The sequence below is a fragment of the Ovis aries genome, chromosome 3, assembly GCF_016772045.2.
Source record: "Ovis aries strain OAR_USU_Benz2616 breed Rambouillet chromosome 3, ARS-UI_Ramb_v3.0, whole genome shotgun sequence".
NCBI lineage: Eukaryota > Metazoa > Chordata > Mammalia > Artiodactyla > Bovidae > Ovis > Ovis aries.
The window spans coordinates 3,539,909-3,677,170 of NC_056056.1; the positions used below are offsets into that span (position 1 = coordinate 3,539,909).

Sequence of the window (137,262 nt, forward strand, 5' to 3'; positions counted from 1 at the left end):
GCGTCGGACGTGTTCCAACAGCGGGAATTTTTGTCTCTCTTGGCTGTGGTGGTGAAGTCATCGCCTCTGCCCTGGGACTGGGCTGTGCGCGCCCTGCAGACGCTCCGCCCTCCAGGCAGCTGCACGTTTGTCTCGCTCTCACCACAGAGGGCCGGACAGCCCTTCCTTGCCCTGCAGAATTCCAGCCTGCCACCTGTCCACCTGGGTGAGGAGGTTCGTGTGAGAGTCCTTGGCTGTGACCTGGGATCCCCACAGCCCAGGTGAAACGGGTGAGTGAGTCGCTTACTTTCCAAGTAACACGTGCAGAGGCGTTAATGTATCTGTGCACATGCTTGCACACGCCAGATGAAGGCTGTCTTCCCGTGTGTCCTTTGACTTTGCACGTCACCACAGATCCATGTCTGATCGGGCTGTTTGGGTCCAAACTCTGTTTTCTGCTCTGGCACACGGAAAAGTAGCATAATTCCAAATTTACATCTGCGTTACATGTTTTCTTTTTTTGGTATTGTCTTTTATTTATTATTTTGGCTGCACAGCTTGAGGGACCCTAGTTCCCCCCGATCGGGGATTGACTCCACACCCCTGGCAGTGGAAGCAGCGTCCCGACCCCTGGAGCGCCAGGGAAGTCCCTGGGTTGTACATCTGCTCCTTAAAACTGTAGGTGTTACTTGGTGGGGAAAAAGTTACTTGAAATAAAGTCTCTTCTTAAGGTGAACTCGGATAACCTTTCGTAATTGACGCCGACCTACTTGGTGGAAGGCAGTTTGGCTTCTGAGAAGCAGGCATGGGCAGCCTCGAAGCAGCTCTTCTCCCCGTTCGTGGCCGTAGTTTCTGGTGGAGGGGCAGATGGGCTGGGCTGCCGGGTCAGGGTCACGGCCAAGTCCATCAGCGTGGGTGGGGTGCAGAGCGCCTCATGGTGGCATCTCGCCAGGCCAGGTCTCAGGTCGGGGCTGTCCCAGGCTGCATCGCACGGGCCTGGCATTGCCAGCAGAGTCATGTTGCACTCTCTCTTTCGGGGTCTCCGTGCCGAGGCCCGAGCTGTGGATCCCATTGAGGTCGTGGGGTGTGAAGTCTCAGGGGCGGAACTTGCCCTGGGAAGAAGCTTGGCTCCTGGCTCCCTCCCCCTTCCTGTGCTCAGCGAGCAGAGGGGTCTGTGTGTTTTCTCTTCTTTAGAAAGGGCAAGTTACCGTTTTCCAAGTTACTTCCTAAATAGCGAGGAAAAGCCACTTTGGCAGGATGAATGATAAGGTGCAGTAAACCATACAGTCTGGTCTCCACGCCCTCACGCCCAGACGTGACTTGTAAGAGGTGGTTTCAGGGGAGCCCTGCTTGGCCGTGAGAGTTTAGGGTTGCTCCTGGTACAGAGGAATAGCAACAGCATAGAACTCAACTCTCCCATGGAAGTGAAGCCTAGACGTGGTGTTATGAGGCTTGGAAGCTAACACACTTGGAAGCTCATGTCCGGCCCTGTGTTTTCATCTGGTGAATGGGAACTCCAAGTACCTTTCCGCGGGTCTCAGCTGCGTGTGAATGGGTTCCAGCCCGAGTGTGCTGCCTGGGGTTGGGGCTGCTGAGACGTACTGTCGGGCGCCTATCTGTACACATGTTCCGCATCTACAGCTTGAAATGCTCTGTGATGTGACTGGTTACATTGACAAGCATGCCGCTCCAGGGACCGAGCTTTGAGATGGGGACTCACGTGCCCCAGACGATGCCTGTTCTTTGCTCATTCCTGTCGGGGGCCTGTGGTGGAAGCTTGTGAGCATCCGGGAGGCGTCAGCAGCAGTGCCAGGCAGGCTGAAGAATCAGGGATTTTTTCCCACAATTCTCAACTTTTTTTCTTATATTGTGCATTTTTCCTTTCAGCTGACAATTCATTTCTTTTTTAATCTATTAAAAAATTTTATTTTAATTACAGGATAATTATTTTACAATGTTGTGATGATTCCTGCCAGACGCCAACATGACCCGGCCAGGCCTTCCTGTTTGGTTTTTTCATGCATTCGTTTTTTTTTATTTTGCTTTGTCTGTGTGGCATGTGGGAGCCCAGCTCCCCGACCAGGGATCAAACTGCCCTGCAAGGGAACTGTGGAGTCCCAACCACTAGACCACCAGGGAAGTCCCAGGACTTGAATTTAAAGTATTTTTTTTTCAACCATTTGTCTCCAGTTGAACTGATAGCTCTCTCTAGTCTCATACTTTGTAAGAAATGTTTGGTTTTTTTGCCTGTTTTTATTCCAGGTGTTAAATTTTCCTTGTGTGCAGTACAGTCCTTGTTCTTTTTTTTTTAAATTGAAGTAGAGCATACCTACAGAAAAGTAACCAATTGCATGCACAGAGCTTGATATAAAGTTTGAGTGTTAATTCTCATTTTAAAATGAGTGGTTCTCAGCACTTGCCACCAGAGTCATCCCTAAAGGCTTTGCTTCTACATTACATCGGTGTCTGGTCCAGTTGCATTAGTAGGAGTCGGTCAGCTGAAGCATGAGATGACGGAAGGGCAGAGCGGCTATCTGTGGGGTGGAAAGTGTGTCCTTATTTCCGTGTCTTTCTTCACACTGGACTGCTGTTCAGCTTGAGGGTGCTGAGATGCTTCATCCAGGGGGTGGTCGGTGCGCTGGCGGGACAGTCCCCCTGGGGCGGGTTCCACAAGTTTCCAGCGTTGGGCGTCACTGGCCTGGAGCTTACGGCAACTCAGCTGCTGAGGGAGAGTGTGTGCCAGGCGTCCGGGCGCCGTCCTGGAGCCTCTAGACCGCTGACTAGAAGGACCCATGTTCGCTGGTCCAAGGCGTCCTGAAGTTTAAGACACACCACTGATTTATGCCGCCAAGAGAAGCCGTGCCATGTAGACTGTCATGTCATTGTCTGGGAGACACCCTAATCTCAGGGTCAGGTGTGTCCGGGGGACGAGGCTCGGGGTGGGGTCCATGCAAGGACACCCGGTAGACTGATGAATAACACTAGGTTTCTCTGATAACACTCAGCAGAGACTTCCAGCAGACCCCACCTTAACAGTGAAGCTCTGGAAGTGTCCCCCGTTAGGTCAGGGTGGAGCCCAGGTCGCTGGAGGCCAGACTTAGTAGCCAAGGTTCTCCTGGATATGGAGTTGTCATAATAAGGCATCAGGATTAAAGACAGGAAAAGAAATGCCCTAAAGGTCTTTATTAGCAGAGAGATGAAGGTCCTCCTAGAAAAGCGGAGAACAGGTGGTGAGTGTTGGTGGTGAGCGTGCAAGCCAGAGCGCTGGCAGACCAGCAGGTGCCCCGGGCAAAGGCGCCGCAGGAAGTGGGTCACTTAGAGTGTCCCCAGCGGTGTGACAGCTGGAGGTTCAGTCTCCAGCCGTGGCATGTGGACCGCCACCACATGCCAAGTCCCCAGGGGCCTTTCTAGGGGGTCTTAGCTGCTGATTCAGTGCTGGGCGCTGGGGACCAGGACAGGGAGCCCTGAACACGGCGCCTGCTCTCACACTCTCTTCTGGGCTTGTTCGGACTCCAAGGCCCCCGCGAGTGAGCAGGGCCATGGGCCCCCACGTGGACTGCAGCCCCTTCGGCAGGGGTTGGAGGCCGCTGGGGGTGTGGCAGGGAGCCCTTCCCATGGGTCTGAGCCCATGAGTCCTGGGGTCTCAGAGCAGATCGAGGTGGCGGGGGGGGGTTGGTCTGCTCCTGCCTCCAGCTCAGGTCGGCACCTCCAGTCCTCGGAAGGCCCTCGGTGGGCACACGGTGGGCTCACCCAGAACCCCGTGGCTGTGTCACTGGGCGTCCCCTGACGTAGAGGAGGGTAAGCATTTTAGAGGTCGACCGTGCTTACGCTTTCTTTCTGGGAAATTCCTGGGGTTTCCTTTGCCCACTTTCAGTTGGGCTGCTCTAACTGGGTGGCTCTCTTTCTTACTAATGCGTAGAAACTTAAAATAATCTAGACAGGGCTTTTCTGGTGGCTCAGGTGGTAAAGAGTCTGCCTGCAATGCGGGAGACCTGGGTTTGAACCCTGGGTTGGGAAGATCCCCTGGAGAAGTGAATGGCTACCCACTCCAGTATCCTTGCCTGGAGAATCCCATGGACACAGGAGCCTGGCAGGCTACAGTCCATGGGGTCGCAAAGAGACAGACACGACTAAGTGACTAAGCACGGACAAGATTATTTTTTTATATGCCGAGCGTATATGCCAAGTCGTGGCTTTTTTTTTTTTTTTTTTCCTTTTTTGCCATGCCACATGGCTTGTGGGATCTCAGTTCCCCAACCAGGAACTGAACTTGGGCCATGGCAATGACGGAAAGTGAAGAGGAGCTAAAGAGCCTCTTGATGAGGTTGAAAGAGGAGAGGGAAAAAGCTGGCTTCAAACTCAACATTTGAGAAATGTTCGTCTCGATCATGGCATCCAGTCCCATCATTTCATGGCAAACTGAAGGGGAAAACGTGGAAGCAGTGATAGATTTTATTTTGTTGGGCTCCAAAATCACCGGACAGTGACTGCAGGCGTGAAGTTAAAGCGCGATTGTTCCTTGGAAGAAAAGCTGTGACCTCGTGAAAATGGAAGTGAAAGTTGCCGAGTTGTGTCTGACTCTTTGTGACCCCAGGGACTGTCCATGGGATTCTCTTGGTGTTTCTAAACTGCAGTGGGTAGCCGTTCTCTTCTCCAGGGGATCTTCCCAACCCAGGAATCAAACCAGGGTCTCCTGCATTGCAGGTGGATTCTTTACCAACTGAGCTATCAGGGACAAACCTAGACAACGTATCAAAAAGCAGAGACATCACTTTTCCTGACAAAGGTCCATCTAGTCAAAGCTATGTGTTTTTCCAGTAGTCAGGTATGGATGTGAGAGTTGGACCACAAAGAAGGCTGAGCGCTGAAGAATTAATGCTTTTGAATTGTTGTGCTGGAGAAGACTCTTGAGAGTCACTTGGACTGCAAGGAGATCCAACCAGTCCATTCTAAAGGAAATCAACCCTGACTATTCATTGGAAGGACTGATGTTAAAGCTCCAATACTTTGGCCACCTGATGTGTAGAGCCGACTCACTGGAAAAGACCCTGATGCCGGGAAAGATTGAAGGCAAGAGAAAGGTGGGACAGAGGATGAGATGGTTGGTTGGCATCACTGACGCAATGGACATTGAGTTTGAGCAAACTCCTGGAGATGGTGCAGAACAGCGAGGCCTGGCATGCTGTGGTCCGTGGGGTCGCAAAGAGTCGGGCTCGACTGAGCGCCTGAGCAGCAGCATGGCAGTGAAAGTCCGGAGCCCTGACTACTGGGCCCCCAGGGAACGCGCTGGCTTTTTGGGTTTTTTTGACTGTTACTCTTGGTATTTGGAATATAACCCCTTCTCTTGGTGTTTCTAATTGCTGTTCTCCTGGTTAGAGATGGAGGCAGCATATTTCTATGTCCTTGTTGGTCATCTTGCTTTGCTTTTCTGAAATGTCTCTTCAAGTGTTCTGCTTCTTTCCCCTTAAAAGATATATTCTGTATATTAGTTATCTTATGCCTCCAGAGCTTCTGCATTCTCTTGATGGAGCTGTGATGAGCAGAGGTTCTAGACTTCTTTGGCTCCCCGTCCACCTCAGCCCCTCTTGCCGAGGACCCAGGCTTAGTACCCGCTCTTGGGGGAGGGTCTCCTTGGGGACCCCCAGCCCACCCTGTGCGGCAGGATAGCTGGGAACCAGCCACAGGTGTTGCCTCAGCACCGAGGGGGGCCGATGGGCTCCCCGTGACCCCTCCGTCCAGATTCCTGGAGTTGCTGGGCTGAAGCCCCAGGCCCCGAGCTGGGCTAGAGAGGGGCTATGGATACTGAGAGCGAGTCTGAAGTCCCTGCCTGGCATCCTGGGAGCTGTGGCCTGGGTCCCTGGGACAGTCGAGGCTTCAGGAAGGCTCTCTGGGTGAGCTGTTCTCCACTGCAGAGCCCTGGAGAGACCCTGGAGATAATGGGGGTCCAAGCTAGAGAAGGGATCTGCAGATAAACATTTTTCTCTGCTTTCTCTGGGCATCCCTGAGTCCTCCGAGACCACCCTGCTTGGCACTCAAGCTTCCAGTGACTTCACCGGGCCTGAACGTGGCCCTGGTCCACCGGCTGCCCTCGAGAACTCCTCCCCTGGAGGCCCCAGCCAAGCCTCTCAAGCCCCAGAGGGGCGAGGCTGGCAGTAGGGTGATGGGCTGAGGTCCCGGATGGCATGCCTGTGTGCACCAGCCCAGCCAGCACGCCTGTCTGGCACCAGGGACACAGCCCTGCGCGACCCACGGGAAGCTGTAGCTCACCAATCTCACAAGAAAATGCTGCGATTCCTGAGACGCCCACCCGTCGAGGGGCTCAGCTGCCTAGGTGCTGACCTGAACTTGAGCCCCTAGAGGGAAAAGGCACCTTTGCGACCATTGGTCTGGCCTGGGGTGAAGATGAGGTGCAAATGTTGTGGGGGTGCCCGCTTTGTGGTCGTGTGGACTCCTGCCTGGCAGCCGAGCCCATGTCCATGGCGGGTGGGCCAGCATCCTCCCAAGGCTGGGCCTCTGAGGGGCTGGGGTGGGGTGGCCTCTGCCCTGTTCCTGACTGCTGGGCACACCTCGTCCCTTTTTCTGCCCGCTCTGCTTTTAATAAGCACTTGGTACGATTCCATCTCCTTTCGTCTCCCAGCTACTGAACGCACTTCTCTCTGAGATTCTGGGTGGTTGCCCTGAGTCTGTTCACACCTGCTCCACGTCCATCCGTAAATGCTCAGCTCTGGGGGGAGGCGGATGGGCACCTCAGGGCTGGCGTTCCCGGGCCACATCACGTCACGAGCCACAACAGCCCGCTTGTCGCTGGTGCCGTTGTCGTGACCAGCTTTCTACAGGAATTGAAAAAATCAGAGGTGTCTCTCTCATTTTATGTCTGAAAACCTGTCAAAACATTGAGAACTGTCTTCTGCTTGCCCGGTCAGGTTGCCTGGATCCAGTCTCAGGCCTTTGCTGAAGCCTCTGCAGATGGCAATGGGTGTGAGAGAGTCTGGGTGTGAGCGTGTCTGGCCCAGAGGAGACCCCATTCCTCACTGCCCATCCTGTGCACCCACAGTCAAGCAGACACCTCCAGGGATCCCAGTCGGATGCTGTCTTCCCAGTGGAGCACTGAGGGGCTGCAACCCCGCCTGGATGGAGACCCCGCTCCAGCAGCCAAGGTTCCATTGGTCTCCACTCTTGCAGGGGCCTCCTCCCCTTGGGGAGCTGGCACATGGCTGCCAGAAGTGGCGGGTGTGGAAGGGAACAGTCACTGGCAGGACCCTGGGAGCCGCTGACACCCTGCTGGGACAGACCCTGGCCCCAGAGGCCACCCGAGCCCACGTCAACAGCATGTCACCCCGTCGAGGGCCCCTGAGTTTCCACTCCTTGATCAGACACCCTTCCTGACCCCCCACAGCCCACACTGTCCCAGCAGCTACCCCCACCCCAGGCATGGAGACCCTCTCTAGGTGGGAGGGTCCTGGGCAGCCAATAGGGGGTGAGCTGGATGTGCTCCCTTGACCGGGGAAGGGGAGGGCAGCCCTGAGTCATGTCGCTCCCTGGGGACAGGCCACTCCAGCCGCTGTGTGGCCTGCCCACTCCACCACTGTGTGGCCTGGAGCCACACCCCACCCTGGGGGCTGGGTTGGTCCTTCCCCTGCCAGACTCTTGGGGGTACTCAGTAAGAGCAAGAGCCCCCAGCTGAGAACCAACAGGGGTGTCTTTGTGCTGGGGAGGCACACAGACCTGTCCCCAGGCTCGGCCCGGAACCCCTGCATGGGGGAGTGCACAGGGGACCCCTGCTCTGGCTGACTTGCTTCCTGCTTTTGGGGAGGACCTGGGCCAGCCACATTTCCTTGGGTTGGGGGCTTTCCTGTGGGGTCCCAGGGGTTGTTCCTAACCCTTAGGCGGCTGGGGCAGACCCAGGCCCAGAGCATGCAACCATGGAGAGAATGCCTCACGAGGGGACCTCCTGTCTGCAGAGCGCATCCATTTAATGGAAGTTTCCAGCACTGAGCGTGCAAACCTGTCAGCAACAGTCACAAAAGAACTGAGGTGATGCCCAGAGTCCCTCCCTTGATAAGGAGAAGTCCCTGTCCTGGAGACGTGGGCTGGCAGCCCAGTGGCCACGTTGTGCTTCAGATTTCTTGTTTAAAAGGGCGTCAGATGGTGCAGCTGCAAAAGTTCAGCGTAAAAATAGAGGAAAAGGCAGTTGTCCAAGTCTCTTCCACAAAGTCATGGGCTGCAGGATCCCCAGGGCGCGACAGGGCCCCCCTGACGCTTCTCCAGAGCCCGTCCTGCTGCGGCCAGGGGCTTGGCCAAGCTGAAGACCCTCTTGCCTTCCATTTCCTTCTCAAATGAGCGCACAGGGGAGGGACTTGGGCGAGAAGGGCGACCTCCCACCCCATGGCTTGGCCAAGAGCCACAAGCTAGACTGGTCCACGACTGAGGAAACATGGCGAGTTCGGGCTGCAGCGTCCCTCTCCTGTCGTGGTGTGAGCCCCTGGCCCGGGCACCTGTCTGATCCACCCCAGCCCGTGGTCCAGCCCGGCTCCTCTCCCTCCGCCGTGGCCAGATCCGGTCACGAGTTGCGGTGCATTTGTGCAAAGGATCAGGGTTGTACAGATTCATAAAAACAGGTTAAAAAGGCTTCCCGCCAGCATCCGGCGGTGCCCAGGGCAGCCCCAGCCCTCACCCAGCTAAGGTCCGCTCCCTCTGGCCCAATCCCGGGAGCATCTCGGGGTTGGGCGCCAGGCAGGACCCCGTGCTCACACATCACGGGCTTGCGGACTCCGCAAGGCGATCAGAGCTGTGTCTCGTCCCGCGTCTCGGGGTTGCAGGAGGCCAGCTTGTTGCTGCAGCTGCTCTTCCGGCTCTGAGAGCTGCTGGCCACGTGGGCCAAGGGGTCGGAGCGGATGAGATACCTGTGGGAAGGGTGGAGGGCGCTGGCATCACGCTTTGCCCAGGAGGCCAGGCTGGACGCCCATGTGGGTGCCCAGCGCCAGTCCACGTGGTGAAGGGCAGCGGTCTACACTTGCTTGAGGATGCGGTACTTACACGATGTCGTTGGGCTCCAGCCGTGTGTCAGGCGGGGGGTTGATGAGCACATAGGAGAGGGTGTTCTGGTGGTCATTCATCTCGTCTGCGGAGGAGACAGGGCCCAGCGGGCGGTCACCCCTCAGCCCCTGCCCATCTCTGCTCCGCCGGGGCCCGAGGAGCTGGCAGCTCCAGTCAGCTGCAGAATCCTCCTGGCTGTAGGGCCGTCCTGCCCGAGCCCCGTCCTGGGGAACCCAGCCTGGCCAGTCCTCCGACCCACGTGGGCCTCAGCCCAGCACTGCACGGGCCAGGGGCAGCCACCACCCCTGCCCATCCCCGTAGCTTGTTGAGTCACCAGCGTCTTAGGAGGTGGTCACCCTGAGTGTGGAGCACACCTGTGCACACACCCAGCCCAGGCTCATTCGCCCCCCTCCAAGCACCCCTGCCCCGTGCAGGCCACCCCCAGTTCCCTCCTCAGCTGTCAACCTAGGGCCTGCCCTCTGTTTCCCAAGACCTGTCCAGCAGCATCAGCCCAGAGTCCAGCTGGCTCACCCTGCTGGAGGTCCCCTCAGGCACGCACGGGGCCAGGCCACTGCCCACCACTGATACAGCCAGTCCAGCGTCCAGCTCTTGGGGTGGCCCCAGGATGTGACCCGCTGGGGTGTGAACTGGTTCTAGAGAAACCCTGGTCACCGCATAGATGTCTCTTTGGCCAACTATGGGGTTGGGCTGGCCACTGTCCAGCAGTGACCCTGCGCTCAGTGAGTGGCAGGAGGTGGATGGCTCGTGGCCTCAGTTTACACATCTGGGGATGCCTAAAGGCACCTCCTGACCCAGGACTGGGCACTGGGGCGGACGGCCCTGGTTGAGGGGGGCGGTGGGTAGGGCCCTGGGTGACCTCTGCCCCGGCTCCTCCCACCTCCTTCTGTCTGCACCGGCCCCTCCCATCCTGGGAGGGCTCCCTGGCCATGGGGGTCAGGGACTCAGGGAAGGTGGGACAGCTGCTGGCGGGCCAGCAAGGGGTGCTGCGGCTCACTTCTCTGAACTGGCGAGTTCAGGGCCGAATCTGACTCTGGATTCGGGACCCCCACGGCAGCAGGTGGAGCCCAGCATGCTTCAGGGGACAGCTGGGGTGGGGGTGCAGGCCGAACGGGGGGCGGGGCTCACAGACATCACCTGGTCCAGGCTCGTGTCCCCGCCCAGAAAGGGGACGGCCTGACCCCCACCCCTCCCACCGTGTGGGGTCACCGGTGGGCTTGGCTCACAGAGGCGGCGCATGTCCATGGAGGGCAGCAAAGAGCAGGGCTGGGGCAGCGGAGGTGCGGGCAGGAGTGGAAGGCTTTGGTGGACCCTGTACCCCTGAGCACAGCCACCAAGAACAAGGAAAACAGAGAGGCTGACAAGGGACAGGGTCACCTGTCCATCTAACCCAGGGGCGGGGCTGCAGAGGGTGGGCATGGCCCCTGCCTCACTGGACCCGCCCCACCCAGCATGGCCCCTGCTTCTACCCTGCAGGCTGGCGGGCGGGCTATGGGGCGTCCCAGCCCAAGCTGGGCCCAGCTTTGTGCTTCTGGGGGTGCTGGGCTGAGAGGTGGTGGGGGGAGGCACATGGGGTCCAGCTGTAGCGCCCGGGGACTGGGTGACCCACGAGGCCCTGACCCTGACTTCCCAGAAGGGGCGGCCTCATTGCACCTGCTGTGCTCCAAGGGAGGGCCTGGTGTGGGGCTGGGGGCTGGCCCATGACCAAAGGCAGAGCTCCCCTGCCTCCGCACCTGGCATTCCGGCCTCCGTGGGGGCTCCTCCCTGGATCCGCAGACCAGTCTCTCGACAACCCCTCTGGAGCCCCTGCCCCAGAACTGTGAACTGGGGGCAACTGAAGCCCTCCCCCAAGGGGTGACTGTGTGCAAGGGGCTGTCTCGACATGTCACGGCTGGGGGCGTCTCCTCTCTCATTTGCACCCAGCTGGGGGGTGCTTTGTGGTGGCATTCCCCTGGAGGACCACCCTGAAGCCCCCTGGGACCAGCCTCTCCTCTGGTTTTAGGTCCTGGCCCAGGCCCCTCTCGATGTCCACACACCAGGGGCAGGGGCTCAGTAAACAACACGCAGTGACCCTGTTGCGGGGTCACTGTTGCAGCCACCCTGCCTGCGAGCCTTGGCAAGAAGTAGGGGTGCAGCCGGCCACAGGGAGGTGGCAACCCAGCCCTGCTGCTTGGGGGCAGCCCCAGGCTCGGACTCGCGCTGGCCTAGTGGGGAGTCTGCTGTGAACACGGTCGTGGGTGCAAGTGAGGAAAAACGCAGGGACCCGGGGCGGGTGGTAGGGTGCAGTCAGGGCTCTGCCTCCCGGGCCGCCCCACAGCTCCCCCGCAGTGCACCCCAGAGCTTCTCAATCCTAGGTCTTGTCAGCCCCGGCCATCCTCAGAAACCGGCCCGCCTGAGCTAACCCCCACCTGGGCTCAGGAGGCCTGCACAGCTCTGAGCCTGGGGAGCCCCCAGGTAAAGAAAGGGTCCCAGCAGTGAGGTCTGGGGCCTGGACTCTGACTCCTGTTGGGGTCGTGGGGCAGTTCTGGGGACTGCGGGGTGTCTTCTTGCAAGATACAGGGGCCCAAGCAGCACCTGAGTGCCTGGATGAAAATGTGGTACAATCAGACTTTGTCTCAACTGAAGAGGCCCCCATCTCATGAAGCCCCAGCTGGGGAGTGGAGGTCAACCGTCCACCTGGCTTGGGTGGCCCTCAAAGGCACAGGGTGCTGCAGACCCCAAGGCCCCAGGCACCAGCTCAGGTCTCACTGTGCTCCGCCACACTGGGGGCACGGGCACCCTGGCCTGGGGTGCTCCATGCCAGTGCTTCTCAAGAGCTGGGTGGGCTCCCAGGGGCCGGCCGGTGGCTGCCTGCGTGTCCAGAGCAGGGCTTATCTCAGACAGCTAAGTGGGCAGAAGGGCTGGGGCGCAGGGGGCCGTGCTGAAGGCAGCAGTCAATGGGGAGAAAGTTAGGGTCCCTGCAGTGGGGCAGCCTGGGAGCCATGGGGCCCTGCCTGCAGGGCCCCTCTCTCGTGTCTCGCCCTGTCTGCCTGCCTGGCCAGGGCGGGCGGCCACCGGGTGGACCGTCAGGAAGGGTTGGCACGCCCCCTATGCCAGACTCTGGCCTCCGGAGCAGAATTACCTTGCAAATATCCCAGGTTTACCCGATTCATGACATCACTGGCTGTTAAATTTGCTACATCCTCTACGGAACACACAGGAAGAGGGACAGACAGAAACAGAGAGAGAGACTGAGGTCAGCAAGCAGCGTGGAGGAAGCGTCTGGCAGAGCGGGGATGGGAGGTGCACGCAGGCCACAGGCGGCCTGTCTGTCCCAGACGAGAAGTCAGCTCTTTGTCTGCCAAGCTCTGGTGGGGGCGCGTGGGGGGCGGGGAGGCCCAGGGGAGCCCCGAGGGGCAGGGGCCTGCTCTGGGGCTCAGCTGGGCTGGAGTGTCTACCTGCCAGGGTGTGACATGGGGCCTTGAAACGGGACCCCCCACTGGGAGCCTGAGCAACCAGCACACCACCCAGGACGGGGTGACAGCACGTGCCCGGGGAAAGGGCACAGAGTGGACAAGTATGCCGTGCAGCAGGGGCGTGGCCGGGAGGGGCTAGGCGGCACTCTTGGCTGGTGATCTCCTTGCGCCTGGCATATAGCCAGACCCAAGAGACACTTGGGTGGCTCTGGGTGAAGCCCGAAGCCGCTTGGTCCCACTTGGAGGGGCTTGAGGGCCCCTGACCCAGGAGGTGAGCAGCAGGTGGCGGGGTAGGGGAGTGGGTGCCCAGAAAAATATAGCCAGGCCCGGGGTGGGGTGTGGGGCAGAGTCCCCCAGAGACGGAGCCTAGCGGAGGTCAGAGCCTCCACCCAGCCTGGGGTGTGGATGAGGCCAGGTTGTGGTGGAGGGGTGGCGGGCTTGGGCCCCTTTCAGCCCCATCAACAGAGGCAGCATCTCTGGAGTGAGGGAGGGGCCGGCCAGTCCCCTCAGGCCCGGCCGGGGACCCCAGCCCCGTTCACGGTCAGAGTCACAAACTTTTCCCTGAATCAAGCTACGGAGAAAATCTGCCGACGACGACAAACGCCCTGGTGGCGCCGCCCTGAAGTCGCGGGAATGGGGTGGTCTTGCCCCAGGAGCAGTGGAGGTCCTGATGCTGGGCCCCTGACCTGCCCCGCCCCTATCCCGCACGAGCTCCGGCTGCAGGGAGGGTCCAGGAGGGGTGGCCAGGGCTCTGGGGTGTCCCCGCCATGCCCCTGTTCCTATTCTCAGGGGAACAAGGTGGGGTCCTGCGTTCCTGATCCCGGCAGGACCGGCTGGAGGTGGTCAATCTGCCCCCTGGCTGAGGCCAGTGCCTTTGGCTTTCAGGGAGCCTAGCAAGGCTACCCCCACCCACAGCCGCCTCCTCCAGGACGGCTGCCTACTGGCTCAGGCAATAGGCATCTTTTTTCCTACAGATGTGGAAACGGAGGCCCCAGAGCAGAGGGTGAATGAACCCTTCCTTGCGGGGCTTGGCGCTGGATCTAGGGGAGCCCCCCTCCCCACATGGGCCAGGAGAGCAGACAGACGCCCTGCCCCTTACCGTAGCCAGTGGTGGGCAGCCCCAGGTGCTTCATGCGGTTCTTGACCAACTCTGAGAGCTCCTGCCGCTCCGAGCGCCGGTACAGGCTGAGCCGCTGTTGACTGATCCACTCGGCTGCCGCCTTCCCCGTGTGCCGGGAGCCCTTGCGGCTCAGCCTCCGCGCCCACGGGAGGCTCTTGCGCCGCAGGAGCGGGTGCTCGGCTGGGTCGCTGCCCACCATGTGCCGGCCATGGGTGCTGCCGCCGCCCGTGCCCGCCCGCACGCCCCAGGGCCCCTTTGTCTCCCGAGTGTCCTCGCAGTCCTCCACGCTCACCGAGACCTGGGACTGGCCGGGGAGGAGGGGTGAGGCCTGGGAGGGGAAGGGTGTCCGGGGACAGGGGTCGGGGGGGGGGTACAGGGAAGAGGAACGGGTGCTGGGCAGAGGACCATGGGGACCCACGGAGCAGCTGGGGCAATGGGGAGGACAGTCACAGTTCCAGGGGTACCCCAGGCCCTTCTTCTCTCAGGTAGAAGTCCCTTCCTCTCCCCAAACTCTGGCTCAGGCCCGTCCCTGACCTGCTGGTGAGAGGTGGGCCTCCCTTCACCTCTCTGGGGTTGCGTGTTCTGACTTTACCACAGTAGGGTGGTGGGGGAACACCCCCCTCTAGGAGACTCAGTTTCCTCACCTCTGGGGCAGGAGAACAGGGGCAGCCCGATGGTGGGCTGGGATGCGCACAGCCTTGCAAGGCTTGGTGGGTGACCTGGGGGCCTGGGGGGTGTGCAAGTGGGGACAGATGGGGGGAGGAAGGGGTACCTGCCAGGATGGGGGCCGTGCCCTGAGGGGCAGACAGCCTGGGGGCAGGGGGTGCCTGGGCTTCCCACCCTGGCCTCAGTTTCCCCATCTGCAGGGGGGAGGAGAGTGATGCTGAGTCCTCTCTGAGCTGCATTTTCGCCGTTGCCACCTGGGAACTTGCTTCCTGACCACCCCCACCCCCGGGCGGGGGGGCTGGGCTCAGGCACTCTTTGTGGGCTTGAAAGGACCACTCACCTGGGCCCTGAGGTCATGGGGCTGCAAAGGAAACCAGAGCCTCCTGGGTGCCTGTGGCGCTACTGCCCTGACCCCCGAGGCTGTCTGAGCCCCCCCGTGGGCTCACAACTCGCGGGGGCCCCTCGGTGCTCTCCCCTCCCCTAAAGCCGCCCAAGGAACCACGGGGGTGCCTGTGAACCTGACCCCCAAAGGGCCCAGATCCCCAGGCCTCTGCCCCGCACCTCGGTGGAGAAGACGTGGCTCTGGGTCCTGTAGATGCCAATGGGGATCTCGGCGCTGGAGGAGCACAGCTTCTGGAAGAGGCGCCCGTAGGTGCGGATCCACAGGTCGTCCTCTGAGATCTTCATCTGCAACGCAGAGCCTGGGCTGGGCCGGCCTCGGGCCGCAGAGGCGGCGCTTGCCTCCCCGGCAGGGCGAGGCTGCCCGGCCCGGCCCGCCACAAGCCCCGCCCCTCCACCCGCCCAGGCCCCACCCACCCCGCCCACGCCCCTCTGGCCCCGCCCCGCCCCCTCCGGCCCCGCCCCGCCCCCTCCGGCCCCGCCCCACCCCCTCCGGGCCCCGCCCCGCCCCCCTCCAGCCCAGGCACTTACAGCACAGAGGTAGCCAGAGCCTGGCGTGGTGTCCAAGCCCAGCAGCAGCCTGGTGATGGGGATCATGTAGTCCTTCACGAAGGACTGGAGGAGAAGGGCCGCAGTGAGGCCGGCGTCGTGGACAGGTCCACACCCGCTGGCGGGACATGCCCGCCGGGCACCCACAGTGTCCCCTGCACAGTGTGCCAGCAGACGGAGCCAGGAGGCCTTTCCTGGCCTTGGTAGCTCGCTTGGTCACGCGCCTTAGGTCAGAAGGGATCAGAAACCCAAAGGCTGCTGGGGTGACCCTAGGCCAGCACCCTCCTGGGAGGAAAGGATGGTGACGCTCAGGGGTGAACCCCTGTGGCTCCCGGTCAGGGACGGGGCCCAGAGCCACTCAGTCCCACTGGGTCTCCTGGGGACCCAGGATGGACGTGGCCCAGGACCGGATGTCAGCCAAGCCCCGGGCTGACCTGATACAGCAGTGTGTCCAGCATGCTGATGCTGAAGACGCGGCCGGCGGCGAAGGGCAGGCGGAACATGAAGGCCAGGTTGGAGCCGTTCTCACGTTCCCTCTGCAAGACAGGGGGGCTCAGACGGGCTGGTGCCCGCGGCCACAGCCGCACAGGGCAGGCAGCCCAGGGTGTGTGCGCACGTGCACGTGTGTGGGGTGAGTGTATGAACACAGGCCAGCAGATGCCCCCACACAGAGGCCAAGCACCTGGCTCATGTCTGCCAGATACTGGGGGCTGGAGCCGGGAGTAAGGACTCAGGGCTCTGCTCGCGAGAGCCAGGGGCCCGTGCTGGGGTTAATGCCCGGCCGCTGCCACCCTGGGCCCTTGACTCTCATAGAAACTTGTCCTGGAGCTCGTGTCCTGTGAGTGAGGTGGTGAGGACAGCAAGGCGTGCGTGTGAGCAGCGACACGTGTGTCACAGCTCCTGCCTCCCCTGTGAGCACAGCGAGGCCCCACGTGGATTCCTCAGACCCGCAGCTCAGAACCACATGGTTCCTCTCTCACGGTATCAGACTTCGAGAGTCCAATCGGATATGTGGGGCTGGAGTCAGGTGTTGCAGGGCTCCCGCTGGTGACCTATGCCCCCTCGAACCCCGCCCGGACAGAAGACTCCTTTCCTGCATCTTTCCCATTTTCTAGAAGCCAACCATGGCCCTGGGCCCTACCTCCACGTCCAGGGCTGGCAGGCTGACCTCTGGCCTCCCTCTTGCGAGTACCCTGGTGATGGCATGGGGCCCCGGGGTGAACCAGGGCCTCCTCCATCTCAGTATCCTTCACAGAATCGTGTTCCCCACTCCGTGCTGGTTCTGGGACGTGAACTTTTTTGGTGCACGTCTCCACCGCATGAAGTCGGCCTACAGCTGAGGGGTGGCTCTGAGCTCAGGAAGCCATCCTTCCCTCTGGACCAGGACACACTCCACACAGACAGAAGGTGGGACGCAGGAGCCCTCCCGGGGCCTTTTCCTGGAGCTGCTTCCTGCTGTGGCAGCTTCCTCCTGCAAACTCTGGCGGCCGGCAGGGCAGACAAACACTGGGGCAGCGGGCCTCACCTCTGTCCCTCCCTAGCAGCAGGGAGCCCAAGGGCGTGCTGGCACGTGGGTGTCCAAGCGGGTAACAGTGTGTCAGTTCTGAGCGGCATTTTGCCGTCCCGGAAGAACGAATCACGGACAAGCCCTGGAATCCAACCCACGTGGCCTGCTGACTCCAGGCTGCACACTCCCGTTGCACGCTATGAGGACAAACGGGGAGACTCCCAAGATCATTAACGCTGTCGGTTTCCCTTCACTAAGAACAGTGAACGGATTGAGAAGAAAAGACCGAGGGCTGGTCCAGGGAGACCGTAGACGAAGGAAGGCTCGAGACCGGGGACGAAGGAAGGCTTGATGTCTCAGTGGCTTCATGCTGCCTGTTCTGCAGTGGCCATGGAGGGGCTGGAGGCTGTAGCCCAAGCTCCAAGGTCACAGGTCACAGCGAGACATGGGACGAGCCCTTCTGAGAGCCACGTGGCTGGAGGGAGCAGGACTGAATGGGCAGGCTGGGCCCTAGTCGGCGTCACTGTCACAGGTGCCGAGGCTATTGAAACGATGATGCCACCAGGAACCTGAGTCTGGGGACGGGGTGGGCAGTGGCCCAGCCTCTGGGAGACCTTCCTGAGAACCTCCAGGGAGATGCAGCCGCTGCCCTCCATGCCTTTCTGAATCCTCCCCCCACCCCCACCCTAGTGCCACTTCGATCTCGGGGAAGCACGTTGATCTGAATGACAGAAGCATTTCCACTGTTTCTGCAGTTTCCGCTCACGAAATAGGACTTGCCTCATCCAGGCTGTACGTACAGCGTGATGCCATGTTCCCACCCCATCCTCTGTGGAATCTTCTGTGTGCAGAGGTCGGGGGAGGCACCAGCTCTGACCATCTCTCCAGAGGGGGTGGATCACGTGGCTCTGTGCCCCTCTGTTCTCAGCCCCCAGGCACTGCACATGCCTGGCCCTGCCCAGCATATCCATCAGCATGGCCTTCAACCCTGGGCTGCAGCATCCCCAGGTCACACGTGCTCACACTTGCTGACTTCTCTCCCCATCACAAAACCAGAGGACGAGGTGGGGAGTGGCCGACCCTGCCCCTGCCTCTCCCTGGAGGTGATGCTGCAGGGGAAGGTGGAAGGTGTGGTCAACTGGTGATGTCTGCCACAGAGGGCAGAGTAGGGGTGCACTTGTGGTGTCTGCTGTGGAAGGGCAGAGTCTGCTGACGGATCTATTTCAAGAACACTGGCTGAACAGGTAGGGGTGCAAGGCCCATGGGCAACTGGTGGCAAGTGAGGACCAGCGTCGGGATGTCAGCCTTGACCCCAGTTCTGTGCTGGTCATCCTGCCTGAACAGGGTCAGACTGGCCCAAGCACCTGGACACAGTCCCAGCCAGGGCTGCTTCCGATGCCCACAGTCCCAGTTTGAGCAGACGGAGGACCAGCTCACGGGCTGGTAGGAAGTGGCTCTGAGTGGGCTCCGACGGGCTGTTGTGTGGGGTGCATGCCAAGAGAGCCCTGAGGCCTCTGGCTACCAATCAAGGGGCTCTGGGGCCACCATGGGCCTCCTGGCAAAACGCACTTCCGTTGTCCACCTGGGTTCTGGGCAGGTGGAGCTTCCACGCTGCCCCTCTGTCTGCTTTTGGGGCCAGGCCTGGCCTGGTGTGGGGTCAGCCATGCAGATGCAAGCTGCCCCCCGACAAGGACCCCAGTCTGGGCTTGCAGGGAATGGTCACTGCCCCTGACTTCATTGGCCGGGTCTCCTCAATAGCAGCCCACCTGTTTCCTGGTCTCACCTGGGGCCACCTGAGCATGGCCTTGCCTCTCAGTGAAGGGCAGTGCTACACTGACCCAGACAGGGGGCTGGGAAGGGCCTGGGGTCCACGAACATGCCAGGACAGCACCGCCGGTCCCTGGAGGGTCCCCGTGCCCCCCAGGCACCTGCTGACCTGGCCTCTGAGCAACTGCGTGACCTGAGGCAACCACTCCCCGCTCTGGCCCCAGGGCCCTCATCTGTGCCAGGATGAACACATCCCTGCCGGTGTCTGACAGAACAGACACGGCTCTGACGCGGGTGTGGTGTCAGCGCTGGTGTCACTGGGCTAGTAATTTCTGGTATAACGAGCCACCTTGGCCACGCACAAGGCCGGGATGGACCTTGCCTTAGGCGGATGATGTGCCCTCCTGGCCGAGGACCCTAAAGTCTCTGGGCTGCACGCTCAAGAGCCTCACAATGGGGCTAGAACCCCGCCGGAGGAGGGCAGGCACCCATGCCCTCCAGGCCGGGTGCAGGTCCTCAGCTGGGCAGAGTCAGAAGGGGCAGTTCACGTGGGGGCAGAAGGGGAAGGGGTGGTTCGCGAGGGGCCACTCACCTTCTCCAGTTTGGAGAGAGCTAGAGAGTAGCTGTCCTTGGCGCGAAACTGCATGAACCGCATGTTGGACGGGTGGGTGAGCTCGGTCGTGATGCTGAGACTGGGGAAGAGCCTGGGGGGTGGGTGGGCCCGGTCATGGACGTGGGGAGGGGCTCTGGGTGGGGCCCCTGGCCACCGACGAGGGGGAGCTCAGGGAGGCCCAAGCGCCTCACCGGAACATTGTCTGCACGTTGACGATGGTCTTGGCGTCGGCCATGTAGTCCTCCTCGGCACTCATGGTGCTCTCCTTGTCCGCCACCACCAGATTGTCTGCATAGATGACGCCACACCGCAGCAGGCTGTCCAGGCTGTGGGGACACGCCCGTGGGTGCGGCTGCCCCCTGCTCGGCCCTGGGCACCCACCCGGGCGGAGGGCAGCGGGGCGGGGGTCCTCCTGCCAAGAGGCGCCTTACTTGTCCACGGAGCCCTCCATGTAGTACACCATGGGAAAGCAGCAGATGGCCTCCAGGAAGTGGTGGTCGGGCCTGCGGGCACAGCACGGCCTGAAGGCATCCAACCGGCTCCCCCACCCAACACCAGTTTTGACCTGGGCAGAGCAGGGGCCCCAGGACTGTGATCGCTTGGACTGGGGGGGCCTTTAGAGGCCAACGGGGCTGCTCTTTATTGTCCCCGAGAGGAAACCAAGGCTCTGGGAGGCAGGACAGCTGAGACTGGACCCTGAGCTCTGGGCTGGCAGCCCTCTTGGGGTAGAGGTGCTGGGGGTGCACTCTGGGGGAGGTTCATGGTCATGGGGAGGATGATGGAGCAGCACCAGGGTGTGGGAGGGGGCAGGCGGGGTGGGGCCCCTCCCCTCACTCCCCACCGCAGGTGAGGGCATCCGCGCCCTGCCCTCTCTGCCCCTCACTTGTTGTCCAGCAGCAGCACAATGGGGTTGAGCTCCCGGCGAGGCCGGTAGTAGGCGCGCAGCGGCACGATGAAGTTGTACAGCCCGTTGCCAGCTGTCTCCGCCGAGACAATGATCAGCTTGTTCTTGAAGCCGTAGGCCTTGGCGTCTTCGTAGCTGTTGTGCTTGCAGCCCTGGAAGGGGAGAACGCTGGAATCAACCATGGAGGGGGAGGGAGGGTACTCCAGGGAAGCCCGAGGCCAAATGGCACCTGGTGTCACCAGGGCTACAGGCCAGCCATCCACCACACCCCGCAGAGCGAGCTGCGGCCCTGCGGGGATGGGAAGGGAGGTGTCTGTGTGAGCTTGCGGCCTTAGCAGATGCAGACACAGATGTGTGTGCGTGGACACATTTGTGTTTGTGCATTTTGTCTTGTGTGTACACATTCTGTAGTGTGTGCGTGTGTACACATCTTGTACGTGTGTGCACATTTCTTATGTGTATAACATTCTTCCGTGTGTGCACACGTCTTATGTGTATACACATTCTCTCATGTGCATGTACGCATTTTTGAGTGTGCATGTTGTCCTGTGTGTACACATTCTGTAGGGTGTGCATTTGTATACATGTTTTGTGTGTGTTGTTGCTAAGTCGCTTCAGTCGTGTCCGACTCTGTGCGACCCCATAGACGGCAGCCCACCAGGCTCCCCCGTCCCTGGGATCCTCCAGGCAAGAACCCTGGAGTGGGTTGCCGTTTCCTTCTCCAATGCGTGAAAGTGAAAATCGAAAGTGAAGTTGCTCAGTCGTGTCCGACTCAGCGACCCCACGGATCGCAGCCTACCAGGCTCCCCCATCCATGGGGTTTTCCAGGCAAGAGCACCAGAGTGGGGTGCCACTGCCTTCTCTGTACACATACATTTTGTCATGTATGTATACATTCCATAGTGTGTGCATGTGTGTACATGGTTTGTATGTGTGTGCACATTTCTTATGTGTATAACATTCTCTAGTGTGTACACGTCATGTGTATACACATTCTTATGTACGTATACACATCTTGTGTGTGCATGTTTTGTCCTGTGTACTCAATCTGTACCGTGTGCATGTGTACACGTGTGTACACACATTTTGTCATGTATATACACATTCCATAGTGTGTGCATGTGTGTACATGCTTTGTATGTGCACATTTCTTATGTGTATAACATTCTTTTCTGTGTGCACATATCTTATGTGTATACACATTCTCTCGTGTGTATACAGTTTTGAATGTGCATGTTGTCATGTGTGTACACATTCTGTAGTGTGTGCATGTGTACATGGTTTGTATGTGTGTGCACATTTATGTGTCTAACATTCTCGTGTGTACACGTCTTATGTGTATACACATCTTGTGTGTGCGTGTTTTGTCCTGTGTACACATTCTGTACTGTGTGCATGTGTACACGTGTGTGTACATACCTTTGGTCATGCGTACACACATTCCATAGTGTGTGCATGTGTGTGCACATTTTGTGTGCACATGTTCTGCCCTGTGTGTGACTGTTCTGTAGCGTGTGCAAATGTACACATGCTTGTGTGTACATGTTTTGTCGTGTGTGTACATTGTGTTGTGTGTGCATGTGTATGTTTTGTGTGCACACACGTTTTGTCATATGTGTATACATTGTCAAGTGGTGTGTACACATTTTCTGTGTGTGCACATTGTGTCATGTGTGTACACATTCTGCTGTGTGTATGCCCACTTTCTAGCTCTCTGAGGAGAGGCTCAGATGTAGGGCAGCAGTGAGCACCCCAAATCCCCATCTTGCTTCTAAACATGGTTTCCACTAACAGGAATCAGGTTTCTCGGAGCAGCAGCCAGTCCCAGGACTGGAGGAGGAACAAGATTGGGGGGGCAGGCACCATTAGTTCAGAAGCACAGACATCTTCACAGACCAGGAGAAGCGTCAGAAAGACCTGGAGGCCCCATCAGCAAAACCAGGAAAGTCTGAGTGTCAAAACCAGCAGGATCCACATGGAAAGCCGATGTTGCGGTAATGCACAGTGGGTTTACTGAGTGAAACAGTGAGTCCACACTGATGTACACAAACGGCTAAGAAAGGGGAAGAACCTCCTCACAGGGAAAAGTGGACACAATCATGGAAGGAACTGGAACCTGCGATCCATCAACTACAGAGGAAACGCATCAGGGGGCCAGTGGTGAGCAGCTTATGTCCCCGCCCCCACGTGTCTCCCCCCAGTGACATCCTGACTGCAGAGGTGAAGCTGTGTTTCCTCCAGGGAGACCAGGTGTGGACCCGAACCACGTGCTCTAAGGCAGCATCGCAGGGAGGCCTCCAGAGGATGTGGCACCTCTGGGGGGACCAGTCCCCGCCCCATGCAAAGGCTGAGTTGCCCCCCTTCAGGGACGCTCCACCAAATCGATGACTACGCTCACCAAACACGGGAGAAACCCAGGGAAGGTGGGGGCGAGGAGCCTTGAGATGGAGGGAGGCAGGCATGGCGGGCATGCAGAAGTGGGTCAGGACTGGCTCTGGCCAGAAGGGCAGCTGGACTGTGGGCTGAGGGTCCGACACACACATCCTGGTGCTGGTAAGTGGACTGTGGTCAGGAGAGGCACACTCTCGCCTCAGACACTCATGCAGATGCAGGAGGGAGGGAATGTGTCCCTCTCAACAAAAATAGACACCGGGGAGGTGGACTTGACTCAGGATGTCCTCAGGGTCCCTGCTGCCTCCCCATCTTTGCTGTGACCCACCTTGTCCAGCCGCAGGCAGCAGAAGGGGGCTTTCACGGGCAGGAGGTGGCACAGGGTTGGGGAGCTGCCGATGTAGGGTGAGTTAGGGGGGTAGCCCTTCACATACCTGGAGGAGTGGGAGAGAGAGGAACCTCAGACACGTGCCCCACACCCTGGGTGGCCACACGGGGGCACCAGGCCTCGCAGACCAGACTGGGGTGGGGCACTCAGAGCCTCCCCACAGTCCCTCCTGCACAGGAAGTCCTAGGACCTCTATGTTCAGCCCCTAGGCAGGAAGGAGGCTGTGACCAGGACCTCCATCTGTTCCCTGGAGATCAGAGAAGATTCCATGCAATGCACACACACACACAAACACACACATGAGCTCACACAGGCCTAGGAGCCATGGAAGAGCCTTAAGGGATTCCCCTACCCTGGTGTTCCCAGTACCCTAACGCTGGGGCAGATGCTGGCCCTCGGCCCCTGTTCTACTGGTGGCCAGGCTGGACTGGTTGTCCCACAGGCTGCCCCGCACCTTCCAGCTGTCCCCTGAGTGCCCAGTGCAGACATGTAGGGTGGTAGGCCGCCAGCCACCTGAAGAGGGGCTGGCCTTCTGCTCGGCCTCCAGTTGGCTTAAGGGAGGCAGCGTCAGAGGCCAGTCTGCCACCTGCTCCGAGTGTGCAGGAGCCCTGCAGAGCCCCCTTGATCTTGGAGCCAGTCCCCAGCAGCCTGTCTTTAAAGTACGTTGACTCCACCCCAGGGACAGAGGCAGGAGCAGAGAGTGGCCACAGCACACTGACAGCCCAGCCAGGAGGGACAGGCCATGCAGGCCTGTGACTGGCCATGGCCCTGGGGTCAGGTGCTGCCTATCTGTTTGGGGCAAGGCCAAGTGGCTGAGACTCCAGGACACACTGGGGTCTTTTCTGTCTCATGATCTCAGAGGAAGATCTGGACTCAAACCCAGGGCAGCATGACAGCTCAGCGTGGGCCAGCAGTCTCCAGGCCTGGACGGCACCTCACCCAGGGCTCCTCAGACTGTGCCCAGAGTGCAGCCGCCTTGGTCAAGTAGGCCGTGGTACTCAGGTCTGGCTGCCCGCCCAGAGTGCGAGGCTGAGGAGGATGAGGGGCGAAGGGGGTACAGCACAGCCTTCCTGCCCAGGAGCTGGGGCCCCAGATTCCACTTGCCAAGCAAGGTCTCCGCAGAAGCTGTTTGGAAGCCTGGTTCAGAGCGTGGGTCCAGCCCAGTGCTGGCGGCCCCTCTTCCTGGGCACCAGGCACCCACACGCTGTGCCTCCCCTCTCCCGTGGAGCGCATCTGTCCTCCGCCCGCCCCGAGACACTCACTCCACCACGGACAGCCCCTCGTCCTCCGACGGCGTCATCTCGTCCTCTGACTGGTCACTCAGCAGGTCGCAGGGCAGCAGGGTCGAGCTGTCGGCCACCTCCAGCACCGGCGCGATGCTAGGCCGCCGGCTGCCTGAGCCGTTTTCTGTGGGGAGCGCCAGCTTGCTGCCCCCGCCGCCCCCGCCGCTCGGTGTGGGCCGGCACTCCGTGTTCTGGAGGTCCATGGCCACTGTCCCTAGAACAGAGTGGCTGGACTTGGCTGGCAGCCCCTCTTGGGACTGTCCTGGGGGTTTTCCTCCCAGTGCTGACCGTGATGTCCCCACAGGAAGGCAGGGATGACCCTGCCGGACCGATGTGTAAACTGAGGCCCAGAGAGAGGGGGCTTGCCCAGGGTTATGTGCAGGCCTGAGGACCGGGGTCTCCGGGTGGGGCCCCTGCGCGCTTGCCCAGCCGGGAGCGGGCACCCGGCCTCACCCATGGAGGCGATGATGCTGTGCACGGGCAGGCGGGACGAGCCCTCGTACAGCCCCTGCCCCCCGAAGCCCTTCCTCTTCTGCTTTTCCTCCTGCTTGAAGATGAAGGCCGAGTTCTCCTCCTTGGTGATGTTGATGTAGAAGCAGGTGTCGGAGGCCGCCAGGATGTGCCGCGGGCCCGGGTTTAACAGGATGCTCTTGTTGTCCTCGCGCTTCAGGCCGATGAGGCACACGCCGTACCTGGGCGGACGGACGGACGGGGGTGGAGCCCAGAGCAGCCCCTCTCGGGCTCCTCGTGGGGGTCGGGACCTCTTCCCGCTCGACCCGAAGACCCACCGAGGGTTGGCTCAGAGAGAGGCGCTGGGCGCTGGTCTCACGCTGAGTGGGCGTGGCGTCCGGCCCAGAGGCCCCGCCCACCCACCGGACGACGGGCGAGGCCCCGCCCACTTCCGCCTCCGAGTCCCGCTCAGCGCTCCCTCCCTCCCGGCCTGAACAGGGGGCAAGGGGCCGTACTTCTTGTGCGCGTGGAAGGCCGCGTAGGTGAAGCTCTTGCCCTCGTACTCGCGGAAGAACTTGCTGTCCCCCATGCGCACGTGGTAGACCTCGTTGCCCGAGCAGCGTCCGTACATGCGCTGCCACTGCTCTGGCGAGTCCTGGCCTTCCCTGGGGCGCGGGCAGGACGTCACCCCCACCGTCGCCCCGCCTGGCCTGGCCGCTTCCAGGCTTCCAGGGTGGGTGGAAGCCAACGTGACCCCTGACCCCGCCCCTCCCATCTGTGGGAGACCAGACCCGGGTGTGGCCTGACGGGTCCCTCGGCCAGTTTTAAAGAGCTGTGAACATAATGGTCCAGCTTTTAGGGGGCATCAAAAGGTTTCAGAGTCAAGACAGGCTTCTGTGGCCTGTGGGTCCTCTTACATCTGCTTGGTCCCTCCCCGAGGGCCGCCCAGGCCCCACAAGGAGCCAAGGCCACCCGTTGGGGTGTCTTGCTAGAGAGAAGATGGCACCCCTCTGTCCCAGGGCAGCCCCTCACCTCCCACTCAACCTGGGACCCCAGCTCAGGTGCTGAACACCAACGTGCCTTCTCTCACAGGCCAAGCATGTCCCCCCCAACCACCCCCCTGCCCCTGCCCCTATCGCTGTTTCTAGACTCGGTGGCTCTCCTGAGCCCTCCCCCCCCACCACACCGCACTAGGCCCTCTGCTCCATGGAGGGCCCTGCCTGTGATTCCCTGCAGCCCCAAGGCCACCCCTAGCTCCCACTCCTCAAGTGGCAAGGCACCTACTGCTTCCCAGCTGGGTCCTCCCAGGTCGCCACCCCCTCCCATCTCGGGCTCCTCACCCCCTCCCATCACAGGCTCCTCAACACATCCCTTGCCTCCAGGGTCTGCTCCTCTCCCGGGCAGCACACTGCATGCCACGTGGTGCTCCCGGGACAGAACTCACTGGCCGCGCGACGTGTGCACCAGCAGGGTGATGAGGGTGGACGTGGCCGGGCAGATGCAGTTGAGGGCCAGCATGGCGTACTTGCACTCCTCCTCGCACACCACGTGCTCTGCGGGCAGGAAGGTCAGGGTCACTGAGTGGCTCTCACTATCCCCCACGGTAGGCGCCCCCTTGTCTCCCTAGAAGGCTCCCTCCAGCGCCCCACCTTCCCGAGCCTGTTAATTCTCCAGGCTCTTCTGTGCTTGTTTCCCTGGCTTGGCCGAGAGCTCCAGGGCTGGGGGTGGGGGGAGGGAGCTGGCAACACCTTTTGCCCCCCAGGTGTCCAGGATAGATCTACTCACCTTAGAGGTGCTCATCAGACGGTATTCCTGCCCCTCCCCCGCCCTTGGCCCCTGCCCTCACTGACCCCCATGCTCCCAGGTGCAGCACCTGCATGGGCTCTGCCTCAACCCCACCCCTACCCCAGCATGCTCCCCTTGGAGCACACGGGTGCCCCCCTCCTGGCCAAACGCACCTGCAAACTTGACATGAAACTTGTTCTCAGGCTTGAGAATCTGGACGTAGAGGGGGCAGTTCGGGGCGAAGTCCTTCACGGCCCAGGCACGCAGGATGGTCTGGTGGTCCTGAGCAGGGAGGCCACGGTCACTGCTGAGGGCAGCCAGCAGGCTGGGGGAGGGGCACTTGCCCTTCTGGCTGGCGGGCAGGTGGGGGGGCCGGTGGCTGGGGGGCACTCACCGCCGCGGTGCGGTCCACCTCGTTCCGGCTGCTGAGAATAAAGCAGGCCTCTCCGTTGTCCATCCTGCAAAGCACCAGGTCTGTCTGGGCCGTCAGGACCCCGCCTCGCTCTGACCAGCCCTGGATGGGCTGAGGATGGGCCCCTACACACTCAGGGTGGGGCTGGGGCATGGAAGGGGGTGCAGTTGGTGGCAGAGATGCTGGAGCCCGCCTGCTGTCCTGTGTCCTCCTGGGACAGGCTGCCAGAGGTCTGGGGGTGGCCAGGTCTGCTCCCCTTATGCCCCGCCCCCAGCCCCTGGCTGCAGAAAGGCCGCCCGAGAGAGGGTCCACTTGCCCCAGGGCAGGGAGGCCTGGCGCCTCCCTCCCCATCACCCTGCACCCCCTACTGGTCCCTGTCGGGCCCTTGATTCCTGGGCTCAGGAGATGGGTGGATGGGGCCCCTGGCTACCCAGGCTTCTGCTGCCTTGGCCTCCATACAACCCACATTTCACCGTTTCCCCACGAAGGTTACATCAGGCTCTGTAATAAAATGGTGACGAGTGGCAGGGGGATGGGGGGGGGGCCCTTCGGGGGTGGGTGACCCCCTCCCAGGTGTCTCAGAATGTGCTGCAGCAGATTCTGGAAAGTTCTGTTCACAACTCAGTCTCCTTACCTCAAGTCACCCTGTCACCTCGTCTTTATAAGAATATCCACCCACAGCCTCAGCTTCCCACCCAAGGCGCAGCAGTAGCAGCCCCCGCCTTGCCCCCAAACAAATAGCCAGGCAGGTGGGAGAGGAGCTGGTATGCTTGCCCAGGAGGCTGTGCGGGGGTCAGTGAGGGGCCCGGCTGGCCTGGACTGGCAGCAGGCACAAAGCTGGAGCTGCCGCCCGGCTGATGGCCCCTCCCGGCTGGCGGCTGGCCGGCACAGGACCGCACCCTCCCCGCACCCGGGCGCTCACTTGGCCCGCATGAGGTCCTGATCCTTGAGCGCGGAGCCCTGGAGGTAGATGACCCGCTGGGACCACAGGGGGATCTGCAGGACCCTGCGAACCTGGATGTCCATCTCCGTGGGGCACAGGATGACGACGTAGTAGTCCTACAGGTAGGGCACAGTCAGCCCCCTGGCAAGCTCGCCGGCTCCCTGTCCACCCTGCCTTCCTACTGTTTTCACCTCCGTATAGCCTCTCGGGACCCTCGGCCTTCTCTGTGATGGCAGGAAGGAAAGGCAGGACGCCACAGACCCACCCCCTACAATGTGGAAGACCATCCAGACTCCACCCCACAGGCAGGGAAACAGAGGCCCCCAGGGCTCAGGGGGTTCTGGGTCCGGATGGGGCTGTGGGTGGGGCCTCACCTGCAGCAGGGTGGGGCCATGGGCAGGGCCTCACCTGCAACCGTGGATGCGCGTAGAACTCATTCAGAAAGTCCATGAGCAGGTCGATCTTGAGGGAGCTCACGCACAGGATCACATGCTTCTCCGTCTGGGCCCGGTGGCGGCTGTAGTTGCCCCCCGACTTCTGCCGCTCCATCCACAGGTAGACGAGTTCCTCAAACTGCAGGTAAAGCGTGTGAGCGCCAGGTGGCCTGGGGCTCCAGGAACTGCGACAGCACAGGGCAGGGCAAGAAGGCTGATAGCCAGCCTGTGCCGGGCATGAAGGTTGGAGACTAGAGCAGGCCAGAGGAGGCAGGGCGAGAATGGAGCCCCGTCCCGAGCATGTCCTGGAAGGCCTTGGATATTTGTGGCACAGGTAACCCAAGGGGCCAGGTGGGGGCACAGTGGATGGTCCGGCCCGTGTGTGGGGTAGCAGATATGCGGCAGGTCCAGCTCCCGGCCCCAGATGGCCAACTGATCGTTAGTGGATGCTAAAGCATGTACTCTGGACATCCAGGTAACTACATGACCTTTGGGTCTCTGTCCACGCCTGAGACACATTTGGAGAAACCTGGATGCGTCTTAGGGAATTCTCAGCCACAGAATTAGCAACCCAGACTTCCCATATGGAAGGAACACTTTGAGTACCGTGGTTCTGAGCCCAAGTCAAGGTTATGGGTGATTCGAGGCAGCAGCCTGCATCTACTTTGGCCCACACCTCCTGACTATGAGCTCTGGGTGTTAGGAACCCTTTTTAAAAATAGAACAATGACAGAGACATAAAGGTGGGCGGGGTGAGGGGGATGCCAGGGCCCTTCGGAGCTGTCCGCGGTGCTGACCCACCCAGGGCTTCCCTCTACAGTCTGATTCCACGTCTCAGCCAGGTCCCATGAAAGTCTCCGACTGTTTTCAGCCCAAGCACTGAGGACGTTCATTTTTCCCACATGATTTAAAATCAGTGCCAGCAGCCACCTCCACTCACGCTCACCTGCTCTGGTCGATGTACTATATTTAGGTTGAGATCATCTCATTGAATTTATTGAGTACCTATTAGGTTCTACTAACAAGACCCTATGGCCTTGAAGCACAGAACTGGGTCCTGCTGGGAGGGGCCAGAGACTCCAGGGTAATCCCTGAGACCTGTACAGTCGGGGCTCTGACGGCAGACGCTTGGGTTCCAGCCCCACATGGCACAGGTGCGCAGCTCTTCTCCAAAGTGGCCTGACAGTGCCTGTCTCCCAGGGCTGCAGTGAGGGGCAAATGGCCTAGTTGTAAAGGACCCAACAATGACCCCTGAAATCCTGTCCACCCAGAATCTCTGAATGTGACTTTATGTGGAAATAGGGTCTTTGCAGAGGTAATGCATTAAGATGAGATCAGACAGAATTAGTGAAGTGAAAGTTACTCAGTCGTGTCCGACTCTCTGTGATCCCATAGACTATACAATCTATGGAATTCTCCAGGCCAGAATACTGGAGTGGGTAGCCTTTCCCTTCTCCCAACCCAGGATCTTCCCAACCCAGGAATCGAACTGGGGTCTCCTGCATTGCAGAGGGATTCTTAACCACTGAGCCAGTGGAGAAGCCCGTAAGAGATTAAATTCCTCTGGTTCGAGCCCCCAGCCTTCATTTGTGGGGGGCTTTGTTCCAACAGCTACAGGAAGCACCATGTGACGACTCAGCCCTGAGCGGGGGGGATGTTGTCAGCTGTTGTCATTGTTACTCTGGGAGGGACATTTCCCGGTGGGCGTTTTCACTGTCATCATCGCTAAGGACACTAACTGGTGAACATGGTTTAAGGAAGAATGAAGGACAGGGGCTTCCCTGACGATCCAGTGGCTAAGACTCCAAGCTCCCAGTGCAGAGGGCCTGGGTTTGATCCCTGGTCAGGGAACTAGATCCCACATGCCACAGCTAAAGATCCTGCAAGTCACAATGAAGATCGAAGAGCCCACAAGCTGCAACTAAGGCCCGGTGCAGCCAAATAAAGAAATAGTAAATAAAAAAAGAAGAACACTGGATGGTGACTGGGACCATCCTTTTTCATCACTGACAGAGGGTGACGCTGGCTTTCCTGGCAGGTACAGGGCACTCTGGATTGGCGGAAGTGGGGAAGGTGTCAGCTGGGGCTGGGGTTCTGAGCTATTCGGTGGGGGTGGGAATGGGCGTGAGGAGTTGAGCTCAAAGTCACCAGAGGACCCCTGGGTCGACTGGGCCCTGCTGTAGCTACAGTTAGGTGCCTCCCCTGCCCCCATCCCCCCAAACCCCAAGTGTCCACCACGAGGTCTGTCTCCCTACAGTCTGTCCTGATCCTTCCCTGGACCTTTTCCTGCCCTCTTAAGGGCTGCAGGGGGCAGTGCCTACAGCTGCCTGGCCCCCCTCTGGGCCTCTACCTTTTATTTAAACACAGGTGGAGTCCCGCACTGCCCCCACAGTGCTCAGCTGGCAGGTCGGCCTTGGTGACAGGTGACAGGAGGCAGGAAGCAGCTGCTGCTGCACCGGCTGAGCACTCCTGACTCCCAGCCTGAGGGAGACCCTGGCAGCCCTCCTGCTGCACACTCGGCAAAGGTCCTGGGGAGCCGTCTGAGAGCGCCACTCCCCGCCCCGTCCTGACACAGCAGCCTCACTGATCACAGACCCCACCAGGAAGCCGTGTCCCCCACCCCCGTCGGCACTGCTCCTGGGCGGGGCTCACCTGCAGCGGGAGCACCACCAGGGCCACGCAGATCATGATGACCACCAGCAGCTGGGACGGCCAGATCTTGGGCGTCACGTCCCCGTAGCCCACGGTGGAGAAGGTGACGATGCAGAAGTAAAAGGACGTCAGGAGGGACAGGTTGTCGCCCGCGCGCTCCAGGTGCTGGATGCCGCAGGTCCTAGAGCCGGGGAGGGGCGGCGGTGGGGCCTCGGCCACCCGGCTCGCAGAGTGAGGCTCTGCCTCCCGCAGCTCCTTGTCATTTGTCACCCCCACGGCCCTCAGCCTGGGCCTGAGTCCAGCCGGGCGCTTCCCAACCCCGGCCTACAGAGCTGGCACACCCAGCACTTCCCTCCTACCTGACCTTCCTTTCTGGCCCCGAGGCTCCTTTGAGGCCCTTGGAAAACTGGCCACGAGCGTGGACATAGCACTGCGTGGGCTCAGTGTGAGCTTGAGGTCCGAGGGGGCGGATGTGGCTACGCAGGCTGTGAGCCCCACCTGCCACCCACCTCAGAGCCTCATCCTCACCCAGGGGTCAGACGGCATGGGGCACACGCAGCCCCCTGCCCAGCACAGAGCTGGACAGTCCTCCTTGCCACTCCAGTGGCCCCACGTCCTGTCCCCAGGCTGGGAGGTGCTGCTGGCAGGGCCTGGGGGGCCCACAGTACACACGCGGGGCAGCACTCAGGGACCCTCCCCAGGGTGGACGCTCTGGCTGCAGGGAGGGGGCGGGCTGAATCACCCTGGAGTTTCCCACCCTGCAGACACCCCAGCCTGCTCTACTCAGGTCTATGTGTTTTTTTGGTGGGGGGTAGGGAGGGTAGGAGGCACGTGGCCTTGGGGCCTCCCCTGTCCTGGCCTGGGGCAGGCATGCAGGGGGATGGGGTCTCCCCTTCAGGCCCCCCACCTCTCACTCTGGCAGCTCCCAGACCTTATTCTCAGCTGGGCCTTGAGCCCAGGGTCCCCAGCCAGCCGAGAGCCAGTGCCCCTCCCCCATGTCCTGGACCCTGGAGGAGCTGGACTTGGGCAGCTCTGGTCTGGAACGTGGGCCCTGAACTGCCTCCTGGCCCTCCGTCCCGGTCGGGCCGCCTCCTGCCACTCTGAGGCCCGCCCGGCCTGTTGGATGCAAGGGCCCAGGTCTACCTGGGATGGGCGGGCAGCCGCTTGCAGGGACTCACCCCGTGAAGACCAGGCACAGCAGGGTGCAGAAGAGGATAAGGACTTGGTTGAACATGGCCGACTGCGAGCGCAGGATGGCGCGGTGGAAGTCATTCTGTGGGACGGGACACGGTGCCATCAGCAGCTCAGCCTGGGCCAGAGCCCATGGCCCTTCCCGCCGCAGGTCCGGGACACACACAGGTGAGCGAGCAGGGGAAGGACTCCGTCTGACCTCAGCTCTCTCGCTCCCTGCCATGTATAGGCCAGAGGCCATGATCTCAGCCCCGACCCCTCCCTTTGCAGCTGGGATGAGGTGAGCCAAGGCCTGGGCTGGTGGGTGTGTGGCGGGGGGCGCCCTGGGAGGAAATGGTCCTTGCTCAGCACAGGGGCTGCTGTGACCCGGGGTCCTGGGGCCCACCCTCTCTATGTGCATGTTCACCCTCCTCCTCCCCCAGCCATGATTCCGGGGGCAGGGATAGGCCTGAGTGACTGTCCCCGGGGCATCAGGGATGGGGCTCCGGCCAGTCAGGAAGGAGGCGTGAGGGCCTCTTGTGGTGACAGGCACATGTGTCCGCTGGTCACCGGCCTGGGCACCAAGGGAGCGGGCCAGCTCCCCCGGGCCAGGACCAGGGCATGGCAAGCAGTGCCCAGGGGTCCTGGGGAACCTCACAAAGCTGAGGTAGTGGTGGGGGTGGGGGGCAGGGAGTGGCTTACGATCATGTTCTCCAGGGCGTGCTTGGCCAGCCAGCAGTTCAGAAACACAGGGATGAACAGGTTCCGCAGCGGTGGCCAGAATATCTGCAGAGGAGACGGGTCAGGGGGCAGGGGTCTCGGCGGCCCCTGCCTCGGCCGGCGGCTCACCCACCGTGATGATGAAGGGCAGCGTGTTGATCATCTCCAGGATGAAGGGCACGCGGAAGATCTGCTCCCAGATGTTGCCCTGGGGAGCCAAGGGGGTGGGCTTCAGAGTGGGTGGAGAGGAGGGGGCACCGGGGTGGGGCGGGGGCTGAGGAGAGAGACAAACTGAGCCAGTGGGAAGTCAAGGGGTGAGACCGAGGGCTGAGGGAAGGGGTGCAAGGGGCTGGAGGAGGGGGCTGGTGGAGGGTGTCAGTGGCGGGGTCCTCCGGGGCAGGGCCAGGCCAGGGGGCACTCACTTTGTAGCTGAGGTAAATGAGAAGCATGGTCTCCAGGAAGCTGATGATGGCCACGATGACCTGAGGTAGGGCGATAATGGAGCCTCTGAGCAGGGCCAGGTGGGCAGCAGGGCCCACCCAGAGCGGTGCGCCCCCACACCCCACTCACCTGAATGGCCCACAGAGCCACCTTCCTCTCCACCCACAGGATGGGGGCCCTGAGGAGAGAGGGAGGTGAGCCCCAGGCTGGGGGTCCCCAGCCATACGGGCCTCCGCCGATCCCAGGCTGCTCCTTGAGCTGGACAGTGGGCGGCAGCCTTGCCCTCGAGGGGCTGAGAGCAGGAGGGGAGGGGGGCTTCCTCCAGAAAGGAGGCCTCGGGCAGGGGTCTGTGAGACCAGGGCCTGAGCAAGGCTGCTCTGGGGACAGGCCTGGCGGCCCCAGGAAGCCACTGTTTCTCATCCAGGTTCCTGTGCCTCTGCACGGGGACTGTGCTGGTCATCCATGCTCTCGGGTTTCCTGACCTCAGGTCCTTCCTTGACTATAACCCACGTAGCTTCCTTGAGGAGAGTGACATAGGGGAGGGGGTGTTCCTGCCCAGACGCAGCCTCTGGACAAAGGTTGGGGTGAGACCAGCATGAGGGGCGAGCTCTGTGCTGACCCTGCCCACCCTCCCCAGGCCCAGATGGCCAAGGCCTGACCCTCGGGGGCCCTTGCTGCAGCCGGGGTGTCAGGCAGTGACATTCTCCACCGAGGGACAGAGACTGAAATCCCCAGGCCTTCCTTTGGGCGGGAGTTGGGCTGGGCTCAGAAGCTGTCCTGCCCACACTGGGCCAGAAAGGAAGGGCTTCCAGGGCCAGATGTGAAGGGAGGGGCTGGCGTGTCCCTACGTGTCCCTGCGATCCTAACCCTCTTGCCTCCCAGGGACAGGTGACCAGGCTGGGAACAGTGGCCAGGGCCTGGCAGATCCATCCTGCTGCTGTGGAGGGCCACGACTGACCTGCAAGGCTGGGCCGGGGTGCCAGGGGAGGGGTGTGGGTGAGAGAGTAAGGCCGAGAGCGGGGCTGTGGGTTTGGGGAGGCTGGAAGGGAGAAGCCTCCATCAGGGCCAAGGCCCTGGAGCTCGTTCTAGCCTCCGGCCCAGGCGCCCCCGCTGCTCTGGGGTCACTTCTCACTGCCTGAATGCTGCACCTGCTCTCTTTGGCCAAAGGCTCATGAATTGCAGAGGCAGCAGCCGACCCTCCCTGTCTGTCTCCTCTCACCCAGGGCCCCTGGGGCTGGAGGGCATCACAGAAGGGCGCTGGGCCAAGCCAGCTCCTGGTGACACCCGCTGTCACCCTTAGGTTGCTCCCAGGGTCTCGGGCTGTACCCCGCGGGGCCAGCCCAGTGTTGTTACTGCTCAGCCAGGTCCTGCGGATCCCAGGAGGCTCTCTGGCTGTGACTGGGCATCTGTCCCAGGGGCCTGGGCAGGGTCACCCTCTGGCCACCCCGCCCTGCCCCGGACCTCTGAGCAGGAACTGGGAGGCACACTCACCAGTTGATCTCGGAGGACGACTCGTTGAAGGTGTAATTCTGCTTCGGGCAGCCCCAGCTGTGGAGAGACAGAGCTGGCCCCCGCAGCCCTCCCAGCACTGCCCCCTGAAGGGACCAGACCCTTCCAGGATTGCCACGGGCTCAGGGCGTTTGCGGGGCACTCTCCCCAACCTAGGGCCAGGCCCTGCATCTCAGGTGGGTGTCTGAATTCTAACACTCAGGGACCAAAGTCTGCTTCCACCCCGCAGAGGCTGTATGGAGGGTCTCTGAGAAGGGGGGTCTCTGAGGAGGAGGGGCAGGGGGAGGGTCTCTGGGGAGGAGGGTCTTCGAGGAGGAGGGGCATGGGGAGGGGCGGGGGAGGGTCTCTGGGGAGGAGGAGCAGGGGGAGGGTATCTGAGGAGGAGGCTCTCTGAGGAGGAGGGCAGGGATCAAGATCATCCCCAAGGAAAAGAAATGCAAAAAGCCAAAATGGTTGTCTGAAGAGGCCTTACAAAAAGCTAAGAAGAGATTCAAAAGGCAAAGGAGAAAAGGAAAGATATACCCATTTGAATGCAGAGTTCCAAAGAACAAAAAGGAGAGATAAGAAAGCCTTTCTCAGGGATCAATGCAAAGAAATAGAGGAAAACAATAGAATGGGAAAGACTAGAGATCTCTTCAAGAAAATTACAGACACTGAGGGAACATTTCATGCAAAGATGGGCTCAATAAAGGACAGAAATGGTATGGACTTAACAGAGGCAGAAGATATTAAGAAGAGGTGGCAAGAATACACAGAACTGTACAAAAAAAAATCTTCATGACCCAGATAATCAGGATGGTGTGATCACTCACCTACAGCCAGACATCCTGGAATGTGAAGTCAAGTGGGCCTTAGGAACATCACTACAAACAAAGCTAGTGGAGGTGATGGAATTCTAGATGAGCTATTTCAAATCCTGAAAGATGATGCTGTGAAAGTACTGCACTCAATATGTCAGCAAATTTGGAAAACTCAGCAGTGGCCACAGGACTGGAAAAGGTCAGTTTTCATTCCAATCCCAAAGAAAGGCAATGCCAAAGAATGCTCAAACTACCGCACAACTGCACTCATCTCACACGCTGGTAAAGTAATGCTCAAAATTCTCCAAGCCAGGCTTCAACAGTATGTGAACCGTGAACTTCCAGATGTTCAAGCTGGATTTAGAAAAGGCGGAGGAACCAGAGATCAAATTGCCAACATCCACTGGATCATGGAAAAAGCAAGAGAATTCTAGAAAAACATCTACTTCTGCTTTATTGGCTATGCCAAAGCTTTTGACTGTGTTCAGTTTAGTCGCTCAGTCGTTTGACTGTATGGACCCCAACAAACTCTGGAAAATTCTGAAAGAGATGAGAATATCAGACCACCTGACCTGCCTCTTGAGAAACCTGTATGCAGGTCAGGAAGCAACAGTTAGAACTGGATATGGAACAACAGACTGGTTCCAAATAGGGAAAGGAATATGTCAAGGCTGTGTATTGTCACCCTGTTTATTTAACTCATATGCAGAGGACATCATGAGAAACGCTGGGCTGGATGAAGCACAAGCTGGAGTCAAGATCGCCGGGAGAAACATCAATAACTTCAGATATGCAAATGACACCACCCTTAGAGTTAGAAAGCAAACTGAAGAGTCTATTAATGAAAGTGAAAGAGGAGACCAAAAAAGGTGGCTTAAAACTCAACATTCAGAAAACTAAGATCATTGCATCCAGTCCCATCACTTCATGGCAAATAGATGGAGAAACAGTGGAAACAGTGTCAGACTTTATTTTGGGGGGCTCCAGAATCACTGCAGATGGTGACTGCAGCCATGAAATTAAAAGACGCTTGCTCCTTGGAAGAAAAGTTATGACTGACCTAGGCAGCATGTTAAAAAGCAGAGACATTACTGTGCCAACAAAGGTCCATCTGGGTCAAAGCTATGGTTTTTCCGGCAGTCATGTATGGATGTGAGAGTTGAACTATAAAGAAGGCTGAGGGCCAAAGCATTGATGCTTTTGAGCTGTGTTGTTGGAGAAGACTCTTCAGAGTCCCTTTGCAAGGAGATCCAACCAGTCCATCCTAAAGGAAATCAGTCCTGAATATTCACTGGAAGGACTGATGCTGAAGCTGAAACGCCAGTACTTTGGCCACCTCATGCCAAGAGCTGACTAATTAGAAAAGACCCTGATGTTGGGAAAGATTGAAGGCAGGAGGAGGAGGGGACAACAAAGGATGAGATGGTTGGATGGCATCACCTACTCAATGGACATAAGTTTGAGTAAACTCTGGGAGTTGGCGATGGACAGGGAGGCCTGGCGTACTGCAGTCCATGGGGTTGTCCTGAAAGAGTCTGAGAGGCTGAACTGAACTGAACTGAGGAGGGTCTCTGAGAAGGAGGGTCTCTGAGAAGGAGGGGCAGAGGAGGGTCTCTGAGGGGGAGGTCTCTCAGGGGGAGGTCTCTGAAGAGGAAAGGCAGGGCCGGGTCTCTGACGGGGCGGGCCCCTGAGGGGGCGTGCCTCTGAGGGGGCGTGCCTCTGAGGGGGCGTGCCTCTGAGGGGGCGTGCCTCTGAGGGGGCGGGCCTCTGAGGGGGCGGGCCTCTGAGGAGGAGAAGGGGAGGGGCAGGGGGAGAGGCCAGCCGGGTAGGCGAACACCAGCGGGGAGCCCGGGAGGGGGCTGGGGGCTCCACCTGGGCTTGCGGCAGGGGAAGGGCTGTGTGGCCAGAGACGGACCTGGCGCCCTCAGGGCCTCCCGGAGGCCAGAACTGCCGAAACGAGGCTGGACAGTGTGTGTGCCACACGGAGAGAAAGCCACGCTCCTGCCCAGTGTGCTGACTAAGAAGCAGGTTCCCTAAGTCACTCCTGAGGAGGAGCTTCCCCAAGCCACCGGGTCGCCCCGCACTGGGAAGGGGGCAGGGGCCTGGCTGCCATGCTAGCTCTGCCCCAGATTACAGCCAAAGCCAGGTCGCCGAGCTACAGGACCTAACTCTCAGGGAGTCCCATGGTGGCAGGTGGCTCCCTCCTCCTTTTTTCTCAATTGGCCCACTTCCTCCTGCACCTGAGCCTGTTGTTGCAAACTCAATACCTATAGGAGTCATGAGCCACCCTTCTATCCATCCACCACCCACCCACGCAGCCATCCTATCCATCTGACCCATCCATCCACCCATCCACATCCAGTGTCCTTACATCACCCACGATCCACCCTTCTGTCCATTCATCCATCCGGCCTCCATCCATCCACCATCATCTGTCCGCCCCCACCCCATCCATCCGTTCGTCCATCTTCCATCCATCCACCCTCCACCACCCATCCATCCACCATCATCCATCCACACACTACCCATCCATCCACTCTACCCACGCCTCTCCCAGCCACCATCCGTCCATTTGCTCTCCCACCCACCCACCACGTGCCAGGTGCTGTGCATTGAATACAACAGACCTGGTCTCCCTGGGGATGTAAAGCCAGGTGCCTCGATGTCTCTGGAGGTGGGAGAAGGTGAGATGAACACAGAAAAGTACTCTCAACGTCAGTTAGAGCCCTTCTCAAACCACCACGGTGGGACCTGCCCTCCCACACTCTGGATGAAGACGAGGTCTGTTCTCAGGAGCAGGTGAAAGAGTCTGGCCTGGCGACCCGCCCCACTGCACGTGGGGGTGGGGAAGATGCAAGCTTGCACAGCGACCTTTCACCCCTGCCTCCTTCCTAACTCAGCCAGCAGGAGCCCAGTGGCCAGGCCCTATCCTCCAGTGAGGAGGGGTAGGATCTGCTCTGAGCAGCTGGGGAGACAAGTGACTGACCACATCCTGACTGCAGGGCCCTCGGCCTCTGGACACCCACCCTTAGGGTGAGTGGCAGAACATTTGAGAAAGTCCCCTGCCCACGAGCCCAGAGACCGAGCAGAAGAGGAACATATAAGAAGGAAAGGGTTTCAGACAAACCCCGAGATGCCGACGGCAGGACACCTGCAGCGGGGCTGACGCCTGAAGATGAAGAGCTCTTGGAAATCACAAAACACGGGAGCAGAAGTGAAAACCTCAGCTAGAGGGCTGGAGAGGAAGCCAAGGAAACCCCCAGAAAGAGGAGAAACAGGAGAGAGGACCACTCCATAACCTTCTGGAACCCCAATCTGGGTAGAGGGAGTCAAGAGAGGCTCCCAGGGCAGATGGGAACCCAGCTGCAGACGAGCCCAGCCCTGCGTGCCCCCAGCTCAGTGTCCACCAGGACCAACGTGGTGCTGAGAAGGGATCACGCCAGGCGTCCCTGAGACGTGACAGACATGGGCACAGAGAGCCAGCCCCACCAGCTTCCAGGGCAGAGAACTGCTTCCCACCAGCAGTGCGAGCAGGACTGCAGGGCCCTCTGGACAACATGAGACAGGAATCACCTCGTCCAGCTGTGGGCTCTTGGGCATCCGCTCAGGAGGCGCGGGCACTGTGCCCATGGCCCTGCTGGGAAGCCTCACAGCAGGTGTTCCATGTAAATAAGGGAGAGGCCCCAGGGCCGGGAGGGGCAGGGGGAACCAGGGGTGCCCAGGGAAAGGGGCTCACCTCCTCTCCCCACTGAGGCCTGCTACCCCCACCCACCCAGGAGGAGCTGGGGGAGCCAGAGCCCCTTACGGAGACCCCCGGGCCCCCCTGGGCAGGCAGGGAGGGAGTACCCCAGACCCTCTGGGAGGGCTCTGTCCGGGTGCAGCTGCACGTGCAGCCACCGACCATGGCAAGGACACCCAGTGTCAGCGCCAGCCTGAGGGCTGTGTCCCAGCCATGGCTCTGGGCGGCGGGGCCTGGGGGGGTCCCACACACAGACCCCTGTGCAAACCCCATCAGCCTCTGTCACGGCACCGGGAGGGCCCAGCCCCCGGCCCGCAGGTCACCCACCATCCGATCCCCAGGGCTGGGTCGTCCAGCAGGACGCGGACAATGTACAGCAGGCAGGTCAGCAGCTTCAGGGAGAAGTTGAACAGCCGGATCCTCAGGCCTGTGGGTGAGGGTGGGTGGGGCAGGCAGTGGTCAGGGCTCCTGGAGCGGCTGGGACTCTGCACCTGGGCTGCTGTACCTGGCTGTCCTGACCAGCACTGACCAGGTGGCTCTGCGTTGAGGGGGCTCTGCCAGGCCGGCCTCCGAGAGGCTCCATGCCCTCCTGCCTCATGGACGAGGTGCACAGTGTCCCTGAGCTGCTGGCCCTGGGGGTGGGCCTGGGGCTTGGGGGAGCAACCTACAGATCGATGGAACAGAACCCACAGGCACCACCTCCGCACCCCATCCTGCATCCCAGGTGGCCAGCCTTCTGCTGGGAAGGCAGGTGGAGGGAGCCCACAGGGCAAAGGGGAGGGCCACATGGTGGTGCCAGGGAGCCCCGTCAGGTGAGGGGCTGAGCTGTGCCCCTGGTGGCCGTGGCTAGCCCTGCCTCCAGGAGGGGCGCACCTCCCCAGGGTCCCGGCATCTCCCACCCTGGAAGGTGGCAAGGAGACAAGGAGCATGCCCATCACCCCACCCGCTCCAACAGAGGCCCCTCTGCCCTGCCCCCCCAACAGAACCCACTCACTGGATCTTTGGTTTTTGATGAAGAACAGCTTAAGCCTCTCCTTGAAAGTGTTCTCGTTGACGTAGAACTCCACCTGGACCCTGGGGGGCAGGAAGGTGTGGGCTTGGGGTCAGGGGGCTCCAGCCCAAAGCCCCACATTCCCACGTGTCCCCAGCAGACCTGCTGGCTGGTTGCCTCCCTCCCAGAGCCCAGGGCCCTCCAGGCCCTGCAGACGCGCACACTCATGGCCCCCAGCCTGGGCCGTCATGGCAGCTGCCAGGACTACAGGTGGCCTGAGTGGCTGGCCCTTGGCTCAAAACACACCATATGCTTTGCACAGAATGTTCCAGAAGCTGATGGCCAGGTGCTTTTCTGGGGGCCCCTGGTGGCTGTGCCTAGAGGCCCGCTGTAGCCTGTGGGATGGTCAGGGCTGGCAGGGGGCCCTCTCCAGCTGCGGCTGTTGCCCTGGACAATCCTCAGACACCCTGAGCCCCTGGGTGGGCGCCCAGCCTCTGGGGAACAGACCGCACAAACTGGCAGGAGCAGCCTGATGAATGAGGAGGCAGATGGGGGAAGGGCCATCTGGTCACCCACAGTGAGATGGGGCCTGGGAGAACGGGCCGCTGCCCACACCTTAGGTGCAGGCCCGCTGTGGCCGGCCGGGGCATCGTGTTCTACCATAGTGAGAACTCTGGTATTGACAGCAGGCAGGACGGCCACAGCCCTGCCGCCAGGTTCTTGCGCAGGAAGGGTCTAGCATTGCCTTCCTCCCGGAAGTGGGTCTGGGGCTGGGACCACCTTGCTCTGGGCTGGCACCTGCTGGCCCCTACACGGCCTCCATTCCAGGCTGCCTCAGCTGCAACGGAGGCTGGTCTCAGGACCTCAAAGTGGCCTGCTGGCATCACTGCTGTTCCCTGCCCCCTGACCAGACAGAGGCACCGGTAGCCTGGGATTTGGGGTGAGGCTTTGTGCCAGGAAGGCCCGGTCCAAGTTACCCAGATGTCAGGTGTAGGCGAGCCAATCCACCCCCAGAGATGTTGTGGAGGTGGGACAAAGCCGTCAGGTGAGGCAGTGGCTCACCCACGGCTCTGTGTGATGGTCATGACACACAGAGAGAGGAGGCAGGGACATCCAGCACCCTGGAGGCAGAGTTGTGCTGCCCAAGGAATCCTGGAGGGCTGCATGGAGGAGGTGGCAGTTGAGCAGCTGGGATGCAGGACAGTGGTCCACAGGCAGAGGCGAGGTGCACGCTGGCCCCAGTCCCTGCTCCCCACTCTTGCCCCCATTCAGAGCAGGGGCTCTGAACATCCTCCCCCTCTGGCCAGGCTCCAGCTCTGATCAATGCAGAAATTAATGCCGCCGTCACCTTGAAAGTTTCGTGACACCGCTCTGCCAGGGGCTGGCAACCCCATCATCTTTGCGAAGTGTTTAAAATATTCATTGCTCCCACAGTCTGTTCGACCCAAAGCATCTGAAACAGACCTGATGTTCTGGCAGCAGCCGTCTGCACCCGCCCAGGTGGTGGACCCGAGGGAGGGGCTGTGGGCAGAGCCCCAGCACCTTCCTGACCTTTGCAGACTGGGGGGCCCTGGCCTGACCACAGCGGCCACCCCTGGTCGCAGGGCTCAAGAAGGGCCCAGGGGGAGGGACAGTGGTATGGGCCTCCCCACCCTCAGGGCCGGATGCAGTGTGGCCAGCGGGGCAGCAGGACAGGCCTCCCGCAGAGCAGGGTCCAAGCCCAGAGCACCCCCTGGACACTGCGCACCCCGGCACATCTCTGTTAGCCCGCTGTGAGAGGGGATGGGCCTGTGCCACCGGTGCGCCCGATGGTACCCCCCAGCCCGCACACCTCTGTGCACCCCACTGTCCGCTGCTCCCAAGCACATCACTGTACGTCACAGCCCAGCGTACTCCTCACGAGTGTGAGTCACTCAGTCGTGTCTGACCTTTCCAACCCCATGGACTGTAGCCCACCAGGCTCCTCTGTCCAAGGAATTCTCCAGGCAAGAACACCGGAGTGGGTTGCCATGCCCTCCTCCAGGGGATCGTCCTGACCCAGGGAGCGATCCCGGGTCTCCTGCATTTGCCGGCGGCTTCCGTACCATCTGAGCCCCCGGGGAAGCCTGCATGGTTCCTGGTGCATCCCTGAGCACGCCACTGTGCCCTGTGCCCCATCGTAGACCACACCCAGCCACACCCCACTGTGCACGGCACCCTTGTGCACCCAGGGCGCCCCAGCACCCGGCACTGCGCCTCCACGGCTCGCCGTACACTGTACTCCAGTACCTCTCTGCACACCCCACTGCACCCCAGTGTACCCCCCTGGACCTGAACCCAGCCTCCTCTGTAGGTGCTGCCTGGGGCCAGGTCAGTGGAGCTCCCGAGGCTCCCTGGGGGGAGCTGGTCAAAAGCCTTCTCTGTGAAGGAGGGGCTCAGACAACCCGAGCTGGGCCGGGGCCAGGTCAGGGGCAGACACCCCTGAGTGGTGCCCACATGTTCCAAGGGACCACATGCCCCCTCACTCTCTTGCCTTCACAGCGAAGCCTCAAGGAGGGGTCCCCCCACTCATGCCCTCCACTTGGGCACCCCTCCCCTGAAAGTCCGTGCCCAGACCCGGGGGTCAGGATAGTTGACCTGGGACCAGTTACTCCTAGCAATTAGTAGACTAGGAACTGCTCCTAGTAACTGATGTGGACAAGAGACCCACATCACCTGTCAATCCCCTCGCCCAGGCAGCTGTGGACACCGACAGGCCTGGCCTGGGAATCTGAGCCTGGGTGCTGGGGAAATCCACATAGCCGCTTCCACTTTTTTTTTTCTTCTTTTTATTTTGGCTGCACCATGTGGCATGGGGGATCTTCCCTGAGCAAGGATCGAACCTGTGCCCCTTGCACTAGAAGCATGCATCTTAACCACTGGACTGCCAGGGAAGTCTGTTGTCTCCACGAGCTGTGGCTGCCCACTTCTCCCACCACAAAACGCAAGTTGCAAGCTTTCCCTTTAACCTGAAGTTTAAGGCGGTGGGTGTAATTCAGCCGAGGGCGTGCTCTTGGCTCAGCAAGGCTCCTGAAGGAAATGGCCACCCCGGGGGGCATGGGCCATCTGGCCTGACAGACAGAGCCCTGAGCCTCACCTGCCTGGCCTCACCTGCCTGAGCCACAGCTGCCTCACCTGGGGAACAGGCAGTGACAGGAACCGCCTGCCCCGGGGAATCCTGAGGGTGTCTGGCAGGGCTGCTGCAACTGTGGAGAAATCAAAACAGTCTCTATACCTTGGGTTCTCCCCTGAAAAGTCAGGCTCTGCTGTGCTTAGTCACTCAGTCATGTCCAACTCTTTGTGACCCCATGGACTGTAGCCCGCCAGGCTCCTCTGTCCATGCGATTCTCTAGGCAAGAATACCAGAGTGGGTTGCCATGCCCTCCTCCAGGGGATCTTCCCCACCCAAGGACTGAACCTAGGTCTCCTGCATTGCAGGGAGATTCTTTACCAACTGAGCCACCAGGGAAGCCCCCAAATCCAGCTAATCGTTGGTTTTCAGAGGAGGATTAAGTGAGAGAGGACCCCTGCCCTTGGCCCTGCCCTGCCCCCCTCTCTCAGTGGTGCCAGCGATCAGGGCTGGTTTTGTTGAGACCGACTCTGGCCGACACCTATCCCTCACATCACCCAGAGAAGATGGCGCTGTGCTATAAGCCCATGTGTGTGGCTGCAGGTGGCACGTGGTGGATGCCCACCAGCTGTGGCTCAAGGCCCCTTGGTGGCCCCGTGGTGGAGGCCAGTTGCCAAACCTGTGGCATGCTGCTCTGAGGGGAGGGCTGGGCAGGGACTAGGACCTGGCACACCACTAAGAGCTCACACAGCGACGGCCCTGCTAACAAGCTCAAGAGCCCTGGGCAGGGGCAGACGAGGCGTCCACCCCCTATATGCCTGCTCCTGTTCAGCCACTCATTCCTTCAGCGGACGGCCAGCGGGGAGGGCTGGGCACAGCAGAGGGGCCACTGCTGCTCAGCCCAGGGCGCAGGAAGGTGTCAAGCCCTCGGCAGGCCTAGTTATGGAGCCCTGAGGCTTCCGGGACCCCGCCTCAGAAGGGCCCTGGGGCACCCCCTGGAGTTAGGTCATGAGCCCCAGGCCAAACCCACACCCGTCCCGGGACAGTCCTCAGCCCTGGTCTGTCTGTCCTGCTCGGAGTGAGCAGCTCTCTGACTGTGAGGACAGAAACTCAGGCTGGGCAGCTCAAGAGCCATGCCCCCAGCCCCTCACTGGGCCTCTCAGGGGGCTCCTGCCAGCCTCGTGCCCACACGCCTGGAAACGGAAGCCCACCCAGGCTGGGTGCTGGCTCACGTCACCCAGCGGGTTGAAAGACATGGGCCTTTGGGCTCCCCCCGGAGCCCAGGGCTCTCAAGTTTCGGGTGCCAGCAGTCAGCTCTGGCCCATCCCCACATGGCTTGCATTCTAGTGGCCCAGGCCCAGGCCCAGGCTGGTGTGCAGGGTCTTGTCCACACTGGATGGACTGGAGGGGGCCCCCTTGTGCCAGCAAAGTGGCTCGAACCCCACCTACCCCACCCCACGCCCGGACGGGACCTGCCAGGCGCAGCAGGTGGAGGACGCTGCCGCCCTCCCTGGTTGACTGGGGGGCTGACTGGTGGGCTGACCAGCAGGCTGGGGAGTGGCCTTCCAGGGATTGCTGGCAGGCGGTTCTGGCACAGATGGCCTGTGCCGGGAAGCTGCAAACTCAGGGCCAGGCGGCCAGCCCTGGTGGGAGGGTGGCCAGACACCAGGCACATGGCCGCGGGCAGGCCCACCCGCCTGGCTGTGACAGCCGCGCACTCACATGGGGCCGAGGTCCGGCGGCCTCCTTCCTGGAGGCCTGCTGCGGGCTGGTGGATGTCCAGCAGGTTCCCGGGAGCTCTAGGCAGGAGGCCGAGGAGCCCGCGGGCAAGACAGAAGAGCAGAGACTGGGCCCGAGCGCCAACTCCGAGGCCTGCTATTCTGAGACTGAGCAGAACCTGTGACCTGCCCAGGGGCCCGGGCGGGACAGACACATGGCCAGCTCCGCTCCAGGTCCTGGGCTGGACCGGCAGGGAGCCGGGCTGGTCCGGTTTGGGGGCGGGGCCATTGAGCTGACGGTGGCGCTGGGACCACTCTGCCCCACCACACCCAGCCCGGTTGCAGATTTGCCAGTGGGGACGACGGGGGGACACGGGGCTCTGCTGTAGCCCTCCACCCACCCACCACTGCACAGGCTGGGGCACAGGCCAGCCTGCGGCCACAGGCCTCCTTTCTGCCAGTTGCCCCTCCTGGGGTCTGGGATGCCAAGGAAAGCGAGGGCTCCAAGCTGCCAGGCAGAGTGGGCAGCGACCTCTCAAAGCAACAGTGTTGTCCTGGGCCTCCCCAGTACTGGCCTCACACCTTGGCTGGGTCACGGCCCCGACAAGCCTCCTTGGGCCTCCAAGGGCCCAGGGATATTTGATCTGCTGGTGACCACGCAGCTCTGGGGCAGAGGACCACAGCCTCAGCCCCTTGGGCAGCTGCAACTGTCCACTCCCCCCTCCCCCCACCAACAGCCTGGGACCTGCCCCAGGGAGCTGGCGGAGGCACCCTCCCCCTCTCTGGTTACCCGCTGCACCACGGCTGGGGGACGGAGGCCCAGGGCTGGCCTGGGTAACGATGCCCGAGCCTCGGGCTGCAGGAGGAAGTGTGGAGAAGCCCCGAGTAGGTGATGGTGGCCGCTGCCAATGGTGTTAATTAACGAAAGAATAATCAGGCCCCATGTGGTGGCCAATCTGGACTCCCTGGGCGTGAGCAGGTGAGGAGGGGCTCCTTCCCATGAATATGCCCAGCGGAGGAGCTGAGGGGTTTGGGTCCCTAGACCTCAAAGGGCCCTCTGCAGCCCTAACTGAAGCCAGGAAAAGCCTGGAGGGGCTCCCCGGTGGGGCAGCTGGGCCAGGCGCCTGGAGTTCTGGATCTGCACAGGTGGCCGCAGTGGGCTGAAGCCTTCGTTCCCAGCAGTCACCTGTTTGCCTGACCCCACACCAGTACCATAGTGGGGTCCTCATCCCTTCCTAAGGGCTGTCGTCACCACCGTGGGGCTCTGGACACCCCATTTCCCACTCCCAGGCTCCTTCCCAGAGAGCCACGCTGCGTTCTGCCCCCAGCCTCAGCCCCACTCAAGGTCCAGCAGTCCTGGCCGTGCCCTGCTCTGGCCCGGCTGCAGGACAGATGGTGCTGGGCGCGGCGGACCCTCCCCCTGGGCAGTCACGGCCCAAGCCCCTTCCCCCAGGGTCTGCTCGGGGCCAGGAGGACACCTGTGAACCAAGCACTTACTCAGACACAGAGGAGTCCAGGCTAAACTCTTCCATGTGAAGCCTGAGGGCGGAATGGAGCAGACACGTCAATGCAGACAGCGGACGGATGGACAGATGGGGGAGCCTGGGCTCCCAGACACAGAGGGAGGACTCGGGCATGGGCCGAGGGGAGCAGGGTACGCCCACGCGCACACCCCCTGGCCCCCTGAGCACCCCAGAAGCAGCACGGTGCCTGCGGCAGCGCGGGTACATGCGCCCCGCCCCCACCCCGGCAGGACAGGGTGACCCTCCCAGCGGAGGGCACGCAGGACGGGCCCTGCCTGCAGCCAGGTGAGTGGCTGGACAGCAGGTTCAGGAGTGCCCACCGCTCTGCTCTGCACTGAGACTGCCCCAGGCCCCTGTGACCCCAGGGTCCAGGAAGGAGCAGGTCAGCCCCCTCGACACCCAGGAAGCTGACGGCAGCGAGGGGCGCCCCCCACACAGGAGCCACCAGCTGGACGTGACAGTTGGTCTCCTTGTCGTCAAGCCTGCCCACCTCTCCTCGATGCCCCTGCCCTCTACAGGCCCTGGTGCCACCCCACTGCCCTGTCCCCTCGGCTTCCTGGTGACAAGGCAGTCCGATGCTTCTTAGGGACCCCCAGGGGCACCCCCTCTCCTGGGCCAGCAACACACACCTGCTGCCCTTGAGGCTGCCTTGGCCTAGGGTTTTTCCAGACTGGCTGCAGCCAGAGAACACTGAGGTGGGTGTGGCCTGCGCTAACTGGAGACTGGGAGGGAGAAGCTGGTGGGAGCATCAGGAGCTGGGTGGGGGGGTGCAGCACAGAGGGCCTGCTCTTTGTTGGTGTCCCTCCCATCTGCCCCAGCATCTCCAGCTTCATGGGGCCTCTCCTTCAATCCTTAAAGCAAACATCTTCCAGAAGAGGAAACCAAGGTTCAGAGAGGACCGCTGCCTTCCCAAGGCCACAGGCAGGGAGGAGGGAGCCAGCCTGCTTTGCCTTGTATAGGGCTCTCTGGGTGGGGCCCCAGCCTGTAGCTCTGGGTGCCCCGCAGGTGGGCTGGGTGCTGGCTGGGCCTGCAGAGAGCAGGGGGGGCCTGGGCTTCACTGAGTCTGGGGTCTCTGGGAGCTTCTGACAGGTTCTGCTTAGTTGTCGTCAATCCAGACCCCGCCCCCCCACCGCCCCCGAGGCTGCAGTTTCCCATCCATCTCGCCTCCCCTGTCCCCCACTTGCTCTGGTCATAGCAGTGCTGTGGTCCACAGCGTGTGTGCCCTCAGGCGGGTTTGTGCTTTGCCTTCATGTCTCATTAAATGGTGTTTTTCCCCCATAGCAGTAAGTTGAATTGGTGTATCACTATGCAGTTCCAGGAGAAGGCAATGGCAACCCACTCCAGTACTCTTGCCTGGAAAATCCCATGGACGGAGGAGCCTGGTAGGCTGCAGTCCACGGGGTTGCACAGAGCCGGGCACGACTGAAGCAACTTAGCAGCATGTTTATCCAGCTCAGATCCCCTCTGGCCCAGGCACTGCCTGAGTGCTGAGTTGGGTGACAGCTGCTCCCCCGGGGGCGGGAGCCTGGTAGGGCCACAGCCTGTCCCAGCGTCAGGTCAGGGCGGACCAGGAACTCGCTGGGAGCAGGCCGGGGATGGGGGATGGGAGAGAGGCTGGGTTCCTGCCAGGGGGCGGGGGCACATGAAGGTGTGGGTCTGCAGGGGCGGAGGGGGCCCCCCGGGGTGAGGACTCCTGGGAAAAACCCGGCGAGGGGGAGGGAGGGAGACTTGGGCGGGCCAGTGGGAGGCCGGCCACAGGCGAGGGATCCGGGAGGAACAGCAGGAGAGCAGGGTGGCACCAAGCTCAGAGCACAAGGGGCAGGTGGGCTCAGCCCCCAGAGCAAAGTGCACAGCCGGCCCTGGGCTGGCCAAGGTGCTGTTTCCTCCAGCGCTCACTCTCCCTGCCTGCCGCAGCCCCCATCGTCCTCAGAAGCCCCCAGGGCCCCGCACACAGAGGTGGCCCCGGAGCCCCCAGGCCTGTCCTAGGTGGGAGCCAGGCTCAGAGGGGCCGTCCTGAGTTCGGGGTTGGCGGGCGGTGGGGGGCGGTGGCGGAGGGGTGGCGCGTGTACGGTTGCCCTCAGCTGCCACTCACTGCAGCTGCCCCAGGGTCTCCAGCTGATTCTCACCCTGCCCAGGCCCTGCACCACCTGCACAGGCTCTGCCTGACTCCACCCCACGCCCCAAGACCCCACCCCTCCTTTCTGCCCTTCACAAAGAGCCCCTGGGCTAGAGTTTTGCCTTTGTCTCCAACCCTTCCTTCAGCCCAGCTCTGAGCGAGTGGCTTCCTTGGTTGCCCCTCCTGGTAAGGGTCCTGGGTTGGCGAGCCCTGCCCCTGAAGCTACCCTGGAGGAGGCGCAGACAGCCCCAAGGTCCCGCTCACAGGCCTCCCCTGCTGGCGGCCCCTCACTCCTTGCCCAGGTCCTCCTGTGCCCCCCCTACCTTCCCCTCCCTGGACCCTCTTGCCCTCTTTCTGCCCTGGGGCTCCCTTGACCTCTGCGAGCAGCCTCCAGTGGGAGCTCAGAGCTCATCCTGGCCTCTGCTGCCCACTGTTCCCCTTGCCCATGTTCTCCCCTCCACGGAGTCCAGGAGAAGGGTGGCAGGGTGGCAGGGGCAGGCGGTGGGGGGCGATCTGGGCAGGGCATTGGGAGCCGGCCCCTCCCTGTGGCTCAGTCCCCTGGGGGCAGTGGAGACCCCTGCCTCTGCTGTGCTACCTCCCCAGCAGTGGTGAGGCCTCCGGGAGGCTCTGGGCCTCCCTGGGGAGGGCTGAGGCCTGGCTGGTTCCAGACACTGCACACAGGTTGGGGCAGGAGCTACAGCCACTGGCTCCTCCAGCAGAGGGCACCCACCTGCCTGCTCGGGTCTTTGCAGAATTGAAACCCTGCAAGTCCTCGTCTGCTCCGGAACCTGCCATGGCTCCCCACTGCTTCCGTCTGGAGCAAACTCCACAGCGTGCACCTAATGCTTCCGGAGACGAGCTGCAGGCACCAGCCCCCAGTGCTGCCGGGCTGGCTGTGCAGTTGCTCTGAGGACCCTGCCCCTCAGGGGCAGCTTGGGGACCCAGCCAGGCTGCTCACACGCAGGGTCTGTGCAGGACTGGGGGTGGCAGGGGTCGGAGTAGGGGGAGGGCTTCCTGGAGGAGGTGTCCCCGCCACCGCAGCTCCCGTGCTGCACTGCGGGTTCAGATGCAGCTTGGACAGGACCTGCCATCCCTGTGTCCCTACAGGAACAGGGACAGCGGGAAGCCAGTCATTTGCAGGGGCCAGGCTGCCGGTAACCAGAGCCTCTGGGCTCACTGCTTCCTACAGCCTCCAGGAAGGGAAAGGAGAAGAGAGGAATCTGGTCTCCAGGGCCTTGGCCAGCACTCGCCTCCCTCCTGCCCAGGGGCTGCCCATTAGCTGTATGAGTCCACCAGGAGTGCCCGTTAGAGCACTTAGTCTCCTGCCTTAGCAGTCTCCTCCGGCAAATGGGAATGACCGCGGGGCAGCTGCCCTCTAGGGGCGTGCCAAGGAGCAGGAGATGGGTGCGAGAGTGCGGAGGGTCCAGAGGGCCTGTGGTCAGTGGCGGGGGGTGGGGGAGGCTCCCCAGGCACCCATGGTCTGCCATCTGCCAGGCTGAGTCTCTGCCAACGCCTCACCCCAACCCTCACATGGCACCACACCCCAGCACCCCAGGCTTTGGCCTTGGCTGTCTCCTCTGCCCGGAAGCCTCTGCCCATCTCCCGGTGCTCCGCCTGCAGGGCCAGCGCCCCAGGAAGCCTCCCCTCTCCTTGTCCCAGCCCAGCCCACACAGGTTTTCGTGCCCACAACGTGTGCCCACATTGGGGGGTCTGATTCATCTCAGTTTCCCCCGCAGCATCTAGAAGGGCTCCTGGCACAGGAGAGATGCTGGCTAAGAGTTAGTGCTGCAGGCTGAGCCTCAGTGTCCTCATCAGTGAAATGGGGGTGTCATGCTGGGCCCATGCTCGAGGAGGGGCTGGAGGGGGTCGGCAGGACCCTGCCGGGCTGGGAGAACAAGCCTCCTGCACCTTTACTGCCACGAACTCCAGGCACCAGCCCCAGGGAGCCTGAGTCCCCAGCCTGCGCCCCAGCTCCCATCTGCTCTGCGGCTGCCCTGGGCCTCACACTGCTTACCTCTGGAGCGGGACACAGATGCTGGCCCTGCCTCACCCCAAGTGGCTGCTGGGGACCAACATGAGTGTAGCCTCCAGCCGGACAGGGCTTGGGCAGGGGTCAGCAGGTCCCCACCTCCTTTCTCTCCTCCGATTTCACCTGCAGGCCCACTGCTCAGCCTCTCAGAGCAGGAGGGAGCAGGGGTCCCACAGGCAGACGGGAGACACAAGGGGAGGGGCGCTTGGGAGCGGGGTCCCCAGGGGAGACCCGGCCGTCCCTCCCCTCCCCGGGGCTGCAAGCAACGCGGCAGGTGCAGCGGAGCGGAGCCCGTGCAGGATGCGAGCGCAGAGAGCAAAGCCCCTCCCGGCGGCGCCCCGCGCCCCCGCCCCTACCTCTGGCCCACGTCGCTGCCCACGGAGCCCCCGCCGCGGGCCGGCAGCAGCGGGCTGAGCCCGTGCGGCTCCTCAGGGGCCGAGGCGCCGGCCGGGGTGCCCCCAGGGCCCGCCTTGCCCTCGGACGGCGAGCGCGGCAGCTTGGCCCGCGCCATCCTGCCGGAGCGCACGGCGGCGGCGGCGGGAGGCGGGGGCGGAACGGGCGCTACCATCTCCGCGCGCCTCCCCGCGCTCCCCGCGCCGCCGCCGCAGTGGAACGGCCGAGGGGGGGCTGGGATGCTGGGGGGCGGTCGGGCTCCTTCCCGCCTCGACCGGGGGCGCCCAGGCTCGGCCCCCTCCCCATCCCCGGAGCTCAGAGGGCGCCTCACATGGGAGCGGGGCGTCTCGGCGCCCCGGGCTGCGAGGGGTCTGCCTTCCCACGGAAGGAGTAGTAATAGTCACGCTGGCCCGCACGGCGCGGGAGGAGGGGAGGGAGAGTAGCGCGGTGGCAGCTGTGGCTCTTGGCCGATCACCTCCGCAGGCGGGGGCTGCTGGAGCCGGGGACCCCAGGCGGCCTGTGGGTCCTGGTGACCCGGAGCCACGCGCACCTCCCAGCTTCCACCCCTGCCGCCCAGGTCGGGTGGGCCCACCCAGCCCCACGGTCGAGATGGGGGACGCCACTGTCTGTCTTCCCTCCCGAAAGCACTCAGAGGCCGCCGCTGCCCCCCACCTCCTCCCCCAAAGCGTCCAGGGAGTTCACGAGGCCCTCCTTTACCTGTGTCTGCACTCGAGGCTCCATTCGGAGCGGGACATGGGATCCCGGAGGCGGAGGAGGCAGCTAACAGTCCCGGAGCCCGGTCTGCGACGGACCCCCTCCCTGCCCGGTGTGCTCGGCCCATCTCACGCAATAGATAACTTGAGGAAGTGTGCAGATTTCTGTCCGTTTGCAAAGGGGGAAACCGAGGCGGTGAGGGAGGAAGTGGCTTCCGCTGGAGACCAGACAGGAAGGCAGGGAGAGGCCTCCCAGATGACGGAGCCTCTGCTCCCTGTTGCCACATTATGTGGCTTTCCTGCCCAATTCCTTCCATTTTTGCAGACCAGGGAGGCCCGGGACTGGGGGGGGGGGGGGGGTAGAGGTGACTCGCCCAGGCGTTGGTGCTGGGAGGACCCAGGCTGTGGCCTGGCTGCCCTGGAGCCCAGCTGGTGCAGGGTGCTCAGAGGACAGCTGTGCAGGTTGTCCCCAGGGGGCTCCAGGCCCTCCCATCTGGTCCAAGCCCTGATGCCAGACCGGAGGCTCCAACTTGGCCAGCTGGCCGGCCTCTATTGCTTCACCCCTCTTGTGGGGCAGCAAACCACCATGGCCCTGCGTGGACAGAAGGTCTGTGAGAGGAAGGTGGGCCTCGGTACACCCAGCTCCTGGCCTAGCCTCCCCTCAGACAGTCAGGATGAAGCCATTGGGTGGTCTCAGCAACACGTACACGTGCGCTTCCCCAACTACCTTCTGCGTCCTGTCCTGTCCCGAACCTCCCCCGCCAACACAGGAGGCGGGAGGGGGAAAAACTGGTGTCAGCCACTCCTTGCCCCTCCTGTGGAGGGGGTGACATGGGAGTGGCTGCAAAGAGGGAGGGCTTGAAGCACCTCTGGCCTGCTGGTGAGCAAGACACCGCAGCGCCTGTAAAGCAGAGCCAGGAGGGTCGCGGGCACAGGCAGCCTCTCTGGGGCCCCACTGAGGCCTCTCTGCCGGTGTGTCCACGTGAGCCAGGCTGGGACCTGGGACCCTTTGCTGCAGCGCCTTCACCTGGACACACCTCTCCTTCAGCAACAAAATACAGAGACTAAATGAGACTAAAACAGCCGTGTGCGTGCTCAGGCGGGGCAAATTATGGACAAAAGATGAAAAAAGACCAAAAGCCCAATGGCCACATCTGAAGAGCCGAGAGCAAAACCAGGGTGTCAGGAGCAATGCCTCTGTACTCAACACCACCAAAAAGGGGTGGGGGGCCATCTGAACCATCCCGGGACTCCAGCACATCCTGGACACACGCCTACCCTCACCCCATATAACGATCCCTGGGGCGTGCTAAGTCACTTTGGTCGTGTCCGACTCTTTGCAACCCATGGACTGCAGTCTGCCAGGGTCCTCTGTCCGTGGGATTCTCCAGGCAAGAATACTGGAGTGGGTTGCCATTTCCTTCTCCAGGGGATCTTCCCGACCCAGGGATCTAACACGAGTCTTAACGTCTCCTGCACTGGCAGGCGGGTTCTTTACCACTAGCGCCACCTGGTGAACCCAAGTCAGAAGGGAAATGACTGAGAGAGGGATGGCCCTGCCAGCATAGAGGCAGACACGGAGCAGTGTCCAGGAGCTGAGAGCTGTGGGACAAGCACACCCGAAGAACTGCCCATGCCCCGGTGGGGGCCCCAGCCCGTCTGAAGTATTTAAAACAAATTTAGGAAATACTGAGAAACAGAACGGTAAAAGGACTGCACATGGAGCTCCAGGACAATAAGGCACAGGTGCGCCGCACGCACCCAGCCATCGATCCCACCAATCTACTGGGCTTAAAGGATGAAGAAAGAATTCTTCAGGCAATAAGACAGACAAAGCAAACCAGGCGAAGGGAAGAGCACGCTGGCTTCAGGGGCTGGGGGAGGCGGTGAGGAGTGAGTTTAATGGGGATGCGTTTCAGTTGGGGAAGATGAAAGCGGTGGATGGTGGTGTCAGCTGCCCATTAAGAATATGCTTAGTGTATTTAAAAACAAAGGCTGGAATGAGAGCCAAAGAAGGGACACTGCACAATGGGCCAAGGCTCTCTGCAAGAAGACTACATAACCGTTGTAAATGCATGTGCACCCAACGTCTGTGCGGGATCGGTCGTGTCCATGACACCACGGACTGCAGCCCGCCAGGCTCCCCTGTCCACGGGATTCTCTAGGCAAGATTACTGGAGTGGGCTGCCATTCCCTCCTCCAGGGGGATCTTCCCCACCCAGGGATGGAACCCACGTCTTTTCTGTTGGCAGGTGGATTCTTCACCACTGAGCCACCAGGGAATCCCTAAGTCAACTATACTTTGATTCAAAAAATTTAAAAAGACTATTCTATCACAGAACTGTACACTCAAAAATGATTAAGGTGGTGAATTTCATATCATGTGTATTTTTTATGTATTTATTTTTGGCTTGCTGGGTCTTTGTCGATGTGCACAGGCTTTCTCTGCACTCTCTAGCTGGAGTACACAGGCTTCTCGTTGCGATGGCTTCTCTTGGTGTGAAGCATATGTGTTTTACACAATTTTTTAAAAAATTGTGAAAAAAAGATGCACAAAATCCAGTCGAACTGGCTCCCGCTAGCCCAAGAAGGGACAACTGAATATTAGACGGGACGAAGATGGGACTCCCTTGGCAGTCCAGTGAGGAAGACTTCGCTTTCCAGCGCCGAGGGTGTGGGTTCGATCCCTGGTTGGGGAGCTAGGGTCCCACACACCTCACAGCCAGAAACCCAGAACCAAACTGAAACAGGAGGAGGGTGAGCGCTCAGCGTGCGGGTCTCCTCTTGCTTCTGTAACAACTACTACAAACACAGGGGCTTGAAACTTTTCGTCTTCAACAGTTCCCGAATTCTGGGTCCTGAAGTCTACACACAGGCAGGCCAGTTCCCTTTGGAGACTCTGGGGAGATGCTTTTGTGTCTCTTCCAGCTTCTAGAGACCCCGGCGTCCCCTGTCTGTGGCCCCGTCCTCACGTGGTTCTGGCCCCTGCCTCATCCTTCTGTCTCCCTCTCTGACTCTGGCCTTCCACCTCCCTCTTCTGAAAAGCCCTGGGACCCCACGGGGTTCCCCAGGTGGCCCAGGATTACCGCCTCATCTCAAGATTCTTAACTTCGGACTTCCACGGGTTCAGAGTCCACTGCCATTGCAGAGGACATGGGTTCAATCCCTGGTCCAGGGAGATTCCACATGCCGTGGAGCAACTAAGCCTGTGCACCGCAACTACTGAGCATGTGCTCGGCAGCAAGAAAGGCCACCGCAGTGAAGAGTGGCCCCCACCGCGGCAACTCAAGAAAGCCCGTGTGCAGCAGCCAAGACCCAGTACAGTCAAGAGTAAATACAACAAATAAGTAATAATTTTAAAACATTAATCTTTCTAAGGTAAGTACTTTTTTTTTTTTAAAGATCCTTAACTTCAGCACATTTGCAAAGCCCCTCTTGTCACTTAAGAAACTCAAAGGTCACACCCAGAAAGACGAATCCAGAAAAAACACCCTCAGTTGTCATCCTGTGACGCTGCTATAATACACTTTGAAAACTAGTAATTAAAGGGAAAGGATTGAGCGTGTTTTCCTGCTTTTTTCAGCAGGAATTATGTTTCAGGGCTTACAGCCGGCTCCCATTGATGCAGGAAAACCACCAGTTAAAAGCACGTGGCTTATACTCAAGGAGGGCAGAGGAGAACAGGAAAGGAGCTTGGCCAAGCTGTCCCAGGGGGCTGCCCCCCCTCAGCTGCAATGTAGAGGGGGAATGCCTGGTCACATGTTGATGGATCACTGCCTAACTGCCCAGTGCAAGGGCTGGGCTGTCATCACTAGCCAGAGTGTCCATCTGGCCATCTCTAACGGAGGGACAACCAAGACACAGGGCAACGTGGGGACCACAATGGCACTTAAAACCTTTTGCCTGAAACATCCACGTTCCATCCACCAGGCCTTCAGAACCAACATCCAGTTTATGAGAAATACTAGGAGAGGCAGCCGGACGCACAGACAGCAGAACCTTCTGCAGGACTAGAGGCCTGGCGTATCAGCCACTTGTGCTCTGCGACAAATCACCACCGGCTTCGCAGCTTCTGTTATCTCTCGCCATCCATTAGAAGGCTGGGCATGGCTTAGCTTGGTGTCCTGCTTAGGGTGCCTGAAACCAGCATCAGCAAGGCTGGACTTCCACCTGGAACCCTGGGGGAAATCCACCTCCATGCTCATCCAGTTGGTGGGATTAATTTCCTGGTGGTTGAGGGACTGAGTTTCCCTTTTCCTGTTGTCTGTTGGTGGCTCAGCTCCTAAAGGCTGCCTGCATCCCTTGGCCCCTCCATCTTTAAAGCTGGCAATCGTGGCTCAGATACCCCTATGCCTCAAATCTTTTCTTCCATTTCTGGCCAGAGAAAACAGCCTGCTTTCAAAGGCCCACTGTGCTTAGAAAGGGCCCACCCTCCTGTTCATTACCTCAGCCAACTGATGAGTGACCTTACTTATAATGCAAGATTGCCATGGGTATGAGCTTCCAGGAGAACTATTAACAACCTCAGATACGCAGATGATACCACTCTAATGGCAGAAAGTGAAGAGGAGCTAAAGAGCCTCTTGATGAGGGTGAAAAAGGAGAGGGAAAGGCTGGCTTAAAACTCAGCATTCAAAAAACTAAGATCATGGCATCCAGTCCCATCACTTCATGGCAAACAGATGGAGTGAAAGTAGAAGCAGTGAGGGATTTTATTTTTGGGGGGCTCCAAAATCACTATGGACAGTGACTGCAGCCATGAAATTAAAAGACGCATGCTCGTTGGAAGGAAAGCTATGACAAACCTAGACAGCGTATTAAAAAGCAGAGACATAGCTTTCCTGACAAAGGTCTGTATAGTGAAAGCTATGGTTTTTCCAGAAGTCATGTATGGATGTGTGAGTTGGACCATACAGAAGGCTGAGGGCCAAAGAATTGATGCTTTCAAATTGTGGTGCTGGAGAAGACTCTTGAGAGTCCCTTAGACAGCAAGGAGAGCAAACCAGTCAATCCTAAAGGAAATCAACACTGACTATTCATTGGAAAGACTAATGGTGAAGCTCCAATACTCTGGCCACCTGATGCGAAGAGCTGACTCATTGGAAAAGACCCTGATGCTGGGAAAGATTGAAGGAAAAGGAGAGAAGGGGGCGACAGAGGATGAGATGGTTGGATGGCATCACCAACTCACTGGACATGAATTTGAGCAAACTCTGGGAGACAGTGAAGGACAGGGAAGCCTGATGTGCTGCGTCACAAAGAGCCAGTGAGCGACTGAGCTATAACATGAGCCTCCTAGGGCTGTGTGGCACAGTCTGGATGGCGTGAACAACAGAAATCTGTTCTCTCCCAGTTCTGGAGGCCGAGATCAAGTTGTTAGCAGGGCCTGCTTCTTCTGGGGCCATGAGGGAGGATCTTTCCAGGTCTGTCTCCAAATTTCCCTTCTTAAAAAGGACATCAGTTGGACCTTCTTGGGTGGTCCAGTGGCTAAGACTCTGAACTCCCAATGCAGGGGCCCTGGGTTCAGTACCTGGTCAGGGAACTAGACCCCATATGCTGCAACTAAATATCCCGTATGCTGCAAGAAAACAGAAGATCCTGTGTGCCACAACTAAGACCCAGCTCAGCCAAATAAACAAAAATAAACACTAAAAAAGACACTAATCATGTTGGATTAGGGCCCACCTTAATGACCCTAATGGCTCTTGTAATTATGTGTAAAGATCCTACTTCCAAATAAGGAGACATCTCACCATCCTCATGGGCTTGGAGATTAGGGTGGGGACCTGGGCAGGCATACCTGGTGGGGGCCATTCTGGATTAAAAGGAGTTAGCGAGCCCTAATAACCAGATGCAACACAATATTCCGCGACACAATATTCCTGGATGGAGCAGATCAGCTGTGAAGGTCAGGTTGGGGCCACCAGGGCAATGTCCTCCCCAAGCCAGGTATGTGCTGCCCCTCCCTGGACTCTGCCGTGGCTGCAGACCCAGACAGAGCTGGGAGCCTTCTCCCCTGCCCACAAGCCCTCTGATCACTCACAGGCACCACGTGGGGGTCCCTGGCTTCTCAGGGAAGATGCCTCCTCTCCTGCTGCCCTCTCCAGCCCAAACGTGGGTCTCAGAAGTTAAAGTGAAGAGTTCGTCATTCAGTCGTATCTGACTCTTTGTGACCTCATGGACTGTAGCCTACTAGGTCCTCTATCCACGGGACTCTCCAGGCAAGAATACTGGAGTGGGTGGCCATTCCCTTCTCCAGAGGATCTTTCCAACCCAAGGATCGAACCTGCCTCTCCTGCATTGCAGGCAGATTCTTTACTGTCTGAGCCACCGGGGAAGCCCTGGTCTCAGGAGATGCCCATAAATGCCACATGAGATCTGTGCTTCTCAAGAGAGTCTCCCTTCCTAACAGTGGCCTGGGGACTGGCCTGGCCACTGGGCTGGGGGGTGGGGGTGGGAGAGGCTTCCCCAGACTGCTCAGCAGCTGGTACTTTTCTGTCCTAGAGGAAAACGAGGTGACTTCTCCCTGACATTCACTGTCCCCCAAATTACTGAGATTCCCTGGTGTGTGTGTATCTTGAGGCAGCTGGAACAAGGGACCACGAATGAGTGACTTAACACAGAAATTTGTTCTCACACAGTCCTGGAGCCCAGAGGTCCAAAGTCAGCATCACTGGGCTGAAATCAAGGTGTCACGGGGCCATGCTCCCTCCAGAGGCTCCAGGGGAGAGCGCTTCCTGCCTCCTCTAACTCCTGGAGACCCCAGGTGGCTCTGGCTTGTGGCCATCACCTGTCTTTGCTCTGTTCTCACATAGCTTCTCCTGTGTGTGTGTGTCTCTTCTTATAAGGACACCAGTTAGTGGATGTAGGGCCCACCCTAAATCTGAAATCATCCCATCTCAAGATCTTTACCTTAATTACAGCCACAAAGACCCTATTTCCAAATAAGGTCACATTCCCAGGTGCCAGTGGACATGAACTTGGGGGACATCATTCAAAGCACTGCAGGCCCCCTCCTGAGATTCCTCTTCTCAGCTGGAGACCTTGAGCTGGCCTTTTTCCTGCAGGATCAGCCTCTACTCACCAGGGGCCTGCACCTTGTAGGTGTGGGGGAGGTGAGAGAAGCAGGCTTTCCCTCCAGGGATCCTGGGATGCCCCAGGGCTTAAGGAATTTGAGATCGAGGCACACCTTAACCCCTGGAGAGGGTACCAGCCGTCTCTTTCATAGTGTCCACTTTGTTACGCAAGCCTGTTGTGGATGGAATGTGTGTGTGTCCCCCCCAGAAACTCACACTGAAGCCCCAACCCCCAGAGTGATGGCATTCAGAGGTGATGAGAGTTATTAATAGATGAGGTCCTGAGGGTGGGGCCCCGAGATGGGGTTAGCGCCCTCATGAGAGAACTTGCTCACTCTCTGTCTCTCCTGAGGACAGGCAGGACGGTATCTGCACAACAGGAAGAGGCCCCATCAGGAACCCCCTCCCCGCCTCCCCAGGTTGGCATCTGATCTCAGACTTCCAGCTGCAGAACTGTGAGCAGTAACCATCCGCTGGTGAGGTGCCTGGGTGGGGCTGCTTGTCACTCAGCTGGAGCTGCCTGAGCCACAGCCTGGGCACTCCCACCTCCCTTTTTTACTCTGAGTGCATGGCAGTGGCACACGGTGGGCAGCATATCAGAAGTCTGATAAACTGCAGTTTGAGACCGAAACCGATCATGGTTTCCGAGACCCTGGAGGATGCTGGCTGTCCTCTCACTGGGCGTCTGTGTCCTGTTTTGCACTAATTGGCAGGAATTTAATTTTGAGCTGTGCACACAGGTCCCCAGGATGCAGGCTTAGAGGCAAAGAGATGCTCTGGGATGTGCAAGGCCAGAGGGTGGGATGTGGACAAGGCTCCTGGGGACACCTGATTTGCCATCTCAAGAATCTCCCCCAGGATCCCTGGGGTGTGGGCAAGGGGGGGCCAGGCCCCGCCTCATCGCAGAACTGCTGACATCTTCACTGATGTTCTCCTAATCCTGGATTACTGAGAGCGGGCCCGTCTTAATTAGAAGTGGAGACCCAGGTCCAGGAGCCCTGCTGAACGCCGTCAGCGCCCATGGCTGGGTGAGATGACCACACCCCCGCCTGTTCCTTTCTCCTCCATCTCGTCACCGCCTATCCTGCCCACTCCTGGCCTCCCAGGTCTGGGGGTGACCCAAGCTCCCCACCCCCCCCTACAGGGAGGGAGTTGGGGTAGCAGGGAAGCGTGACCTGTCCCTGGGAGCCCCGGCCGCTCCTCTGTCCACCTCCCAGGACCCTGCTCTCTGGCGCGGACCCCAGGTGACAATGGGGCACAGAATCAGACCTGGCCTTAGTTCCCCAGGGGAGCAGGGGATATGCAAGCAAATGAGCCCCAGACCTGGAAAATGCTAGAAAAATCAGGACACTGCCTTGGGACACAGCACACAGACCCAGTCAGGACCCGGCACCTCCCGGGCCTGTCCTGGACCTAATCACGCAGAGGAAAAGTGAGTCCCAGAGAGACAGGGACGTCGCGGAGCAGCCTGGTGGTGTCCAGGGTCAGCTCCCAGCTCCATGCGCCCAGCGCCCTCGCCACTGTTCTGTTCACGGTGGAAGGACCCTTGGCCTCGGGTGGGAAAGACCTGAGTGGGCACAGGCATTTCAGGCCTGGGCGTGGGGGGAAGTTCGGAGTGTTGGGGCCCCGCTGGAGAGGCTACTGTGAGGGCGGCAGCTGTCCAGGGAGCTGGAGCAGCGCCCCAGGGGTGACCAACTTACGCAGGGAGCGGGTCAGGCCTTGGGCCTGAACACCCAGGGCTGCTCTGGCCTGGGGAGGGGCTGTGGTGGGAAGGTGGGGTTTTGGCTTTCGATCTACACTCTGGGGTGCGGGACGTGTCTCCACTAGCACCCACCAGTCCTGTTCCACATGGAGCTGAAGGTGGCAGGGGACCCCCAGCCTGCCTGTCCCCACTAGCCTGGGTCACAGCCATTTCCCAGGCCAGCCGTGTCTTCCGAGGCCTTTGGGTCTGAGATGGACACAGGGTCCTGGCCAGGGCAGGGAAGGGGAAGGCCAGGGCAGGGCCGTGATCCCACCTTACTCCGTCCTAATCACAGCTGAGCGAAAGGAAGGCTCGGGGAATTTAACCCCAGGAGCCTAAGCTCAGCCCCGAGCAGGGAGAGCCCTGGGGCCCTGGGTGGCTGGGTCTGCTCCAGAGCCAGCCTGCTTCAGCCTGGCCAGCATGGAGGTGGTCACCCTGCATGATGACAGCACCCTCCTCGTGCAAGGCTCAGGCCCAGGGGGGCTGTGGGCCCCAGGCTCTGGTCCTCACCCAGGGTCAGGCCCAGCAGTGACTCCCTCCTCCCCTTCCTCTCTGTGACCCCTCCAGTCCTCTACCCCAGGGGCCAGAGGCTGCACAGGCAGGTCACAGGATGCTCAGAGGTCAACATCATCCCCCATGACCCCCACCTCCTCCCTGAACAGCCCCTGCCCCTAGGCAGTGGGACCCCTACAAGTGCTTGCCCTCTCGGGTCCTCAGGAAGGTCCTGGGCCCTGCAGGAGCCAGCGGAGAATGGTGTCCCTTCCCTCTGAATGGGCTTCCCTGATGACTCAGATGGTAAAGAATCCACCTGCAACTCAGGAGACCCAGGTTCAAACCCTGGGTTGGGAAGATCCCCTGGAGAAGGGAATGGCAACCCACTCCAATTTTCTTGCCTGGAGAATCCCCATGGACAGAGGAGCCTGGCGGGCTACAGTCCATGGGGTCACAAAGAGTTGGATATAACTGAGCGACTAAGCACAGCACCCCCTCAATCCTGCTGCCCCCAGGCCACCCCACCCCCACCCTCTCCAGGGAGCCACTGGGTGGGGGTGTCACACCTCCTCTCTGGACCTGGATGCTCCCTCAGAACACCATGTTGAATTAGCTCCTGGCGCTGGGCAGGGGGGCAGCCTGTGCCCAGCTCCGACTCCCTGGGCCTCGCACCCCTGGCCTCCTGGGCAGAGTCCACCATCTGCTGTCCTAAACACAGGGCCTGTCCCCGAATCCCTGCGCTGCCCTAGGCACCCATCCCCAGGAAATGCCCCTCCCAGAAAGGCTCAGGCTCTGACACAGGCCCACTTGGAAGGGTCTTAGGGGCCTTCCAGGCTCCAGGACCCCTGGAACCCCAGGTGGACCTCGTGGATCTGGGGCGAGGGGAGAGCCTGGGGTAGGCAGCCCTCGGCTTCGCCGGATCCCCTGTCAAAGCCCAGCCCTTGCATCTCTCCTGAGGAACCTGGGGTCCAGTGGGGTCCTGTCCAGGCCCTCAAGGCAGGGGCTACCCCAGGGTCCCCAGAGTACCCCTGAAGGACAGGTGACGGTGCCCCAACCCCTCCCAAAGCTGCCCATGCAGAAATTAGCTGCGTGACTTTGGGGAGCCACAGCTGGCCCAGCCCAGACTCCCAGCTAACGGTCCTGGAGGGTCTCAGAGAGCCAAGGAGGGGCTGGGGCACCCTGGAGAAGCAGAGCACCCGGCAGAGCTCTCTCCCGAGGAAAGCCGCGGGCCAGAGGGCGGGCTGTTCCTCTCTGAGGCTGGGGCTGAGTCCGAGTCGGGAAGCAGTCAGGATGGTGGAGGTACGATGGGGAGGTGGGAGTGGAGGACGGGACACGCGTGGCGGTGATCAGGACACGGGGCGGGGGGCAGACCCAGGCAGAGCCGAATGGTGCAGGCGAAGGTGCCCCTCCTGCACTTCAGCACCCAAGGCTGCTTCTGAAACTCCCCCACCCCTACCCCGGTCATGCCCGGCTCGCAGCAGCCTGCAGCCCCACTGGAGACTGCTGTTTCAGCAACTGCAGGTGGGGGCTCGAAGGGCAGGCTGCTCCTTGAGAGCCCTGTCCCCACCTTGACTCCCCTGCACAGGGCTTCCTAGATGACGCTGGTGGCAAAGAACCCACCTGCCAATGCAGGAGACGTTAAGAGATGCGGGTTTGATTCCTGGGTCAGGAAGATGCCCTAGAGAAGGAAATGGCAACCCACTCCAGTATTCTTGCCTGGAGAATCCCATGGACAGAGGAGCCTGGCGGGCTACAGTCTATGGGGTCGCAGAGTCAGACACGACTGAAGCAACTTAGCACACGGAGGCCTGGCAGGCTTTTCCTCTACCGGAGGGGCCTGGCTTTGCCCCTCAGCCCCCCTGGAGCCCAGGGCTGCGGATCCACTTCTGCTCAGCTGAAGGGGAGGGGCAGAGGGGGCGCTGCTCCTGCAGAGACCCCAACTCTGAGCCCCACCTGCCCCTCCCTGCAGCCAGCCTGGGGGCCACAGCTGCCAACGGTGGCCCCCGCAGGGCAGGGCGGTGGTCGATCCGCAGGTCTCCCCCAGGCTCCCCACAGGGCGGGCCTGCCTCTCCCACGCTTTGGCTTGTGTGAAACAATAGGGTGTTGCTCAACCTCACAGGGGCGGTCAGGCTATTGTTGGAGGAGCTTAGGGAAACACAGGACCGGCCCTTCCGGGCAGTGGTCTGACCCCTTGAGGCCCGGCCTCCTCACCTCCTTGCAGGAGGCCGGCACCCGCCTGGGAGAGGCGCACACCCCCTGCCCGTCCCCCACTAGATGCCTGGCCAGGCCAGGTCCCGGCTGGACAGGCAGCTGGCGACGGCACGCAGGCCAGGAGCCCTCCAGGCCACCCCAGCTCGGCTGCGGTTCTGCCCACCCCAGCCCTTTGAGGATTCTGCCGCTTGTTGGAGATGAGCCTGCAGTGTGACAGCCCTGCTTCCTGCGCTGCAGGGCATAGATGGGCCCCTGCCCGCTACAGGGCATCTCCCCGAGCTGGGGGAGGGCGCTGGTGCCTTGAGTCCATGTTACAGACCAGGACAGGGAGGAACGTGGCCAGTGGCCAAAGACCCGTCTGAAAAGCGCTTCTCCAATCTCCGTACTGTTTCCTTTTCCAGGCCAGGCTGTCGTTAGCCCTCTGAGGAGGAGGGACAGGGGCGGGGGTGGGCAGGCTGGGAAGGCTCGCCACCTGGCCAGGCCTGCAGGCCCTGAGCCGCGCAGGAGGCCCTTAGACCCCCAAGTCCGGCCCCCAGGATCAGGCACCCCAGGTGCTCGGGAGGGGCCGCTGCAGGTGGGGAGGGGCCCTGGAGATGCCCCTTGGCCCCTGGGATGAAGGTGCAGTGAGCTGTCCCGGGACAGGACAGGGAGCCCCAAGCCCCAGGCCATGGAGGGTCCAGGTGCCCTTCTGCCCAGAGCCCTGCTCCCCAGGAGCCCCGAGATCTGGCTTAGAGGCCGTGAAGAGGGTCTCCTGGGAACCTGGCTGCCCCTGGAAGGCGCGCCAGTCCTGGCTCTGCTCACCTCCTTGGTTGCCCCTCCCCACCAGGAGAGGCTGGGGGCCGCGGGGGTGCGGCTCTTTCGCCCACGTGGGCCGAGCCCCTCCTCCCCGCCAAGGCCGCAGCGTGTAAGGCTCTGGTGACTCACGGCTGTGGCTTTATTTCCCTGGAGAACAGGAAGCCCACAGTCCTGCCCGCCCACTCACAGCCTGCCAGGAGTCGGGCAGCAGCACCCCCGCTCAGCCCGCAGAGGCTGCCCCGGGCCGAGTGAGCGGGGCCTGGAGAGGAGCCAGGCAGCAGAAGACCCAGGGGCACGCAGCGGGGGTGGCAGGGAGCCCCGCCTCGTGGTGCCGAGAGGGCACGGCTCACCTCCCCAGACCCACGACGCAGCCCCCTCTCCCCGGCAGTGCTGACTCACCTGCAGCCTTCACCCTCCTCCTGCAGCCCCAGGAACCTGTCCTAGGCCCACCGTGTGCCCCAGGGGGCTGTTCCTGGGGCACATGGATGCCCGCCTGAGCCCCCCAGCACCCGCTGAGTGCACCTGGCCCAGCTGGACAGACAGGCTGGCCTTCTTGGCCTCCCTCCTCCCCCGCCCAGGACCCACCTTACCACCTCTCCACACACCTGCAGGGCCCCCGCAGGTCAGGTCCTCCACTCTGGGACCAGTGATGGGGGTGGGGGCCACGGGCACTGAGGAGGAGAAGGAGCTGAGGGAGGGGAGGGGTCTCCACACACGTGGTCTTCAAGATGGGGGCTCAGGCGATCTCAGGACCCCCCACGAACCCCAAGCTGGTTTCCAGCACTGCCTGCCTCCATGAGACCTGTGAGCACGAGGGGTTCATGAGAGGCAAGACCCGTGGCTGCCTTTGGGCAAAGGTTTGAGAGAAACTCCTTGGGGAGGGGGCTCCCTGAGCTGCCTGCTCGGAGGACTGGCCCCTTCCAGTCCCCCCACTGACTCACGCCCCTTCCTCTCAAGTCTGATACTCGGTGAGGACAGCACCATGCCTCAAAGAACCTCCTCCAGCCCCCACGAGGAAAAGGGGCAGAATCACCTTGTGCAAACCAGCGGCCCCTGCCCCTCCTGTGGCCCCCTGGCTGTTCCAAGGGCCGGCCAACTGCACCAGGCCCTGTGCTCCTCTGTGGGTGGGCAAGGGGCCCTTCCCCCAACAGCCTGGCAGAGGCCATGCTCCCACTCTTTCTTGGTGACACCCCCCAGGGCCAGCCAGCCCTGCAGACACGAGTGCAAGGTCTCCATGCTGACCACAGGGGTCTTTCCTCTGCAGGATTCACAACACACACATGCACGTGTGTATATATGTGCACACACAACGGGTCTCCAAACACCATATGCACACAAGCAGGAGGTCCCTGGGCCCAGCGCACAGGAGGCTTTTACCCTGAAAACAAGGCCAAGGAGAACGGAGACTGGGGTTTTGCCAGGAGTCAGGGGGTGGGGCTGCTCATGGGGACCAGGTTCCCCCTGGGGTGATGGAATGCTCTGGAAGTACATAGTGGTGATAATGTAGTTACCAAACTTCACTCTATACTGTAGGTTTTGTGTATTTTATCATGATTAAAAAACTCCAAGTCGTAGGGTCCAGAACACAGTGGGGGTTTCAGTGCCAGCCTCCCAGGTCCCAGGGGACAGGGACAGTTTCCTCCAGGCAGACACAAGCCACCCTCGGCTGAAGGCGAGGACCTGCCATCCACTCCTGAAATCCAAGGGATGCGTCACTGCAATTACGTCAGCTGCAGTCACTGGCATTTCTGGAGCATTCGGAGGCCCCAGGCCCACTCAGGAGATGGATGCCGTTTCCTGCCCGACATGGAAAGAACCTCCGGGGCTGCTGTTTTAGAGAAATAACAGTCTCAGTGGAGCAGGCAGGGAGGGGCTGGTGCTGACTCAGGAAGGTGCTGAGCTTGCTTTCAGCTTAGGGAAGCCCCCAGCCCTGCCCTCCTCCGCCTCTGCCCACGCAGGAGCTAAGTGAACTCTTCACCTGGGCATGTGTTCCCTGGTGGATTTACCTATTACCTCTGCACTCAGTCTGACAAGACAAAACTACATGGCCTTAAGAAGCCCCTCCGCTAGGCTCACATCCACTGGTCTAAGTGGGTGAAGTCCTTGGGTTCCAGCTCTCCTCCTGATTCTACCCAGGGAATGCAAGCGAATGCCATCTGAGGTCTGGAAGGGTGTTCTGCTGCCAGCAGGCAGAGCAGATTTCAAACTCATTTTCCACAAGCCTCATGCATAGTCCTTATGTCCTGGCCTCATTCACAAGCCTGATTTCTCTCCCAGCTGCAGTTTCAGCAGTGGATTATTCTGAAAGCCCCATCTTTGTCCTGACGATTTTCAACCTCATGGACTTTGTGAGCTAACTCGAACCACTGCACCGCGAGGGGAACACTGCAGATTCACAAGCCCAGTTCAGGGCTGGGTGGGGAAGGAGACCCATAGATACCAGCCACCGCCCCCAACACACTACAACGGAAGCAGTTCCATCCAAAGTCCCTCAGGCTCCAGGGTGAGTCCCTGTAGGCATAGAAGCACCTCCCTTGAGGCTGACAGAGCTAAAGTGCTGGGTGTTTACTGAGACAGCTATTTGGGGAAAAGGCAGAGAAAAGCAACATTTCTCCCAGCTTCCTGCCAGCCCCCTCAGCACATGAATTATTTCCAAGGGCTCATTTTGCTGGTCCTTTGCCGGAAGACTCAAGTTTATTTTGCTTTTTGCTACCTCCCCCCAACCCCGCCCCAGAATAATCTGAGGCTAGGGTATGTTGTCAAACTCGGTAAGTGACCACGACACGAGCTTGAAGGACATATCCCCCGATTAATAATAGATGACCAGAGCCAGCGTCTGGAGGACGCCAGTCTTCAGCCAGCCCGCGGGGCTGCAACACAGAGCGCTTCCGGCCCTGGCTTGTGCCCAAAGTCAGCAGAGCTGCTAGCGGGGCTGGGGGCCTGTGGACAGACCCGAGGAGGGCAGCCTGAGAATCGGTCTCTGGGGCGACTGCCCAGCACAGAGCATCCCGTCCCACCTTCCAGGACCCTCCCTGGAAGATGCTTCCCACCTACCCCATCCCCTCAACCCAAACTTCTCCGATCCGGGAAGCCCGGGAAAGTTGAAGGGCGCGGGTCCCTGGCGCACCCGCGGCCTTCAGCACCGTGGACAGCTCCGCGCGCCGACCCTACCCCCCGCCCGCCCTACCTGTCGTCGTTCTGGAAGGACTGGTCGCCTAGCAGCAGGTCCCGGAAGCGGTACCGCGGCGGCAAGGGCAGCACCTCCGAGTCCAGGTCGCTCATCTTGAGGCCGGCGGTGTCCAGGCGCGCGCCGTCCCCGCGGCCGCCGTCCTCGGCGCCGGGCTGCCTGCGGGCACACGCCAGCGCCCCCTCAGCCCGCGCCCGCGCCCTCCCGCGCCCAGCGCCCCCGGCCCTCCTGGCCCACACGGCCCCGCCTCCCCCGGCCCGCCCTGCCCGCGCAGCTCCCCCCATCCCCACGCGCCTGGCCGCGCAGCGCAGCCCGAGCCACTGCACCCCCCGCCCCTGTAGGGCTGTGAAGCCCACTGCAAAGCACCTCCAGGGTGTGGGGGAGGTTCGCCACTGCCCACATCAGGGGCGGGCACTCACCCCACCCCTGGCTTCCCACCAGGGCCACGGAAGCCCTCCCAGCAACCCCCACATAGACTGCCTACTCAGCCTTCCTCAGGATCCAGAACACTCATCTCCCCTACTTCCAGACCCTCAGGCTGCTGGGCTCCGGCCGGGGGTGGGGGTGTGTGTGACAAGGAGGCTTAAGAAAAGGCCCTTGTCTGCAGCCTCCATGGGGCCAAGCGGCTCAGGTGGGATCAGAACCTGGGAGGTGGTGGCAGTGGGGACGGCAGGATCCCTCTGGGCCCCCAGCTGCCCTTTGCCCAGTATCGCCAGGACTCTGTGGCCAGAAGCCCCTGTCCCCACCTGGCAGGACAGAGCAGAGGAATGGGATCAGACCAGGTAAACTGGGAGGGCCCTCGGTGGTCTGCAGCCTTCTGGGGCCCAAACATTTGTCTCCTGGGGCACCTACCCCTTCCCACCCCCACCCCACATCCAGGTGAGTTTTGGCTGCGGTCACCCTCAAGCACCAAGGCTCCCAGTTCCCAGCCTCCTGGGGCGACAGCCTCATCAGGACCTCTCTGCCCACCACACAGAGGCTTGCTCGCCAGCCCCCGCGCCCCATCATCACCCAGTGGGTGCTGGACACAGCAGCGCAGCTGCATAGCATTAACTGAGTGCCCTGGGGAGCCTTACCTCCATGGTGCAGGCAGGCAGGGGAGGCGCAGCCACCAGTGCAGGTGGGAGGCTAGGGCAGACCCCCAGCTCCTGCCAGGTGAGCCCAGCCCCAGGCCACCCTTGGTGGTGCCCTCAGCGCCCTCGCAGGGAGGTGGAATTCTCTCCCTGCAGCCTCCACCGGCTGAGGTGAGCCCTCACTCTGCTCTTCTAAGAGCCGAGACCCCCTGGGTTGGGGGGCAGTATATCAGCTGGGATCCTTTGGTGGTGGACCCATGAATGGGCCTCTTGGGGCCTTCAGAGGCACTCCCGCGATGGCAGAGCAGCTGGAGGGCACGGGGTGGGGGGGTTCTCTGCCCTGTGAGGCCTGTCCCTGCCAAGGGGCAGGAGATGGAGGGAGGAGCCTGGCTCTGCCCCTGGGCAGGTGCAGGGCTCTGCTGACCACATTCATTCCCAAACTGAAAACTCATAGACAAGCTGTGCGAGAGGCTGGGAGGCCAGGACACTCACCTGGAGCACGAGTTCCACGCTGCGGGGGAGCGGGGGTGGGGGGGCGGCAGGCACTGTGGTCCCCTCCTCTCCCTCCTCAAGGCCAGAAGGGCAGGCGCATTCCCTGGGCCCCCACTGAACACCTAGCCCACGCGTCCCAACGCCTGGACAAGTGGCAGGCAGGCATCAGCCCCTCATCCCACGGCTTTGGGAGCTGCTCAAGGGCCGTCCCAGGCCCAGGCTGCAAGTGGCCTTGTGGGCCCAACATGCCTGTGCGCTGTTCTCTGGGTCACGGGGTCAACCCCGAGGATCTGGCAGTGTTTGTAAAACAACATTTTCCTAATCGCATCAGCGTGGCTGCATGTTTTTCCTTAGTCATAAGCTGGGGCCGTGGGGAGGCGCAGGCAGGCGGGGGAGAAACGTGGCGGGAGGTTGGGGTTGTGTTTTCTTGCTTTTGCCCCTTTCTTGCCGACCGCCTCTTTCGACGGCAGAACACCAGAGCTCCCCGGGCATGGCTGCTTTTGACCCCTTCTCCACTTTGACCTGTTTTGGGTTTTCTCTCGTGTCCTGGCCTTGAGACCTGGACACAGCAGGGTCTCTGCTTCAGGAGAACATGGTGAGGTGGAGGGTGGGGGGAAATTGTGCCAGGAGTCAGAAGGCCAGGTTGCCGCCCCACCGTGTGGTCTCCGGGGGTGACCGGGAATGTGGCCCCTCCTCCCTCGTGGTGCAGCCAGGACATAGGAGTCTGGAGGGAGCACGCACCGGGAAGCAGACGCCCCGCAGGCCTCATGGTGTCCTGCCTTGTTGCCCCAGCGGAGCCGAAAGCCCACACGAACCTGAGTGATTGTTGTGCTGGCCAATGGCCAGGCCCCGGGGCTCCTGGAACGGTGCCCCTTGTAGGAGGGACATGGCCAGGCAGCTGCTCCCCGTGTCCAGGGGCCTGCTCAAGGCCTGTCTCTCGGCCCAAAGGCTTGTGTCACTGAGAGCTTCTGGGCATGTGGGACTTGGGGGTCCTGTCCCCGCCCATGCCTGCCCACTCCCCACAGCTGCGATGGTCCAGGTGGGGCAAGAGTGGTCCCCCTGTGCCTCCTCGTCATCCCCTTCCTCTCCTCCTCGTGGAGTGACCGAGGGGCGGAGGACCCAGGGAGGAAGTCCAGGATCCCCAAACTACACCCAGTGTCTTTTCTATCTGATGGCCACACGGAAGAACGCAGGGCTTCCGTGGCCTAAAGAAAGCATCCATCTCCCTGGCCCTCAACTGCCCTCAGGACAAGACACGGAACTTCATCGCAGGACTCACTGCCCCCCGCCCCCCGGAGCCAGGACAGAGCACCCTCCTCCCAGACAAGGCCTTGGGGGACTCTCAAGTCCCCTCGACATGAACCTGCCAGGCCCAGGAAGCTGCCCAGGGTCCTGATGACTGAGCAGCGCTCAGTCCTGCCCCTTTAGTCCATGGTGAGTGGCCCCAGGGAGGTCACCTGACCCCTCTGAGCCTCAGTTTCTTCTTTCATAAACGAATATTCTGAAGCCTCTACCGTTATGAAGCGATGGTTGAGATGGAATGAGACAGCAAGTTTGAGGTGGTCAGTGTGTGTAATCCATTTCAGGTTTTAATTTGGGGCTGCTGAGCCAGTTGTTTGGCCAAGTTCCAGTGGACAAAGGCCCTGACCCCAAGCATCAGGTTCCTGGAACGGCCAGCTCCCCGTCCGCATCTCCCCAGTTCAGCAGGAGGCCCCTTTGGGGGCCTTTTGGGATGCTGACCAGGGAGGCCAAGGCGATAGGAAGCCCACTCCCAGCACACACACAGCAGGAAGTCACCTCCCAGTTTGGGGCACATGAGTTCGGGCACCCTGACCCTCTGGCCGCAGGGGACAGACAGCCTGGGCCACAGCACTGCACGCAAGCCGCGTGCCAGGCACTGTGACTGCACTGCCTAGCGAGGAGTCCTCGGAATCCCGCCTGCAGCCAGGACTTCCCATCTCTCTGATAGGAAGCTGAGCACATCTGGCTCACACAGCCTAGGAAGAGGCCCAGGAGGCGGGGGTGGGGAGGCCAGGCACACCTGAGGCAGAGCCCTGCTGTTTACCACCAGGGCTTTCCAGGTGATACTAGTGGTAAAGAACCCGCCCGCCAATGCAGGAGATACAGGAGACGCAGGTTTGATCCCCAGGCTGGGAAGATCCCTTGGAGCAGGGCGTGGCAACCCACTCCAGTATTCTTGCCTGGAGAATCCCATGCACAGAGGAGCCTGGAGGGCTACAGTCCATGGGGTCACAAAGAGTCAGACACAGCTGAAGTGGCTTGGCACGCACACGCTACCCACAGGTGGCCAAGGGTCATCCCTCTGAGGGGCAGGACTTCCACTTCTCTCCCCTCCCAAATCCTGTCCCCTGCCCCCAGCCCGGTGGTCAAGGAGTTAAGCATGACTGAGGAGGGTAAAGCGGTCAGAAACCTCCTTCTCCCACCAAAGGCACCAGGCCCTGGTGGTTGCCTAAATTTGCCACCGCCAAACCATGCCAAAGCACAGAAAGAAACAGAAGTGACTTTGTTCATTTTCCTAAGCGGACCTAATCCCATCACCAAAGTCAGGTGCAGACACTACCAGGGTATTGATACATACGAGGGGACCTCCCTGAAGGCTCTAAGTGCAAAAATCCTAAGTAAACTGTCAGTAAGCGGAATCCAGGAGTGCACTACACCACCACACCACCAGCATCCAGGAGGATTTACCTGAGTGTGATGTACTTCACAACGCCAAGGAATTAAAGGAGAAAATCTATATGATTTTGTGAGCAAATATAGATCTGTTAAGGATCTGTTAAGACCCCAAATCCGTTAGTAAAATTAGATATAGAGGGAAATGTTCTTAATTTGATTAGCAAAACCAACAGCGGAATCCTGGGGGCATTCCTGCTCCGGGGGGACCCCAAGTCTGTCCGCTGCAACAGTCCCAACGGGTCTCCTGGGTGCCCACCGAGATGAAGGGAGGTGTGGGAGGAGGGAGATGGGGGCTCTTTCTGTTGTCAGCAGCAGCATCCCCATTTGCCTCAAAACCCCAAAAGTCACCTGAAACCTATCAGAACAAATGAGAGCTTCAAATGAGGCCGCCAAACCAGAGAGCACCGAATGTATGAAGCGAGGGCAGGAGCAACGAGGTGGCCGCAGCATCACGAGAGGGAGCTCCTGCCCCATTCTCCCTGAGCCTACAGGGTCGCTCGGGGAGGCCACCCACCGTTCCCCGGCACCGTCTAACGGCAGGAGGAGCTCGTGCTCTCAGCCCTCGACAGTCCCTTCCCCAGACGAGGGGGCAAAGTCAATCAGCACACAGCCATTTCGAGTCTGACAAACCATTTCCAAGATTTACACTGAAGACTAAATATGCAAGACCGGCCAGGACAGGTGTGAGAGAAAAACAGAGAACGGGTGGGCCTTGCCAGCTATCAGGGCTAATTTATAGCCTCAGCAGAGGGACCGGCTCAAGCTTGGCACGAGAGAGGACACAGAGCCGGGGAATTCAGGATGAGAGGCAGGCGATCTTGGGAGGGAAGCGGCAACTTGGGCCTGGGGTTGGAACGAGGGCCACTTGTGGGATGCTCGCAGCATTCTGGGTGGTGGGGTCGGTGTCCCCTCATTTTGCTGATGGGAAAACGGAGACGCAGAGAAGTGAAGGAACTCAGCTATCCAGGCGGGCCCAGCCCCGGAGCCCAGAGACCCTCAGGGGCGATGCCATCCGGCCAGCCATCAGCTAAAAGAAAAAACCCACTTTTCAGCCCCAAACCGAGGAGGCCGGAAGAGGACACAGAGCAGAGATGTCTGCGGCGGAGAAGGCCTATGGTTTAGCTGAACAGGCACACAAATGCTTCCACGTGGGAACAAGACGCTGCCGTTTAAAGAAAGGATGACAGGGAAGAGCAGCAACAGAGATCAGGTCAGCGCACGGGTGCCCGGAAGTCACCCAGGAGACAGATGGGCAAGAGGAGGCCAAGGACGGGGAGGCGGCCACTCAGGAGGGGCACAGGAGTCCAGCGCCACACGCGTGATGGGCTTCCTGCCCCGCTGGTCACCAGGAGACAGACCAGCGAGCATCGTAACAGGGCCGGGGGCCTCTCCAACTCCAAGCCTCCGCCCGGGACCTTCACCCACACTGGGGACACTGGGCCCCCACCCGCCTCACGACGACACTGTGGGCAGCCCGGACGATTGCGACGGAGGACATACCGCCCTGTGAACACAATCCACTCCAAGAGAACGCCAGGGAGACAGGCTTTCTCTGCAGGCCTGGCTCACACCAGGTGTGTAAGCCGTCCTTACCACATGCGGACAGTTCCAGGGAGCTGGGGCTGGGGGGGATTCAGGCCTACGCCTCATCCTTGGTGCTGCACCAGGAGACACACTGAGCTGGACGCAAGTTATTGGACATGAGAAGAACTGGGGGCCACCTGCCTCCCCTACATGTCACTGGGCTGGAGCTGCAGCCCTGGGTGGGTCTCTGGGGAGGAGGGGCATATGACCTCCTGGGACAATGTCCCTCCCAGCCAGGCTCCTCTAGGCAGGAGTCCAGACGGCTTGGAATGCTCAAGTCGACCCAGTGACTGACGGATGCCCCACTGGCTCGAGGATGTGGTCCTTCTTCTAAGATGCATCCTTCAACACTGGCGAGCCATGACCAACAGAGGGGGCGGATGTGTGCCTGTGCACAGGTGTGCATGGACCGGTGTGCGCACGCAGATGTGCAGGTGAACACACAACGTGCACACGCACACACGCACACACAAGTGTGTGTACCCACACGCGTTCACACTGCCCAGCACCCAGGAAAGTCCTCAGACCCTGCAGCACCGCCAGGGGGGTGGAGGGCAGCTGAGCGCTGGGCTCGGTGCCCAGGGAAGCAGAAAGCCGCCGCCACTCTCTGCTGACCGCGACAGAAAAGCTAAGTGCTTCCTCTGTCCTGTAATTAAAAAGCCAGAGCTGCTCAAGCTGCCCAGCAGGTAGTGGTGGTTGTGGGGGGAGGGGGCGGCCTCCGGGAAATATCCACCCTCTCACTAGGGGAGGGGGCTTCGAGTTAACGCTGACGATGGCTGCTCACCAGCCACTCCGAGGGGCATCAGAATCCAAAGTTGAAAGCTCAGAACACATTGTTGAGCCGAGTTCAAGCTCTGGAGCCACCAAAGAGACTCCTCCTAGCAGCTTCCCCCGTGCGCCAAGCAAGCCCAGGGGACAGGAGGAGGGGCCTGGCATCCCTGTGGACACAGGGCCTCGGGCGTGTCCATCACCTCCCTGCTCCCTGGCCTTCCCCAAGCCTTGGGCCCAACCCCAGGACACTGGGAAGTAGAAACCACGGGGACTGCAGCACTCACCCCGCTTGGCTGCCCACTTGGACTGGGGCCTGCCTCTGGGGAGGGCCCTCCTGCAAGTCCTCCGAGTGGTCGCAGCGTGTCCAGGCCCCTCAGTGCCAGGCAGTGTGTGCACATCCAGGTCGCAGGCCCAGCACTCACCAACTGACTGCCCAGCCCCTGGCTGGACGTAGGATGGCTGCTGGTGGGGGTGGATGTTGGGGGCACCACAGAGGCCTGGGCTGAGTGGCCAGGGTCCACCTGGAGGCGGAAAGCTGCCCTGCCTGCCCCGTCCCCATGGCTGCAGGAGGCACCACTGTATTCCTGCTGAGCCCTAGGCCCCATGGCTGGCACGGCCTGCAGGGGTGCCCGGGCCTCATCTGGGGGCTGGGGCCCAGATGGGGACACCCTGCCCACAAGGGACACCTCATACCCACAGGGGCCTCTCCTTAGAGCCCTGAGTCCCTGAGAATCTGATCTCTGCTGGCTTCCTTGCCCCCCTCCTCCAACCTGCCAACGTATCGGGGCTCCCCCTCCCCACACCCTAGGGGCTCCCGTGTCTGCCAGATGGGGTTAAATTCTGCATTCACCTGGCACCCGGGGCCTCTTCCTCTGGTTTGAGACTCTGAGCTCTTCCCAAGATCAGACACCTGCCAAGAGGTGTCCAGCAGTGGCCTCTGGCCCAGAATCCAGGTCTCTGTGAAGGCGGCTCAAGGCCCAGGCGGGGCCTGTCCCGGGGTGGAGGCAGGAGAGGGGCTCCTGGTCACGTCATTGTCAACGTGCGGGCAGCATCCAGGCCCGCAAGGCTGGCGCCGCAGGGTGGCTTCCAGGCCTCACCGCCCATGAAGGACAAGCTGACCACAGCCAGAGACTGAAGGAGGGACCGGGGAACACACCCCTCCGTGGGAAGTCCAAAGCACAGAGCAAACCTCCTGGGACAGGCCTTTTCAGGCACCGTAGTCTGGAGCGGGCCTTCCATCTCAAGTTTGAACTTGCCAGCAGCTGGTACAGGCCAGACCAGCCCATCTCCCGGCTCCACAGGAGGAAGAGGTTTTGGCAAATGTGGCGGGCCCACCAGAGCACACAGCCTGGGAAAGTCCCCACGACTCCTTTAAAAACACCCATGCCATCAGGTGCTGCTCCTGGGCCGCACTGTCTGCAGGCTCCACCCAGAGACTCCACGCACCCGGGAACGGCCGGCGAAGCCCCGCGGCCGTGGAGATGGAACGAGAAACCTCAGCGGAGAGGTCACAGCTCAGTCACGAGACCTTCTGAGAAGAGGGCAAGTTGTGCTAACAAGGCTGGACTCCCGGCGCGCACAGTAACTCAGGGTTAGTCAGACTCTCAGACAGGCATCCCCGGTAGCTCAGTTGGTAAAGAATCCGCCTGCAATGCAGGAGACCCTGGTTCGATTCCTGGGTCGGGAAGATGCCCTGGAGAAGGGAAAGGCTACCCACTTGTGTTTTGGCCTAGACAATTCCATGGAGTGTATAGTCCATGGGCTCACAAAGAGTTGGACACGACTGTGTGACTTTCACTTTCAGACAGGCTGGGACACCCATCAGACAGGCCGGGACACCCACGTGGACAGTGGTCAGAGCCAGGCATGAGGACAGATGACACCCGCAGACCCGTACCTGGACACAAGCAGAGTCCTGTGCAGGCACCGCCCCCAAACCCCTTCTCACTCACCTCTGCCCACCCGAGCTGCGGCCAAAGGCAGACCCCCGAGTTCCCTCCAGCCCCTACACCAGGAATCCGGCTCTCTGGCTGGACAGGGCTGGGTTGGACCTCAGCCTTGTGAACCTTTTCCCACAGAATCTCAGCCACTTCCTGCTGCCCTGCAGGCAAGGCTCCCTAATATGGGCCTGGAGGGCTGGCCCAGACGTCCAGCCAGACATGGACCCTGGCAGAATGCCAGCCCTGGATCCGTGCCCTCTGCATCAGGGCCCAGAGGGTCCCATGTTGGCCCCGTGTGGAGGGGGGCAGTTCAGTCAGGAAACCCTCCAAGGAGAGGGGAAGTTGTGCTAACAATGCTTGACCCCTGCCGTGCCAGGGTAACTCAGGGTTAGTCAGACTCTTAGACAGGCTGGGACACCCACAGGGACGGTGGGTAGAGCTGAGCATAAGGACACGGGTGGCACACACAGAGACTGGCACCTAGACGCAAGCAGCGCCCTAAGGCCACTGGCAAGAGGGGGCACCAGTCAGCTCTGGGACAGCTGGGGGTGCCCCAGCCACGCCCTCTCCCACCTGCAGGGCAGAGATGTTAGGATCTGGGGACGGAGCAGGGCCTGAAGGACAGTGCCCAGTGACCACGGGGGACAGCCAGGGCAAGGGACCCCTGGGCACAGAGGGGAGGCCCCAGGGTTCAGACAGGGAACCAGGCACCAGGGCCAAGACTCCTGCGGCCTGGAGTCCTCCTGGGACTCCCCATACCAGGCCTCACAGCCTGGGGGCAGCCAGGGGACCAGGCAGGGCTGGGGGTCAGATGGGGGTGGAAGGCCCCCCCCCACCTGCACCCTCCCCCACCTCCTCTTGGACCTGAAGCCCGTCTCCCTGAGCTGCTGGCCTTGGCCACAGGCCCCACCGCAACCCAGCCAGATTTCCTCCTCACCCTTCCTGACCTTCCTGGGGGGCTCCCACCTGGCCTGCCTGACGTGCCCTTGGCCCTGGCAGCCACCCCAGACGCCTGCAGCACAACTGGAAATCCTGCAGGGACAGAGGCAGCTCCGGCCACGGGGAAGGAACTGTCTGGGGGGAGATGGAGGCATCCGGGGGATTGAGCCCACCCAGCCTAGACCTCAGGATACAGAGCCCCCTACTCCGTCTGGGGCAGGCCGTCCAGTACAGCAGGAGGATCGGGACATGGGTCACCAGGAAGATGGGTGACACCCTTCCGAGCAGGGAGACGGGCAGAGGGGCAGTCAGACCGTGATGGTGCAGGACCCCCTCTCGGGGTCACCTACTCTGCGCCTGATGGATGTTACCTGGTTGACCCTCGGAGCGACCCAGGGGGGGTCCAGACTGTGCCTACTTTATGGAGTTAATTTTGCTTCCCAAGGACACTACTGGGCAGCCTGCTCTCAGAACACCTGCCCCAGGCTATGCCCCCAGGAACCCACAGGTGCCAGGCTGGTGCCGTCCCTGCCAAGGGACCACCCTGACCCTGAACATGCGGCCAGAAGCCTCCCCTCCCGACCCTGGTCACTCAGCACACATGGCCCTCCCTTCAAGATCATCTGCTCCATTCCTTACTTGACAAGCGGCGAAACTGAGTCCCACAGGAAATGGCCACAGCGCTTGGCCTTGAACCAGGTGTCCACCTCTTCTCTGGCCTTAGAACGGTGGACCGAGTGGGACCCAGAGGCCGGGGTGCTGCCGATCTGGGGAGGCTCGCACTGGGCAGTGGCTGTGCCTGACCTGGAGTCTGGCTCCTGGCCGAGGGTGAGGAGTGTCTGTGTGTGCCAACCCTCTGGGGGCTGGTGGGGTGGGGGGAGGCCCCAGGACAGGGCCCTGGTCGAACCCCCTTGGGATGGTCACTGCTCTGCCCTTCCGGGGCCCCTGCCTGCGCTGTGCCCTTGGTGCTGGTCACCAGGAGCCACGTAGCACTGTGGACATACTGGGAAGGTCACCTCCCGGCCACCTGGAAGGCCTTGCTAGTCGGCCCTCTCCTCACACGTGGACACAGAAGTAACCGGCCGGCGAGCACCACGGGACCAGACCCAGCACCCCTGCCCTTCATCTGACAGCCCGACTGCACCCCACACCCCACGCCCCACACAGGGCTCTTCCTAGGAGGAGCTGCCCCTGGGAAGCGGGGGAACCCCACTCCCTCCCAGAGCCTCGCTGGCCCTGGCTAGGCCGTCCCACAGGCTCCTCCCCCAGGCCAGAGCAGAGAGGGGGCTGGGAGGCCAGCACAGTGCCTGGCCCCTCTGGCACAGAGGGCATCCGAGCTTCCTGCCTGCAGGGTCTGCGCCTCCCGGTGCCTGGGAGATGTATGTAAGCCTGGTCACACTGTGGCCACCTTCCATCAAGGGTGCAGACAGACAGACAGCAGTCTGGGCACCTGCTAGTGATCTGAGTGTAAGTGCCCAGCATGCTGCCACCCGGCCTCGAGGGGCAGCCCTCTCCCCCGCGCTCCCCAGGCTCAGTGGGGACGTAAGCTCACGGTGGTGGGGGGAAAGGATGGGGGCGGGGGGGAAAGATGGGGGTGGGGGGCAGGCAGCCTAGGGAAGTGGGAATTTTGAGGATGAGGGGTCCTGGGAGGGTGGCATGAACTCCATCCAGGGTCCCTTCTTATGGGGGTGGGGGGCCCGGCAGACCGTACCTGGGGGCGCACTGGCCGTCGTCAAACACGAAGGTCCTGTTGGTGTGGCCCCCGCCTTGCGCCCCTCTGTAGACATCCCCTGGACTGTGCACCCCGTCAGGAAGCGGCATTGGGCTGGCGGCGGCTGCGACTGAGAGGCAAGGGACACACCGGGAGCGACGGGAGACTTCTTCCCCTCCACCCCCCTCCCAGCGCTGTGCCCTGAAACACTTCTCTGATTTCGGTGGGGGTGGGAAAAAAAAAAAGAAAAAAAATCCTGTTCCAGGGATGGTTTCGGCGCCGGTGCCGGCGCGCCCCCTGCCGGCCTCGCTGGGAACCGCGCGAGGGACGGGGAGGTGGTCCCTTTGCGTTCCACCTGCAGACCAGCCTCCCAGGTCCCGCGTAAGCCTGAGACCCGCGGCACAGACTCTTCAAATGCTCAAAAATAAAACCCCCAAACCCCAAAGACCACCACCCCTCTGGGGGCAGGGTTCCACAGTGGAGGCGCTCCCAGGGGGCTGGAGGCCTCTGCGCGCTTCATGGGTGAGGGTGCCTGCGCTGCTGGCCCTGCCCGCCTCTGGGGTGGGAGGGGCGGCCGGTCAGCATCTGACCCGCCCCCAACTCTCCTGTGCCACTCGCCCCCCGCTCCCCCACCCCCCACAGCACCGGTCACTCCTACCGGGGCACCGGCACACAGACCCCGTGTGTCCATCCGCATCGGCCTCACCCCTGGGAGGCCCCTGGTCCTGGAGAGGGAAGGGAGGTCAGAGAGCTGGAGGCGGGAGTCAGTGCCCCCCCGCCACCCACCCCACCGGGGCCTCCGCTGTGAGCCCCAGCCCCACCCCGAGCATCTTGCAAACAGGCAGAGAGGCCGGGCCGCACCCTGCTGCAGCTCTACCACCCAAGGGAAAAGGCTCAGGAAGCAAAGGGATTGACTGGTGACACCCGCCACAGGCTAACACAGACATCCTGGCTCAGGGTTCTCCCCAACCCCATGCAGAGTCCTGCAGGTACAGCCCCTGGTCTGTCCTGACCCTCAGTGAGCCAGGAGCATGGCAAAGACAGAAAGAAGACAGAGAGAAGCACAGACAGGAGAAGCAAAGACAGACAGAGGAGCAAGAGAGCGGCCTCTGAAAAGAGGGCGAGGGCCTGGGGCGCCAGATGGGGCAGGGGCCACTGAGCCAGCACCACCCGGGCAGCTCTTCTCAAGGCCCCGGGCACCAACCCACTCCCCACCCTGGGGCGGTCAGGGCAGGGGCTGCCAGGGCAGGGCTGGACCTGCTGACTGGGAGGGCGCATGGCAGGTACTTTGTGGTCCTGATGCTTGCGTTGCTCCTGAGACCCCATCTCTGTTTACTCCCAGGAGATGGCAAGCTTAACACCATGCTTCTCCCAGAGGGGGCACTTGGTGAAGGCATGGATCGCCCCAAAGTCCTCCGGAGGGCAGCGTGCACCCCCAGCCGGCTTACCAGCAGTCTTGCACCCTGGGGGCTTTCCCTGCTCCCTCCTGAGTGGTCCCACCCACCCCTGCCCCGCCTCAGCAGGACTCACGGCAGTGTGTGTCCATCTTACAGACCCCTTGGAGGTGCCCTGCTGGTTGGTCAACGAGATGACTGGCCTGCTTTGTCAGTGATGGGAAACAGACAAGTCTGGTAACATTCCTGACATCAAGGGAAACAAAACACGGCTTCGCTCTGCCATGGAGGAGCCAAGCCCCCAAACACTGGCCGGTCCATCCCTCCCCAGCCGGGAGCAGGGAGCCCACTTGCCCCAGCACTCCCTCAGGGGTCTCTGCACCCTCACAGCCAATATTCTCTGCGGGGTCCCCTCCAGCACCACCCTTCCTTGGGCACCGGGAACCCTCCCAGAGCATGGAGCCTGGCTTCTCCTTACACCTCCCATAAACGCCAGGCCCTAGGTGCTAGCAGAACTGACCATCCCCAGCCTTTCTTGGGCTCAGCCCAGAAGCCAGGCTGTGGGCTGAGAGCGACCAGGTCTCCCTGCTCCCAGACTTGACATCAGGCCCACCCACCTTCTTAGCATAGCCCTCGACTGTGACTTGGGTGCCCTGCCCAGCGCCCTCTTTGTCCCAGGCCCTGGCCTCGGGGCTACCCCCTCCTCTCCTGCATGGTTCGACACCGCAGGCCCTGGGTCACAGCCCCCGCCTGTCCTCCACCGTCTGACCTGTGGCCTGGCCTGTGCTGGCCGGCCCCTCCTCCGTGCTGCCCTCAGGCCGTGGAGCTGAGCAGGGCTGGAGAGACAGGCCCAAGCCATCAGCTCTCAGGACCTCTCAGGACCTCCCAGGGCCACATTTCAGCCATCTCCAGGTGTCCCCACGGTCCACAGTCCCGCCTGAGGACGCCCTCCTGCAGCCGCCAGCCCCTCCTCAGTTGCAGACAGGTTTCTCGCTTTCCTGGGGCAGAGGCTCTGCTCTGGCCCCTGGCCCTGTCCCAGGACGAGCACCTGGGGTGGACTCCACCCACTGCAGGGACACCTGCCCAGCTCCCTTCTGCTTTCCCTCCTGGGAGATGAGGTCTCCCCGACCCTGGGCTCCCCCAGGAAGGGCCCCGCACGCCCCCAGCAGCCCCCTTCAGCATGAGCTCTGATGTCCTCCCGACTGAAATAAGGACTTAGTATCCTCTTCTCCTGCTACAGGTCCGCCTCCTTGAAAGAGGCGGCGTCTCCACTTTCCCCTCCCTCCCTCCCTTCTTCTATCATTCCTCCACCGGACTTGGTGGGCTGCACGCCCAGCACTGGCCTGGCCCCCGGAGATCCAGCGAGAGGAACACAGGCCTGGAGACCCAGCCACTCACACTTGCGTGTCAGGAGTGGGCAAAGGGAGGTTTGCCCACACCAACCTGCTAGAGACAGTGGCTCCGTGCAGCGAGGCCTGAGCCAAGGCCCCTGTCAGGGCAGGAAAGCCGGAGGGCAGGTGGAGGGCAGGCGGGTGGGCCACAGCCTGGGTGGAAGGGGCAGGAAGGCCAGCCAGCATTCCAGCAAGCTGGAAGCTAGGGAGGGCAGAGAGGGTGGGTGGGATCAGAGGCAGGCATGGGAGGTGTGGGGATGCCCCTGGCTCCTAGGTCGGTGGTGGCACTGGCTTAGGCAGAACCCCCCTGGACAAGGATGAGATTTGGGGTAGGGGCACCTGTGAACCCTGGACCTGCAGGCCCTCAGAGGCGGGTGAAGGCTCTCTGCCCATCCTTAACCAGCCAAAGTCCCGCGATCTCTGCTGACCAGCCTCCCGGCTCCTCTTGCATGTAGCTCCCCCAGCCTCTCATCCCTGCCCCCACGGGGGCCCACAAGGATCCTAAAACCTTCCTCTAATCCCCCTGGCCCTGTAGTTCCCTCCTCCGCTCTCAGGTAAGACCAATGCTTCCTGCCACAGAGGCGGTCCTCCCTGCCCACCAGACCCACGTGCCAGCCTAGGAACCCACCTGGGCTCCTTCCCTGGGAAGCTTTGCCCAGTTTGGTCCTCACCCTGATGGACCCCGTCCAGCCCCTCCCTCTACCCTCAGTCCTTGCCCCTTGCCCCCTGCCCCCCACCCTCAGTTGTGAGATCCTTCAGGGGAGCACCCCAGTTCGGGACTGGCACCTGGGGGTGCCTGCGGTGGGCAGGTGAGAGGAGACCCCCACTCCAGTGGGAAGCTTGGCTGCCCAGCCGGAAGTGGTGGGGGAGGACTGTCCACCTTGGGCACTAACCCAGGCGTGCCTTTCTGGCAATTTCTCCAGCAGAGGGCCCTCACGGCAGGAAGGGGCACAGAAGTGGGGCAGCTGGGTAGCGGGGGCACAGAGCACGCAGGGGCGGGGCAGGCTCCCTCCGGGCGAGAAGCACGTGGGGGCGGGTAGAACGCACGTGAGGGGGCGGGGCTGGGAGGACGGCGTGCGTGGGGCGGGGCGCAAGTGGCCGGGTCCGGGGCCTTGCGGCTCTCTTCCGCAGCTGCGCGCGCTCATGGCGTCCGGGGTTCCTGAGCCCCGCGCTGGGGTTCCGCGAGTTTCCCGGGGATGCAGGTGAGAACTGGGGAGCGGTTTCTGGAGGGGGTCATCTGGGACGCCCTCGCCCAGGGATGCTCGGGGGGGGTGGGGGGCGGGCGGTGGTTCGGGCCGGCTCTTCTTTCCAATTGAAATGAAACTGAGTCCTCGCCCCACCCAGCAGGGCCCGCTTGGGGCCCACCCTGACCCCCGGGTCCTTGAGGGTTGGAGGGGAAGTGGGAGGGGTGCCAAGAGCAGGACCTACAGGGCCGTGTTCCAGGCCCCTGTCCTGAACCCACCCCCTCTAAGACCTTCATCACCGCCTCTGGGCACTAGGCGTTTTCTGCGGTCACAGAGCCCCGCGCTCGTGTCTTTTCTCGCGGCAGTGGTCCTTTCCCATCGAACATCCAGTTCTGCTGCGAGGACCACCCTGCCCAGGGTTCGGGCCAGACCAAGGTGCCTGCGGTGGCGGAGGGTGCCGGCTCCCACCTGCCGCGGAACGTGCTCAGCGAGAGGGAGCGCAGGTGGGGGCCGTCGTGGCGGCCGCGTGGTGGGGGCGGGGGTCCGAGGAGGTCAGGCCTGCGCCCGCCGCCTCATTTCAAACAGCTGTTTGGTAAGGGCCTCCTGTAGCGTGTTCTCAAGGTAGATATAGTCCTCGTGCTGGGAGGGCTCCCAGGGGCTAGCAGTGCAGCCCTTTCTTTGATGTGAAGTCCAGGACCACTTGAGGTTGTGCATTTGGGACGGTCCCGGCTCCAGGCAGTGGTGGTGGTCTAGGCTTGGTGGTGGTCCGTGGCAGATGCCCTGCTAAGCCTGCAGCTGGGGTCCAGGGCCCCCGAGGCCAGGGCAGTGCTCTGACCTGGTTCCTGAAGGGCTCAAGGCTTCCTGGGGCTGCCCTCTCGTCTCCTGGCCAAGCCAGACAACCCTACAGTCGGGGGTCCCTTCTCTGCAAGCAGGAAGCGGATCTCCTTGAGCTGTGAGCACCTGCGGGGTCTGCTGCCCCGGTTTGACGGCCGGCGGGAGGACATGGCCTCGGTCCTAGAGATGGCAGTGCAGTTCCTCCAGCTGGCAGGCACCCTGGTGCCCGGCTGGAAGCAGCAGGCTGTGAGTCGTCAGTGACCGCCGGGTCGACCCTCTGTGGAGGAGCCATGGGCGTCTCCCCCCTCCCAGTCCCCCTCTGTCCCCCGGCAGCTCCGACCACCGGGCAGCCTGGCTTCCCTGTGTCCCCGCCCCGCACGCCCAGGGCTGCTGTTTCCAGTAGACACACCTCCATTTGCGTATCACACCTCCTCTGGGAACCGGGGGGATGAGCTGCGGTTTCCACTTAGGTGGAAACCTAAGTTTGCCTTTGCCCATGGTGCCAAAGCTGGCCTGGGTAAAAGTCCCCCCCCCTCCGGGGGGGGGCACCAACTTCAGCGTCCCTCCCCCGAGTCCGGAGCACAGGGTCTGTGCTCAGGGTGGATCTCTGTGACCCCAGGCGGGGTGGCCAGGGGCCGACCGCAGCCTGCCTTTCGTGCGGGTTTTCTGGTTGACGGTTTCGGTTGCGTTTCTGCTCTTTTTCTCCGCCTCAGGTTCTCGCTTCCTCCAAGGAGCCGTGGCTCGCATGGCAGACGGATGTCCTGCAGCTGGCCTTGGCTAGCCAGGCCCCGGCAGGCGCCCCGGACGCCGGCGTGGGAACATCCAGTGTGATGTCAGTGTCCCCATGGGGCTGGGGGCCGTGGGGGGGGGTGCGTGCGGACCACTCAAGCTCTCCTTCTGTCTTTGCGCACCATGCAGTCCTCAGGCCCCCCCGAGCTGTGAGGCCGCTGGTGTGGACGAGGGTGAGGCCCTGTCAGGAGTGGCCGACGTGCTGGACAGGCCGCCGGCCCTGCCTGGTGAGCGTGAGTGGGTCCCCGTCCTCCCCTCGTGCCATCCCCAGCCAGGCCCATGAGGCCGCCACGATGACCGTGTCCCCCTTGTGCTGGACGCCCGGCTGTGGGTGGCTCCCCGGACCGTGACTGCCACTCCCTGAGTGCCGCAGGAGGCGAGACTGTGCGTGCTCGCCCAGGCGGGGAGGGGTCCTGCTGTGGTCAGGGCGGGCAGGAGAGCTGGTGGTGGTTTAGTCGCTGAGTCGTGTCCGACTCTCACGACGCCATGGACTGTAGCCCTCCAGGCTCTTCTGTCCGTAGGGTTCTCCAGACGAGAATACTGGAGTGGGTTACCGTTTTCTTCTCCAAGCAGACCTGGGTCTCCAGGGAAAGTCGAGAGCTGCACACCGGCCGTGGGGGTGGAGGGGTTGCACAGCAGGGTAGATAGAGGTCCTGGAGATAGAGGAGGCGGTGGGGCGTGAGGGTCCTGGGGTCTGAGCCCCACCTGTGTGGCCTGAGGCTGAGCGGCCACATCCTGCAGGCAGCCTCGCTGGCCCCAGGCTCGGGTGCTTCACCTCTGGACTCTTGCCTTCTCCTGGTTGCTTGTTGGCACCTTGTTCCCGAGTCTCACGCATTCCCTGCACAGGATGCAATGGGCAGGGGCTGCAGTCTTTTGGGGGTGGTCACTCTGCCTGACCCACTCCTTGCTTCCCTCGTAGAGTCACCCAGCCTCGTCCCCCAGTCCCCAGGCCCGAGACCCCCCAAGGTCCTGAGGCCATCCCCTCTGTGGCCAGTCCGCTCGCAGCAGCCCCCTTCCCCGCTGGTGAGTGAGGAGCCTCGGAGCTGCCTGGGCCAGGCGGGGCCCCCCACTACGGGGGCCGACAAGGCCCTGATGCCAGACTCCAGGTAGGTGCCCGGCCACGTGTGCACAAGCTGCCAAGGCCTCCTCCCAGCGCCCCCAACCCTGGCCCCCAGCTGCCTGGACCCGCTGCGTAGGAGGTCTCTGCCCGTCCCGTCCTCGCTGTCTGCCCGGATGGCCAGACTCTGCCATGTGGCTTTGTAGTCTGTGTGTATGTGTGTGTCAGGAAACACTCCTGTCTCCCTAATTGTCGTCTGTTTTGGCTGATGGTAAATGAGTTTGTGTTTTGTGAGTTCCACCAGCTGGGGCGTGGGCTGAGAGCTCTTGGGGGGCTGGAGAGGAGCTGGCAGCGGGCTGGGTGGGTGGGTGGGTGGGCAGGGTCCGGCGGGAGGGAGGAGCCTGTCAGTAAGCTGCCTTTCAGGGCCCATGCCCTCCTCTCAAGGTGCAAGGCCCAGGGTCCACCTGGGACGATTGGGGTGGGGCTTCCTTCTCGTCCCGTCCAGGTCTGTGTCGGGATGTGATGTGGCAGATGGCGCGTCCTTTCTGCTGACCCCTGGTCCCGACTGGTGGCTGGGTGAGTGGACCACCTCCCTTACTGCCCCCGACCTGGGGCCTGGGTTGGTCCTCAGGCAGGGCTGGGGGCAGGCGGCTGGAACCGTGGGGAGATGGGCCCCAGCTTGCTGAGTGACGCCAAGGTTCCAGTATCTGCGTCTGGGTTCTTGTTCCCTTCTCTGCCAGTGTTTTTGGGGACCACTGGGTCGGGGGGGCGGATGGCAGGTGAGGTGTGTGCTTGTTGGTGGGTGGGCATCTGCGGGTAAGAGTGTGTGAGTGCTGGGTGTTGGTGGCTGCAAGTCGGCTTTGGAGCTTTCCTCCGAGAACCCGTTCCCATAGAGGCACGTGGATGCGGGGTGAGTCGAGCGTGTGCAAGACCTGGCGTGGAGGGGGTGCCCCTCCCCGGTCTGGCCTTCCCGGGGGTCTCGAGCAGGGCCGGCAGGAGTGGGCCCACCCACCTGGTCGGGGGCCCTTCTGAAGATGAGCAGGGGCTTCTTGCTGGGGTGGGACAGATTGGCGGGGGGAAGGGTTGTCATCTCCTCTACGCTGACCCTACCCTGCCCACCCTGGGCCCTGGGTTCCTTGTCTGCTCTGCTGACGTGTCCCATCTGCTTCCAGGGTCCCTGGAGGGCAGAGGCAGCAGCGCCCCTTCTCGGGTGGCCACCAGGAACAGCCCGCTGGACAGGCTCGAGCCCGGCTTCCTGGGAGACTCTGAGTCTAGCCCCCAGGAGGAGCCCCCGGATGGGCCGCTGGAGCCGTGGGGCTCGGATGGGAGCTGCCCCAGCCCGGTCCTGCGGGACGAGGTGGACAGCATCTTCCCCGACTTCTTCGCCTGCTGAGACCAGGGGAACGGGACCTTTTGGGCAGCACGTGCCACACACTCCAGCGGGGTTTTATTCTGGGTTTGGGCTGCAGCTGTGGTCTAATTCCAGTGAAGGCTGGTGGGGCCGTGGGGAGTGCAGTCTGAGTATTAAAGAGGAGAGTGATTTTCCTGGAGGAAGCAAAACTTGTGTGGCTTTTGTGCAATTAACGCGATTCACTGGGCAGATGGCAGCGGTTCCGTTCATAGTGCAGGCGCCTGCCTGGGTTTTGTTTCTGTGAGGTTCCCGGCCTGTGCGATCTCTAAATAATGGCGCTGGGGCTGGCGGGTGCAGGGGCTCTCTGGATTGAGACTCCTGCCTCCTGGGCCTGCTTCCCGAGAGGTGGGTGTGGGACTCCCTGCCCCTGTGATGCTGGTCCCAGGAGCTCCAGAGACGTCCATCGGGGAGGCCCGTCTCTGGGCCAGGAGGTGCCGGGGCAGGACGGACCTCTTAGAGGTGGGGGCCTTGGCGCTCCCCTCACAGGGCCTGTTGGGGGCCTGGGGCAGAGGCTGCCTGGCTTTAACGCCTGGACTCCTAGCTGTTCCCATCCACCCCGGGATCTGGGAAGCACTGGGTTCTGGGAGGAGTGGCCCCCCACCCCGGTATGGCAGGGTGACCCTGTCCGCATCCCGCTACCTTTCGGCCACTGTGAAGGTGGTGCCAGTCTCTGAGCCAGGCTGGTCGGGCTCACTCCTCCCTGGCCCCTGCATGTCCCTTTCTGGAGACGCTGGGTTCTGGGCCCACCTGGAGGAACCCCATCTGAGCCCTGGGCAGCCTTAATCCAGGCCCCAGGAGGGAGGGGGGATGGGGCAGGGCTCAGCTCTTTCAGAAGCCCGACTGAAGCCCCAGGGGGACAGGTTGACCCACCCTGACCCTTAGAGGTCCTACTTGGACGCTTAGAAGGTGAGGAATAGGACCCCGCCCCAGGTGGTAGGCAGAGCTCTCCTGTGCTGCCTCGGTCCCACGGCTGGGGGTGGGGGGCTGGGCCTGGTGCTGGGAATGGTCCTGGGTCAGGGTTGACAGCGGTGCCTGGCCTGTCAGGAAGCGTGGCAGGAAGGGCAGCCGTCAGACCCTGCGCCTGCCTCGGGGCCGTCCTGTCGGCCCTGGGGCCGCACACACAAAGCTGCTGAGTTGAACGCTTTAGACGACCCACCACCCCCATCTGGGGCTGGTGGCTGGGCCCTGGCCTCCCTTGCTACAGCTGCGAAAAGCACCCCTGCAGTGGGGAGAACCCAGGCCGTTGGCTGGCCTGGTCAAGACTGCTGGAGCCGAGGAGCTGGGTTCCATGAAACGGCTTGTTTTCTGTCCCCTCCGCTCCTCTGGCCCTCGCTGAACCAAATCAGCGAGACTGATAGCATGTCTTGTTGGCTTGCTCTTGTTGGCTGCAATTGCGTGTCTGGGGGAGAGTTTAGAAAACCAGCAAGCCGGTGATTACTGGCCAATTCTGCGAGTTGGGGAGGCCTCAGCACAACCCTCCACCTCTCAAGGTGATCCACTCTCCTTCCCCCTACCCCAGGGGGTCCTGGTTGCCTGGCCGCAGGACACAGCAGGCTCTGCCAGGCCCAGCGGGACCCTGGCACCCTGGGGCTACACCATCTCCCAGGCCCACCCATCCCTCAGCTCGGGCCAGTGTGGCCAGGCCTTGGTGGCAGGCAGCTGGCTGTCCTTGGAGCTGACCAGCCGTCGGCCAGCACCCTTGATCCACCCTCCCCTGAGCCCGGCTTGCCTCCCCTGCCCCTCTGTGCTGCTCACCCTGCTCCTTGAACTTGGCGGCCACCACGGGTCAGTACTTGCTGGTGTCGTGGTCGAGGTGCCCAGTGCCAACTGGGATTCTCATGCCATCTCTGGTCACAGGTCCTGCCCTGGAGCATGGCCTGCTTGGGGCCTCCCCGCAGAGCTAGGAGGGGGCAGGTTCTGCTGCCCTCCAGGGGCTGGAAGGCTCTGCTTATTGGGGAGGGGGCTGTGGTTCCAGGGTCCCTTGCCCACCACTAGGCTGTGACCTCCTCTTGGCAAGGACACATCCACTCGTGAGGAGGGAACCCTCAAACTCCAGCGAACACGGGGAGCCCAGCAGCTCTCCTATTGGGGCCCTCTCTTAGGTTGAACGACAAAGTCTGGTGGGGACCAGCGTGCCTGAGTGAGGCTTAGAGAGGTCAGCGATGGGGAAAGCTGGGAGTGGCCGATGACTCCCGGGAGCCCGAGTGATGGGCCACGTGTGGGGCATCGGGGCTGAGCCTGCTCGGGCCTGTGGAGTGCGGTGCCGTGAGGGGGCCCCGAGCCAGCACACTGGCACCGCAGGGGCCGTGGAGGGGCCAGAGTGCAGGTGCTGGGCTCACTGCATCCCTGCCTTTTTTCCTGGATGTGGGGCGAGGCTTGGTGGGTCACGCGAGGTCGCGCCCGGAGTCCTGGTGGTAGGTCGGGTCCCGGTCGCAGTCCCCTACTCCGGCGCTGCCCTCCCTGTTCTCCCCAGGCCCCAGGATGCTCTCCGCAGGTGGCCAGGGTTCAGCTGGCCGCCTCTGTGTTTCCAGGTCAGGCAGGTCTCCTGACGAGGCCACTGTGCTTCCGGACGTCAGCTCCTGACCACTCTGCGTCACATCATCAAACTTGGGGCTCAGCTGACTTCGGGACCTGGGGTCTTATACCCGCTTGCCCAGGTCTGTGCTCAGCGGCCTCCTCCACGGGGGCCCCATGGTGAGAGCACCCCCACCCCCAGAAGGGGTCCCTCCTTAGCCAGGAGCTCCACAACAGTCACGTCGCCCAGGGCCCCGGGCAGGCCCCTTGGCATGGTCACAACAGCTTCCCGAGATGCGAATTTTCCGCAGGAACAAACGCTCTTGTGGAGGCCGCCTCCTGAAACAGACCTGTCTGAGGCCCCGGCACCCCTGCATCCTTGCCCGCGTGGCAGACAGCTTCCTCTTTGTCCCAGGGCCTAGGTGACCTCAGCCACGTGCGGGCATTCATGTCAAGAGTGCCCAGCTTGCTCAGCCACCACAGACAGCATGGAAGCCCGGGCAGCCCGGGAAATGCCGGCCCGGAGGGAGCTGTTTGATACCACAGCCGGCTCCGCGGCAGCACGGGAGCTGCGCCTGGGCAGGGGGTCAGAAGGAGACCAGCCTGTCCGGCGGCTGGCCGCAGGCCTTCCACGGGTGTTCATCCAAGTGACCCTGCAGGCCCCCCAGCCTGGCGGCCCTGAGGTCCAAACCTGGGGCTCCCTCGGCTCTCCACCTTGCAAGTTGGCAGGACGGGGACTCAGGTGTCCCGCATGCGTCTCATCCAGCCCTGCGTGCTGGCCCCAGGCTGCCCGCTCGCCCCGGCCCGTGCGTGAGGCTGGTCTTGTGTCTGCAGGCAGCTCCCCCTTAGTGGGTTGTTTCCGGAGGGGCTGGTCCGTCCGCGTTGCTCACGTCCTCCCAGAAAGAAGTCTTTGGTTGCCTTGGATCTTGCTGTGTCCTCCAGTGGTGTGTGTGTGAGTATGGCAGGCGTGCAGGTGGCCGAGCCACTGACCCATTGGACCTTAGACCAGGAAGTGAAGACCTGGCTTTTGCATAGAGACGCCTGCCACCAAGGTGCGTGCGGCTGCCCGGGGCCCCCGGTGCGGCTGTTGGAATGGCTCTTATACTTCCATTTTCATTTTAGATGTATTTGAAATTCACAAAAACAGTATCACAGGGCATATCTTTTTGTGTCTAGTTATTCTGTGTGGAATATGTGAGATTCATCCACATTACTATTAAATTAATTTTCATTATGATATGACATACCTAACAGAGTTTACGGTCTCAACCACTTTTTAAATATGTATAATGTATTTTTAAATTGGAGGATAATTGCCTTACGATGAAGGTTGTAGTTCTAGGGTATCAGGCACACTCACATCATTGTGTAACCATCACCACATCCGTCTCCAGAACTTTATCTCCCCAGAACTTTCTTATCTCCTCAGACTGACCCTCTGTCCCCACAAAAAACTGTCTCTTCTCTCTTCCCCCAGCCGCAGGGCCCCGCCATCTGCACTCTTGTCTTGATGGATTTGACTCCTCTAGGGACCTCTTGGACTGCAAGGAATTCCAACCAGTCAGTCCGAAAGGAAGTCAGTCCTGAATGTTCATTGGAAGCAGGGATGCTGAAGCTGAAACTCCAATACTTTGGCCACCTGATGCTCATTTGAAAAGACCCTGATGCTGGGAGAGATTAAAGGCAGGAGGAGAAGAGAATGACAGAGGATGAGATGGTGGGATATCATTACCAACTCGATGGACGTGAGTTTGGGTAAACTTCAGGAGTTGGTGATGGACAGGGAAGCCTGGCATGCTGCAGTCCATGGTGTCTCAACGAGTCAAACATGACTAAGCAACTGAACTGAACTGAGGGGCCTCTTACAGGCCCTAGTGGCTCAGATGGTAAAGAAGCCTGTGTCAGAATTTCTCACTTTTTATGTCTGAATGATATTCCATTGTGAATATTTTATGAACAAATGGTGTTATATGCGATATTGGTTCACCTGTTTATCTGTCTATGGATTGTTTGTATTGTATCTGTCTTGGGTTGTTTCAGCCTTTTGGTTGGTGTGACTAGTGCTGCTATGAACCTGGGTGTGCAAATATCTTTTGGGGTTCCTGCTTTCCATTATTTTGGGTGTGTACTCAGATATGTAATAGCTGGATCAAATAAAAACTCTTGTGTTTCTTTGTGAAACTGCCATACTGCGTCCCGCGGTGGCTGCGCTATTTTTCGCTCCCTCTGACGAATGAGGGTTCTCATTTTCTCCACGTTGTCATCAACACTTGTTTCGTTTGTTTTTATAACAGCCGCCCTAATGGGTATGAAGTGATAGCACATTGTAGTTTTGATTTCAATTTCCATAATAATTATTGATCTTGACCCTTTTTTTAAAAAGTACTTATTGGCCATTTGTATGTCTTCTTGGGAAAAATGTCTATTCAAGTCCTTTGCCCATTTTTAAATGTTGCTGTTGCTGTTGCTGTTATTGAGTTGGAAAAGACCTTTATGTATCTGGATATTAGTCTCTTATCAGATACAGAATTTGCGAAAATTGTCTCCAGTTCTGTGTTGCCTTTTTAACATAGTTCAGGGGTTTTTTTTTTTCCTATTATCTGTGCTTTTGGTTTCATATTCAAGAAATCTTGGCATGATCCAAAGTTAGGAAGCTCTCCCCTACGTTTAGCACACAGCGTGCAGCAGCGTGAAAGTGCTTAGTGTCACGGAGCCGTCCAGTTAAAAGTGGCGAGATGGTAAGAGCTTTACAGTTTAGCTCTTACACTTGAGCCGTTTCGAGGTAACTTTTGTATGTATGTAAGGTAAGGGTCCACCTTTATCCTTTTGCGTGTGGAGATCCAGTTCTCCCAACACTGTTTGTTGAAATGACTGTTCTTTCCCTATTGAGTGGTCTTGGCCCCCTGATCAAAAATCATCTGGCCATAAAAGTGAGGGTTTAGTTCCGGCCCCTCTGTCTCCTGACTGCTCCGTAATCTGTCTTTATGCCAGTGCCACACTGTTTTGGTGACTGTAACTTTGTAGTCGGTTTTGAAATCAGGAAGTGTGAGTCTTCCACTTTGCCCTGCTTTCCAAGGTTGTTCTGGCTACTTGGCATCCCTGGAGATCCCATAAGAATTCTTAAGTGGGCTTTTCTATTTCTTAGGCTCCATATGAGTTTTAAAATGGGTTTTTCTATTTCTGAAAAAAAGAAAAAGAAACTTTAGGATTTTGATAGGGGTTGCAATGAACTGTTGATGGCTTGGGTGTAACTGACATCTTCACGATGTTAAGTCTTCCAATCCACAAACCTAGAATGTATTTCCATTTATTTGCATCTTTAATCTCTTTCAGCAGTGGTTTTCAGTGCCCTAGTGTTTGTCTCCTTGGTTAAGTTTATTTCTAAGTATTTCATTCTTGATGCTATTGTAAATGGAATTGTCTTCACAGTTAAAGTTTCCTTTGCAAATTCTGTTTATTGTCAGTGTACAGAAACACAGCAGATTTTTATCTGCTGACTTTGTGTCCTGCAAGTTTGCTGAATTCTTTTCTTAGTACTCACATGTTTTTTGGTAGGATCTTTAAGGCGTCTCTCCATATAAGATTATGTTATCTGCAGACAGGTAATTTTATGTCTTCCTTTCCAGCGTGGACGGCGTTCGTGGCTGCACCCACGTTACTCTTCGTCACGCGGAGCTGGGGTCGGCGCATCCTCACTGCTGAGCAGCGCTCCCGTGCTGTTCCTCGGATCATGCTGCTGTCGGTGGGCGTTCGGCTTCCTTATGGCTTTTGACTCTCGCCTGTGGACGTCCTCTGTTGCTGTTCAGTTGCGCAGTCATGGCCAGCTCTTTGCGGCCCGTGGACCGCAGCATGCCAGGCTTCCCTGTCCTTCTCCATCTTGCTGAGTTTGCTCAAATTAATGTCCACTGAGTCAGTGATGCCATCCAGCCATCTCATCCTCTGTCACCATCTTCTCCTCCTGCCCTCAATCTGGAAGTCCTTTAGTGACTTACAATTCCGTTTATTTGGGGACCAAAGACTGAATATTTAGTATTGCATACTAAACAAACCTTCAATATTAAAGGAATGACTGGACAGTTAATGAAATATTTAAAGAGTAGACTCGCTGGATCCTGAGCAGGTATGCTTCTATTGAAAACTACGAAAACTTGCCCAGAGTGGATATGTCAGTTGGTGTCCCCAAGATAACACTCCAGAATGCTCACTTTGCATCCTTGCGGAGACTGGGTGAGTCAGCCCTTAATTTCAGCTGTTCCAGTGGGTGTGACGTTGGAGGACACCTTGGCTTGGACTAACCTCTCTGGTGACGACGGCAGGCACCTTCTCACGGGCGTGTTGGCCATTCGTCTGCCTCCTGTTGTGAAGTGTCTGTTCCCACTTGCAGCCTGATTTTAAACTGGGTTGTTTAAAAAAAAATAAAATAAAATAAACTGGGTTGTTTGTTTTTTCGCTGTTGCCTTGTAGCAAGGCCTTCAGAGAGGCCTCTGGAGCCTCACTCCCGGATTCCAGCTTGCGGCCCTGGGTGACGGGCGAGAGCTGGCGGCCTCCATTGCGGGGCTCTGTTCCTTGGAGGACGCTTCCTGGGTTAGAACTCTGGCTTGAGGTCTGTTTACCCTATCGGCGCTTCCCAGGGACGGTTTCTCATCCTCCGTCCTCTGTCATTTCGGAGGAAAAGCAAAGCCAGAGTCTCCTGCGTGATGCTGCCTTTGAGTTTCAGCCTGACTTGCATTGCCTGGAGTCTGTCGAGTGTCTAGAACCCAAACATTGCCTTTTATCGAGTTTGGGTTTTCGCTTTTCCATCGTTTCTTACAATGCTCTGGTTCTTTCTCTGCGGTGTGCGTGTCACGCCCTTCTCTCCACAAAGCTCCAGCTCAGTGCACATCAGGCCTTTGGGTCCTGCTTGTGGTTGCTGCCATCCTCTTCATTTTTGAAAAAACGATTTCTCTGTTGACTGTGCTGGATCTCAGTTGCAGCACGCGGAATCTTTCGTTCCGAGCATGTGAACTCTTTGTTGCGGCATGGGACGTCTAGATTCCTGACCAGGGATCGAACCTAGGCCTTTCCAATCAGCCCTCTTTCTAGCAGCCGTGTCTGCAGGGCGGTGTCCGGAGCTCAGGTGTGGCCCGGGGCTGCTGGCCTCTATTTCCTGGCCTCTCTCCCCTGCCTCGGGGCTTTGTGGCGCCTTCTGTACCTGCAGACCCGCCCACTCGGGGGCCCGGCACTCTGCACCCAGCTCCTGCTCAGCCAGAGGCCCCGTAGGGCCGGATCCGAGTCTGGACAAAGCCCACCGGAGCGTCCTTCCTCCTGCCCCCTGCTGCCTGAGGCCAAGAGAGAAGGCTGCTCCCTTCCGGAGAGGAAAGGTGTGGGGGATCGGGGATGAAAGAGCTGCATGCCTGGGTGCCTCTTGCCGGGCTGGGCAGGAGGGCTCAGCCGTCCTTCCTTCCTGTCCTCCCCCGGCCAGCCCTGCGGTCTGATCTGCCACACTCCACCAGCCCCTGGAGCTGCCTCCACCCTGGAGTCTGCCCACGCCTGCACTGGACTGGCAGAGTCCTGTCCAGGAGTGATTCACGAGGCTCAGTGACCGTGGGACCCGGGGACCCCTGCTCACAAGTCCAGGAAGCTCAGGATGTCAATGCTCCCTGCCCCTGCCGGACCCAGCCTCCAAAACTGCCGCTGGCGTCCCCTCCAACGCTCTGGGTGCTTGACTCTGGCCCAGCTGCCTTGGCGATGGGCACCTTCAGGTGGGGCCACGTAGGGCAGGATGGGGGGCTGTCAGGGCTACCATCGTCCTTCTCTCCTGAAAACAAAACCTTTCACGTCCTAACAGGTAGAATGAATGTGGACGCTGAGAAGAACATTCCTGTTTAAGACCCCACTGGCGCTCTGGGGCAACCGGGAGTCTTTTCTACCTACTGTCCTCAAGCCTCTTCATACTGTTCAAGGAGACGACAGAGGATGAGATGGCTGGATGGCATCACCGATTCAATGGACATGAGTCTGAGCAAGCTCCGGGAGATGGTGATGGACAGGGAAGCCTGGTGTGCTGCCGTCCGTGGGGTCGCAAAGAGTCGGACACGACTGAGTGACTGAACTGAACCGTCTTCAATTAACTTACTTAGTCTTTAAAAAATTACAGTATAGTGTATTTATAGTGTTTCAGGTGGACAGCAACCTGATTCAGTTATATATATATATATATATATATTTCAGTTTTTTTCATTATAGGTTTTTATAAGGTGTTGAATATAGTCTCCTCTGCTATACAGTAGGTCCGAGTTACTATCTGTCTTATATATGCAGCCAATATAAGTCAGTCGTGCCTGACTCTTTGTGACCCCATGGACCGTAGCCCACCAGACTCCTGTCCATGGGATTCTCCAGGCAGGAATGCTGGAGTGGGTTGCCACACCCTCCTCCAGGGGATCTTCCCAACCCAGGGATCGAACCCATGTCTGTTATATATAGTTGCTGGAGAAGGAAATGGCAACCCAATCCAGAATTCCCCATGGACAGAGGAGCCTGGCGGACTACAGACCGTGGAGTCACAAAGAATTGGACACGACTTAGCCGCGGGGCAGCAGCCTGCATAGTTGTGTGTCTATCTTAATCCCAAACTGCTAAATTATGTGCCCCACTTTCCCCTTCGGTAACCACAAGTTTGTTTTCTATGTCTGTGAGTCTGTTTCTCTTTTGTAAATAAGTTCGTTTGTTTTTTTAGATTCCACAAGAGATATATGACATTTATCTTTTTCTTACTTCACTTAGGATGGTAATCTCTAGGTCCATCCATCTCGCTGCAAATGGCATTATGTCATTCTTTTTAATGGCTAAATAGGTATCCCCTTGCACGTGTGTGCGTCTTGTTTACCCATCCACCCGCAGGTGGACATTTAGGTCGCCTCCGTGCGTTGGCTGCTGTGAAGAGTGAGGCAGTGAACGCTGGGGTGCGTGTATCTTTTCAAGTTAGAGTTTCCTCTGGGTATTCACCCCTGTGCTCTGACCGTGGACTGTGGGCTCCAACTTCGCTGCCCACTGCACCTGTTTCCTTCCACCTGGGGGTCTCTGGGTTTGCTTTGGGCAGTGGACAGCCCCAGTCCCACACAGAGCCTGGCTCAGACAGCCAGCAGCTTGGGGACACCCTACTCTGGGCTCAGCTCCCCTCTGAGCCTCCTTCTGGAGCAGATGCTGCTTCCCTGTGGTCCAGAGTCTTGAGCCCCGACCCAAGCGTCCCTCTGGGCTGCCCCAGTTCTCCCTAGACACCAGCTTTCCACACCAGCAGGCCCCAGCCGCATGGGCAGCTTCCTGCGTGTCCCTTGCCATGGTCCAACAGGCTGGAGTGGGGTTCCAGATAGGGAGCTGGAGGCTGGGCTCGTGAGCGTGTGGGCTGCCCCAGGCTCCAGGCCATCCAGATGGAGTCTCCTTGTCCTGCCTTTGGCTCCTGAGGAAGGGACTCAAAGCTCTCTATCCCCTCCGCCTGGGGCCCGTCCCCAGGGCAGCTGACTCAGCGACTGAACAGACAGTGGTGCTGGGCGGGGTGGGTTTCCTGGTCCTCCACGCAGCCCTGGCCCCCATCTACGAGGTTTCGAGGGCAGCAGGCTATGCTCCTCTGCAGAGGGAGGGATGGTGCTGACTCCTCACCCTGGGGGGGTGCCCCACCCCCCGACCCGGCCTTGCAGCTCCCCCTTGAGCTGCACTGCAGGCGGGTAGGGGGTTGGCAAGCACACGGGGGTAGTCTGGTCCCTATTCAGAGGGCAGACTGGGGAGGCGGAGGGAACCCTGGTTTGGGGGCAGGGGCCCTTGGGGTGGTGAGGGCTGGGCCTCGGTGAGGCCAAGGCTGGCGGGAAGCGCCCCAGGCCCTGGGGAGGGGAGGAGCCTAGTAACGTTTTCTGGGTAGGAAGGACAAACTCTCTCTCTCTCTTTAACCTTTTATTTTGCGAGCACTGGAGATTCACAGGCAGGTGTGAGAGCGAATGCAGAGAGCTCCCAGTCCCCCTCATCCACTCTCCTGATGCCGACCTCCTGCAGGAACGCGGGGCAGCACGCTTGCAGATGCTCTGTCCTTCCTGCCCGGCACCCGTGTCCGCAGCTGCCCAGAGCCTCCTGCCCCGTGAGAGCCTGCCCTCCTCCAGGGCCCCTCCCGCCGCTGCCCCCTGAGATGGCTGCGGTTTTGTCACTGGGAGACCGAGCCTTGGAGGTGGGCTGCTTTCACTCGACCTGACTCCCTGGAGGCCCGTCGCCTGCGTGGTCTCTGGTGTGAGGCTCGACCACAGTTTGTTCGGCTGCTGGCCTGCAGGGAGCCTGCGGCTGTCATAACTGGGGGACGCTGGGCAGAGCTGCCCAGAGGTCGTGGTGTGGACATGATCTCAACACCTCTCGGGTGGATGCCCAGTGGACAGTCAACTTTTAACCCATGAAGCAACTGTGGGCTGCTCAGGACCCCCCAGTGAACTCACCAAGAGGTGGGGTGAGGGCAGGGGTCATTGGTATCAGAGGGAAGGGAGTAGAGAGGCGCATGGCCTGGTTGATGACCTTGGGGACCCCTCCCCTCCAAACCTCCCAGACCCTCATCAGAGGGGCCTGCAGGCCCCTGCTTCTCAGAAGAGACGCTCTGGCGGGCCAGTCCCTGCAGGAAGAGGGGGTAAGCTTACAGGGGCCAGGCCGGATCCTGAGAGGGGAGGTCAGCTGGAGAAGGAGCCTTTGTGTGGTGGACAGTCCCCCCAACCCCAACAATACATCTGCCCTCAGATCTCAGTGTCCGGAACCTGGGAATGGGATCTTGTTTAGGGAAGAGCTCTCTGTGGAGGGGATGGGGGTGAGGATCTTGAGATGAGGTTGTCCTGCAGAAGGCCGGTGGTCCTTGCTCCAACAACGTGTCCTCAAATGAGACCGAAGGAGAGAGACACGGACCCAGAGGAGGAGCAGTGCGACCAGGAGCTGAGACTGCGTAATGCGGCCACGGGCCCAGGGAACTGGGAGAGCAGGAGGGACCCTCCCTTGGAGCCTCCAGAGGGAGCTCAGCCTTGCTCACACCTGGATTTCAGCCTGTGGGCTCCAGAACTGCAAGAAGATGAACTGCTGCTTTTTGGGGCCCGGTTTGCAGTCCAGCTTTACAGCCACCCCAGACCTGGAAGCAGGCATGTTTGCCGAGCCCCCACCACCCCAGGAGGCTCCCCGTTTGGGGGGCAGGATGAACCCCGCATGCAGGGTGAGGGATGGGCTTGGAGAGGGGACCCCCACAGTCCCTCCGGCTTCTTCTGCCACCCGGCCAGTCCCCAGCTGAGCTCACGCACCGGAAGGCCTGGATGGGTACCTCGACCTTGCGTAACAGGGATCTGAGAAGACAGTCAGGCTCTCAGACAGGGACTGCCTGAGGTCCCTGCCCCACCCCAGGCCCTGGGCTCCCATCCCCACCCCCCATGCCCTTGAGCGCCTTGCTGGCCCAGGCTGCTGGTGTTGGAGGCCCTGACGCCTACCCTGGTTACTGAAGCGGATGATCTTTTCTGGGCCAAGTCCGTGTGATTTGCAGGCTTTGTCGAATCTGTCCAGGAAGCTGGACTTCAGCTCTGGGAACCGTCCTGTGGACAGAAGTTTGGGGCCGTGTAGGGAGGGGAGGCGAGGGGAAGGAGGGGCAGGTGTGGGGCACCTGGACGAGGGGGGCCCCCTCCCCACGATGCCACGGGCTGCTTTGGGGGTGGCCTGGCCAGCCCCGCACCTCCCCGGGGACGGGCCGCAGTACCGTAGAGCGCCAGCACTTGTGAGGCCGTCCCGTTCCTGGAGCTCTGCATGTGCAAGATGACGTAACGCTGGTAGTCGGCCTCCAGGATCCGCAGGCTGTTCTCCCCCAGGTCTGCGCAGAAGCTCTGCTCAGGGCCTGCAGCCCCTGGGGCCCACGCCATGGATTCTCGAGGGTGCAGGGGCCGGCGGGGGCCCCTGATGCTCTAGAGCTCCCCATGCGCGCACCCCCGCTGGCCCTCCCGCCGCCCTTTACAGGCCAGGCCCACCCCTCTTGCTTTGGGGTCAGCTGTCAGGGGGTCCCATAAACTCCTAAATCGGGGCTCACCTGGAGTGGGGCTGTCAGACAAGGGTCCACTTACAGTTGATGGTGTATTCCCCGTTCTTGCCTGTTTTGCCGCAGACCATGGCGACGTCCGTGCACTCTGCATGCAACCTGGAGCCCAGTGGGTGATGCTCACAGCGCAACCCTACCCAATCGCGTGTGACCAGCGCCCCTCACCCCTCCCCGCCCCTTCAGCATGTCCCCTGAACCCCTGCCCCAGCCTCAGCACTCTGCTGCCCACCACCCGGTGCCCCCTGCCCCACATACAGCGCCCCCTCACCCCCAGCTTGGTCAGGCACCGATCCACATGGATGCGGGCAGGGGTGAGACTGCAGCGGGGCAGGGCGGGCGGGGGCCTCCATGCTCCCCAATTCCGGAGGATGGGGACGACACTCACATGAAGTGGAAACTGAGCTTGAGACGACCGTCCTCTACGACTTGAATGCTCTCTATGAAGATCCTCAGGTCTCCGTCCTCCTCTATCCGCTTCCTGTTGTCTGCGGCCATGGAGATGGAGTACCAGGTCCCAGAGACCTGGAGGGCAGAGGCCGCGGTGGGTGCGGGCATCCTCACTTCTTGGTGCCTGCTCCCTCCTGGAGCTAGGCCCTGGGCATGCGGCTCCCACCCAGCATCCAGACCCCCGGGGAGGGCTCGAACTGCAGCCCCACCTTGGAAACATCATAGTTCCTCTGCACGATGCGCTGGGGGTTGAAATCCTGGGCGCAGACCAGGCCCAGCCCCAGGCTCAGCAGAAGCAGCGCCATGCCCTCCGGTGGGTAGGCACCCGGCCTGCCTGCTGCCCGCAGCCTTTATCCACCTCCCTGTGCTGTGGTTTCCGGCCCCAGCTCTTCTGTGTCCTCTGCACAGGCCTCTGCTTACTGGGAACTCGGCCAAAAAGCTGCTGCGGCCGCCCCCGTCCTCCGCAGGCGATGGCTGGCTCTGGCTGCCGCCCAGATGGGGGCCTGGCTGGGTCTGAAGTCTCAAAGGGAAGTGGGGACAGGCTGGTGTCTTGGCCTGAAGCCCCACCAGCCACAGAGGTGGGTGGCACCGGGGCCTATCTGAGCCTTTGGGTGCAAGTGGCAGAGGACGGCACACCTTCTAGCCCAGCCTGGCCTGGGTGCTCTGATTTCAGAGCACTGAGTGGTCCTGGCAGCCACACATGCAGGTCAGGGTCCTAAGCTTCCATGGACAGGTCCTCACTCCCCTGGTGCATCCGGGCACAAGGCGGGCTGGTGGTCAGGGTGCAGGCTGAGCTGGACCAACTGGGGCATCAGACGCTAAGTCCTATTTCAGAGAACAGACACGGTTTATGTGTTGATAGAATTTTGTTTTTTATTGAGCACCTACTATGTCCAGGCTCTAGGGTTAGAGTGAAGCACCCAGTCTCAGGAGGTGCCTCTAGTCCACAAGCCAGATTCCTGGAGGCCGGGCTGGGAGGCACTTTTTCACAGAAGTGCTCTCTGCACACCGGCAGCCCCCGGGATCTGGTTGGAAGGTCACAGGCTCTGTCACGGAGGACGGCTGTGACCACAGCACAGCTCTGACATGTCTCCCGGGGTCAGGGCGTCTATGACCCCACGGGACAAGCAGGGCGCTCGGTGCTTTGGCGCTGGGGCCCCGTGACTCTGTCTAGGGTGACGCCTGCTTGAAGGGCCCTCCAGGGCTGCTGGAAGGGGCTGGATTCTTGAGCCCGAGAGAGGAGCGTCCACAGCCTGTCCCCACCACCCTCACCCCCGTGCCTGCCGGGGTCACCTTCCCACCGAGACACAGCCATGGATGTTCGGCTCCAGAAACGATGACAGACATGGACACGCAAGTACGTACACGCAAACATGCACGTGTGTCAAAGCACACCCAAGCCCACTCACGTATGTGTGCACGCAAGGCCCCATCCCACACCCCAGATGCTTTAACACATCTGACAGATCTTATAACTTGAAACGTGTTATTTCTATAATCAGAAAGATGTACTTAAAAATATGCTGAAAAGCAGAAGAAGGGGTTTGCTCTCCTCGGGGAGTCCACGGCCTGGAGATGGCGGAGGGGAGGGCTACCCTTCTCTGTCACAGCCGTGCACAAACTACTTAAAACTCCTCCCTGTAAGGTCAGCCTCTAGGGAGCAGGGAGGGATGGCAGAGGAAGTGAGATGCAAAAGAGAATTTAGAATAAGAAACTCCCCTGATGGTCCCACGGTCAGAACCTGCCTTGCGAGGCAGGGGACGTGGGTTTGATCCCTGGCTGGGGAGCTAAAATCCCACCGGCCCTGGAGCAGCTAAGCTGGTGCACTGCAACCACTGAGCCCGTGTGACGCAGCTAAGGAGTCCGTGCACCGCAGAGAAAGACTCCGCACGGTGCAACGAAGATCTAGCGTACCACAAGTAAGACCCGACACAACTAGATAAATAAATACACCAATACTAAAAAAAAAAATACCCTTTAGTTTTTCAAGCAGGACAAAGTCCTGTCGTCCGGCAACCATGAAGAGCCCTGGGCGGCTGAGACGTCATTGTGACCCCGACTTTCTGGGGCTTACATCATCAAAGGGGGTGCTGACATCACCACCCACAGAAGGCTCAACGCCACGCGAGCCCACCTGGGTGTCTGGCTTGGGACTCTACAAAGAGAGGCCCAAAGAGAGACGCTTGAGAAGCATCCAAGCCGGTGAGCTGCCTTGTCACCTGCCTCGGGAGTGTTGTTGCTGAGACACTCTGCTGGAGACTCCCCCGCCGTGGTACCTGCCCTGTGGCATTGCTAATACGCTTGGGTTCACGGGGGCGGGGGTGGGGGACGCAGTGCCCCCTTGTAGGGCAGTGGAAGCCTGGCTGGTGTCCAGCTGGAGTACGACGTGACCAGCCTTTGCTAGCTTTCAAAGTAGGAGATGAAAAGAAATAGGTAGAGTACATGCCGTCAGACATTTGTGCTTAGCTCAGCAAATCCATGTAATTGCTATAAATCTACTGATGAGACACAGCTCTTTCCTTTGTCTTTAAGGCCTAGTCTGTTTCAGGCACTTGAAGCACATCCCAGCTCAGACCAGCCACATTTCACGTGCTTGACGGCCACACGCGGCTACTCTCCTGGTCCGTGCACGATCAGGCTGCGTGCTGGCCAGCTGGCTGCTGGCAGTGAAGTATCAGCGTCTCCACTCTGCTCATTGCATAGCCCATAGCCCTGCAGACATGCGCACAGCGACCCTGCGCAGAACACGGGACATAAGCCCCGGCGTTGGCCAGAGCTGAAGTCTCCATGTTAGCACCTGACGCCTTCGTTCGGTTGTAATCCCAGTCCCAGCCTCTGCCTGGAGAAGGCTCATGTGCTCTTAGCCTGCTGTAGTCTTGGGGCAAATGTGCATCTTACTATCGCTGGGGGAGAAAGAGGAAAAGGTCGACTTTGGGGGCGGGCTACATCCTCGTCACCGCCTCGTTTTGCTGTCACTGCTCTCGAGCGGAGAGGCTGTCACATGTCTTCTGTGAAGCCAAGGTGGACATTGATAAGGCCCAGGGGTCTCCAAGACGGCACTCAGTCCCCAGAGGAGTGGCCAGCACCCCCAGGAGATGCTGGTGGAGCAGAGGCGTCCCCATCTCCCTGCCCTCTCCCCAGGGCTGAGCATCCTGGGACCGGACGCCTGGGTTGGCACCCCAGTGTGTCTGAATGAGTCCACGAGTCCGTCATTGGGAGGCGGCAGGAGTTTTCAACTCCGTTTAAAACCGACTTCTCTCTCCCTCTCCTCTAGGAGACAATGAACTGTAAAAGGAAAACGCTGCTGTTGATTCTGGGTCTTTCACTGCTCCTGTTGTTTGACCATTATTCCAGGTAAATAGAAAATCTCGGTGAATCGACGCCTGCAGTGCTTGGCAGAGCTGCTCGAAACCTCCCGAGTTTTGTCCAAAGGTGTTAATAACACTTTCGAAATGAATCAGATGTTACCTCCCCTCTCTGTGGGACCAAGCAAAGTATACTTTCACGCTTTCATGTTTAAACATCCAACACACAGTGATCGAGCCCTGTCTGGGCCCCAGGCTCTGTCCCAGGTGCTCAGGGAGCCACGGTAACAGGGGGAGAAGGTCCCAGGGGCAGAAGGCCGAGCAAGCAGAACAGAGCGTCGGGGATAACTTTAGAAGCTGTTTATTTATTTGGTCACGCTGGGTCTTAGTTGTAGTGCTCAGGGTCTTCGATCTTCACTGTGGCATGCGGGATCTTTAGTTGCGACATGCAGACCCTTAGTTGTGGCAAGTGGGATCCAGTTCCCTGACCTGGGATCAAACCCAGGCCCCCTGAACTGGAACTGCAGAGTCTTAGCCACTGGACCACCAGGGAAGTCCCTGGGATAGCCTATTTTACATAATTAAGGCCACCAAGGAAAACCAAAATGAAGTCATAGCACCGAGTTGCTATTTCAGACAAACTACAAATGGTCCCAAAGTTCCATCTTGTTCTGACGTAAACGAGACAGCAGTGACCTGCCCTGGCAGCCTGTGTGAGCCAGGGACGCACCTGTGCCCAGCTCAGTTTCTCATGAGAAGAATGCAAGCTCCGCCTTCATTTGTGCCCATGTCTTGTGGGCTCCTTCATGAGCAGTGCAAACTCCCCAGACGCCATTTGAAAAGCAGTCTTCCCATGAGAGACAATGTCTCGAAAAACAAAACCTTTGCAAAACGCAGATCTGATAAAAAGGCTTGTATCCAAAATATGCAAAGAACTCTTACAACTCAACAAGGAAAAGAAAAACTTCATTAAATGGGCAAAATCTGGACGGATATCTCAGCCAAGAAGACATAAAGATAGCAAGTAGGCATCTAAAAAGATGCTGGACAGCACTTGTCATTAGGTAATTGGGCTTCCCTGGTGGCTCAGCTGGTGAAGAATCCGCCTGCAATGCAGGAGACCCTGGTTCGATTCCTGGGTCAGGCAGATCCCCTGGAGAAGGGATAGGCTACCCACTTCAGTGTTCTTGGGCTTCCCTGGTGGCTCAGCTGGTAAAGAATCTGCCTGCCATGTGGGAGACCTGAGTTCGATCCCTGGGTTGGGAAGATCCCCTGGAGAAGGAAACGGCTACCCACTCCCAGTATTCTGGCCTGGACAATTCCATGGACTGTTTAGTCTACGGGGTCACACAGAGTCAGACACAACTGAACAACTTTCACTTTCAATTGCAAATTAAGACAACAACCAGGCACCAGGACACATCTATTAGTTCAGCCGTATGGTGTAGCCGCTTTGAAGACAGGGTGATGGTTTCTTACAAAGCTAAACATGGTCTTTCCGGTGATCCAGCTTTGGTGTTCTTAAGTATCATTAATCCAAGTAATTTGAAAGCATATGTTCACAAACAGCCCACATAAGGTTTTATAGCAGCTTTATTCACAATGTTTAAAATCTGGAAGCAATCAAGATGTCCTGCTGTAGATGAATGCATAAATAAACTATGGTGCATCCAGATAAATGAATATGATTCAATGATAAAAAGAAACAAGCTATCCAGCCAGGAAAAGATACAGAGGAAATGTCAGTACACATTGGTAAGGGGAAGAAGCCAGAAGCCAATCTGAAAAGACGACCTACTGTATGATTCCAACCACATGAAATTCTGGAAAAGGCGAAACTGCAGAGACAGTAGAGGGAGCGGGGTTTGGGGGTTTGGGGAGGAGTGGCTGGACAAGCACTGAGGATTTGGGGGCAGTGGAACTGCTTATGGTGGACCTGTGGCACTACACCTTTTTCAAAACCTGTAGAATTTTCTAGCACGAAGAGTGAATTTTAGCCTAGACAAATTCAGCTCTCGTTTAGGAAGTCGAGGGAATCCCAGGAAGGATTGCTGTATATGACCAAAGTCATTGAACGGTATCAAACATGCCAGGAGTGAGCTCCCTGAGGGCTGAGGAAGGTGCTGAGAAAAGTCAGCTTGGAAACCAGTGGAGTCTGGAGTTTGTGGTTGCTCGGTTGCTCAGTCATGTCTGATTCTTTGTGACCCCATGGACTGCAGCACGCCAGGCTTCCCTGTCCTTCACCAACTCCTGGAATCTGCTTAAACTCATGTCCATTGAGTTGGTGATGCCATCCAAGCATCTTATCCTTGGTTGCCCCCTTATCTTCCTGCCATCAATCTTTCCCAGCATCAGGATCTTTTCCAACGAGTCGGCTCAGCTCTTTGGAGTCTGTAAACATAAGGAGAAGATAGCCATGCAGGGGACTGTCTCTAGTGGATAAATCATTTCCCCACAGGAGGGCAGGAAGGCAGCTCTGATGCCAGCGTGCGTGCGTCCGGGGACAGAACAGTTGAGTGAGTGGATGGTGAGTGGCTGTGCGTGGGTAATCGGGGGACAGTTAGGTGATCCCTGCGGTGATGCATTAAGGCTGGAGATACCAGTCTGCACTCGCGTGTAGCTTTGTGGAGCAGCGGAGAGTTACCTGGGGAAGTAATTCCAGATTCACGCCTCTGTGCCAGTTGGTACAGCTACACACATGCCTTCCTTGCTTGCCCAGCTGAGAGGACCTAGAAATGAGGAGCCCACAGGAGCAGCTAGCACTCCCAGCCCCAGACCTTGGTTTCTAATATTATTCTACAAAACAAAGCAAAACCCCAAGCCAGGCTTCCTTGGAGAAGTGGCTGTTTCTAGGACGGGGGACAGAACGTACACAGGATGAGCCTGGAGCAGAGGGACACAGGAGCCAGTGAAAGACCTTCCAGCGGATAAAGTGGGAAGAATCTGAGCAAGACAAGGAAGTTGTATTGGGTTATATCCCAAAGCATAAAGCAGATCTTTCTGAGCGCAGTTAGTTCAGTTCAGTCGCTCAGTCGTGTCCGACTCTTTGCGACCCCATGAATGGCAGCACGCCAGGCCTCCCTGTCCATCACCATCTCCTGGAGTTCACCCAGACTCACGTCCATCGAGTCCGTGATGCCATCCAGCCATCCTCTGTCCTCCCCTTCTCCTCCTGCCCCCAATCCCTCCCAGCATCAGAGTCTTTTCCAATGAGTCAACACTTCGCATCAGGTGGCCAAAGTACTGGAGTTTCAGCTTTAGCATCATTCCTTCCAAAGAAATTCCAGGGTTGATCTCCTTCAGAATGTACTGGTTGGATCTCCCTGCAGTCCAAGGGACTCTCAAGAGTCCTCTCCAACATGACAGTTCAAACGCATCAATTCTTCGGCACTCAGCCTTCTTCACAGTCCAACTCTCACATCCATATATGACCACAGGAAAAACCATAGCCTTGACTAGACGGACCTTAGTCGGCAAAGTGATGTCTCTGCTTTTGAATATACTATCTAAGTTGACCATAACTTTTCTTCCAAAGAGTAAGCGTCTTTTAATTTCATGGCTGCAGTCACCATCTGCAGTGGTTTTGGAGCCCAAAAAGATAAAGTCTGACACTGTTTCTACTGTTTCCCCATCTATTTGCCATGAAGTGATGGGACCAGATGCCATGATCTTCGTTTTCTGAATGTTGAGCTTTAAGCCAACTTTGTCACTCTCCTCTTTCACTGTCAAGAAGAGGCCTTTAGTTCCTCTTCACTTTCTGCCATAAGGGTGGTGTCATCTGCATATCTGAGCTTATTGATATTTCTCCCAGAAATCTTGATTCCAGCTTGTGTTTCTTCCAGTCCAGCATTTCTCATGATGTACTCTGTATATAAGTTATATAAGCAGGGTGACAATATACAGCCTTGACGTACTCCTTTTCCTATTTGGAACCAGTCTGTTGTTCCATGTCCAGTTCTAACTGTTGCTTCCTGACCTACATACAGGTTTCTCAAGAGGCAGGTCAGGTGGTCTGGTATTCCCATCTCTGGAAGAATTTTCGACAGTTTATTGTGATCCACACAGTCAAAGGGTTTGGCACAGTCAATAAAGCAGAAATAGATGTTTTTCTGGAACACTCTTGCTTTTTCCATGATCCAGCGGATGTTGGCAATTTGATCTCTGGCTCCTCTGCCTTTTCTAAAACCAGCTTGAACATCAGGGAGTTCACGGATCACATATTGCTGAAGTCTGGCTTGGAGAATTTTGAGCATTACTTTACTAGCATGTGAGATGAGTGCAATTGTGCGGTAGTTTGAGCATTCTTTGGCATTGCCTTTCTTTGGGATTGGAATGAAAACTAACCTTTTCCAGTCCTGTGGCCACTGCTGAGTTTTCCAAATTTGCTGGCATATTGAGTGCAGCACTTTCACAGCATCATCTTTCAGGATTTGAAACAGCTCAACTGGAATGCCATCACCTCCACTAGCTTTGTTCTTAGTGATGCTTTCTAAGGCCCGCTTGACTTCGCATTCCAAGATGTCTGGGTCTAGATTAGTGATCACATCATCATGACTATCTGGGTCATGAAGATCTTTTTGTACAGTTCTTCTATGTATTCTTGCTGCCTCTTCTTAATATCTTCTGCTTCTGTTAGGTCCAGACCATTTCTGTCCTTTATCAAGCCCATCTTTGCAGGAAATGTTCCCTTGGTATCTCTAATTTTCTTGAAGAGATCTCTAGTCTTTCCCATTGTGTTCTTTTCCTCTATTTCTTTGCATTGATCGCTGAAGAAGGCTTTCTTATCTCTTCTTGCTTTTCTTTGGAACTCTGCATTCAGATGCTTATATCTTTCCTTTTCTCCTTGGCTTTTCGCCTCTCTTCTTTTCACAGCTATTAGTAAGGCCTCCCCAGACAACCATTTTGCTTTTTTGCATTTCTTTTCCATGGGGATGGTCTTGATCCCTGTCTCCTGTACAATGTCACGAACCTCAGTCCATAGTTCATCAGGCACTCTATCTATCAGATCTAGGCCCTTAAATCTATTTCTCACTTCCACTGTATAATCATAAGGGATTTGACTTACGTCATACCTGAATGGTCTAGTGGTTTTCCCTTCTTTCTTCAATTTAAGTCTGAATTTGGTAATAAGGAATTCATGATCTGAGCTACAGTCAGCTCCTGGTCTTGTTTTTGCTGACTGTATAGAGCTTCTCCATCTTTGGCTGCAAAGAATATAATCAATCTGATTTTGGTGTTGACCATCTGGTGATGTCCATGTGTAGAGTCTTCTCTTGTGTTGTTGGAAGAGGATGTTTGCTATGACCAGTGCATTTTCTTGGCAAAACTCTATGAGTCTTTGCCCTGCTTCATTCCGCATTCCAAGGCCAAATTTGCCTGTTACTCCAGGTGTTTCTTGACTTCCTACTTTTGCATTCCAGTCCCCTATAATGAAAAGGACATCTCTTTTGGGTGTTAGTGCTAAAAGATCTTGTAGGTCTTCATAAAACCGTTCAACTTCAGTTTCTTCAGCGTTACTTGTTGGGGCATAGATTTGGATAACTGTGATATTGAATGGTTTGCCTTGGAGATGAACAGAGATCATTCTGTCATTTTTGAGATTGCATCCAAGTACTGCATTTCGGACTCTTTTGTTGACCATGATGGCTACTCCATTTCTTCTGAGGGATTCCTGCCCGCAGTAGTAGATATAATGGTCATCTGAGTTAAATTCACCCATGCCAGTCCATTTTAGTTCGCTGATTCCTAGAATGTCGACGTTCACTCTTGCCATCTCTTGTTTGACCGCTTCCAATTTGCCTTGATTCATGGACCTGACATTCCAGGTTCCTATGCAATATTGCTCTTTACAGCATCAGACCTTGCTTCTATCACCAGTCACATCCACAGCTGGGTATTGTTTTTGCTTTGGCTCCATCCCTTCGTTCTTTCTGTAGTTATTTCTCCTCTGATCTCCAACAGCATATTGGGCACCTAATGACCTGGGGAGTTCCTCTTTTGGTATCCTGTCATTTTGCCTTTCCATACTGTTCATGGTGTTCTCAAGGCAAGAATACTGGAGTGGTTCGCCATTCCCTTCTCCAGTGGACCACATTCTGTCAGACCTCTCCACCATCACCCGCCCGTCTTGGGTTGCCCCGCAGGCATGGCTTGGTTTCATTGAGTTAGACAAGGCTGTGGTCCTAGTGTGATTAGACTGACTAGTTTTCTGTGAGTATGGTTTCAGTGTGTCTGCCCTCTGATGCCCTCTTGCAACACCTACCATCTTACTTGGGTTTCTCTTACCTTGGCGTGGGGTATCTCTTCACCGCTGCTCCAGCAAAGCACAGCCACTGCTCCTTACCTTCTGCTTCTTACCGCCACCGTTCCTGACCTTCAACGTGGTATAGCTCCTCTAGCCCTCCTGTGCCTGCACAGCCACCGCTCCTCGGGTTGCTCCTCCCAGCCGCCGGCCCTGGCCTCGTGCTCGGGGTGGCTCCTCAAGGTCACTGCCCCTGGCCTCGGGCTCGAGGTGGCTTCTCCTGGCCGCCCCTGACCTCGGACACAGGGTAGCTCCTCTCAGCCGCGCTTAGTGGGCCGCCTCGCAGCCGCCTGAGTGCACATTGATATAAATAAGGGACTGAATTCACAAGTACACAGATGGCAGAGAAGAGACAACACCCCGTTCATAAGAATCCCAAGTAATTGGTGGAGACATTGCCCTCCAGGAGGCGGAATGCGTGGGCTGCCAGAGCGATTCCCTATAAAGGTTACAGGGTGGATTTTAAGTGAAGTCGCTCAGTAGTGTCCGACTCTTTGCAACCCCATGGACCAGGCTTCTCCGTCCATGGAATTTTCCAGGTAGGAGTACTGGAGTGGGTTGCCATTTCCTTTTCCAGAGGATCTTCCCAACCCAGGCATGGAACCTGGGTCTCCCAACTTGCCGGCAGACACTTTACCGTCTGAGCCACCCGGGAAGTCACTTGATAGCAAAGTGAAAGAGTCACCTGACAGCGGAGGAGCCTGAAAACACGGGCCCAGCTGGGTGGTCAAGGTCCGTTAGGTGGGACAGGGTGTGATATGGTCTGCGAAATGCAGCCGAGAGGACCCCAAGCAGACGTGTGTCAGGTGGGTCAGGAGAGGATCCTGGCGACAGAAGAAGGGCTCTGGGGACAAGCTGAGGAAATCTGACGGAAGAGAGGAGTTGAGTTCATAATGGGGTCCCCCTGGCTTCACCAACAGCAACGGACGCCCGCTACAAACCCAAGCTGTCAGTGATGCGGGGGCTGGTGCAGGGGCGTCCAGGGACCATCTTCACAACGTCTGCTGTGAAATTGCTCTAAAAATAAAGTTCATTTTAAAAGGCAGGGACTCAACGTCCATCAACAGATGAATGGATAGAGAAGGTACGGTGCATGTATACAAAGGAAGACTACGTGTGTGGTTACTTTTCAGTCTTGTCTGACTCTTTGTGACACTTTGGACTGCAGCCCGCCAGGCTCCTCTGTCCGTGGGATTTTCCAGGCAGGAAAGTGGAGTGGGTTGCCATTTCCTTCTCCAAAGGAACATTACTCACCTGGGAAAAAGAAAACAAAATAATGCCATTTGCAGCAACATGGATGGAACTGGGGATTATCATACTGAATGAAGAAAGTCAGATATAGAATGGCAAATATCATGTGATGTCGCTTATATGGTGAATCTAAAAAAAAAAAAATGAACTTACTTGCAAAATGGAAACAGATTCACAGACTTAGAAAACAAATTTATGGTTACCAGGGAGGAAGGAGAAGGCAATGGCATCCCAGTCCAGTACTCTTGCCTGGAAAATCCCATGGACGGGGGAGCCTGGTGGTCTGCAGTCCATGGGGTCGCTAGGAGTCGGACATGACTGAAGCAACTTAGCAGCAGCAGCAGCAGCAGCAGGGAGGAAGGGTCGGGGAGGAGGGACAGATTGGGAGACTGGAACTGACATGCACACATATAAAATAGGCAACCAACAAAGGTCTACTGTAGAGCACAGGGAATTCTGCTCAATATTCTGTAATAATCCGCAAAGGAAAAGAATTTGAAAAAGAATAGATACAGGTATGTGTCTAGTTGAATCACCTTGCTGTGTGCCTGAAACTAACAGAACATTGTTAATCAACTCTATTCCAACATAAAAATGAATAAAAGGAAGGGAAGTAAAGAAAACTAAATTAATACTGCAAAATCAAGGCAGAGAAAATTAACCCCAGCTTTGGTATCACGCCTTATATGTCTCTTGGTGCCATTTTCCCTCCAAGAGCGGACTGGGTGTCGAGACCACATCTTTGGAGCCATAGTGATGGGCCCTCGTCTGCAGAAAGGAACGCACACCTGTCCACAGTGTGGATTTTGTCCCGTTGCCACAACTGTAAAATGATGCCTGACGCATAGTAGGTGTTCGGTCATCATATGGCTAAAAAGAGAGCACATAAATGGATCTGAATTCTAAAATAATTTTGCCATTTAAATTTTGCAACAGGTCTGTGTTCAAATTTAAAACATAAGTGATTTTTCCCATTGATCTGAAGGATCAATCATTTACTGGGAGGGCTGACAAATTCAGCAAATAAAAACACAGAATGCTCCGTTGCATTCAAATTTCTAATAGTGAACCATTTTTAGCCGTGATTCCCTACACGACACGTGGGACATAGTTACAAAAACATGTGCTGCTTCTCTTAAGCTCACAGTGAACGGCGGTCCTGCCGTTGCCAGGCAGACCCCCTCGGGAAGAGGCTTCTCTGCCAGCAAGAATCGCCACTGTGTGAAGATTCTACAGACTGGAGGGCAGAGTGGGCAGGAACCTGGAGGCTCCTATGACGGAAGAACCAGGAGGAAGAGGAAGCCGAACATGGACCTTCTTGGAGGCCACTGCTATCAGCTGCTATGGATTTCTTTGCTTCTTGGCTCCGAAATGTTTTGAACGCATGCGCACCTACGTGTCAACTAGCTTGTGTGTGCCGTGTGTGTACAGATGTGAGAGTTGGACCATAAAGGTGGCTTTTGCATGCTCAGTCATTTCAGTCGCGTCCAAATCTTTGTGACCCCAGTGGACAGTAGCAAACCAGGCTCCTCTGTCCATGGGATTCTCCAGGCAAGAATACTGGAGTGGGTTGCCGTGCTCTTCAGGGGATCTTCCAAATCCAGGGATCAAACCTGCATCTCTTCTGTCTTTTGAACTGGCAGGTGGGTTGTTTACCACTAGTGCTAACTGGGAAGCCAAAGAAGGCTTCGTGAACGTGAAGTCGTTCAGTCGTGCCCGACTCTTTGCAACCCCATGGACTGTAGCCTACCAGGCTCCTCCGCCCATGGGATTTTCCAGGCAAGAATACTGGAATGGGTTGCCATTTCCTTCTCCAGGAGATCTTCCTGACCCAGGGATTGAACCCGGGTCTCCCACACTGTAGACAGACGCTTTACCATCTGAGCCACCAGGGAAGTCCTCAAAGAGGGCTTAGTGTCGAAGAATTGATATCTTCTAACTGTGGTGCTGGAGAAGACTCTTGAGAGTCCCTTGGACTGCAAGGAGATCCAACCAGTCCATCCTAAAGGAAATCAACCCTGAATAGTCACTGGAAGGACTGATGCTGAAGCTGAAGCTCCAATATTTTGGCCACCTGATGTGAAGAGCTGACTCACTGGAAAAGACCCAGATGCTGGGAAAGATTAAAGACAGGAGGAGAAGGGGACGACAGAGGATGAGATGATTGGATGGCATCACCGATCTGATGGACATGAGTTTGAGCAAGCTCTGGGTGTTGGTGATGGACAGGGGAGCCTGCCTGCTATAGTCCATGGGGCTGCAAGAACTGGACACGACTGAGCGACTCTCTTCTGCCCTCTCTCAGTGCATTAGCTTCTGTGTACCATGGGTATAGGTGCAAGCGCTCTGACGCTGATCCAGGAAGAGGCAGGACGCCGGAGTCTGGTCCCGCACCACTTGCTTCACCGGGCAGCAGACCTGGAGACGGGGGGGAGGGCGCCTCCAGTAGACAGTGGGTGAGGGACTGCCTTTTGTCTGGACACAGCTCTGACCTGCTGCTGATTTTCCTCCCTCCTTTCCCCAACCACACGCTCCTCCCTGCCTTCCTCCCTGGCCACCCTCCCCTGCACATCTCTCCTTTCCAAACCCAGGAAGATGTCTCCTCCCCAGGTGGCTGTCCCTGGTCCCGAATCGGGGCTGGACGTGCCGCCTTCAGCACTGCACTCCAAGCTCTGTGACTCCCCTTGGCACCGACCCCTGGGGCTTCTTTAGAGCCATCCCTCTGCCCCAGATGCCCTGGGGGGGGGGGGTGGGGGCCAGGGCTGTGGGTCCACTGCTGTTGGACCAGCGCCTAACAGCACCTGCCACACTGCAAGGGCTCTGCAGATAATTGTTGACTGAATGCTTGACTCATAATAACTTGGTTTTCCCTTCACATCCAGGAAAAATCAAGAAGAGCTTCAGCTCTCAGACTGGTTCAGCCCCAGGTAAAGATGAAAATGTCTGCATGTGAACGCATACACACACACCCATGCACACATGCACGGCACAGGCACACACACTTGCACACGTGCACACAGACAAAGACACACAGGAACTCAATCTGCAGTAATTAGGTTTTTTCTTTTTCCCTAATCACCAAATTACAGCCATCCTGGGTGGTTCCCAGTCGCTGGAGTTCATGCTGACCTGCTCCGCTTGTTGGAAGCTTCCTGATTTATTGAAAATTCTATGAACGGCTTCTCCTGATTTTGGCCTCAGCTCTTGGGGAAGAGTCCTATCCCCTGTTCTGATTCTGGGCTATCTTGCTTCCTGATTACCTGTCATTATCTATTAGCCAATTCCCTCTTGGTTTTATATTGTTTAGCTGTGGCTCTTGCCAGGAACACTCCAGTGACTAACTTTGTATATATTAATATACATTCTGACATTGTTCATCTGAGTTCATCTGTGTTCATCGGTGGGGTAAATTCCCAAAAAAGTCATTAAGTCAAACAGGGCAGATATTTAAATTTTTGTTTACATTATGCCTCTTTAAGAATTGAAAAATTTTTTTCTATAACATGCTCATGGCCCAGACCACAGGAGCACCCAAAAAGGTGTCCGGCACCCAAACAGGGACTCGATAAGCATTCCCCGTTATCACTGGTGCAGCCTCTGCTGCTGTCATTTGAAGGTACCTGTTCCACCGGTTTCTGTTTTGTTCAACAGAGAACGCCCCGATGTGATCACGACCACGAGCTGGCTTGCTCCCGTTGTCTGGGAAGGCACTTTCAGCAGAAAGGCGCTGGAAAAACACTACAGAAAGCAGAATCTCACAACGGGCTTGGCCGTCTTCGTTTCTGGCAGGTAGGGGTCGCCAAGCCTGTGCCACACTTTATTTCGGAAAAACGCACACCACTGTCCATGGACCTCCCGCCTCCAAAGGGCCGCTCACCGGCCTCTGTAGCCACTGTTTGTGGACGGCCTGTGCAAAACAGGACATTGTTTTTCTCTCCTTCCTTGTTGTTATTCTTGTTCAGTCACCAAGTCCCGCCTGAGTCTTTGCAACCCCGTGGACTGTAGCCTGCCCGGCTCCTGTGTGCATAGGATTTCCCAGGCAAGAATACTGGAGTGGGTTGCCATTTCCTTCTCTGGGAAATCTTCCCGACTAGGGATCGAACCTGAGTCTCCCGCATTGCAGGCAGATTCTTTACCGCGGGAGCCCCCTGTGAAGTCCTCCTCCTCCCTTAGCTGGATCATTAATAGCACTTGGCTGTCTTTCCATTAATATCCAGTTAGCTCTCACACTCTTTTTCCAACAGTCGTTCCAAAACTTCAGAGGCTTTTCTCAGACTCCCCAGCCCACTACCTCCCTCTTTCGTAACCACTGCAGCTGAAATGCAGACCCGACCTCCTGCCCTCCTCCCTGGGAATTCTGCAGCGTCGACTTGACGCCTCCCATGTGGATAGTGTTTGGTGATGCCCTTCCAAAAACGTTTAGGGAGGCGAACGTCCTCCTCTGTGCTGTGTGTTTCTCAGGCTTGCAGATCAGTACCTGGAGCTGTTCTTGCACTCGGCGAATAAGTACTTCCTGAATGGCTACCGAGTGATTTTCTACATTATGGTGGACACCTTTGTCAAGCTGCCCCAGATCAAGTGGGGGCCCCTCCGACAGTTCAAAGTGTTCATCGTCACCGAGGACAGCTGGCAGGACAACGTCGACCTCGTGCGCATGAAGAGCTTGGCCAAGCACATCATCTGGGACATCCAGGACGAGGTCGACTTCCTTTTCAGCATGACCGTCACCCAGATCTTCCAGAACAACGTGGGCCTGGAGGTCCTGGGCGAGCTGGTGGCTCAGCTCCATGCCTGGTGGTACTTCAAGGACCGTGCGAGCTTCCCCTACGAGAGGAGGCCCAAGTCGGCAGCTTGCATCCCGTTTGGCCAGGGCGATTTCTACTATGATGGTGCATTCGTGGGCGGCACTCCCCTGGAGCTCCTGAACCTCGTGGAGGAGTACCTGAACGGCATCATCCACGACCTCAGATTCAGGTTGAACAGCACCTACGAGAAACACCTCAACAAATACTTTTTTCTCCGGAAGCCCACCAAGCTCTTATCCCCAGAGTACAACTGGGACGCCAGCTTCTACCCGCCGCCCCAGGTGCAGTACGTCAAGGTGGCCCAGCAGTCCGAAAGGAGACGCTGACTCCCTGGGACCACAGGCCCTGCCAGCAGTGGTTCCCCCGGAAGGTGGGGTCTCTTCATACGTCCCAGGTTTGAGAGATACAGACGTTTATACTCACCCACAGGGCATTTTCCTCCCTGTCGTTTTGAGCCATCCAATTTGGCCACTTCGGGATAAAGAATAAAAGGTTGTTTATTGAATGTTTAACACATGGTAATGTTAGTATCTATACGTTGTAGATGACCTGGACATAATTGGATGCATAAAATGAATTCTTCTTAATGGAGAAAAGCTCTAGTTCAGAAAAAAAAAATTTATATATATATATACATGGACACAGAAGGGCAAAGGACAACGTGTGGAGGAGAAAATGAAACATTCGTGGCTCGGGAGTCCATCAGGGGGGTTGCGTCTCAGGCTGGGGAGGCACATTTCTGTGTTTAAACACCTGGAACCATCTCACCCTACCTAGCTTGTGACTGGACATGCATGAACTAGAGACTTCCTACCAAATACATGTCTTTCTTTTATGTTCACACAGAGAAGTGTCAAATTCATTTCTGAAATCTCTCGGCATTTTACTTATTTTTGAGAAGCCAGGGGCTGAGCGCAGGGGTGGAGGCAGATGTCTGCCAGGTGCAGGGAGGGCACCACCGGCCCAAGTCCTCGGGGAGCTGCAGGGCAGCGGGGAGATGCGACTCTGTGGAGCTCCCTTTGCACGTTCGCAAGGGCTCAACGTGGGCAGCTCGGAGCGCCATGAGGCTCAGGATGGGAAACCAGCCCCCATGGGTGGCGGGGAGGGGGGCTGGCGTGGCCAGCAGAGGCTTGTTCTGCTGTGTGAGGGCCGGAGAATCCTATATCACAGGAGGCAGCTGTCTTCCCCCTCCTTCTCTCGGCTGCACTGCGAGGCACGTGGGATTTTAGGCTCCCAACCAGGGATTAAACCTGACCTTCTGCATGGGAAGTGCGGAGTCTTGACCTCCAGATGGCCAGAGGCGTCCCCACAGGCATTCTTCTTAATGAACCGTCTTTCCTGGGAGAGGACGCAGGCTGCGTTAAGTGTGAAGGCCAGTATTGTTCTCCCCTAAATTCTTACATGGAGTCCTAGTCTCCAGGACCTCAGACCACAACCGATACAGAGAAAAGGCCTTTACAGAGATGATTGAGGCAAAATGAGGTCCCCAGGGAGGGTCCTCATCCAGTAGGACCAGTGACCCTACTGGAAGGGGATTGGGGCACTGACGTGCCCAGGACAAAGGGAAGGTGAAGTGAGGACACGCCCTGGAGAGAGGCCTCCTCCACCTCGGACGTCCAGCCCTCAGAGCTGCGAGAAGGGCTCTTCTGTTCTTTAAGCCCCGGGTCTGCGGCAAAGTAATACAGTGCGCGATCCAAAAGTTGTCACAATTGAAACACTAAAGCCGTCAGAAGACTGACACTCACTTCCTGGAGAGGAAGCCAGAGGCGGCGTGAAGAGCACACTCACTGACGTTCAGCCCTGGAGTGAGAAGCCCTGTCCCTGCTCGTGTTATGTCCACCACTCCCTCCCGGACGCCACTCATCAGGAAGGTTTCCCTAAAGAACACACTTGTCAAGATGTAGCTCATCCTATGGGCTTCCCTGGTGGCTCAGAGGTTAAAGCGTCTGCCTGGAGTGCAGGAGACCCGGGTTTGATCCCTGGGTCAGGAGGAACCTATAGGGCTTCCTGGTGGTGCAGCGGGAAAGAGTCCGCCTGCCAGTGCAGGAGACGCAAGTTCGATCCCTGGGTGGGGAAGATCCCCTGAAGGAGAGCATGGTAACCCCCTCCAGCATTCTTGCCTGGAGAATCCCACGGACAGAGGAGCCTGGCAGGCTACCGTCCATGGTTCGAAAAGACTTGGACACGACTTAGCAGCTCAACAACGATGATGACAACAAGCTCCTACTACTTCTCTCTCTCAGTTGTCGCCTTTGGCTAAATCACGATGCCGTTTTCAGTGAATCATCCTTTCTTATATCACAGAGCAGCTCTTGATTTGAAAAAAAAATCTATAAAATTATTTCAAAATAGAGTATGATATTCCATTAGCCATAAGCCCTACCTCACAAAGATCACTATCAGCTCTCCTAGGTCATACCTAGAGAGGGGAGGGTGCGATTTAGCTACTGGGCTGAAACCAACAAACAGACAAAAACTAACTATTTTTTCCCCTAACAATTTATGGAGAAGGCTAAGGGGTTTACTGCTGCTGCTGCTGCTAAGTCGCTTCAGTCGTGTCTGACTCTGTGCGACCCCATAGATGGCAGCCCATCAGGCTCCCCCGTCCCTGGGAGTCCCCAGGCAAGAACACTGGAGTGGGTTGTCATTTCCTTCTCCAATGCATGAAAGTGGAAAGTGAAAACTGAAAGTGACGTTGCTCAGTCATGTCTGACTCTTAGCCACCCCACGGACTGCAGCCTACCAGGCTCCTCCGTCCATGGGATTTTCCAAGCAGGAGTACTGGAGTGGGGTGCCATTGCCTTCTCCGAAGGGGATTTACTGAGAAGAGTTCTAAACTTCTACCTTGAAAGATATTGTGGGATCAATATGAAAGCACTGTAAATTCCTTGGTAATGAAAGATTTTTAATGCCTAGAATTTCCAGGTTCAAGAACAAACTTGTTTGAAGGACTCATGCAAACAGGTCACCCCTAAATGACATTTTCCATTTCCATCCTCCTAGAAAAGTATGCTTCCCCACATGGTGGCTGTTGAGTTAAATTTTTAAAAATTTTTGCTAATTTGATAAGCAAACATAGAATCTTTTTCTTGGACTGCTTGGGACATCAAAGCCTTTTTTTTTTTTTCAATTTTTAAGCTATACTTGCTTTATTTTAAAAATTAAAAAAAATTTTTTGGGGGTCATACCTCAAGGCATATTGGGGGTCTCATTTCCTCAACCAGGGATCGAGCCCAATCCCTCTGCAGGAAGCTTGGTGCCTTAGCCACTGGACCACTAGGGACCACTATCAAACCTCATTTTAAACTATAGTTATGAGCCATTTGACCTGGAGGAGGAAATGGCAGCCCACTCTAGTATTCTTACCTGGAGAATCCTGTGGACAGAGGAGCCTGGACGGCTGGAATCCATGGGGTCTCAAAGAGTTGGACACGATCGAGGTGACTCAGTCATGTGATTCATGCGTGTACAAATGACCGATTTCTATCTGGCTCATCTTTCTAACACCGTGTTCCTTTTCCGCTTTCAGAGAGTTTGCAGTGTGATGTAAACCCTTGTCAAATGTGCTGAAAATACTCGTTTCAAGTTGTCATTCCTGTTTCAGTTTTGTCGATGGTGCTTTTGGGGTTCCAAACTTTGTTTTCATAATTATATTGATATTTGTATCCATAGGGTAGGTATCTCATTCCTTAGTTATAGATAAATATAGAGCTTTCAAGATTTCTTTTCATTCAGAATTAATTTTAAGATAATGTGCAGAGTTAGATATATAACCTTATTTTTTTCCCCTCAAGATCTCTTGGTCATTTCTCGCACACTTCTTGTTGAATGGAGTCTGCCTGCCGATGTAGGAGAAGCAGGAGGTGAGGGTTGGATCCCTGGGTCAGGAAGATCTCCTGGAGTAGGAAGTGGCAACGTGCTCCAGTATTTTTGCCTGGAAAATCCCAGAGGCGCCTGGCGGGCTACCGAGGTCCATGGGATGGCAAAGAGTCAGACACCACTGAGTGACGGAGTCAAGCGTGTGCACGCACGCACGCGCGCACACACACACACACACACACTTGTTGAACAAATAATACTTTTTAAGACGGGCCATTTGTATAACATATTAAGTTACTGTACTGACTTGTGTTCATTTGTTGACTTTATATCCAGTTTCACTGATCCTTCTTCCTGTCTCCCAGCTGAAGCCAGGCATTTTCAGCCAGTTTAGTTTCCGATTGGTTATGATAGAATGGCAGGCCAACTCGCACTACTCTTCTATCTAAAATATTTCAAAACGTTTATTCCTTCACGTGGCTTTTAGATTCAGGTATACAATTCGAGGGAAATATCCTACTGAAATATTGATTAAATTGCTTGAACTGTATAGGTTAGCTTAAACTTATTAAATATTTATGACATTGAAGACTTTGCAAGAATATCATGCTTGCATTTATTCAGGTCATTTTTCTCCATGTCCCAGCGTGAGAATTTTTTTAACATGATTTTAACGGGCTGCCTGTCTTTTTCTTCCTGGGTTGCTGATCCACAAGAAAGCTACCACGCTCTGAGCACTTGTTCACCACCCCACCCCTTACATGAAAGGCAGGTTGGGTCTGCACAAGTGGCCGGTGGAGTCCCTGCCATGGTGTCGTCGAAGCGCAGTGACTGTGGTGGAAGCCAGCCTTCTGAGGTGTGGCCTCCTGGGAGGCCTTGCTGCTGCCGAGGGCGTGTCTGAGGTCACGCCCGCCTCTGGCATTTCCAGGCGGTTAGTGCAGAGGCCCTGACCCCGTTTCCTAGGAGCCGACCTTGCAGGCAGGTGGCCACTGGCTCACCTGGGGTGAGGAGGGACATTCTGTCCGAGTGCTTGGAGAGGGGAGGGCGAGGTGGTCTCGGCTCCCTTCTCCAGCAGGTGCACGGGCCTGGGTTCTCCTGACTCTTCTGGGAGCCTGGGCTGCTACTGTGGTCACTCAGCACCCCTCTGGGCTGGGCAAGGATGAGGGCGCAGGCTCCTGCAGACTGGAGCCCAACAGAATTGCAGGCCGGATGGCCAGTGCCAGCCCTGCCCTGCCCAGGGTCACTTGAAGGACCAGATGGTGGCTCCATTCGCCAGACAGCAACACTGTGTCCACTTCGGTGGGGACTTGGGGGCTGCCTGCCGCCCCTCCCAACACCCAGAGTGTTTTTAAGCCTGTGGGCCAGGCTGGGAGAGGCTGCGGCTTCTGAGCTGTTGGTTGGCAGGACCTGGTGGCCCACGGCAAGGGAGGGGTGGGCTCGAGGTCGGGGGGGTTCCTGGGGGGGCAGAGGGGTTCAGAAAGCCCTTCGGCCAGCCCGGGTGTCGGGGAGGGGAGGGGGGCGAGGACAGTGGGCAGGAGGGGCCCAACAGGAAGATCTGGGGTGTGGGGGCCGAGCTAGGCTTCCTGTGGGGAACACAGGGCTGTGGAGGGTCGAGAACGAGGTCAGACGCTACGGCCTCCGTCCATTCGTTCTGAAGACCACCCATCAATCATGCACAGGGCACACAGCCACCGCGACCACCTTGTCTTCTGGTGTCCAGCACCAGGTCTGGCCACGGCCCCCTGCCCCGAGATGACCCACAAGACCCCATGACCCCACCTACTGCTTGGCTCTCCCTCCCCTTCCACCTGCGCCTACACGCTCCCTCCTCCAGGCAGCCTCCCTGGCCGAGCTCCCCTGCTCTGGGGTCCCCCTTCCCTGCAGCCTTGTCTCCAATAAATTAGAGACAGAGCCTCAGTGGCTGCGGGTAACCCGCACAAGGGCGGAGGAATGTCTGTCTTGTTCTACCTGCATCCTGAGCTCCCAAAGTGGGGCTGGCCCTCCTCCTTGTTGACTGACTAAGTGATGTGCAGGGGAGGGGTGCAGGGGAGAGGCTGTCTCCCACTCCTCCCCCCACTGTGTGACCTTGGCCTTGTTTCTGAACCTCTCTGAGCCTCGGAGTCCCAACCTGCAGGATGGACATGGATGTCTGCCCACCCACCATGTTTCAGGGCCTTCGTGAGGTCTGGCAGATAAGAGATTTGTATCGGTGCCCAGTAGAGGCAGGCTATGTTTCCAGCTGTTCTGGTTCTGCTAGTGGGATAGGACCCCCACTTCCTCCTGTCCCTGCTCTTGGGAGTGCAGGGGAGGTGGCTGGAGGGCAGCACTCACCGTCCAGGTTGAAGGCGGGGGCTTCCTGGAGCTAAAACCCGGAGATGTATTCAAGATACTGCCCCGGCCACTCGAGGTCCCTGGCATTGTGCTGGCTGAATTCAGAGGGGCCAGCGCTTGGAGGTGGGGAACTGGGGGCTTTTCTCAGATGAGAGTCCTCTCAGCTCCCTGCCAGGCCCTGAGGTGGCTGCATGGCCGCGGCCCTGTCCCCTTGCCTGAGCGTTGCCTCTAAAACAGGCCTTCTCTCCGTACACCCGGCAAAGAGTCTGTCGGGGCAGGCCCCGCCAGCCCACCCCGGAGTGCATCAGGCCTCCTTGGAAGGTTACATCAGGCCTGGGCCCCTCTGGTGAGGACCCCGGAGGGTCCCCCCGACCTGGCCAGTCTTCGGCTCAGCCTGGCCCCTGCCCAGCACAGCCCACACCCTGCTCCGTCCCCAGGGTCCCGTCTTCCCTCCGAGGCGCTTCCACCTTCTAAGCCCGACGTGACTCCACGGCGTCCATGTGCGGCTGCCTTGTCCTGCGCAGGGCAGCGGGCTGCAAGATGTTGCCCTTCAGCCCCCACCCGGGGCAGCCGGCACCTACCCTGGAGCGCCCCCAGGCTGGTGGTCCCGCTGCATCCTGGCCACGGCCGTAGGCGATGAGGCTGCTGTAGTGGGGGCTGACGGAGCATAGGAGCCCAGGGCCGCCTCCCTGGACTGCGGGGACCCTCAGCAGGTGCCCAGCCGGCTCGCTCCTTTGACCCTGCCCCGAGGACTGCGAGACGCCACCCTGAGGACGTCTCTTCCTGCCCCTAGGGCCAGCCGTGGGCATGGCGGCCCCTGCTCCCCACCCCGCCTCCCTGCAGGACCTGGTGACCTTCCGTCCTTTGCTCACCCCCTCTCCTCTGGGAAAGACAAGAGACCTTACCTGGAGTCACCCTCCTGGCATGGTGCTGGCCTCGGTTCTGGGGTTCCTGCATCCCCCAGGTTCTCGGACCCCTGGGCTTTGGAGGTCTCCCAGCCAGAGAAGGGGGCTGGCCCAGGGGGTGCTGGCATGGGGCGGGAGGGGCTTTGGCCCCCACTCCGTCCTTGGCTGGCAGTTCCAGGTCTCAGGGTGGGGGCTGGGGCCTTGCTGTGCCCGGTCACCTGGGCTTTGAGCTGACCTTAGTCTGCCCGCTTTGTGGCCCCCTACCCAGGGGGGCTTCAGTTTCTTATGGGGGGGAGGGGCCGTGTGCCGACAGACTCGGGGACTGCAGGGCGGCCGCATGGTGTCTATGGCTGTGACTGTCATCCGCAGTACATCCTTGCGTTCAGCACAGATCCTGGCCCCCGAGATCGGTCTTCCCAGCTGACTCACTGTTTCCAGCCCCTCCCAGGGCTCCCTGGCCGCAGGGGCATGGGGCCGGGGTGGGGGTCGTGGCCGTCCTGCAGGAGCGGGCTGTGTGTGCGTTTCCCGCTGGCCCCTACTCATAAAGCCTCGGAGGTTCTGAAGTTCAGCCTTTGACTTTGAACCATGTGTCCCTCTGCTTCTGACCTCTGGCCTGTCCCTTGGGAGGCCCCGAGAGCCGCAGGGAACACGCTCACGTCCAGGGCAAGACGAGCTCCATGTCCTCGTCTCGGGTGCAGATGGTGTGGAGAGTGAGAGCGAGTCTTGGGGGTCAGCTGGGGAGAGAAGGTGTGCATGGCTGGCGGCCAGCTGGTTGGTCAGACAGTGACCTCCCACCTGCAGGGGTGTGGGCACAGGGCAGGTGAGGCTCCCTGGCCACGTGGCATCTGGAGCCCCCAGTCTTGGCTCTTGGGGTCCAGTCTCAGGGCCAAGTGCTCAGACCTTCCCCTATGAGCACGGCCGTGGATCGAGCTCAGCCAGTGAATCTGCTGCGCTCTTTAATAGGAAGCAACACCCAAGACTTAAATCCTTTCTGAAAAAGGTGTACAAGCTGAAAATTTAAAGAACTCTGCTGAAACAGTGAATACATCGCTAAAGAATGGCCTCTCTGAAGGCCAAAGGGAGGGGCCCCAGGCTGGAAACAGCTAGATCTGGAAAGTAGGGGGAGTAGGGGCTTTCATCCAGGCGTGGATGGGCAGAGGTGCTCCCCAGACCCCCTCCCTTCCTTCCTCCCTCCCCCTCCTCCCTCCTCAATCTGTCCCTGCTCATGCAAGTCAGAGGCACCCATGAGATTCTGAGCTGGGCACCCCACCCACATGGCTCACAGGTGGCGGTCACTGTGTTTGCCCAGCCTTAGCAGACCCAGACAGTCACGAGGCTAAGGCATCAGAGGCTAAGCCAGAAAGGGCTATAGCTGACGCATCTGGTTAACGTGGGGGTGGCATGTCCTGGAGAGCAGGCTTGCCCCACTGCAGGTGACTGACGGAGGATGCTAACCCGATTCACCTGTGACAGTTACAGATGCTCTGGGTCTTCCTACATTTGCAGTTTGCTAGGTTAAGCTGCCGGCAGATAGGGGATTTCCCTGGTGGTCCAGTAGTTAAGAATCTGCCTTCCAGTCTAGGGCATGTGGGTTTGATCCCTGCTCAGGGAACAAAGATCCCACATCTAAGCTTGCACGACACAGCTATTGAGTTCATGCATTCTAGAGACTGCTCTGTGATAAGAGAAGACTAGAGAGAAACTAGAGAGAAAGCCTGCGCACCGAACTGCAACGAACAGCCAGCACAACCAAAAAATGAAAAAAAAAAAAAATATATATATATATATACATGCATACACATAAAAGAAAAAAAGATGCAGGGTGGTCAAAGCAGGATGGTTGAGCCTCTGGGATGAAACTTCCCACCAAGGTTTTTGTCCAGTTTGGACCGATTAATTCCAGGGTGCGGTCAGATAATACTAAGTGGCCTCGGATGCCACCGAGTGGCTGTCCTGGGGACATGCAGGACTGTCTTCCCTCTTGAGGGGCAAGTAGGCCTTAAATCCAGATTAAAGAGAAAACCTTCGAGAGCTGTGTGTCTTTAGGTTCAAAAGGACAGCTCAGTCTGGTGAACCTCAGTGTCCTGTGGGTGTCTGCTTGCTCCTAAGAAGTCATTGGTCTTGCTCTTTGATCAGGACGATGGGAAGACTGTGAGCACCCTGAAGGCGGGGCCACCCCCGAGTGTCTGGTGACTCGTAGGTGAAGGCTGGCTCCCTGAAGCCCCTGAGGCCTGGGGAGGAGGCTGTCCATCGCACTGGATGTTCAGAAGTTACGGCAGCGAAGTCACAAAATAGACCTCAGTTTTTTTTAAAGATAATGAGCCTTGAAGAGCAGAGCTACCCGGCTGTCTGCAGGAGTGTGGGTCACGTGGCCCGGGAGTCCTGAAGCGGGAGGGTGTTCCCAGGTCACAGTCTACCCCCACCACCCTCTGCAGGCCGGGAAGCTCAGAGGCATAGGGGCTTTTTCTTGGAGCAGCTTTGGTAATTAAGTGGGACATAGACAGTAACACGGGCTTCCCTGGTGGCACAGTGGTAAAGAATCCACCTTCCAATGCAGGAGATGGGATCCCCTGGAGGAGGAAATGGCTACCCACTCCAGTATTCTTGCCTGGAGAATTCTGTGGACAGAAGAAACCTGGAAGGCTACGGTCCATAGGTCACAGAGTCAGATACGACTGAGTGACTGAGCATTCAGGTATGCATAAAAATATGAGTATACACTATGTTATGTGTATATTCTTATTATCTAAAAAATCCCCACTTTGCTGTATACCTCATTTCCATTCAGTTCAGCTCAGTTCAGTCACTCAGTCTTTGTGACCCCATAAACCGCAGCACGCCAGGCCTCCCTGTCCATCACCAACTCCTGGAGTCCACCCAAACCCATGTCCATTGTGTTGGTGATGCCATCCAACCATCTCATCCTCTGTCGTCCCCTTCTCCTCCTGCCCTCAATCTTTCCCAGCATCAGGGTCTTTTCAAATGAGTCAGCTCTTCACATCAGGTGGCCAAAGCATTGGAGTTTCAGCTTCAACATCAGTCCCTCCAATGAACACCCAGGACTGATCTCCTTTAGGATGAACTGGTTGGATCTCCTTGCTGTGTGTGCAGAACAAGTCTCCTTCCAACTGTGACCTCTTTTGCCCAGCTCCTCTATCTTGGGGAAATCTCTTTATTTCATTTTAGCACAGAAAAGATCAGTGCGTTTTGGGTACATGAAGTTTGATACCGACAGTAGTGGCTGGATTCATAAAAGGGCATAATTTGATCCATGAGCAACTTGAGTTTTCATATCAATATTTATTAGACTAAGAGACAGCCATTTTCCACTTTCTGTCCTTTGTCGAGTTTGGGTGTTGACTGAACACTCCAAGTGAACTGGCAGATGTCTCTGCCGAGTCCCTCCCTGGTTCCTGAAAGTTTCAAAGAGCCGCAGTGATGTGTGTGGGCCCCCAGTTGTCACAAGACTGTGATGCAGACGCCCTGGATCCCAGCCCCGCTGTCATCCTCTGAGCCAGACTCCCTCCCCACCACTTCTCCACCCCCTGCCCGTCGTCCAGCAAAGACTCAGAAGGGAGAGCACAGGTTTATGCCTTTATTGGTGAAGGAGAAGCTGCCCAGAGCAGGAGGCCCCAGGAGGGGCCTGGAGGGGCCTGGGTCCCAGGAAGGGTGACTGCAGTCCTGGTCCCTTCTAGTCCCCCTGATGGGGGGGGGCGGTGGTGACGTCATCTGTCCCCAGAGGAGCCAAGGCTCCCGGGCCCTGAAATGGACATGGGGCCCCCCTGTGATTCCTGGGGCACCTGCCAGACCCTTGCCAGCCTCTCCATGGCTGGTGGTTCAGGACAGCCCCTCCTCGGGAGAAGGACCCGCCTAGCCTCCCCCTTAGGTACCCACTTCCTGGGCCTCCACCTTAGCCCTTAGCTCTGCCTGGAAGGAGCTGGAGGAGGTCAGTGTGTGAGGCCAGGACACAGGTCACCCCACAAGAGTGGGCACGCGGCCAGCCAGCTCTGCAGTCGCCAGGAGGGACCCCAGCTTCCAGCCATTCTCACAGGGGGGACCCCAGGGCCTGATGTGGGGTCCCAGGCCCCACCAAGACCCCCTACCCCATGTGTGTGCCCAGGACGTGGGGCAGGGCAGGCAGCTTACCCCAGAGGCACCGGCAGGGGCTCACCTAGACGTGGCACTGCCCTGTGGGGGAGGGAGAGTCATGGGGGGGTCAGGATGGGACTGGACACCTCGGGAAGAGAGGCCTGGCAGGGGGTGGGGAGGGGGCCCCCACGGGGTGCTGCACCCCACCCCTTCCTCCTGGGAGGCCTGGGGAGCTGGGGGTCACCATGGGAGGAGGTCGTCCTGGGCCGGGTGGCCTCCTGCCCTGGGGAAGGGGCGGGGCCTGGGTGCTCACCCTCCAGCTGGGTCGGGTTGAAGGCAAGCCGGATGTGCATGGGCAGGGCCTTGAGGGCTTTGTCGAATTTCTCCAGGGCCTCGTTGTCCACCTCCGGGGTCCTGACTATGGGGCAGGGACGGGGGTCAGTCCCTGCTCCCCAGGGTGGTCTGCAGGTCTGCCCTTGCCCTCCAGAGCACCTGCCCTTCCCCCTTGGCCTAGTTCCCCTCCCTTCCTCCCAGGGCAGTGCAGTGGGTCTGCAGGTCACAGGGGGAAAGCCTGCCCCCCACCTCTGGCTGTCCGGGTCCCTTCCTCCCCCTGGGCCGGCTGACACAGCCAGGAGCCTCCACTCGCCGATGCCCGCGCCCCCCTGGCACAGGGGCCCTGAAAACGCCCAGTGGGACTGCTACGGCACAGAAAATGTCACCTGCCATTTGTTTTCAGGATGTGATAGTTGAAAGATGGCTTTGTACCTGAGTTCTTATTTTGGGAAATAATTGAAACTCCCCGGTAACAAAGGCTGTTAGATTCAGTGACCACCGGCCCCATCGCGACGGTCACACCAGTCACAGTTCTGCAGCCCACCCGTCTCCCGGCCTGTGTGTCTGGCCCCCGTCCCCAGCCACCCACAGGCCCACAGCAGACTGGCTCCCGGTATGTGACCACTCTCTCCTGGCGGGACTCAGGGACCCCCCACCCCTCCTCCTCCTGGGGATCAAGCTCCCACCCCCCACCCCCTGTTGCAGCAAGGACCACGCAGCTGGTCTCCCTGGGCAGCCAGGGTTGGCACCCACCCAGGCACTGGCAGGCCAGGCTTTGCTCGGGCTCAGCACTGTTTTCCATGCAGAAGAGCAGGTACTTTTTGTAGTCGGTGTCCAGCACAAGGACTTTGTTCTCATTCAAGGCTGGAAGCGGTCAAGACGGGAGGAAAGTGAGTTCCAACGGGGGGGGGGGGTTGCTAGTCAGCCCCCAGCACCCTCCACGACCAGCGGGGCTCCCCCGGGGTCACCACCCGGCGAAGACGGGGTGGGGAGCGCCTCTGGCATCCCCCACCCCTGAAATGGTGCTTCCTCTTCCCTGCTGCCACTGCCAGGCGCATGGGGCCCAGGAAGCCCTCACTGTCAACTCTGGATCCGCCAGGGACCCTCCACCACCTCCTGGACTTGGGAACACTCACCACTCAGTCTGAGGCCCCCTCCCCCAGGGACTGGAGTTGTCAAGAAATAGGGCTTCCCCCGATCTCGGGTGGGGCTGGACACTGCCCAGCAAGGGAAGGGGGGTGCGTCCTGAGGATGGGGTCATTGTCGGGGGCAAGCCCTGAGCGGGGGCAGCTGGGGCTCACCCTGACCGAGGCCAGTGGGCAGCCCCGGCTGCCCTGTGGTGTCCGGGCAGCTCGGGGGCAGGACCAGCACCCAAACCCAGTGCAGCTGGATGGCGCCAGAGACCCTGGGCTGGGCACCCTGGCATCAGTCAGTGCAGGGCCTCCAGTCAGAGTGAGTCCTGAGGGGGCCAAGGGCAGATGTGGCCCAGGCTGCCCGGCGGAAGGGCAGCCCTGATGGAACCCCAACCCCCCCTCGAAGCTTTCTCATCTCGGATTTAGGACGAACAAGTGAATGAGCGAGGGCGGACAGAGTTTGTCTCCAGGAGATGAAGGAGCTGTGGAGCGGGCTGGGGTCGTGGGGCACCTGGGCCCCTGGAGTGGGCAACGGCTCTCGGTTACCCCTGGGAGGGCACAGGTACCTCCTGAGCTCAGCCTGAGGGCCCAGAGCACCGCCCGCCCCCCAGCAAAGAGAGCTCGGGTGTCACCCTGGTGGGTTAGCCCCGCCCAGCCGGGACCTGCCCATGGCCACCGGCCCCAAGGCCCCGGGCAGGTGGCAGGGAGGCAAGTGAAGCAGGTGTCAAGGCAGTGTCTTCATCACCACCAGTCCCTTAGCATCCCAGGGCCCGACGCCAGCCCCCTGAACCTGCCCACAGTCCCCGGGGGCGGGGGTGGTGGGTGTCCCCCAGGGACCCGGCACTCACCATCGATCTTGAACACCGCAGGGATCTTGGTTTTTTCTGCAATAATCTTCTTCTGAGCACACTCGCCGTTCTCCCTGAAAGACAGCTGCTTTCTGAGCCATTGGCTTGGACCATTTTCATCAGGATGAACTGAGGGCCAGGGGCAGAAGCTGGCCCCAGGAGGGGCTGGAGGGGGGTGGCGTGGGCATAGGAGCCAGCTGGCCAACTAGCCTCGGCTGCACTCACTGTCACCTCTCAGGCCACAGGGGACCGGGTGGATGGGCCAGGAGAAGTCAGATGAAGCCAGAGAGAAAAGGTCAGGGAGAGCCTTGACCACAGGCACCCCCAAAAGGCAGCCCTGGGGTTCAGGTCCCCATCTCTGCCCCGCACACCCACCCAGCTCTCTCCTGCACCCTGACCCCCGTCTGAGGGTGGACAGGGCTGGTAGTGGGAACTGCCTGAGCCCTGAAGACCCAGGTCTGCTGCCTCCCAGCAGCCTTCACACGGGCCTATCCCCACACTGCTTCGTTTCCAGGACATCTTGTTCATTTTAGATACTGAGGTGTTCAGACTAGAAATGATGAAAATGTCTCTCTGTTGCTCAAATACACTTGTAATCCTCAGACTAACAGGGAATTCAGAATACCTGCCTCATTGTATGTATCTTTGCTATGCATTTCCACTTCAGTGGATTTTATCTCCCCTTCCAAGTAAACAAAAATGGTGTTTTATGTTCATTTGTTTGATGATGTTCTGAAGCATCAAATTAATAAAAGTTTAAAAAAAAAAAAAGCCCTGGGTGGGCAGCCTTGGGTGGAGCGCCGGGTACCAGTAAACTCTGAGCCCTCTTCCCCAGCCCTGGGGCCCTGGTCCCTCCTGCACCCCACCCCCCGGGGGGTCCACAGCCCTGGGGAGTGGGGGTTCCATGTTGGGGAGAGACGCCCACCATTTCTGCAGCAGGATCTCCAGGTTGCCCTCGGGGGTGGGCTTCAGCTCCTCCACGTACACTCTCAGGGGGGCACTCTGGGCATCCAGCAGGGAGATGTCGCTGGCCGCCATAGCCAAGGAGTACCAAGTCCCCGCCACCTGGAGAGGGACCTTGAGTTGCACTCTGGGGGTGGGAAGGGGCCCCCAGCCCCACAGTGGGCTCTCTGTCCCACCCCGGCCTGGGCAGCCCTGAGATACTCCCCCCAACTCTGCACCCTGGGGAATGCTCTCCCCAGACTCACACTGAACCCAAAGAGGGACCCAGATGAGCCCCCCCACATGTAGCAACATTTGGATCTTGGGGAGACATGGCTGGAGGTGGGGAAAATTTGAGGGGCAGAGAGACTCTTTTAGGGGCTGAACTGTGTCCCACTAACCCCCAGAACTTCAACACATGACTCTGGAGACATGGCCTTTAAAGAGATGACAAAGGTCGTGTGAAGCTGCGCAGGCAGGCGTGTTTCCAGCAGGCCTGGTGGCCTCACAGGAAGAGGAAATCAGGGCGCGCAGAGGACATGGAGAAGACGGCCGTCTGCTCCCCGGAGAGCGGCCGCAGGAGAAGCCAGCCCTGCCAACACCTGGATCTTGGGCTTCCAGCCTCCAGAATGCAAGACAGTGAACGCCTGGTTGAAGCTGCCCCAGCGGGGGATTTGTCAGGTGGCCCTAGCTGACTGATGGGAACCCAACGTCACAGCCTCTCTTGGTCTCTGAGGCCCAGCTCCCCTGCCCGCCCTGCAACTCACCACCCACCCGGCCACCCTCGAACCTTCTGGATGTCCAGGCCTTTCATGGTCTGGGTGACGATGATGGCCTGGACGCCACAGGCGAGGGCCAGGCCCAGGGCAAGCAGGAGGCACTTCATGGCTGCAGCTGGGGTCGTGCTTCTGAGCTCTGCAGGGAGTGGAGGGCTGAGACAGCAGGCTTGGGGCCTTATACAGGAGGCATGCAGGCCAGCCAGCCCGGGCTGGGCCCCCAGCCACGCGGTTCCCGGAATCCCACTTGGCTCATCCTCAGGCCCCGGGGTGGCTTCCTCTACGAGGACAATAGGAGGCCTTCTTCCATCCAAGGCCAAGCAGGAAGTCCCCCTCTGGGCCTAGACGGTTCCTGGTAGACCCCAGAAGCGGGGGCACAGGTGGGTGTCTGGACTCTGGGTCCAGGCTGGCTGCCAGTGCCAGGAACACTTCCGGGGTCAGCCTCTTAGACAAGGACAGGTCAGAGCCAGCACTGGGGACAGGTGTGTCCTGGAGGGTGGCCTCTGCCTTGGGCACCAGCTCCTCCAAACCATGTGACCGTGGCCTTGGGTGAAGGGATCTCTGCAGTCACCCACCCTCTGCAGGCTGGGGCAAGGGGGACATGGGGTTCAGGTCGAGCTCCGAGGGGGGACCTGGTCGGTATCGAGGGCTCTGCAAGCACCTGCTGCCCAGTTAGGGCAGCAAAAATGGCAATGGCAATGACAAGAGTCATAATAACCCCAGGACGGGAAAGTGACCTGACCCCTGCGGCGGGGGCACGGCTGAGCAGCACTGGGGCTAATGCAGGCACGTGGGATGGGCAGGCCCACAGGGCCCAACCTCCCACCTCCCGCCTCTCACATTTTAAATCTCCCAGGACACTTCCCTCCACACCGCTCAGGCTACAGCGAGCTGCCTGCAGACCTCAGGAGCAGTGGGAATGCTGGTGCTGGGTGTGTTGCTGAGCACAGAGGGGGCCCGAGCAGGGAGGGTGCAGGACAGGCCTCCTGGCTGAATCCACATGGGCGTCGGTACCCAGCAGGCTGTGGGTGCCTTGTGCCTCTGGCAAAGGGGGTGCAAAAGCCTTCAGCTGACATTCTAAGTGACTAAACCGCTCATCACAGGGGTGGGGTGGGCTATTGGGATAGGGGAATGGGAGCAAGGTGGGGGAATCTCCTGATAGCGGGGATGTCTCCTGATAGCAGGGACCTGGCGGGTCAGCCCCTCTTCCCCCCTGAACTGTAGGGTCTTTCCAGGGGGCCCGCTGGCCTGGTCAGCATCTTGGGTGGAGGTTCAGGGGTCTCCTAAACTAGCTCCGGCTTGCTCTCTGGCCTCTGGTTTCCTTCCCAGAGAGACTGTTGGTGACTGTAGCAGGAAAGAGCTCACTCACGGGAGCAGACCTCCAGCCGCCCCCAGGCCCCCCTTTCCTGTGATGGAAAGAGGAGGCTTAGCCAGCTTCAGTCCTTGCCCTGATCTGTATTAGCACCTTTAATTCTTGCAACAAGCCTCGAAGCTCAGTGTTTCATGAAGAACCTGGGTTTTACGATAAACCCCAGGTTCCATGTTTTGCGATGAACTGCAAGCTGTGATGGGGTTGAAGGATGTCGCTCCAGAACTCAGATCCACCGGGAACTTCAGGTTGGAATCTTGTTTGGAATCTAGGTCTTTACAGATGTGAGCTGTTCAGGTGAGGCTGGAACAGGGGCTAATCTAATGTCCGGTGTCCTTGTGAGAGAAAACGGGGACACGGAGGGGACATGGGGAGAAGGCGTGTGAACACGGAGGCAGAGACTAGACTGAGGCGTCTACAAGATCAGGCTCAAGGGTGCGGCACCAGGAGCTGGAGGCAGCAGCGGGGGGGCAAGGATCCCTCCCTGGAGCCTCTGGAGGGAGCTCGGCCTGTTCGACGTCCGGACTGGGACTTCTGATCTCAGAGGGGACGGGGGGCACCACTGCAGTGAGAAGCCCTTCCCCATAGGTAGCCCCCCGAACACCAGCACGGGTGGTTTGGACACCGGCGTTAGATGCGAGAGGCTGTGACCCCAGCACCGCTCTGCTTTCAGAACTGGGTGATGCAGGGAGGAGGGAGGTCAGCCAGGGAGAAACAAGCGCCCTGTTCCCCAGCGAGCTTAGGAAATCTGGGTGCCACCAACCTCGGGACGTCTGAGCTGCAGGGTCTCCCAAGTTCCTGTGAACCGTGACCACAAACCATGCCCTTCAGGGCAAAGCTATTCATAACTTCCAGGAACCTTCAGCTTCCAGAGAATACCATCCAGAGAGAGGGACGGAAATAAAGCAGCTCTGGCCTGGGGCAGCTGGGACTGACCACTGTAGGAGGGAGACTGGGGCAATCTTTCCCAAGGGCTGCCCCAGACAGGGGGGCCTGGGAGGGGACCTGGACCCCCGTCGGCTCTCAGCATCTCCCCGTCCTGCCAAAACCCCTGCTCCTCAGAAGCAGGTCAGATCCTGGGCCTGTAAGTGCAGAAGCAAGGAATCACTTCTCAGAATGAAATTGTGGGGCTGGGCAGGGTCAGTGGGCTTTCACACACTCTAGGATGCCATGCTGCTTGGGGCCCCAGCCCTGGCCCCAGGAAGCCAGCATGAGTCTCGCTGGTCGGTGCTGTGTGCTCCCATGCATGTCCAATAAAATGGACAACCTAGAAGAAACGGACACATTCCTAGGCATGTACAATCTCCCAAGACTGAACCCGGAAGAAATAGAAAATATGAACAGACCAGTTACCAGTAATGAAATTGAATCAATAATTTTTAAAAAATTCCCTCAAGCAGGAGTCCAGGACCAGACGGTTTCACAGCTGTATTCCACCAAACTCCTTTTTCCGGTTGTGCTGGGTCTTCCCTGCTGTATGTGGGCTTTCTCTGGTCGTGGCCCGTGGGCACTGCAGCGGTTGCAGCTCAGTGGTTGCAGCTTGGGGGCTTGTTGCCCTGCAGCATGTGGGATCTTATTAATGGTTCCCTGACCAGGGATCAAACCCACATCCCTGAGGCGGATTCTCAACCACCGGCTCACCAGGGAAGTCCCCAAACATTTAAAGAAGAGTTAATACCTATCCTACTCAAACTATTCCAAAAAATCAAAGAGGAGGAAATGCTTCTAAACTCTCTCTATGAGGCCAGCATCACCCTGATACTAAAACCAGACAAAACCTTTCTTAGGCCAATATCATTGATGAATAGAGATGCAAAAATACCCAACAGAATATTAGCAAAGTGAATTCAAAAATACATTGAAAGCTCATGATCAAGTGAGGTTTATCCCAGGGATACAAAGGTATCCACAAATCAATCAATGTGATATACCACGTTAACAAATTGAAGAATGGAAATCATTAACAAAATGAAGAATAAAAATCATTAATGAATTGAAGAGTAAAAATCATCTCAATAGATGCAGGAAAAACTTTTGACAAAATTCAACATACTTTTATGATAAAAACTCTCAACAAGGTGGGTATAGAGGGAATAGACCTCCATATAATGAAGGCCACATATGACAAGCCCACAGTAAACATTATAATTAATGGTGAAAAACTGAAAGCATTTCCTCTAAGGTCAGAAAAATAAGACAAGGATGTCCACTCTTGCCACTTTTATTCGGTATAGTATTGGGAATCCTAGTCGTACTCAGACAGAAAGAAATCAAAGAAATCCAGGTTGGAAGGGAAGAAGGAAAACTGCCACTGTTTGCAGATGACATGACACCTTGTCCTACCATACCATGCCATTTTCTTCAGAAAATCCTCAAGATGTCACCAAAAAGCTAATAAGTAAATTCCGTAAAGTAGCAGGATACAAAATTAATACATAGAAATCTGTTGCAGGATACAAAATTAATACATAGAAATCTGTTGCTTTTCTATATATACACTAACAATGAGCTATCAGAAAGAGAAACTAAGAAAATTACCTCATTCACAATTGTATCAAAGGAATAAAATACTGAGGAATGACTCTAACCAAGGAGGTGTAAGACCTGTACTCAGAAAACTGCAATGAAAGAAACTGATAGGAGGAATTGAAGATGATATAGAGGGGGAAAATATATCATGCTCACAGATGTGAAGAGTTAATATTGTTAAAGTGACTGTACTACCCAATGACTATATCTGTAGCTTTACAGATTCAATGCAATCCTTATCAAAATACCAGCATCATTTTTCACAGAACTAGAACAAACAATTCTAAAAATTGTGTGGAGACACTAAAGACCCAAACAGCAGAACACAATCTTGAGAAAGAACAGAGCTGGAGGTATCAGGCTTTATGACTTCAGACTATAGCTGAAAGCTACAGCCACCAAAACAGTGTGGTACTAACATGAAAACAGACACAGAGATCAACGGAACAGAACAGAGTCCAAAAATGAACTCAACTATGATGGTTGGTTAATTGACAACAAAGGAGGCAAGAACACACAACGAGGAAGACAGTCTCTTCAATAAACGGTGCTGGGAAAACTCTTCAGTTCAGTTCAGTCACTCAGTCGTGCCCAACTCTTTGTGACCCCATGAACTGCAGCACGCCAGGCCTCCCTGTCCATCATCAGCTCCCGGAGTTTACTCAAATTCATGTCCATTGAGTCGGTGATGCCATCCAGCCATCTCATCCTCTGTCGTCCCCTTCTCCTCCTGCCCTCAATCTTTCCCAGCATCAGGGTCTTTTCTAATGAGTCAGGTCTTCACATGAGGTGGCCAAAGTATTGAAGTTTCAGCTTCAGCATCCGTCCTTCCAATGAACACTCAGGACTGATCTCCTTTAGGATGGACTGGTTGGATCTCCTTGCAGTCCCAGGGACTCTCAAGAGTCTTCTCCAACAGCACAGTTCAAAAGCATCAATTCTTCGGCGCTCAGCTTTCTTTACAGTCCAACTCTCACATCCATACATGACCACTGGAAAACCATAGCCTTGACTAGACAGACCTTTGTTGGCAAAGTAATGTCTCTGCTTTTTAATATGCTGTCTAAGTTGGTCATAACTTTCCTTCCAAGGAGTAAGCATCTTTTAATTTCATGGCTGCAATCACCATCTGCAGTGATTTTGGAGCCCCAAAAAATAAAGTCTGACACTGTTTCCACTGTCTCCCCATCTATTTGCCATGAGGTGATGGGACCAGATACCATGATCTTAGTTTTCTGAATGTTGAGATTTAAGCCAACTTTTTCACTCTCCTCTTTTGCTTTCATTAAGAGGCTTTTTAGTTCCTCTTCACTTTCTGCCATAAGGGTGGTGTCATCTGCATATCTGAGCTTATTGATATTTCTCCAGGCAATCTTGATTGCAGCTTGTGCTTCTTCCAGCCCAGCATTTCTCATGATGTACTCTGCATAGAAGTTAAATAAGCGGCGTGACAATATACAGCCTTGACATACTCCTTTTCCTATTTGGAACCAGTCTGTTGTTCCATGTCCAGTTCTAACTGTTGCTTCCTGACTTGCATACAGATTTCTCAAGAGGCAGGTCAGGTGGTCTGGTATTCCCATCTCTTTCAGAATTTTCCACAGTTTATCGTGATCCACACAGTCAAAGGCTTTGGCATAGTCAATAAAGCAGAAATAGATGTTTTTCTGGAACTCTCTTGCTCTTTCGATGATCCAGCAGATGTTGGCAATTTGATCTCTGGTTCCTCTGCCTTTTCTAAAACCAGCTTGAACACTTGGAAGTTCATGGTTCACATATTGCTGAAGCTTGGCTTGGAGAATTTTAAGCATTACTTTACTAGCGTGTGAGATGAGTGCAATCGTGCAGCAGTTTGAGCATTCTTTGGCATTGCCTTTCTTTGGGATTGGAATGAAAACTGACCTTTTCCGGTCCTGTGGCCACTGCTGAGGTTTCCAAATTTGTGACATATTGAGTGCAGCACTTTCACAGCATCATCTTTCAGGATTTGAAACAGCTCAACTGGAATTCCATGACCTCTACTAGGTTTGTTCACAAGGAAAACTCTTCAGCTGCATGCAAAAGGATCCAACCAGGCTACTTTCTAACACTGTATACAAAAATAAACTCAAAATGGATTAAAGACTTAGATGTAAACCTGAAACTAAAACTCCTAGAAGAAAATGTAGGCAGGACATTCCTTTTAAGGAAGAGGAAACATTTGAGATAGACTTGCAGCACTGACAAGAATTTAACAAGAGGGACTAGAACGAGCAAAGCTAGAGGCAAACAGGATAATGTGTATTAAAGAAACATGAGACAACCAAGTATATGTTTTGTGTAGATTGAAAGTGAAAGTGAAGTCGCTCAGTTGTGTCCGACTCTTTGCGACCCAGTGGACTGTAGCTTACCAGGCTTCTCTGTTCATGGGATTCTCCAGGCAAGAATACTGGAGTGGGTTACCATTTCCTTCTCCAGGGGATCTTCCCGACTCAGGGATCGAATCCAGGTCTCCTGCACTGGAGGCAGACGCTTTAACCTCTGAGCCACCAGGGAAGCCCCTTGTGTAGGTTAGGAGTGAACAAATTAAAATTTTAACTAGGTTTACATTTTTGGAAATCTCAAAAAGTCAGATAAACATTTTACTTAATTCACTAGACAATAAGGAGCTGTTGGAGATTTTTGAGACGATTATCTTAGTAAAGATATTTAAGATACACTAGATGAAATATTAAAAACACAATCGGGAATTAAGAGGTCATTGCCCTTGCCTCTCTGGGTCTGACTTCCAGCAGCAATGTGCCTGAGGGGAGTTTGGAGCTAACGAGCCGTGACCAGGCCCACAGCAGGACTGCGATTCCGTACACAAGTGTCGGGGCTCGGGATCCTTGTTGATGACAAAGCGCCGGGCGGTGCTGCACATGCTGAAGCCCGAGCTGCTAAGCAGCAGGTGAGATCCTGGTCCTGAGTGTGACAGAAGAAGTAGCCAAGAGAGCGCAGATGAGACAGGGGTGTTACCTGGAAAACCTGAGCGTGGATGACTCGGT

General features: G+C 58.5%; 5 protein-coding genes across 22 annotated transcripts; 2 read left to right on the forward strand and 3 right to left on the reverse strand.

The window, feature by feature from the left end:
* Positions 1–7,928: 7,928 nt before the first annotated feature.
* KCNT1 (potassium sodium-activated channel subfamily T member 1) lies at positions 7,929–78,542 on the reverse strand. Of its 17 annotated transcripts, none has more exons than XM_042245484.2 (32): positions 67,204–67,323; positions 46,425–46,466; positions 40,125–40,204; positions 39,458–39,557; positions 34,574–34,630; positions 33,212–33,260; positions 33,064–33,123; positions 32,775–32,849; positions 32,624–32,707; positions 31,930–32,024; positions 30,752–30,932; positions 28,074–28,238; positions 27,645–27,781; positions 26,705–26,768; positions 26,484–26,592; positions 25,970–26,078; positions 25,041–25,190; positions 24,529–24,767; positions 24,055–24,289; positions 22,733–22,838; positions 19,993–20,165; positions 19,541–19,612; positions 19,301–19,435; positions 19,089–19,200; positions 15,657–15,758; positions 15,205–15,288; positions 14,836–14,961; positions 14,615–14,635; positions 13,588–13,912; positions 12,155–12,217; positions 9,016–9,100; positions 7,929–8,882 (listed from the first exon to the last, which is right to left on the reverse strand). In XM_042245484.2, the coding sequence occupies exons 1-32, from the start codon at positions 67,296–67,298 to the stop codon at positions 8,762–8,764; spliced, it is 3,651 nt and encodes a 1,216-aa protein (XP_042101418.1). In that variant the 5' UTR covers positions 67,299–67,323; the 3' UTR covers positions 7,929–8,761. The 17 variants fall into 17 exon arrangements, 16 of the variants coding, with proteins under 16 accessions (XP_042101418.1, XP_042101411.1, XP_027822003.1 ...); XM_042245477.2 differs by lacking the exon at positions 67,204–67,323 and adding an exon at positions 50,952–51,124 and having other exon boundaries at positions 24,055–24,283; XM_027966202.3 differs by lacking the exon at positions 67,204–67,323 and adding an exon at positions 50,952–51,124.
* Positions 78,543–82,315: 3,773 nt separating this feature from the next.
* Positions 82,316–86,609, forward strand: SOHLH1 (spermatogenesis and oogenesis specific basic helix-loop-helix 1). The gene is made up of 8 exons (XM_027968316.3): positions 82,316–82,397; positions 82,745–82,882; positions 83,312–83,459; positions 83,927–84,045; positions 84,132–84,229; positions 84,922–85,108; positions 85,565–85,635; positions 86,232–86,609. The coding sequence occupies exons 1-8, from the start codon at positions 82,339–82,341 to the stop codon at positions 86,450–86,452; spliced, it is 1,041 nt and encodes a 346-aa protein (XP_027824117.1). The 5' UTR covers positions 82,316–82,338; the 3' UTR covers positions 86,453–86,609.
* An 11,129-nt stretch (positions 86,610–97,738) lies between these two features.
* Positions 97,739–99,848, reverse strand: LCN9 (lipocalin 9). The gene is made up of 7 exons (XM_042245244.2): positions 99,710–99,848; positions 99,439–99,575; positions 99,079–99,152; positions 98,721–98,831; positions 98,458–98,559; positions 98,275–98,316; positions 97,739–98,041 (listed from the first exon to the last, which is right to left on the reverse strand). The coding sequence occupies exons 1-7, from the start codon at positions 99,803–99,805 to the stop codon at positions 98,022–98,024; spliced, it is 582 nt and encodes a 193-aa protein (XP_042101178.1). The 5' UTR covers positions 99,806–99,848; the 3' UTR covers positions 97,739–98,021.
* Positions 99,849–112,682: 12,834 nt separating this feature from the next.
* Positions 112,683–115,488, forward strand: GLT6D1 (glycosyltransferase 6 domain containing 1). Its single transcript, XM_042245293.1, has 3 exons — positions 112,683–112,813; positions 114,009–114,146; positions 114,819–115,488. Exons 1-3 carry the CDS (start codon positions 112,683–112,685, stop codon positions 115,486–115,488), a joined length of 939 nt encoding a protein of 312 aa, XP_042101227.1.
* Positions 115,489–125,798: 10,310 nt separating this feature from the next.
* Positions 125,799–130,488, reverse strand: PAEP (progestagen associated endometrial protein). Of its 2 annotated transcripts, none has more exons than XM_042245228.1 (7): positions 130,353–130,488; positions 129,546–129,685; positions 128,621–128,694; positions 127,393–127,503; positions 126,620–126,724; positions 126,389–126,405; positions 125,799–125,977 (listed from the first exon to the last, which is right to left on the reverse strand). In XM_042245228.1, exons 1-6 carry the CDS (start codon positions 130,446–130,448, stop codon positions 126,389–126,391), a joined length of 543 nt encoding a protein of 180 aa, XP_042101162.1. In that variant the 5' UTR covers positions 130,449–130,488; the 3' UTR covers positions 125,799–125,977.
* Positions 130,489–137,262: the final 6,774 nt, after the last annotated feature.

Coding starts and splice junctions, on each gene's coding strand:
- KCNT1 (XM_042245481.2), bottom strand. CDS start 67,487: ATGGGGGGAGCTGCGCGGGCAGGGCGGGCCGGGGGAGGCGGGGCCGTG. Junction 39,558..40,124: donor CATCAAAAACCAAAGATCCA/GTGAGTGGGTTC, acceptor CCTCACCCACAG/GCCTGAGGATCCGGCTGTTC. Junction 8,883..9,015: donor CTGGAGCCCAACGACATCGT/GTAAGTACCGCA, acceptor CCCTTCCCACAG/GTATCTCATCCGCTCCGACC.
- SOHLH1 (XM_027968316.3), top strand. CDS start 82,339: ATGGCGTCCGGGGTTCCTGAGCCCCGCGCTGGGGTTCCGCGAGTTTCC. Junction 85,109..85,564: donor GCCCTGATGCCAGACTCCAG/GTAGGTGCCCGG, acceptor CGTCCCGTCCAG/GTCTGTGTCGGGATGTGATG. Junction 85,636..86,231: donor TGGTCCCGACTGGTGGCTGG/GTGAGTGGACCA, acceptor ATCTGCTTCCAG/GGTCCCTGGAGGGCAGAGGC.
- LCN9 (XM_042245244.2), bottom strand. CDS start 99,805: ATGGCGCTGCTTCTGCTGAGCCTGGGGCTGGGCCTGGTCTGCGCCCAG. Junction 99,576..99,709: donor GGAACTATGATGTTTCCAAG/GTGGGGCTGCAG, acceptor TCTGCCCTCCAG/GTCTCTGGGACCTGGTACTC. Junction 98,317..98,457: donor CATCCGCTTCAGTAACCAGG/GTAGGCGTCAGG, acceptor CTGTCTTCTCAG/ATCCCTGTTACGCAAGGTCG.
- GLT6D1 (XM_042245293.1), top strand. CDS start 112,683: ATGGGTATAGGTGCAAGCGCTCTGACGCTGATCCAGGAAGAGGCAGGA. Junction 112,814..114,008: donor GCGCCTCCAGTAGACAGTGG/GTGAGGGACTGC, acceptor TTTGTTCAACAG/AGAACGCCCCGATGTGATCA. Junction 114,147..114,818: donor GCCGTCTTCGTTTCTGGCAG/GTAGGGGTCGCC, acceptor TGTGTTTCTCAG/GCTTGCAGATCAGTACCTGG.
- PAEP (XM_042245228.1), bottom strand. CDS start 130,448: ATGAAGTGCCTCCTGCTTGCCCTGGGCCTGGCCCTCGCCTGTGGCGTC. Junction 129,686..130,352: donor AAGGCCTGGACATCCAGAAG/GTTCGAGGGTGG, acceptor GTCCCTCTCCAG/GTGGCGGGGACTTGGTACTC. Junction 126,725..127,392: donor CCTGGCCTGCCAGTGCCTGG/GTGGGTGCCAAC, acceptor CCTGCCCCATAG/TCAGGACCCCGGAGGTGGAC.